At 41.8% G+C, this 144179-nt stretch overlaps 1 protein-coding gene across 5 annotated transcripts; it reads right to left on the bottom strand.

The window, feature by feature from the left end:
- Positions 1–27244: 27244 nt before the first annotated feature.
- Positions 27245–140872, bottom strand: trps1 (trichorhinophalangeal syndrome I). Of its 5 annotated transcripts, none has more exons than XM_035181941.2 (11): positions 140208–140872; positions 120420–120893; positions 89349–90059; positions 88434–88549; positions 82402–83014; positions 81805–82019; positions 81050–81203; positions 80618–80849; positions 76032–76818; positions 38475–38597; positions 27245–34611 (listed from the first exon to the last, which is right to left on the bottom strand). In XM_035181941.2, the coding sequence occupies exons 2-11, from the start codon at positions 120430–120432 to the stop codon at positions 32989–32991; spliced, it is 4587 nt and encodes a 1528-aa protein (XP_035037832.1). In that variant the 5' UTR covers positions 120433–120893; positions 140208–140872; the 3' UTR covers positions 27245–32988. The 5 variants fall into 5 exon arrangements, with proteins under 5 accessions (XP_035037832.1, XP_035037835.1, XP_035037834.1 ...); XM_035181944.2 differs by having other exon boundaries at positions 140433–140872; XM_035181943.2 differs by lacking the exon at positions 140208–140872 and adding an exon at positions 139788–140170.
- Positions 140873–144179: the final 3307 nt, after the last annotated feature.

The following is a 144179-nucleotide window of genomic DNA, read 5'->3' as shown; positions in this document are numbered from 1 at the left end:
CCTGCACACAATTAAAGCAAGTGCTGCCTTGATGCAGCAATTTGTCCTTCCTGAGCACTTGATAGACAAAACATTGATCTAATTACATTAGATGACACATGCAACCATGTGCTCATTGAACCGGGTTGAATAAACACAATAGAAACTGCAGTCAGTGTGGACTCTTGTTATTTCCATTCTGCCTGAAAGACCTTCAAGATGTTGTTTTTTGAAAAGAATATTTTCTTCAGTCAGTGCCAGTGGACCTGGGCACAAACACATCAGCCATGCTCTGCAATTGGTACCTCTTCTTTGTGAGATGACAATCACAAAACACTGGCTTGTGTTATCTGGCACTTACTTTAAACCTGAAACTCGAGAGAAATACAAGCCGTTTTTTTTCTCCCCTGTGAAAATGTGTCGGTGGTTATCTGGGTAATACGAGCAGTGTTTCTTCACCTGGGGCGAAGTCTCCTCCTAATCTGTGCCGTGGAGTTAAATTCTGCTCCTAGGCCCAGGATTTAATTGTCAGTGGCCAAATGGTCGTCTAAGCTTTATTTAAATACAATACTACCCTGCGCCCTCTGACACAACGGGTTAAGGATAATGGTGGGGCACCGTGTGTGTCATACAAGCTTATGAATCGAGACCAATTTGGAAATTTGTGCCAATGAACAATTGTCACTTACCATCCAATTTAATTAACAAAGCAGTCACTCCATTAACCGTGTCCTTGTATTTTGCTCAATCTCAGGAAAGTGTGAAATCAGAATACATGATTAAATAGACACATTTCACAGAACAAGACTTCCAAGGTCATGGTGAGTTGAGATGTTGATGAACTTTTCTCTCAATGGCAACTTTATTGGAATATTGAAGTCTAATATCATGATCCACTTCTAATCAATAAAAAGATTGATTTTGTTTTTTTATTTGTAAAACACAAAATCTGTGGTGTCAGTATCCCTTGAGGTTAAATGAAGGAGCATGTAACCATAGTCTTGCCCTTGTTAAATGACTAATATTGATTTGCCCTTGAGCAAGACAATTAACCCCAAACGCTTCGGTTGGCGTTAAGAGACTCAGAGTTTAAAAGGCAGCTCCCACAGGTCATGGTGACCAAGATAAAGGTCAATGAGGGCACTGGTGAAGAAAGCATGCATGCTTGGATAATAATCCACGGGATTAATAAGAGACTCAGCAGGATTAAACCTGAGCACTGATTAACTCTGTACAGAGAAAGATCTGGAAATCATCAACAATGGCATTTCCACGGAAACGCTCTGATTCAAACTGTGTTAAACATGGGTTTGTCTTTGATGCTGTTTGGAGAGAGAAGGCCAGAAAGGGTTGAATACAGAAAATGGAAACTGACGTCATGATTCCGAATTCTACTGGACTTTTTTCCTTATCGCTCACATGTGCAACGTTTATGCTTGCCCCTGTTAATGTGAGCGACAACACAAACATTGTGATTGTATCTACATTGCGGCAGTTGATTGTGTACTCTGACTTATCTCCCATCTGGGGACAAGAAGCTGTGGGAAAAGTTTTTTATTTGGGTTACAACACTTGGGTTTTTTAGGTTGCTTAGAACAGAGTTAAATAAAGTGGTACATAAAAGCTCGGGATCGTTTGAAGCATATTTACCCAAAATGCAAGAGCTGAACAAACCGTGTCCCTAAAATAGGAATTTAGAAAACTCACATTTTTCTCTGCACCTTCTTTTCCAAAACCTGGAAACTCTAATCTAATGATATTTGCACATCAATGTGTTTGCATTTGCTTTTATGAGCCCAACTTGACTGAGGTACAATGTGAGAAGGATCTTTTCGGCTCATGTCTGCTGCTCACATTTCTTTTATTCATGTTCACTTATGTGAACTTGATGTCTTAAAATTGCAAAAATGCTCACATTTATAGAGCCCAAGTTTGCTATGTTGTTATATTTCCTGTGATACATGTCTGCTGCTAACTTTTATTTTCCTATTCATACATTTTACTTAACAGGTTAAAATGGCAAAATGCTCACAGTTATAGATCCCCAGTTGGCGTTGCTCTATGCAATAATATATTAAAAGGATATCCTCCTTTTCAGTCAGTGCTGAGTGGAGTTCACTTTGACACCACTGAACAAATCCAGATTGACAAAGATCCACTCACTTTCATGCCAAAGGCCCAGCAGAGTGTCCCTTGACTTGCACGCTATGGAATGTAAGAATATTTCCACAAAAACACAGGAAGATCACGCACACTCAAAACAGGATGATGCAGAATTCAATATTATTGAATCCAGATTTATCACATAGTCACATTTAATGACTTCACTCTTTCCCTGTCGATTGTACACGTGTTCCCTGTAAATAGTCAGGGCTATCTGAACCACATCTGTTAACAACACAGAATGATGAATGTTACAATGATTTGTGAAAATCAGCGAGACAACAGGGACCAACACTGATGTTGCCTCTGAACTCAGAATTGTGTGATCCCCACACAATAAAGGACTATAAATACAAAACTAGCTAAACATTGTATTGCTTCTTTAATGAACGCAACATGTTGCTTGATTTGAATGGTTTAATCTCAGATCTGTGAGTCAGTCACTGTGGTTATTCCAAGACAAGAATCAGCTGGGTCAGCGCTCTAACCACAATCCGGTGAATCACGTCTTACCTTCAAAATCACACTTCTACATTGAAATTGTAATAGTGTTGAATTCAAATTTCTTTTCTAACTTCCATTTGTAATACTCTGCTCAGGGCAATGCCAAACTGAAGGAGTCTGTAAAGGCCTGGAAAGGGCTAAACGATTCCAGCTAGAATTACAATATAAGGTGAGTCAATACAAATTAAGAATATAAGACGAACGGATGGTAAACTTGCACAGTTAAACGATTTCTCAGTTTCACACATGGACACGCAGAGAACTGTCCAATTACTCTCAGCATTCCCAAGTACCGTGCCATCCCTGTGGGTGTAGCCTCGCTGATGTGATCACTGTGAGTTATGTTGCTGACAGTCTGACAGTCGGCCGATGCATTAGAGCTGATGATGGTCACATCTTAGTGGGAAATAAATATTAGCCCCGTGTGACCCAAGCGGTGTCAACTAAACAAGTGGGCATCTGACGGATCAACACCGTAATGCTTTGAGCACCACACTCTAGCGGGACAGAAAATTCGATATGTGGCTTTACTGCGACAAACAGATTACTTCCTCTGCATGCGTGCATGTGAAACATCAATTTCCAAACAGCCAAGGTAGATGTAGATCTATAACAGGGAACTCTGATCCCGTGCAATAAATTTCAGCCTCAGAGACACAAGTACAAATGCATATTTATGCACACAGACAAATTACAGTAGTGCTGGCTGCAGCCCTTAAAATTGAGGATATTTATGATACTAGCCAGAGTAATGGAAATGGGTTTGTAATTTGCAACACATTAGGAGTAAGGAAATGTTTAAATAAAACATATTTCAAATAAGACTTATTCTCAAGTAACCCACCCGTCAGTCCCATGGCAACTTGTGAGTAATAATTTAACAAAAAGCAATATCTTCTAATGGATGAGAGCCGCTATCACATGCTAGTAGAAGTAAGAGTAACCTGTTGTACTGAGACCCATTAATCGTAGAGGTTTTAGTTTGTCAGAGCATCACAGCTACAGAACTGAAATATTCTCCATATGATTCATGTAGTACGAAACTCCAAACTAGAAACTAGACCCAACATCCACACTGGCTGAAATCCACTTTATCCCCAGTTTGCATATACATGTGTGCTCACATTAACCCAGGGACAATATCCTTCCTCTGATAGTCGATAGGAATAATTGTCACCACACATTGATTAAAGATCACGACTAAAAAAAAAGGTCAAAAAACTTCCTCTCAGCAAGTTAAAGAAAATCAACCAATTAATCGAATCCACTTAAATACACAGTCGACACAAAGATTAATTCTTTAGATAGGGTATCGATCCACACTAGCTCTTTTCTAGTCTTGATGACGACTCAAAGGTCTTCACAGTTCACCCACACATTCATACAGTGCATCTATGGGCAGCACCTTTTCTATGAGGGGCCATTCGGGGTTCAGCATCTTGCCCGAGGACTCTTCGGCATGCAGATGGGGAAGGCTGGGATCGAACCACCGACATTCTGGTTGGAGGATGACGGATCTACCCCTCAGCCACAGATCGGTTCAATGGCTGTTGGTTGATTTGCTCTTCACTGCCATTTACAAAAGGTATCATAATTTAAGTGGCTGCATTTTGTGAACACAAAGGACATTTTTGGCTTTTTTAACAATATTGGCTTACTTCTTTTGCCCTCATAATTTGACTTAAATTATTTAATATGCTCAAAATAGTAGCTTAACTATAATTAATTTAGCGAAATAAGGCTACCAGTAGAGTAGGGTTAAAGACGGGAGGGATTTCAGCTTAGCAACATTTGCTTTGGTTGACTGCAGCCGGAGAAGCAATCCTGCATATATTCAGAGTTTATGGTCTTAAGGGTCTTCATGAGAAAATACATCAAAACCTTAATAAAGTCATAATTTATGCACACTGTGCATTGTGCGGCAGCATCTTTTCCTGAAAGGCATTTTGATTCTTTAAGTTGGCACGCAGTCGAATAAATCATGCTCCAGAAATAATCTTTTCTTTTAATACTTTGATCCATCATGGGTTTATAAGCTCTGTTGCCTTATTTTGACTTCAAACAGAGGAGGAGGGAAGTCAGGATAGTTGAGGAGGGAGGAAATCCTCGGTGAAGTTTGATTCATGCGTCTCAGCATTAAAAGCCAAACCACAACAGTTTGTGTGTTAAAGTATCACCTCCCCTCATATAGTATTCTTGTGTGTGCCATCGTTTCTGGGAAAGTTTTCTGCCTTCAGTGCAGTTTTTTTTTTTTTTTCTTTCATTTTAACATTTAATGCAGGGGACATCATTTTATAGGGAAATGTTGAGTGTTTATATCTCAGACCTCATCTCATCAACTGAGACACTGCTACACAACACACCCTTCACAAAATACTGCTGTCTGAGTTGGTGACACAATTCCTACACATAGTTTGGGAACCTTCACACCTTCTTTGTTTGGTTCTAACCTGCAGACGGCTCAGTTTCATTTGAATGAAAACATCCGGTGTGAAAGGTGCCTCGGACCATGGTCCACAGCAGTGGGGGGAAAAAAGTTATTTAGTGCGCTCCTCAAACTGCAATGTGGAACCAGAATTAACCAAATGAATACAATGTAACATGGTTCTGACTTTCAGGTGTGAGAACGTCCATCGTATTCAATTTGCCATCTGAAAACTGAGGCAACTTATAATAAAATACAACCTTATAAATCACAATGTCCACATTTACTAGGGTTGAAAAACCTCTGTGGCTTTACCACAATAAGACAAACCAGGAACCCCGGAATCCACAGTATTCATGTTGTAAAAGGTAAAGCTACAACTATCATAACACTTTATCATTATCCTCTGTATAAAACCACATCAACCTGCACATACAACAAACGCTGTATTGCTGCTGAACCGACACACACAATACAAATCACTCTGTCAGTGTGTGTTTTTTTGTCTGATACACGCAGGGCAATCATTTACTTGCTGGATTGTGAGTGATGCTACCAGTCCACCGGTTCCCAGCCCATTTACATTCCAAAGCAATCCGTTTTCTTTAATCAATTCCCTTTTGCCAGGCTGCTGACAGTTGAGGCAGCAACATGTGTAAAGAGCAGACATGGCAGCATCGTGACATTTTGACAGAAACATGAAAATATGTTTAGATGTGGTCCGGGCGGGACTGAGCAATGTTTTTCGGAGCCCGGCTTCTCGTCCCCATTTGGCCTCACTACAGATTTGTTTCCTTTTTCTTCACATTAGTGTTTGCATTGCGAAGGGAAACCTCTCCAGGAAGCTTCACATTACAAACCTAACGAGCTGCTGAGACGATGGCGAGCACCTACTGACAATTATCTAGAAACTCGGGTAAGATTTTATTGTGGCTGCACTTATGTAACAAAAGCAAGAGTGAAAATGAAAATAGCTGTGGGTTTGTTTTTCCACCAAAACAGCCGATGAGAAAGCAATAGAGTTTATACTCATGTGTGAAACAGGTTCAGATTACAGCTTGTTCTGTGGGACATGTGACTGACAGCCACACTATTGCTACAGAAACCACAGCCTGGACATAGAAATGGACAGAATATCAAGTATATTGATTGCCCCCTGGTGGCTGGTATAGGTCATCAACCTGTCTCTGCATGTTAGTGGATGGGACATGGACAAAATTTAAAAATACACAGTTATCACACTGATATTTGTATCTATATATTAAAAGTTTTAGTGATAATTATTACTACATATTATAGTTTTGGTTTCCATCAGTTGTTTGATTGTTTAAAAAACAGGATATGATTGACAGCTGAGACTAACTCATCGAGACGACACAAGGATATCCAGGAATTATCAAATAGAAGAAATTAAACTGAATTCGGTCCAGATCCCTCAAGGCAGCTAGTAAGATACTAAACTTTACATGTTTAACATTATGTTTGCAGATATACTGCATGTTATCAGAGCATCACATTATGTCAGGATGCTAATATTTGCATTCAACAAAGCAAAGCTAAGCCTGATAAGGCCAGAGGATGAAGAAGTTCATCTAAGCCTGACAAATTAATAATATAAATAATAACTTAGATTATATATAGTGTATTTTGAAGGGTACCAATGTCACTTTACAGAGTAAGGAAAACAAAAAGGGTAATAAATTCAATAAAAACCAAAAGGAGTGGATATTGACAGATGGAAGCTGCTGATGAAGCCACTTGTGTGACGCTTTTCTTTTTTTTGGGGGTCTACTTTGAATTTTGAAATTCTCCTGAACTTTTCTCTCTCTCCTGGAGTCAAAAGTTGGGGATTTCTGGAGGGTTTGTTTGTGTTTTCGTGTGAAGTGTGGATCCCTGGTAATGTGCATGTGGATGCTCATCTGCAAACTCAGCAGAAAGAAAACAAAAGAGGGGGAAAACAAAAGGTAGGGATTGGTTTTAGGCAATCTGACAGTGTATATGACCGGTGGTCTCCTGCTGCAGCCCCTGTGTGTGTGTGTGTGTGTGTGTGTGTGTGTGTGTTTTCAGCACCGTGCAGGGTCCAAACGTCCCCTCGAGAAAAAACAAAACTGGAAAGGAGGTAAAAAAACACACTCTTGTTTATAATTGCTTTCTTATCGTTCTCTTTTAAGTCCAACATACAAATGCATATCGGTTGGAAACAGGCTAATTGTTGCTTGCATGGATGGTTAAGTCCGCAGATTTGTCCGTCTTGTTTTGTTTCTGTGATAGAAAACGTTAACTGTTTTGCATTAAAACCATAAAAAGTATTTTTTTGTTGCGTATTATAAACCAAAAGCTGGTTCGAGGATTATTTTATGAGTTTTACGAAACAAGTTGCAAGAGCACATCATTTCAATGAAGTTATGATTCCATCTATCTACAGTGTCTATAGATAGATTTTACTGATGTCAGTGCAGTTGTGGTGATGTTTTTTCACGACCCTTTTATCTTTTCATCCATCTGTCCTCGGCTCTGAAGCTGCTTCAGCCCCCATGCTGTCATGTTGACTCGACAGTGCGCAGTATAGCAGAGAACAGCACAGAGCACCGCCCCCATCCTGACACCTGTCTGTCATACCTACTGAAAGAGACGCTCGCTTTGTGCACGTCAACGTTCGTCGGGGTAAAAAATATAAAAACCCTAGATTTATAATATGACCTGATATGAAACAATTATGTCGACCCCTTATCTTGAGAAAACCATTTGGCCGGATGTTGTGTTTTCAGACGCATCTCCCTGCTCGACTGCTGCTGCTGCTGCTTTACTCGGAAAAACAGCATTTGGCATCAAGTCAGCGAACAGAAGTCAGAGACGACATAAACTGAAGTGATGGTCTCTTTCAAAATAAATTAACACCACTGATGTGTTACATCTGGTGTGAATTGAGAGGGAGCTGAACTTGGCAGGAGACTGTGGTCTGTGAAAGACAGTGTGAACCGCAAAGATGATTCAGAAGTCATCACATGATATTATCATCATGCCCACAGCCCGGGTGCTTACTTTTTGGGTTTTGTTTTCAAGGTTCCTCCAGGGATCACGCGTAACATTTGACAGTTATTGGAATAGATTGAGCAACTCTCCTGGACGGGTAGTAGATGAGAGCATTTAAAAAAAAAAAGCAGTTTATTAAAACAATGTCATCACGGGTATTTTAGAAATGTCGTTCAAATTTCACTGCCTTTCAAAGCACTTGTCAAAATGTCTCAAACATCTCATAGGAGGTTTGTGCAGATTGCAGGTGAGGAGCTGAGTGACTGACAGATGAGTGATTATTCCAATCACACCCTGCCTGTGATCAATGATGGAAGGTCACACACACACACACACACACACACACACACACACACACACACACACACACACACACACACACACACACACACACACACACACACACACACACACACACACACACACACACACACACACACACACACACACACACTTCAAACCAGCACATGCAAGGAGTGAGTAGTGCTTCAGATCATTAGTCTCACACACAAACATACGGATACAAAACACTCGCACACAAGAGCAGACGTAGAGACTCAGATGAATTCTTGGATCGATACATGGGGTCATAACCCCAGAGATGAACCATATGGAACATCAATAGGCTCATCAATCACTGGAAATGGCAGGGTCCCTGAGGGAAGTGTGTGTGTGTGTCTTGTGTACAAGCTGCTAGTCAGCTCATATTCAAAGGTTATGAATATATTTCCCACATCAACCATGTCTATGGCTTTGTCCAACAGAAACTGTGTCTTTCCGGTGTCCGTGTGTGTCTGTGTACTCAAGATCTATAGTCATTGATTACAGGAAGCAGCAGAGTGTGTGTGTGTGTGTGTGTCCTTCATGAGATGCTCAAAGGTTATGAATAGGTGTCTGATATTGACTGTGTGTCTAAGTAAGCGCTACTGCATGCATCTGGGGCTGTGTGTGTGTGTGTGTGTGTGTGTGTGTGTGTGTGTGTGTGTACGTGTCAAATATAGACAACCTGCCCAATAAACATCTGAGGGCCCTAAACTTTTATTTTACACATAAATATTATAATTAACTCTTTGGCACTTCATTATCATTTTGACCCCTGGAGCCGGCAGTAAGTGACCTTTCTATTAAAGGGACATTGGCCCTGATTAAAGTAACACGGCTCTGCAATGGGGGAAGAAGATGGCGGGAGCATTTCTTTGTGAAAGGTAATTTTGCTCGAGAGCTCTGAGGTCGCTGGTGAAGAAAATATGGAACAGTTGAAGAGCAAAATGTCATAATTTACATCAGAAAACTACTTTACAAAAAGGTGCATTCAGCAAAAGAGTAATTTGTTTTGTCAGTGGCTGATAAGTGTTATTGAATTATATCTTTTTTTACAGAGTGCCCAGACTTCTCTCTTTCTATTTTCCCTTTATTCACAACCTGAAGGCCATCACTTCCTCATCATCAGCTGCTTCATGGTGGACAATGAATTTGAGTGTTCGTACATATGAGACAATACATACTTTCTCTTACCTTTGGTGGGATCAACCCAGCAGTGATGTCAGCGGTTGTCGGTCAGATGTGGTGCAATTTAAAATAGTCAGGACATTGTATCTGGAAGAAAGTTAATTTCTCTACAACCTGTTGAATTCTAATTTTTTTATGTCTTGAAAACCATGAACAAAATTGTATTCAACTCTAATATAATTAAATGAATAGAATGGCATGTAAATATACACATTGCTATTGCTAAGTATGACAATTTTTATTTAAACCTTTTCATGAATGTTTCTATTGAATCTACACTTTTCTTCAAAGTCTTGATTAAATAAGTTTCTTTAAAAACACAAAGTGTGTCACAGTTCTCCAAGAGCTCGTCAATGATGACACTTTTTGATTTGTCAGCCTCACCGGGGCCAACATGGAGCCCTTGTAAACTAGTCGCACTAATCTTTTTTTCCCCCCAATAAAATTATAGAGTTAGAATTCTTCCTTTTTCATTGCAAGAGTTACTCATTTAGAATTTTTCTATCTGGCTCTTTCCGGCCTCATCTGGGTCTATCGAGGTGGGAATCATACACACAACCGCATGAACGCACGCGCACAGAATCGCAGGCACAAACAAGGTCGATCGTCACACGAACACAGAGCACGGAGGCAATTCTCACCCCCACGATCTGTTGTCCCCTCACATGATATCACTTTATTTCTGTCTGCCCCGTCCGCTCCCTCCTCATTTCTCAGCTACACTTTCTTTTCCTCTCGCCTCATATCACAGAAACATCAGACACTGGCTCAGCCGCAGCCTCGACATGACTCATCGATATCAACAACAAACAAGCCCTCAATGATCATTAATTTCCTATCGAGGCCCTTAACCAAGCTACAGTATGTGTTGCCATGGTAACTAAATACAAATTAGGATGTCTGGCAACACCACTTCCTGGGGAAAATTCTGTTCAGGTTTGTGTATGTGTTTGTGTGTGTCTTGATTATGAGCTCTGCTGCATCCTAGGCATATATATATATATATATTTATTTTTTTTTTTTTTTGTTTTAAAAGGACACATGATGTTTCTTCAGTGATCCTAGTGTGTTAAATTGTTGTTTTTTATGAGTATGTAAAAGGTCTGTTAAGTTAAAAAGTCAGAAGTCTGCGGTTAACGGAGCTCCACTCTCCCACAGAAAACACTGCTCCTGAATGCCTCGCCATTCAAAACCAGGTAAAGCAGCGAAAACACTGACATTTCCTTCACATGCTGGAAGAAGATGACCAATCACAACAGAGTGGGACTTCAAGAGACAGGATCTAAAACAAAGTGTTTCAGACAGAGGCTGAAGAGAGGGGCTGCAGCATCAGGAAAGTGGTGCATTTTCTAAACATTAGAGCATATAAACCTTTTCTAGTAAAAACCCAAATTCAAACCTGAACCTGAATATGAGCAAAGTGTCTTCTTTAAGAAATGACAACACAGATTAATAGGCCAGACAATAACATAACTATATTGGGAATAAAAAAAACAGGTGCAACAGCACAGCGGCCCATTTCATAGATTTCAAGAAAGAATTATATTCTATTGTACGAGTAGTCTCCCCCCTCCTACAACCTCCTCACACAGATGATGGCTCCTCCAGCGAAACCCTCTGTCAAAGCAGTCAAACTTGCCGATGATACCACACTGGCACTGATGCGAGATGGGTCAGTCGGCTGTCATGGTCGAGTGCAAACAAACAAATTGAAGCCTAATGTGCAGAAAACGGGAGAGATTCAGGTCTCGCACTTACACAGACACTCGCCTACTCATCCCCTCCCGGGTATTAGGGGCGGCAGCATTGCTCAGTTATTAGAGAGACATTATTCAAACAGCCGGACTTGTATTTCAGCTCCATGCTCTGACCTGAGCAGAGGTGAGGGGCAGAGTTAGTGCACGCTGATCAATAAAGCTTCAGTTTATTGTAAAGTAATAGTCACAGCAGTGAGCAGGGGAGAGTTGTTCAAGCTCCCATGCATGATTATTTCAAAACTTCCCAAAATCTGTGCCCACGATCCACCAACTGAAAGGTACAATTGAGTTTAACTGTCACGCTTAGTAAGAATACATTTGTTATACTAGTCTACAGATGTGTTTGTTTAGCATCAGCACAACCTCAGTCCCTGTCTGGTTCCTTCCTGTCCTCCAGTATCCCTCAGAAATATGTGCAGTGTCGTCCGTCCTGCTGAGAGGGTCAGTAGCTGTTAGCTTCCCTCCATCAAAGACCTGCAAAGGGTCAGAAAAGTGTAGCAGAGATTCCCATGATCCTCCTCACCCAGCCAGAAACCTGCTTGATATAGCACACTTTGAGTGATGGTGCTTGCTCGTCACAGCTATGAGAAAAGCTTTTTCCTAAGAGGGGACTACCACCTTAAAAGCTACCTTAAGACCCCGTCTCAGCTTCTTCCCCATGTGTAGAAAAATGAATCCATTGGCTGAATCTGCCGTTCTGTGAATTGTTACAACTTAATATCCAAGCAAGCTGATTTTTTCTCCCTTTAAGGAGCCCTGGATAAAAATCTTTTGTTTCTGGTCCAATTCCCACTGTAAATCATGACATGGGCAGCTTCACTGACTATTGATTCTGTGTCTGCAGTGTCTACACAACACAGATAATTTTAATCTGCTCTGGGACCAAAGCAATTTGTTTTTTGTTAGACGATACATTTGAGCAGTTTGGGTTCACAGCTAAGTTATACAGTCCAAACCCTCTCCTGTGGGCTTCTCAGTCACAGGGGCCCTAACTGCCCAAATCCACACCTGCAAGCTAGTCTGTAAGTCAATGACTCCATTTCTTGTAATAGGGGTTTGATTACCAGACAATTACACACATTATACACTATTATAAAATCAAATCAAATGTTTATCCCATTAGATGGTTGATTTTTCTGTTCAAGCTGTGTGTTTTTGCAGAAGAATAGAAAATCAAAACCTAAATCATTGGCCAGGAGACATGTGAATAATGCCGGGCTGTTGTTTCAGAACCACGGACAGCGCTGTTTGTTGTGTGACAGTGAAATGGGGCAGAAAAGAAAAATGACAGAACAGACATAAAGCATCAAACTTGCTTGCCTTTGTTTGGTTGTGAATAAAACTGCATGGTTGTAAAACTTTCAGCACCAATTCCACCCCTCCACCACGATTGTAATGATCCATAGAGAGAAGAGAAACAACAGGAAAGTGAAGGGACGGTCGATAAGAGAAGATTCCGGGGTTTATACTATTCTAAAAAACATTGCTACTCCATTTCCTTTATCTGACAGCTGTCATTTCTTTGCTGCCCGACCACTAAAAGACACACAAACATATGATTGACCTATAAAACGTGACACTTCAGTGCAGGTGATCATATTTCTACACTTTGACATGAACTAACCGATTTTAGCAAAAAGTCTATTTAAACATCCAGCACAGAGATAAAATAGTTTATAAATGCTACCTTATGTTAAGCTAGCTGCTACCTTGGTGTGTCTGCTGTTTGCTGCAGGGCAGGTCATGTTCACTGGATTTTATCGGACTGTTATTTTCTCCAAAAACATCTGCATGCTGCTCCTGAAAACCACACTGATCCCTGAGAAGTGAAAGTGAAGCAAACGTGAAGTTGCAGGCTAGAAAGCCAAAACATTATAATTGCAATTTTAATCACTCCCGTTGCTCAGAGACCATTTTAGAGTATCCCACTATCAAACCTATGAACTTGTTTAATTTGATTTCAGTGCTGACACCCGTCAGTTTCGTGACACCAAAGCAAAGGAAGTATCACGTCACTGTCAGCTTGAAGACCACTGAGGACCTCGACTGTGGAAAAAGGAAATTCTCCTCAGCTATTGTCATTTTATGGCTCAGAAAAAGTCAAGTCATTAAAAATGAATAGCTGCTATATGTGTAAAAGAAACATGGGCGTCATTGTTGTATATCCAGAGTGTGGGTGTGTTTCAGTTTTGCAGCCCAATGCTGCTGTGTGAGCAATAATTTATACGGCTACGTTTTATGCTCAGGCTAAATTGTCTCAGTACGACATCACACTGAAGATGATATATTCAGTAATCATATTTATTTAAAGGCCATTTGGCTGGGAAGTGTCACAATCCACTTTACACATGGAGGACAAAGAAAAGCAGCAGTGGGGGATTGTGGGAGATTACAAGCAATTAAGCAATTGTAAACAACACCGGATGACGCCGCGCAGACAGGTGACACGACACGCAACCCCGCAGGAACATACCAACGCCAAAACAACACAGCAAGGCAGGTTTACACCACATGTGTGTAAGGCTGGCTGTGATAAACAGTGAGGGAAGCGCCCACACACTGCATCCTGGGCTATTTGTGTTGCGCTGTGGTTACAGGGAGAAAACTGCAGCGTGTTCTGCAAATAATAATGACGATGAAAGTTATTCAGTGGAACAGACCAGCAGGGACTGACTCAGTGTGTCGAGCTGAGGCAGGAAATGAGCATCACGCCAGCAGCAAAGAGCGGTGTCGCAAAGAAACGAGGGGCGGAGCACTACAGAGGTGCATTGAGGTTGGATATAGAGGAGCCCTGCTGGAAAGAAAGATTCTCACTTCCTGTTTACATATCCCTCTTTTCTAATCTACTGTTTTTTTTGTCTTCTAAGTCCAGTCTGTGTCTTTACGCCTTCCCACTCTCTCACTGGAAACTGCCTCAGTGATATTCAAATATGAACTGCCAAGAGCTGCCTTAGAATATATACACAAACAAAAACAGACATATTTTGACTGAATATACTGTAAAACACACACCTACCTAGAAAGCACATTCTCACAGCCTGAGAGATGCTCAGTACAAGTCTACACACCACCACGTTTAAGAAGACACAAGGGTTCATTTGCCCAATAACTCGATCAAGCAGAAACACACACACGCACACGCGCACACGCACACGCACACGAGATAGCTGCAGGTGAGACCAATTGTCTCAGCATGTTTTTTTCTCGCCCCTCTCTTGAGCTCCTGTCTTTTTCTCTCCTCCTCTTCACGTCTCACCTCTCCTGAACTCCACTCTCCATCTTTTTCCCTCCTTTTCTCACCCTCCCGTCTTCCCATTGTGGCTTCAGCTCTCCTCTTATCCTTTTCATCCTGACAGTTTGTCTACAACCTGGTCTGGCCTGGCTGCTTTTAACATTTTAACATTTTAACAGCACGCACACACACACACAGACAACCCTCAGACGACGATGGTACATTGTAGACAACAAACTCGATGTCGTTAATTTTTAATGAGCAATTATGGTTGAATTGGACACTGCTGAGGCGGACTGCAAAGCAGCAGGAGCTGAAATCGTGGCTGGTCTTTAAAGCTCCACATTTAAGCAGGGCTGTAGAACAGATCCTCCAACCTATGTTAACAGTAACAGTAGGAAAGTCATCATTTCCAGGTTTGTAAACTTTTTAAAATTCATGCTGTGGTGTGGAAGTTTCTCTGGCTTATCTGACGCTCATATTGCAAAACCTCCCCTTCCAGGAAAAGCTGCTCAAACTTTGTTATCCAACACTGACGGTATTATCCATCATCACTGTGGTTACAGTAATAAACACTGTTCTGGAAGGGTCATGGATGAAATAAACTAGAAACAGCAGTCTCATGTGTGAGTCAACACGCGTCCTCCTTCTCCAAACACGTATTTTGTTGCTCTTTATATCACATCCCCTCACTTGAACCTTTGCTACCATCATAATTACCATGTCATGCTAAATGGACTGAATTTAAATAGCGTTTTTCCATCCTTAGACCACTCAGAGCACTTTACAGTACAAGTCGCATTCATGCATTCATTCATACAGTGTTTCTATACACGCCACTGTTTTTAAATCACACACTATCACACAATAAGCTGCTTGCACAGACAACAGATATATTTATTAAAATTAAAGTTGTTTTGGAGTTCATTTCATTTATAATGGAAGAATCAGCTGGTTTCGTATTCAGTCTACACTCAACAACCCATATTGACGAACACTTCCTGGCAATAATTGAAAATCAAAAACTCTTATTTACAAACAATGTCCTGCATCAAATCAAACAAATGGCTCTGACTGGAAACCTGATGGGTAAATTGGTTGTTCATTGCCTTGTTGGAGTCTGGGCTGGGAAATATCAACAGCCTTTATGACAGACTACAATTTGGACCAAGTGAACCAATGCAGCAGAAAATCAGCCACTGGCTATGTCAGGTTTTTCTTCCCTGAACTTCACAGAGGAAGGGATGATTTGAATTTTTCCCTGCAATTATTAAGGGCATCAGAAGCAAGGTTAGAGTTTTTTAAGCAGAGGTTTAATCACGGCTCCTTTGAAGGTGGAGGGCACAATAAAAGAGGAGAGGGAGGTAATAATTTAGTGAGCAGAGGGGGTCCTAATATCAGACGGAGCGCCGTAATGAATTTGGCAAAGAGAGGGCTGAATAGCAAGTCGGGCAAGTTCTGGGTTCTTTATTTGTCTGAAGGTATCGGGGGTGACTGTCTCAAACTGAGAGAGTATGTTGCAGGACCGGAGGGCAGCAGAGGCGCAGCGGGCATCACAACAATAATCTCCTCTGTGATATGGTCACAATCGTGATTAAAGACCTCTGACACCTCACACGGCGGCAAACAGCGGTGAGTACCAATCAGCTGACTGAAGCAGCAACAGCTACTGAGGGCTGCTACAGGGGGGGTGCATTACCATCACACTGACAGGAAATTACATTAGAGACAGGGAATTCTTAAAACAAGTTCCTCTCTTCTTCGGCGTAAAAAAACAATAATCTGTTGGTGGTTTGGGCCATAACCTACATTTACACGAGAAAATTGCAAGATAAATACACAGAAGAGTATTTTTGCATTGATCAAACATGTCCTAGAAATACACACAACATCAAGGCCAATGATAGAGGGATGGGAAACATTAGAAATGAAGAAAATAAGACTTCCTAGTAATTATTTCTTTATGCAAGTTAAACAAAGAGCCTGTTTGCAAGGGGAGAAGAAAGCTCTCACTCTCTCTCTGCTGCACGTGCACACCGAAAACCAACAATATGAATTAGGACTGATTCATACCATCTCTTCAGCCACACGATTGTTAACACAGTTACCACACTGCGCAAGTCTAACCCCACAGCCTGTCGACACATTGCCTTTTTCAAGCGCAGGTGTTCTGCCTGCCTGCTGAGGATGGTAAAAAACTTTATGGATGTTTCAACCGTCCAATGACTCAGTGCTGCCAATAGTCAGTCTTACTGTAACAGAAGGGTTTTTGAGTGTGTGTGAGAGAGAGAGAGAGAGAGAGAGGAGGGCAAAGAGCGGTGCACACAGCTCTACCAACATATTCAAAAATAACGAAAAGATCCAGCAGGAGTACAGTCAAACTACCATCAGAGTTCTATTAAAATCTAAACAATGCACATCCAAAAAGATTTTTAAAAAAGGTCCTTGACCAAGAATATAGCTCAGATTGATGGAAATTGAACTGCCCATTTCAATTATCTGAGCTCCCAACCTCCAAACCACATGCTGCAGCAGAGAGGACAAACTTAATTACGCCTTGATTGAAGCATTTAGGTCTGTTTAGTTCAAAAAATTTGCAGTAAAAGGGTCATTGCTGAATTTATGTATTTAACTCACTGCGTTGCTCCGATGGTTAAAGTGGACTGATGTTGTTTAGTTCGAGTTGAAATCATCTTCAAAGCCAATTTTCTCAATCATTTGGTGAAAAAGAACATTCAAAGCCATTCAGGGCCATTTCCCTGCTGCACCACAAATCCCACAGCAGACGTGCGCCGTTAAAATGACTTTCCATTGAGTTCTGGAAAATGTTAAAACGCCTCTATTGATTTGTGAGGTAAAACTTTGAATTGCCATCTGCCTCATTGTAACCAAGAGTATCTGGGTGTCACCTGACCCCTCTGTGTGCACAACTGGAGAAGTACCACACATCGTGTTTACTTCACTCTCAAAATGTGATTAATGAAACAATATGGGTGACATCCATCATTTTTGGTTTATTAATGAGATAATTGCCGGAGTCTGACTCTGCTTACTCAGTAACCTCTCACTTCCCCACCTGCCTCTGTTTGAAAATCACAGCAGAGGCTGATTGCATTGTTGGCTCGTACAGTGATCGATGGTGGAGACGTCTGGCCAAACAGGTTTCGTTGGTAAAATAGGAAATGAAAGATGACACATTCAAAAATAAAAAAATAAAAACAAGGAAAAGATTGATTCAAATTACTGAGTAGAGAGCTCTTATTAACAAATTATAATTTCTATTAACCTGTTCCTGTTTCTCCTTTAATTGGTGTCACTTTAGATACAATTTGAATTCTGTTGTGTTTAGACTTTTGTTTGATTGATTGGTAGAGATGTTCCGATATTGTTTTTCCTTCCCAATACCAATTCCAATATCTTGACTTTGAGTATTAATTGATGGGGTTTCAGTTTCCAGAATCCTTCTCTATCCTGAACCATACAGAAGCTGTGATGCACGGGTATTACAGACATTTTTGAAAATAGTGGCATTATAAGTAGAGATGTTCCGATACCATATTTCTCTTACTGAAGGAAGTGATGATTGCCACCATTGCTATGTGACCTGTTGCTAGTGTTGTAATTGGAAACATTAGTGACACTTGAAACTGAAGTCTTGCATACAGTACACGTTGCTTCTGGGACTTTCCAGATTGAAATGTTACCTTATTGCTGAGCTTTAAGTCTTAACTTTGGCTGAAGTTACATTACTAAAAACAATGTAACCTTAGCATTACTGAAAATACTAAAAACAGCACCTGCCAGTGGCAGTACAGTGCAACTGCTGTTTCAGAGCGGTGAAGAAGTAGTGATTTTCAGGAAATAGAAAATTACTAGATTTCTGTTCCCGTCAATGCCCGACCCAACATTCTCTGTAGTATCACAGTCATTTCTAATGCTGGTATTGATATCTGAACATCTCTATTAATTGGATTGCAATTAATATTATAAGTAGTAGTAGTGGTATTGGTAGTATTATTAATACAAACAAAAACTTAAAGCTACTGTCATCAGAAATATAAAAGTTTGGTTTTACTCCAGGGGCCCAGAGCAAGAAACAGAGAGAACCTGCTCTTCTCACCTTTTGTGATACTTACTGCGTCTTTTAGTTGAGATTAAACAGCCATTAATCTTGTGTATTTCAATTTTCCAACATTAGCATTTGTGTTTGCATGTGTGGTAATTACGTGCACTTGTATTTGCTTCTGTCAAATTACCCTCTGAGGAATTAACTTTGTATAAAACGACATTAAATATTAGGTCTCACAGAACATTTCACAGTTGGTCAAATAAAAACAAATGAAATTAATTTTCTATAAACAAAGAGGAAAAGGGAAGCAGGACCGAAAACGAAGCGGAGAAGGGATAAAAAAGACTGAGGACGTTGTGCAGGAGGGAAAAAAGAAGGGCTTGAATGATGGGATGGCGGCGGGTGATGTAGTATTAGAAAACGAGAGACTCGGAGACACGGGAAGAGAAAGACCTCCACCTTTCTATCTCTGTTGTCATCTTGTCCTCACCATTCATTTCCCTCCGTTTCCTTTTTCTCCGACTCTCCCCTCATCCGTCACTCTCCCTATCTGCACCTTGCTCCTCTCCTAATGCTCCCCCCCCCCGCCCCTTAACTCCTCGTGGATCATTATCTTCCCCTGCTTTCTCTCGCTTCATTTATTCACTCTTTAAGAACTCCCTCCTCCTCCCATCCCCACCCGATGCATTTGTACCCCATTTCTCTCTTCCTTTCCCACGTTCACCCTTCCTCTCCATCTCACTCCCCCCCCACCCCCACCCCCGCTCTGGTCGGCGGCGCTCTGCTGTATCTTCCCTCACTTGTTTAAAATGCCTTCAGTTCTTCAGTGAGAGATTCTGCGGCCAATTCATATCACTTGGTGGCAGCTTTCATTTTCTTTACAATTCATGTGCCACCCTCAGTGTCGGCCGAGCTACTCCACTCGCTTCATAATTTATGTCCCTCCTTTGTCTTTCTTTGTCTCTCTCATCTCACCTCTTCATTTCCTGGACTTTCTCCACTTTTCAATTTTCAACGGTGAATCCTCTTCTCTTTTTCTTTTTTTCCCCCTTCACACTTACTCATGTACTCAACTTTAAATCGCTCATTCATTCCACAATTGCCGCCTCACCTCACAAAACCCCTTCAACGCTCCGACTGTGTTTTATCCCCCTTGCTTATTTAATTAATTTAGGAATCTAAATGTTTTATCATCCAAAGTCCATTCTCTTCATCACAATCTAATCATTGGAGCTTCTTCAAGTCCAGTTCGCTCTCAATGCTCCGCTTGGTCTCTGAAGAGTTCACAATATAAAGGCCTTCTCACACGAGTGGAGCTTTACACACACACACACATTACTGCAGTGGTTTCAATCACACTCTCTACACATTGGGACTGTGTTTAAAATAATGAGCAGAAAGTAACTACACCCAGGTATGTGCACACCATGTCACACCAAGGGAAGCTGGTGTGGCCAACAACTGAGTGACAGCAGGGGGTCGGGATGTGTGGTGTGGGGTGGGAATGGTGTTCGTTTTGGTTTGTGTGTTTAAATTGTGAAATTCAATAAAAAGAACATTGAAAGAAAGAAAGAAAGAAATTACACCTTCATCTCCTTCACATGGATTCCAATGATGCTTTCTTACATTACGTCATAGGTACATAAAAAAAAAAATGTTGTAAGGGTTTTTGCATTCAGAGATTCATAGATTAGACGACCTTGGGTTTTGCTGCCGAGGCCCAACAGGGAACTTAAGGTCAATGAAACTGCACAAACTCAGACATCAGTCGCCTAAATATGCTTTTTACTGTTATTGTTTTCAATCAAGTACCATGAGTAATTCCCTGGGAAATAAGATAAATGTGAAAAGAATGCTCCACCTCACAATATTAAAGAAAGTGAAAAGTAAAAATGTACATCTGCCAACAACGTGCATCCCCACACAAGTCAAGTCTGCACGATGCAGAACCAAAACGAAATGACTTCATCCTGCCACTGGTTCTTGGGCATTTCTCTGTGATGCAAATGAAACCAGTGGGGCCACATAAATAATAAAAAGCACCTCAAGGCACCGCACCACAACTCCACTTAGCTTCTGTTGCTATGGTAATATCTGATCACGCCCCGAGATGGCCCCAAACTGCTTCCACCAGGTGAACCCTTCACACCTGGAAACACCTGCATGGGATTAGCAAGGGGCACTGAGGGCTGTGGCTAATTGCTGGTGAAGTCCAGCGTCAGTACTCATGAGGACCCCCTCCCTCCTCCCTCTGCACCAGTTGTTCCAGAGCTCCCACTCACCTGTCAGTGACGTCCACGTGTCTGTGCTCAGTTTGCATCAGCTCACTTGGTTTGTTTCCACTCGTGTTCAACGTGTCGCAGCGTGAGAAAGTTCTCGTTCCTCTCAACGCACAAATAAGTTCCCTGTTGTTTCTCTTCTTTCCACACGTGGCGCTGCTGATGACGCACCTGTGCTCCATATATGGTTCGCTTCCTGTGTCCTGCTGTTACCTGTCAAAGTAAAAATAAAGTTTAATGAAGTGTAACTCTGAAGTAAATAAAGACGTGTATGTATTATAATAAAGGAGGGGACTTCAGAAGAATAGTTTGTTATTTTTTTTATAATAATAATAAACTTTATTTATATAGCACTTTTTAAAAACAGAGTTTGCAAAGTGCTTTGCTGTAAACTCAACCAACAGCAATGCCCTCTGAAGTATTTTATATTGAGTGGCAGCAGTGACTTCCTGGAAAAAAATGAATTTACAAATGAAATGCAGAATGGCTCATGAATACAAGCCGACATTTTCAATTTGTCACTGCCCTTATTTCCTCGTAGTAGAAAAGTAGAAAAACTGCCATGAAGTCCTCTATGTATATGAGAAGAGAAGAAGAAAATGAAGCGACGAAGAACTGTCACAAAACTTCTCCCGCTCAAAAAGCTGCGTGCATGTGCCTGTAATTAGAATCGTAAAGAAAGAAAACTGAAATACTTTTCTATAAATTTGACATTTCAAAGCTTGGTTTCTCATCCCTGAGGTAATTTCTGTGGAATATGAAAGGGTGACAGTCAGGGAGACAGAGAAAGGAAAGATACAGAGAGAGGAGTGCGGGGGATATGTCAAGAAGACACTGAGAGTTTGACCTGAAGGTATACTGAATAATGAATGGATGAAGTGGAGGAGAGGAGAGGAGAGGAGAGGAGAGGAGTCGCCAACTCCTCATTCTCACTTTCTGCTTTTCGTTGCTTGTGCTTGTTTTCTTTACTCCCTCTTTAAAAATTCTCCTCTTTCCTCTTTGTTGACACGACATGAATCAGTTGCTCACTGACATTGGAATCCTTGACATGCACATCTGCCTCCTAACTACACAAACATATTTTCCATAACGTGATTTTTTTTCACAGCGTGCTGATCTCCGTCATGGAAACAACATTCAAAAAATCGCTTTCTACTTAGCAAGTTATTTCCAAAGTAAATTTCAGTGATCGTTTAGTTATAATGCTTTATACCGACTGAGATTAGAGCTTTTATTTTGAAAAATAGCAGTGCTGCTGCTTGCTCTGATTGAAGGAGGCGGGGTCTAATGTTACCTGTCCACTCTGATTGGATCAGAAAATCGATTCCCCCTCTCGTTATTGATTACTTTTAAAAATATAAAAAGCAGTGTGAATATGTAATAAAATGATTTGTAAAAAAAATGTGGTGGAGTATAAGGTACAGATATTTGCTGATAAAGTAATTAAAACTTGAGTTAAGTAACAAAGTAATTTACATAGTTGGGATGCAACATTGTCTGAGGAATCTGAGAAGATTTGCAGTAACAAAAAAGAGCATCTCTTATTTTCTGCCTGTGAATCCCTTGATGATTTGACTTTTTCATTCCGGCCTCTCAACCTGTTGACAAACATATTCAAGCTGTAAGGTTGAATATGTAATGCAGGTTTCATTTTCACAGGTTAGAAGTCAAAACGCCCGTATCAAATAAGACCTTTTTGCAGTTTTAAGCTGCTGCTTGCTGACGTTTCCCTTCATGCACGCCGATAAAGCTCCGTGGCAGTTTTAAGATGCAACTGTTAAAAATCTTGATTGAGCATCGTGATGTGATCGGTGGAAGAGGGTCGACGCTTTCGGGGGAAAGATAGATTTGGAGTAAAACTGAAAACACCTACACAACCTCTGCTTCGGGACAACATCACTGGTGCATACAGAACGTGGCCTGGAGCTGGATGACCCCTTGAAACCCTCACTCATGCACCCACCATCGTTCTGACATCACAGCATGCAGGAGGGAATATATGAATGAAAACAGCTGCTTGGTAATCAATAAGCACATCTTTAAAATCCTCGAGGAACTTTGTTTTTCCACGCCTCATATTCCTGTTTTACTGAGCATGAATATATTTGAAGTTGTTGCTGTGAAATCTCTGTGGCCCAGAGCCAAGTTAAGATGTATACATACTATTAGAATCATCATTGGAGAAATTAGGGAATCGTGAAGTGAAGGAAAGTGAATTTGCCCGTGGCTGTGATCTTTAAACTGGGTGTTTTTTTCTGTCCGTGCAGTAGAAAGTCTGATAAGCATGAATAAGAGATTAAATTGCCCAATAAGTTGGTCATTACAATATTTTGCAGGCTCTCATAACGCTGTGAGCGTGCTCCAATCGAGGTTTGTTTGTCCTGTTAATGGCTCTGAGTGTAACTCCATTTAAAACATGGATAAATGTCATTAGTTAAATGACTAATTGTCATTAGTTAAATGGCTAAATTGAGGGCAAAAGCTAATTTGGCTAAATTGTCAGATTTTCCTCATAAAGAAGGAATAATAATAACTTTATTTATATTGCACATTAACAAGGTGCTTTACAAGTTAAAAATTAAAAGTTGAAGGCAAACAACAAGAAACAATTAAAACTAATAGATATATATAAAAAAACATGTTGCAGGTGGGAAAAGAGTAAAGACAAAATAATATAAAACATAATCAAATTATTAGATGCTAAGATCAGAACTAGAAGAAAGCACACCTATAAAAATGAGAGAATGAGAGGATCTCCTCAGGAAGACATTTCCAAAGAGCGGGGGGGTCCTGACAGAAAAGGCCTTTGGTCCTCAGGAGGCTCTCAGACTGTGGAGTGTGGACAAAGATGTCCTCGTTCATGAACATAAATTAAAAAAGATTTTATTTTACAGTAACTTAATAAACGACTTGAGGCAGTATAGAAGTGCTTACTCACTTTTCATCTAATTGCCAGAGAAAATTCCCTCTCACTTCTTTTCTCCATCACGCTGCACCGTAGTCCTGAAGTGCTACTTTCTTTATTAATGATATATAAAATGTTTTAGGGCACCTTGATGCTTCTTTAACTTATTCCACTGCCTCGGCTCTGATTAACTGCTGCCTCTGCGTACATTCAAAGTTGTACAATTATGTCGACACAACATTTTATTTGCTTAAAATGTAGGTTTTTCTATTTCCTCTATTTTTCATCCTCATATTTTCCAGAAATAAAAATCCACCATGTTGACTTCACCGAGTTCTACTTGAAAGTTTAACTCGTTTTATGTCCAACTCGCTACCCAAAGGGGACAGGAAATAGATGTGTCCCGTGTTGATCTGCATTTATAGCAGCGTTCTGACCAATTCTCTCCAATTTCCGAAGACGCCAGAATCCAGCGGGGAGATACATCAGTTTCCCTGAATTTGATCAGGTTCCAGTTGTTGGGGAGACGTCGTGAGATGAGATGCGGCTGATGACCGGGCGACGGAGACTGTGGGAGACAATAAAGCAGAAAGGAACACAAGCTCCGGTGCTGAGTGAGTGTGCAGCAGGGCTCTGAGTGCACCGAGCATTGTTGGTAATGTGTTGACTTTAACAGGGGAAGTCATCGTGTGCACCAGGTATCACAGCTTCACGGAGAACATTAATGAATAAACAATCAAATAAAGACATGAACTTCTGAAAATGTCAAAACATTTTCCTTCCACATACCAAGAACGGAGCAGGAGACTGTCAGGGTCAGATACAAGGTCAGTGCATGACGAATGACTTCCGCTACAAGCTCTCGAATCACACATCACATCACACACACACACACATCCCATGAAAACACACAACACAGGAAAATACATATCAAGAAATATAAGTTGGATATAAAAATGCAGAATCCTGATTAGAAACTGTGCAGCCTAAAAATAGCATCAGTCAGAGCAACAAGGATAAAGAAGACAAACAACAATAGTGAGATGAACAAGGAGAGAAAATATTTGACTGACAGCTGTTCGAAGCACACGCCCTCATGTCCTCTAGTGAGTTACAGCGAGAATTTAAATGTGTAAAGTTGAGTGTGTGCGGGTGAGGAAACCGAGCGAAAGCTTATCGGAGTTCTCCACAGAAAGAGAAACAGTCTTTTGAGGACACACACACACACTCTCACAGGTGCCTCCCATTATCAGTGTGACTGTGAGGAGATGCTATGAAGGGAATTATTATTAAAAGAACTGAAAGAGCCCTAATGTGAAGGACGGGGCGAGGATGAGCTGTGTGTTTTTGACACAATGTGTGTGGGTGTGACTGTGTGTGCATTTGAAAGTGTGAAAGATATAAATCCACTTCTGCAGTCTGTGTATTTGCAGACACTATATGTGCATTTCCTCTACTCTTCTCAAGTGTGTCTGCGATATAGAAGAAAACTGAGGGCACCTTTGTATCTTCTCAGCCTTGAGGACGGCGCCTGAAAAGAGGAGATGAATAAATGGAAAATCAAGAGACATCTTTTTTTTTTTCGAACCAAATACGTTAGCAGCTCCGTCAAATACAGAAAACCTAAAAAAAAAAAAGCCTGTTGCAGTCGATTTCTAAAAGGAAACGTTGGGAAATCTTCTGTTTTCCACAAAAAAGGTCAAAAGGTCAAAAGAGAGAGAGAGAGAGAGAGAGAGAGAGAAGATGGGGGTTAGAGGCAGAGATGCATATTACAGCAGTTTATTTTGGTTTCATCTCTCTAAACCTGCATCCATCCATCCATCCATCTATGACCTTTCTCTCTGTCAGGTTATGACATTTGGACGTCAATCAACTCAAATAAAAACCTCAAAACGCTGCTTCATGCACGAGCATCATAGACTGTACATAAAAATGTAAAACGATGGGTCACTACATCCTCCCACTCACCTCGTAATGAAGCCTTTTGGATACAAAAAGCTGCCATCTTGCGTATTTGGAGCTAGAGTCTGCGCGGTAGCGATCGGGGGGGCCGAGTCAGTCTCAGCTGTCAATCATGACGAAGAACTACACAAAATTACAGAAACAATTTAAATTGTACTCTGTTTATTTTTAGCTTGGTCCATGTCCCATCTATAAACACGGAGGATATGGGGTTTCTGACCTAGGCCGGTACTGCAGCCGGAGATCAAGACGCTTTAGCCTCACTTTTGGGCAACAGTCATGTCATCAATCTTTATATGGTCTATAAAAAGCACACACGCGCGCGCACACACACACACACACACTTAGAGTCCATCCCTCTGTCAGCGGTGTAGATAATTCACACATAAACATGACGCACAATGAACAGAAATGATGTTTGCGAGAGGATTTAAAAAGTCGGGTCCGGACGCTGCCAACATAAGAGGAAACGCGCACTGCAAAATAGAAGCCTTCAGTGTGTGCGGGCGCACATCTGCCGTCGGATGCGTTTGTCCCCTTTAGAGAATACACAGTATGCAAACGTGCCTGTGAATTGTTCCGTGTTGTTAAATTCCTTTATGGATTTCTCTCCTTTTCCTGGAACGGGTTCATAATTATGTGCTGCTGCATGTGTCTGCGTGTTGACCTCTCCAGTAGACACCAGGGTGTTTAGTATTCTGGTCCGACGCCGACTTCCTGTGCCCAATCATCACACACTTGTACACTCCCAACACACACACACACACACATTTGAACAGTGCCCTGCTGTCACATAATTTCATTGCGGGCTCTAAAGCAGAGTTAATCAACTCTAATCAATGTTCATATTATAAACAACGATAAATTGATAATGTCGAACATAAATAGAGCAAAGATTTGAGGCCTTTGTGTCCTGACAGAGTTCCCGACACAATGGAGGATGGTGGGAGGCGCTCAGGTGATTTTCTGTGGTGAGTTTTGGTGAGAAATGAGCCTTTGGTTACGTTATGTTGCTTCTGCTATCGCATGTCTTTGATATGTTCAGTAACTTAGCTGTTGTCACTTCAACAAGAATAAAAGATGCTGTTCATTATACCCCTGAACGTGTTGCTCGAACAATTCCATTTGATCCGCAGCAAATAAAAAAACGTTTTTTTTGTCAGGAGGGTGGAGTTGAAGGAAAGTGTGTTACTATTTTATTCAGAGCTGGTTTGATTTCGACAGTGTGTTGTGTGTGTGTAAACGCAGGCAGGCAGCAGATCACAAGAGACACACAGACATAAATGTGGTGGAGCTCCAGGACACATTCAGAGAACACGGCAGAATGAAGAGTTGAAGGTTTTTCTGTTGTAAATCTTTCCTAAAAACACAGGTGGAGGATTTAAGCTCTGCATTGATATAATGAAAGACCCATTGTCCATTTCCAGTATGTTTGTTATTACTTTTATTAATTATTATCATCGTCATCATTATTTCTTCAAGTTTAGCTGTGTAACAAACTTTTCTTGGCTGTCAAAATATGTTGTTGAAATATCATTTTTTGCATGAGATAAAACCTAAAAACAATAACATACAGAGAAGTAGCAGAATAAAATACAACACGGAGGAAAAGAAAAAAAAAAAATCCCATACTTTCTATAAAAGCCATTCGACTGAATAGAGAAATAAAAATTCTACTAAAATATATTGGTTAAATGTACATAGTCATTGTGTGTGTGTGTGTGTGTGTGTGTGTGTGTGTGTGTGTGTGTGTGCATGCGTATGTTTGTCTGACCAATTACAAACTGGCCATTCGCTCCCTTGTCTCCCATGATTAATACAGTACATCCCAAAATGTACACTGAATCCGTACCACTGTATGTATGTGTGTGTGTGTGTGTGTGTGTGTGTGTGTTATCCCTTCCTTGGCAATAAGAACATAATAAACTGAGTGCAAGCAACAGCATCAACTCTATAACACATTCGGACAGATTAAAATGAAAACACTTGTTAAGGCCCCCCCCAATGTAAACGCTGATGTGAAATGCCATCAAACCAAAACACATACAATTCAATAATGAAGTAAAAAGTCATGTCCCGTCATGTGTGACCTGCAGAACCTCCATTCTTAGCAAAATGTCCTCTTTTGGACTGAAAACGCTCCAATGTTCCTGCCGCCATTAAAGTCTATTTGTGTCTCAGCCGTACAGTATCCTCACACGACTCGGGAGGCGACGTTCGGCTGGCGAAGACGCAAAAGAAGATATTTGGATAAGGAATGAGTTCTGCAGGCCACTTACAATATGAAGATTGTGCACGAACAAAGGTTTTCATCATCAAGGCTGTGTTTGTTCTGCTCTCAACTCAGTACAGAGAGAGGATCTTCTTTCAAAAGTTAAACCATCCAAACATTTTGGCATCGGGATTCGTCTCCGGCCCACTGAGGGACGAGATGTAAAACCAGACTCAAGAAAAAAAAATGTAAAAGGCAGAACCAGACCATCCCGTTCTCCCACCCATGCAAATCCTCTTTCTGCCGTTTTCTCAGAAATCCAGTGAAAATCTTGAAAATTGTTACCAAAAGAACAAGAGACCAGAAATACACACATTTCTCCCACAAACAAAAAAAAACAATTGAAGGAGGAGAGAAACTTAACCAAGTTAACATGAACAGATTTTGTGGGTTAAAGTCAGAATCAATTATTTTGGGCACAAATCAGAATAACACAGTCAACGAACTCCATCTCAACCCTGTCGACCTGCTGAGAACACCTCAATTACTTTCATTGAAAGTAGGGAGGCAGAAAGGTGCAGGAGCACATGAGAGGTGAGCGGCAGAGGAGAGAACAGACGGGAGATAAACAGAAAGTAAAAGAGGTATGCGTCAAATTAAAGATAATAGATGAGGAAAAAGAGGAGCGATGTTAGAGTAGATAAAGTGAAAACAAACGGGCGAGAGGTGGGATGAATGGACGCATCAACTAAACCACTGAAAGTTTATTTTGATCCCATTCTCCGCCTTTCAATCCACATTATCTCTGTTTATTCTTCAAAGGCACCCAATCCATCCATCTCAGCAGGTGTCCCTCCATTCTTCCCTTTGTTGTCTTTTAGGAAAGCAGTGCTTCATTCCTTTTTTTTTGCTACATTTGCAAATGTAAACAGTTTGTGTTCAGCTAGCAGCCCCTTGAGAGAAACCCCAAAACAAGTCTATTCTAAAAAACGTAACATTTGCACAAATGATTTCCAGAACATTTGGGATCTGCCTCATCAGTCCTTACACGATGGGACCGATACCAAACAAAGGCCAAAGTTTAGGATAAAAGTTTATCCAACCAATGCAACATGATATGGAGAGTGGAGCCATACATGATTAAGATGTTGAGCAAAATGTTTTGAGGACAAGAATTCTTGCACTTTGTCAGATATGAGGACGTCAGACTTGCTTCAATGGACACAGTTCTAAAGCAGCAGTGAGACGTCTTCACCCAGCAGCAATGATACTCATGAGAAATACTTCCAACCCCCTAAATGTTTGAGCATTTTAAGTAAGATATAACTTTTTGATTGAAGGGTCAAAATGTAAGTTTTACAGTTTAAAACGATTTTTACGTTGTGTGTTGTACCTCAGGAGGTAATAGTGAGTCACTGTGGCATCTGTCCTTGGTCCAACAGAGGATAGAGAATTGGTTACTGCAGGTTCTGTGTAAACCTGTGTTGCAGCCCTCCTCTCTCAGTGGGATCCCTCCACTCTTTCCTCAAACTAAGGGATTTCTCAAATAATCTGAATCCATGTTCCTCCCACTTGCCTTAACGCCGCTGCCGCTCTCGTCTGCAGTTCCAATCAATCCCGCTCAAAACTCCACATTGTTGACTAATGCTTCTCCTGGTGATCCTTTATGTGCACCCTGAATGACAGCTACACAGAACAGGCCAGAGGAGACTGACAAGGCCGGTAAAAACGTTATGGATTTTTTTTTCTTGACAGTCAATCTGCCCATCAAGATTTCTCTTGCTTTGCCTTATGGCCACGCCGTCTATGGCTCAGGGGAAGAGGAGGGGGTGGACACACACTAAGATTATGTGAAATAAAATATATATGCTTAGTTGTTTGGGGTATGAACTGAACAGCTGGCCAATTCTAACATATGGCCCCTTTAAGGTATTTAGAAATGCTTTGTTTCTATACATCAAGATGAATTGTTTAAAAGACTGGAAAATCTAATGTAAAAGGGTTGCTGCAGGGTGCGAGTACTCGACAGGGCAGACGGGGGAATTTATCTGATTTTCTACTTTGTTACGTTTTAGAAATTTCTGCAAGAGAGAAACCTCATCTCACTGCTGCTTTGAAAAAAAGAATGAAATTGGATCTTTTGCTGACACAAAAAAAAAGTCCTGAGTTAACCCCTTAAAATCGGATAGAAATGAATTAATAACAAACTCCACCTCAGAATAATACGTTAGAATGAGCTCAACCTTTAGCGTGATGTGGACAAACTGGCGACATGATTTCAAGCTGTAATTCAGCTTCTATCTCCAAATAAACCAAATACACACTAGAGAACATCCCGGTATTCAGGTTTTCATACATAAGTAACTGAGGCATACATTTCTACTTTTCTCCCAAGTAGTGTACATACATGTGAAAATGAAAGCAACAGTTAGCATAGCAACCAAATGGATTTTGGGCTGAAAATGCACATACGGAAAGTATCTGATCGGTGGGAAGCAGAATGTCAGTTTGTTTGTCCAACTTCTGCCCGACGTGGCTCATGACATAGAAAAACTTTTTGACACAGACAGACGCAGCCATTAGAAAAACAAAACAAGTTACCAGGCACTAGGCGGAATATTTTTCATTCATGTCTTTTTGGAAAAAGCATAGAAAAATATCTCTCTCTTTCTTCAGCTTCCTCCTTCCCAACTTTCATTTTCAATCAGCCTATTATTGTTTCCTTCAAAGGAGTCCCTTGGTGATTTTTTTTTTGTGTTTGTTTTCTAGCAACTAAGGCAGCAAGGCTAGAGAAGTGTTTTTTTCTGTTTTTTACAAAAATAAACAAGATGGCCACCGTGTTGCTTCTTTTTAAAGGACGGGGGTCGTTTAACAACTCTCTCAATGACAAACGTAAACTATGAGAAATGCAAAATTTGGTTTAGAGAGACTTAGCTGTGAAGAAGAGCAGGTGCATTTTAAAAGATGGATTTGAAGTGGGTCACGAGAGGCCAATGACCGCGCGCGGGGGGGGGTTTGCTTGAGTTGAGAGCAACATGATCCATTTTACTTCACTGAATTATAAAAGACGTAACAATCCTGTGTTTTCTTTAGTATTGTTTAGGTCTAACGAGTAACAGTTCCCATTCCGAGTTAAGGCGACTTATTTTGCAGATTTAATAAGACGCTAACATGCTACATAGAGGTAAACTACCAAACTCTCAGCAATATATCGGCTGAATTAAACACTGTAGACGAGAGGCTCCGTAGACTCAGTACAGAGCAAAGATTTATACACTTAACCCCAAGAATTGATCCTTTTGATAAAATTTAGGGTTTTTCTCCCTAAGTTCCTAAGTCTCTCTATAAAACCATGAATCCTAACAACATGTAAAAGACATACAGAAAAAAAAATGTTACATACTGAGACCATGTTGATCTATTGGCACATAAAGAACATGATAAGAACATATATAAGAGAACATGCTAAAACCATTACACCATTCAACATGTAAAAAGGACGTGTCCCATGCTATGAAACAGGCGGGTTGGTGTGCAACACGTGTGACCCCTGAGGACTGAAAACAAAAAACCAAGCGCAAGCCTTCATTATGTTGAACATCATTGTTTGGGGACGGACACATCCTCTGATCCTCGCACACATAAACGACGCAATAACACAAATGCACACGGACACACAACCCCCCTCGTTTTCTCTGTACCATTTCTGTTAGACGGCTGTAACAAGTCTCCTTAAGAACGACAAATAGCTCCAAAAACGAGAAAACAAAAGGAAATTGCAAATAGACTAATTCTTATAGTACCAATTCCTGCAAAAAAGCATTATTTTCCTTTACAAAATAACGTATTATATAGGAAAGAGTAGCAAATTGCATGTTTTCAACTATAACATTATCATCATTATTATTATTACCTTTATTATTATTAATATAAATGTTAAGCAGGTTAATAGATGGTTGTTCTATTAGGCAGGCAGCCAGGCACGTAGCTAGTATCATGGCACGGAGGAAGGTAGAAAACATTGTCACTTGGTTCAATCCCAATGGATGAAGAGAACACTTCGGTCCGGCTTTACACCGGTTCAACCAGTTAAAACTGGTTTTAAGTAAGCAGTTCAAAAAGTCATGGTCAAATCAAATCCAACCAGTCCGCCATTTTTGCACCACTTTGCAGCTGTGGTGAAATTGCATTGATCTGAGCGAACACTGTCAGTTTCAGCAAAGTGTGAAAGAACCCGACTGATCCTTTTTGTACCAATCCAACGGCCGCCCAGAACAAACTGGATTTGTTCTGAACTTCAAGTCTTTAAAATAAGTTTTGGTTTTGAGTTCATTTGCACAGCGGGAAAAGAGTTAAAAACATGCTCCAGGCGAAGTGACCAGATCAGATCTGGATGTACCGGGATATAACAGTCTGAGTGATGCATGGGAGCAGTCGTGGCCAGCTCGGGGTTCAGTTTGGTGCATAAGAGATCAGCTCAGTTCAGCTCAGCTCAAGTGTTTTGCTTCTAGCATTATTTTTTTTTGTATTTTTTGCTCTGCTGTGTGGTGGCTGTGCAGGTGCTGAGCTCCATAAACTCATCCTAAATGAGACCAGTCTCGCTTTCAGTCGAGCTTCCAATCCTCTTATTTGGAAAGCACACAAGTGGCTGTTAATTAATGGTGATTTCAGCTGCATGCCCAGACTCCGTTGTTGAATAAGTTGCTACAGAGCCGTCGAGGGATCCTTTGCTCGACAGACTCTTCCTCCATATTGTCCCTGCAGCCGTGCGGCGGGATCCTACGATGATTTTTTTGACCATTTGACAGCCGAGTGCTTCCAGCATAAGGATGTGTTCCGTTTAGTGCCCGGGATAGGCCCGCTTTGACATGAGCTAGCCTCCAGGAACGTGATGGCATACAGCTTATTCATTTGATGAAACATGTTCGTAAAGGTTTGTGAGAGTCAGAGGTTTCAGGGTTAGTTACTCTCCACGTTCTCTTCCTCATCTTTAGACTCAGCGACAGTCGTGACCTCGATAGTTTTTGTGACGTCGGCGCTGCCGTCCGACGCAGTTTCGCCTCCTAATTCCTGGTTTGTTTCGTCGTGACTCTCCACTCCTACCTCCATTTCCGCTGCTGCTTCATTATCATTGACATCACTGCCTGTAATTTCTTCTGCTCGATCATCAGGACCCTCTGCTGTGACATCATCACTTCCGCACGTGACCTCATCTTGATCGCCTTCGTCCATCTTTTCCTCTGGAGTCACATCTGCAGACTCCTGCTGTGACGTCTCCACGATGCTCGGAGTTTCGCCCTCCTGCGATTGGCCCTTCTGTTGCGACGTCTTGTCCGTGTACCTGTGTAAGCCCCTCTGTATGTGTGTGGTGAAATCGTAGCGATCCGCACACGTGTGGAGGCAAAAGCTGCATTGGTATGGTCCCTGGTCGCCGTGGCAACTCATGTGCAGGGCATACATGACCTCATCTAAAAAGTAGATCCCACAGTGGATGCAGCGATTGGTCAGGTCATCCTGCGTGGCTACTTCCACCATCGTGCGATTCGACGAAACAACTTTTGTCAAACGATCCTGCTCTTCCTTTCCCGACTCCTCCTTCCTGTTCCCGCCTTCATCAGTACTCTCCTCCTCCTTTTTCTCTCCTTTCCAGTTGTCTCGCAACCTCTCAGCTCGTGGCGACTCCTGCTTTCTCCTCTCTGCCCCGTTTGTTGACACGTGGGCATTTGCAGCACTCGTATCCCTTTGTCTTATTGCGAGATCCAACGGAGCGTCGTTTTCTAATGATGACGATGATGAGGAGGACGAGGTTTGAGGATGAAGAGGAGGAGGGGGATAGTGAGGGGGAGCTGGAGGGGGTGGAAGAGGAGAGTATGGAGAGGCGCAGTAAGGCACCGTGTAGCTTTGCTGATGATGCTGTACTGGCGACACCATTGCACTAAGGTAATGTGCGTTATTGCCGAGGCTACCAGGGCTGCTTAGATTACTGAGGCTACCAGGAACCCCAGAGGTGGCCGCCATCTTGTACTTGGTCCAGAATCGGAGCCAATCGGACTCAGGGGTGAGATCAGGTGAGAGGGTTAACGGCAGGGGTAAAGAGAAAAGTGGATACTGATACTTTTCAATAGGTGACCCAGGAGGCGAATAACTAGACGGTTTGGACGGACGCATGTATTTTTCAATGGGACTGCCTCGTTCGGACCCCCCTCCCCCTTTAACTCCCTCTAACTTTGATGTTATTACACCCTCTGCCATGCCGCCATTGCCCTCGACTACCAGCGAGGAGGGGGGGTGTGAAGGGACGAGGAGGGGAGGCATGCGTCTGTGGATCTCCAGCGTTTGATTGGCTAAGAAGGCTTGAGTGGAGCGGGGCGAGCGCGAGCGAGGGGAGGGCTGCTGGTTTTTCATCGACGTGCAGCTCCGGTCAGACTCCTCCCCGTTCATGCGCTCCTCGCTGGTGATTCGCTGCTGCTTGGGGGTGGGGTTTTCAGACGACAGCGAGTCGGGGTTGAGGCGTTTGCGGGTTCGCCGTCGGATAATTTGTTCACCGTTGTTCTGCTTGATTATGTTTAGAGGTCTGGGTGTCTGGAAGAAACATGAAAAAGAGAAAGGTTAGCAAACATTTAATTGTAAATGTGGTGATCACTTTCTGTTTTTGAACTTTACACAAATCATTTAAAGTGACTTATGCGTAATGTACCTCAGCATTATGTGACGACGCTGAAATTAAAGTAATTGCATTTCAAAAGAAGACAGTTAATATTTGTCATATCGTCTTACACATGACAGTCAAAAATCTAAAACTTGTAATTGTAGAACAAAGTGTGTGCAGCACTCCTGTACACTGTGATTTTTGCCCAAACCACAAGGGGGAGCACTTACATCTGATGTAAATGGAGTTTGCCCTGAAGACTAAACTTTGACTTTGTTATCAGAAGCTCATAAACACGAACATATGTCTTCATTTCTGTCTCAGACATCATCACATAATCTCTCTCACTCAGTAAGTACACGGAAACTTCCTGTTGTATATTTTCGTTGAAGCGCAAACTTATAAAATCTATAAAAAACCTGAAAAATAAACAGGTTTTAAGAGTCTAGCAAACAACCATAAAAACTGCTCCGTAGCATCTGCAAAACTATTTCTGAAGCACTCCTCACTTAATCTATTCCCCACTGCAGGATTAATGAAGTTCTTGTAAAGATTTGTGCAAGATGAAACTTTTTTTCTATCGTGAAGTCCTAAATTTGTGCCAAAAAAAACAACTCAACTGTTTTAAGACAAATTAGAGACAGATTTTACTTCCTGGAAGTCAAATAAACACAGCAGTTTAAAGTGTCTTTTAAAGCGTCGGTACGCTTCGACTCAAAAGTAATGACTTGCTATCCTTTTCATTATTTAACAGTCCTCCCGTCTACATACACATTTGAAACAGTGACCTCCAGGCAGCGTTAATTGAAAACAAGGTCAAATTCAAGCGATATAAAGAGAACAACTTTTCAAAAGCTTAAAAAAAACACTTTCAGCTTATTTAAATGTACATTGTCATGCAGGCATAAATTATTAATGTATGTCTAGAAATTATCCGCTGCGCCTGTATGTGTGTGAGTGATGTAGATCCAAACCAATCACGAAAAGATAGATGTAGAGGGGTGAAGCAAGAGGAAATAGTGAAGGATCAACATGGAGGAATTGAAGTTGATGAAAAGCTAAAAGAAACATGGTGAATAAAAAATAAAAGAAATGCAGTAAAGCTGGCATATTTTTTTAAATATATGCTATGACTGCGACTATGCACAGGAAAGATTCATACGATTTTATACATTTATGGTAAAGGGTGTATCTGTGTAGAAAGGAATGTCTGTGACGGAGATATGTGTGTGTTAAAGTATGAAAACATGCGAGTGTGTGTAGTTTATCTGCCTTTGTAGAGCAGCAGTTTCAGGAGAGAAAATACCAGGGATGTTCTGCAGAACATGTGAAATTGTGATCGCCACTTCAGTTCTGACAACGAATCAACAACCATGACTCTGACATGTTCATGTGCCCACAAAAATCTGTTTTGATGATATATTAATGCACATATATTCAGGACCAGCGGCTTCATGCAGCCGCCTGGATCCTTCACTGTAAACAAGTCAATCCCTGAGACGAGGCCGACAGCCAACATGAGGAAAAACACGTATGTCAGTCAAATCACAGAAGTGTGACTTGTCCTTTATGGTCCTTGTGTTTCTACCTATAGAGGAAGGAGGAGAATAAAAATAAAACCAAAGAGAGTCAGGGGGAGATAAGAGAGACAGATGTGACGTGAATGAGAGAAGAGGGAGAGTCATGTATGTTGAGAAGAGGAAAGTGGAAAGAAGAGACATGAGATGCAGAGGAAGAGCGACAGGAAGGAGGGAATGACATTTCAGTCGAGGGAGAAAAGAACAGCAGCCGAGTCTGATTCCTTACAACAAATAGATTCTAAGGCAACATCCATACTGACAGATTCGAAAACAGCGATTTAAAGCCAAAACAATCCCTGTACAGAATCTTAGCTCCACGTCCAGACTTCTCTGCTTCAGGCGCTTGAAAGTCATTTAACCAAGAAATAAAAGCCGATTGTATCCATTCACTTTCCAAACAAGTCTTGGAAGTGGATCAACAATCTTTATCCAACCTTTTTTTAAATTTTATTTTAAACATAAATCGGTTTAATTTATTTGTTCATTTAATTTACACAATATGTTTTGCAATGGCAGCAGTTGGCCTTATTAACTGTACATGTACAGACTGTAAATAGCAAGATGTGTGTGTGTGCAACCCTTTAAGACACACACACAGACTCACACTCACATGGTACCTGTAATGTCGTACATCTTTATGGTTGTAGGGTTTGATAAAATACCTGGGCTGCATTACTGGCTGTTCACACAACTCTCTCTCGCTCTCTCTCTCCCTCTCTCCTTGGTTGACCCCTCTCATCATCTCCTAATATCTCAATCCATCTCTTACTCCTCACACACACCCTCCACCTTCATCATCTCTGTCCGCACCCTTTGCCTGAATTTGTTCCCCTTTTCTTTGTCCTCCTCCTCTTCCTCCCTCTCTATTTGCCGTCCTCCCCCCTCCCTTTTGGGTCCACCTTTTTCTCTCTCCTTATTCATAACTCTCCCTTCTCCCTCACTCGCTCCCAAGTGTTTTACTAGCTGCTATCCTCTCTAATAATGTGTGTAGAGCATATAAAACTTTTATTATGGGATATAAAATATGGTTGTCGTGATGATTGCCAAGAGTGGAGGGAGCCGGGACGTGATTTGAGCAGCAGATGAGACGGACGGGTTGAACCGAGGACGTCTGCAGGGGCAGGAAGGAGTGAACTGCGATAGCTTGTCATCCTCTAAAAGGTCTTTAAAGCTCCATTCGATAATTGCGGCGCAGCGGCCGGGGCTGTGATACATTCTGCCAACTCCTGCACTTCTACATTTATTAACACTGATTTATTAGACAGAAACATTTTTGTTCACTTTGAAATTTTACAAGCCGATCCTAAAAAGCCAATATATGAACATGAATCTATATATATATATTTATATAATTATATACGTTGAGACTCTGAAGGCTCCTTTCACACTTAACTTGAGTTAAATAGGTACATTTGAAGTGTAAATTAGCTCAAACCCCTTAAAACCTATCCGAGGTAAGGAAGTTCAATATTCTGATGTAAACTGAATTCCTGGCTGACTCTTTATCTCATCTGTAATTCATGCAGTCTAATTAAATTTGGGATTTCCATAGACTTTCCCCAGGCTTAGATGGTAAAGTAGATTCATTCCATCATATTTCTCACTCTATGGAAATGCATCACTGTGACTGCTGAAATGGTCTGTAACTCCCCGGAACCCACCAATCCACACACACACACACACACACACACACACACACACACACACACACACACACACACACACACACACACACACACACACACACACACACACACACACACACACACACACACACACACACACACACACACACACACACACAGAATATATTCATAAAAAAATGTAACTGCAATATACGTCATATATTTTGCATCGTATGCTAATCAGCTAGACATGAGGATTTATAATTAGTGGTCAAAACCCACCCTGCAGACCCATCGCAGGGTCTATAAAATACTCTGAGCTGCAGTATTCCTAATCCAATAAACTTCATGAGAGAGTACTCTGTATGTAGACTGAATTAACTGATACACAGACGAGGAAGCTTACTTGTAGGTAACTGACAAGTTGAAATCAAACCTCACTCCTCTCATTTGTGTGAAAGAAACGTGGAATAACAGCCCAGGTATTTATCCATTTTCCCCACAGGACTACAGTTTGTTTAGTGCAATCAGTGGTGTACCAGACAGCGGGTGCAGACACAGCATCTGTTGACATGCCTGTTTGTGACTTACCGAATGCAGTTTTTGGTATAAACCACATGCGTTGCAGACGTAGCCTCCGTTAGCGTTCTTCCTCCACAACGATGTCTTGGTGGTCAGGCAGTTGGCACAGAAGACCCCGCTGCCTCTGCGCCGCTGTGGACGAAGGAAAACACCGGCAGCGTTAGAGGGTGAAGGTTAAAAAATAAAGTTGGACGGAGAAACTGTGTAAGGGTTAGAACGACAGCAGAGAAGAAAGGGAACAGAGAAAGAAAATGTGGATTTGGGTTTTTTTCATATCACTCAAGAACAGTGGATTGATTGGTGGTCAGGTCAGGAGAGAGAGGAAACTGCACCACCGTGCCACGTGAACAACCAGTGTGTCTTTTAAATGTGTGAGTGCGTCAGAGAGATACTTCTGAGATAAATGCGAGCTCCTGCAGTAATTTTGTCAAGCACTACTCGAGAGACGAGGAAAGGGATGAGTTACTCTTTCACCTTGTGGCATGAAGTGCATTAGTGTTTGTCTGAACTGGAGCAGGTACTTTGCAGTCAAGCCTTTGACTTTTTACACACACACACACACACACACACACACACACACACACCCTCTGCAATTCACGGAGCAACGGTGCATAGAAAAGTTGTGTGTGCAAGGAATGGCAGGGAGGTGAAAAGGCCAATTGTCGTGGCACCGCGCTCCATCACAGTAATGAGCCAATCACAACGTTTCTCCATCCCATTAAGTCTCTGGCCCCATTCACCACCTTTATGACCCTGAAAGGACAGCACACCGCATCTTTCTCCTCCACGAGTCTGTCTACTCTCTATCTGCCTGTCTATCCAAACATTTCTGTTTCTCTCTCCGCCTCCGCTTTAGGTTTGTTGCTCTCCTGTCGTCATTTTCTCCTCCCTTTCATTGACTTTTACTGGTGTAAGTTCGGTATAAATATACCAGCATTGTCCAAAGATACCAGAATGTATTTGTTTTGCCTACATTTTTGTCTCCTCTTTATTTTTGGGTTGTAGTCTTCACATAAGCAGCAGTTGATGATCTGAATACTGTAGGTGCCTTTGGGTTCGGCTCTAAAACCCACAACACACCTTCTGTGTCTGCCATCTTTACCTCTGTCATTTTTTGTTTGTCTCTTGTTATCACAATATGTTTCTCCCCTTCCCATCATGGACTTGTCCTCCGCTGGGACCTCCTCCTTTCAGCGCTGCCTTCTTGTTGTTTTACGCTCGTGACAGTGCCGAGAGTTTAGCATATTTCTGCGGGCTCAGAGTACCCGGTTTTAACTTTTTCACAAAAGAGCTCCGCACTTCAGTTGTGCTTTTTTTTTGTTCTTCCTGTAGTCTCAGAGCTGCAGATGGAGCCACTACTGGCACATCCACTCTCAGAGCATCTGTTCCGTGATGCCGGCTAAAAGCAGAGGAGCCCGGTGGGAGTGGCACTGTTCAGTTTGCTTTTGCAATCTAATGCACCGCGAGGATCACAGCGCAATTAACCACTTTACATTTCTGTGGGAGCGCACACCACAAACATGCATGCACACATATAAGGGCAGCAATGCAGCACAGTTGTATTTGAAGAACATTGTTGCTCAGAATGGTCCAGTATGATAAAGAAGGATTTTTTGTGTTTTTAAGCATATTTTGCATGTGTAAATAAACCCCTCTGAGTTGGTGTTGGTGGTGAATGTGGAGAGATTGCTATTCTGCTAGTGTGTAATTGATTTGTGATAGACATGCACATGGATGCACTGTACAAGTGTGTGTGTGAACAGGTGAATGGCAAAAAACTGTATCGTCACCAAGACTAAACAAGCTACTGTATATGAATGCAGGACATGTACCATATTGTGATGGAAAAGATACTGTTCACTAGCTAAAAATCTAATATAGTAAATTACTGTGCACAATTAAGGCAATAATCCTGAATTCATTTGAGGTTGTTGGTCTCTGGCCTTTTAAATATCCATAGATCAGGAACTGATTGAGGATCCATTCTCGAACGTGGAGACAGATTAGATATGACGGACGACTAATCAGACACCACATTCTGTTTTCAATGAAAAGTGGCGTAATTGCCTCTTTGTTTCCTCCCCGTTCGGCTCATAAACAGACATTTCGATGACATTCTTCATCGTGTCTGGATCAGGACGGAAAATCAAAGTTTGAGATTGATGCGCTTTTCTAGATGGAAAACAGCTTCTCTCCGTCTCAATGTGTGATTGATAAAACATCCTCCTCCTAAAAAGGTTTGATGCAATAAACACCTGAGCTAACATCACAGTATTTATGGTACATGTGTTCTCGTCCATCTGACATCAGGCAGCCGAGCACTTGCACTCACAGTCTCTCTGTGTGTGTGTGTGTGTGTGTGTGTGTGTGTGTGTGTGTGTGTGTGTGTGTGTGTGTGTGTGTGTGTGTGTGTGCAACACACACAGTCGCCACATGTAGAGCGACAGAGCCAGGTGATTGATTGATGTGTGCTTCCTGTGTCTGTATGCGTGTGAGTGTATGCGCATGTGTGTGCGCGCGTGTATATGAGTGTGTGTGTGTGTCTAGAATTGCAAGCCAAACAGTGCGTCTGTCATCAGAATTCAGTTTCCCTCCGAGCACCCAAATCATTCACATATGGCCCCACAGCTGCCCCTCATCGCAACACACACAGACACACAGACACACACACACACACACACACATACACAGAGACACACACACCTGAAAAGATTTGCTTCCACTGGCTAATGAGTGCGAGCTACATTTGGATGAGAAGTGTGTGTGGGGGGTGTCTTGGCTACTCTAAAGCTACAAGGATTGCACAGTGTGTGTGAGAGAGAGAGAGAGAGAGAGAGAGAGAGAGAGAGAGAGAGAGAGAGAGAGGTTCAAGTGTCAATTACACAGGAAAGTACAGAAATAGCCCCCACCATCTTCCAAAACACACACATGCAGACACACAATTTGACTCATGATCTCAGACTTCCTTTTCAATCATCAGCTGCTTGGCTCCGCACACGCTGACACACAAACTTTATTGGGGATTCTGCCCCTTGTGCTCTTGTGCATCAGTGTGTATATGCAGAATGTGTGTGTATGTGTGTGTGCATGTTGTTTTTCTGATTGATTACTGATACCTGGCCTCTCCCACTCACCTCAGCCTGCAGAGGAGGGCTGCTGGTAATTAGAGCTCAAGGCCCTAATGACATCTATTTATCTGCGGCCTGTGGTACCGTTCAATTAGCACGGCCGACAACGCCCTCTGACACGCACACATGCAGCACGTACACACACACAGATGCACACAAACGTTCATTACCCTGAGAATTAAACTCTTTATCAACTTCCTCCTAATCAAGGCAGATCCAAGCCAACAAATGAACGTAAAAGTTGAGTTTTAGACACAAAGTTTAAGTTAAGAAAGAAGTAGATTTTCTGCTCAATAAAACACAGTCATGTGGAGTTCTCTCATTTTTAAGTGCTCAAATATGTTGATAAAAGGAAGATAATTTACTCGTCTGAGGAAAAGACGAAGAAGTGTATAAAAAACGGAGTGAATTATAACACTGATAAGTTAATATTAGCAGTTTTTATCAGTCTCATAATGCCCATGAAAAGGCCAGCAGAAATTAAGAGTACATTTACTGGTTTAATAACCTTCAAAATCGGTTTGGTCCGTCTCTCTGCTCTCATGCAGCTCTAACAGACCTTCATACCCTCATGACAGTAAATTCAATACATAACAGTTTGTTTGGGGAAAAATGTTTAAAAATAGACTCCATATAATGTTTCATGGCTTGTTTGTGATCAAGTCTAATTCCCCAATTTCACATTTTGCTTTTGCTCTTTATTGGGTTCATGCTGCCATACCAGCTTCCCGTTAAATGGGTTAAAATGATTGCCATCCTTTAAATTCAAACAGAAGTTATGGGCTGTTCTCTGTGACTTTTTTCGTGACTCGGCTCATAAAACCAACTAATAAATTATAGCTTCATCCATGAGAATCAGATTTTTACTCAAACATCAAAACATCTGGAGGAACCGCACAGTGGCCCGAGCCCTCAGCTGTGGCTTTGAGTCCGTTCAGACATTCTCTCGTAGCCATAAATTTACAGATGTTGTACAAACTGTTTACACTGCACGGCCGTTTAGATCTTTATGGAAGAGCTGGCCCGAATAGATAAGTGTCCACTGATTTGGTTCTGTTATGCAGAGTCCCTCAAATTTACCTCCCCCCCCCGATGTTGCAGCTGCCATCTGCAACCAATGTGCGGTGGCATCTCTGAACTGCTGGTGGAGCTGGAGATGAAACGCAGGAGCTGCCGGACGTCTAAATGCTCTGCTTCCATTATAAAAACTAAATTAAAGTTAATGCTCATCTCCCAGCTTATAAAAATATAGAGTTGTGCACAGACTGTCAGCTTTGAGTCTTGGGAGAAGATGGCAACTTTCTACGAGCAGGGTCAAAGAAATACAAATTTAAAGGTTCGGAAAACCTTGGATTTTTTTTTTCATCAAAATAGATGAAGAGGGAAGTGTAGAAAGAAAGAGTGAGAAAAGAAGAAAGAGATAGACTGAGGCGCCCTGCGGTCTTAAATAAATTAAAAAAGAGGGCTCTCTAAACAAAGTCTTTCAAAATGAAATTACATTTAATTCACTTAAAGAGTAAGTCAGCCTTGCTTTTAACACACAGATGCCGACACACAAACACAGATGCATACACACACAAACACACGGATTCATACTCCCACACACTAATACATGCACTGACTTGCATTAAATCAGCGATTATTTAATCAAGCTGGAAGACTAGCTGAAGGAATTAACTAAATTCCATACTGCCAAGTCTAATATCCTATACACTGTATCAGTCTCTTGCTCTCTCACACACACACACACACACACACACACACACACACACACACACACACACACACACACACACACACACACACACACACACACACACACACACACACACACACACACACACACACACACACACACACACACACACACGAGTAGGAAATGGAAGTGTGCACAAGGGGTAGTTTCAGATAAAGATTCACCAAATGCACCCTTTCAACATGCACACACACACAAACACAAGCATGTGTATACACACAGACTCACACACAGGGTTAGGGTTAGCATCTGGGACCAATCTAATAGAGTGGAGGTGCTACCAACCATCAACTATTTCTGTGTGTGTTACGCACATGGCTCCATGTGTGTGGTTTCTCAGACTACTGTGTGCATTTAAATTGCGTCTCCTAATAGAATAATTGGGTTTGAGTTGAACGGATTTAAGGCGAACCGACTCTAAATTTATTCGGCAAGTTTATTCTTATTCAACAGGGAGAAACGAAAAACCAACAACAACACTGACAATAAGTAAAAGCGAGGTACGGCACAAATGGCTCTAAGCCGGTTACATGGTGCCCTGCGTCTTGTAACTCTGTGACGGGTGCAACCAAACACCTCCCTGAAGCAATCAACAGATATTTGACAAACAAAAAGGATGATAAAATAAGCTGTGTCTCAATTCAAGGGCAGCATTCTTCAGAAACTGCATTTAAACACGACCAACTAATGCATGCTTCCATTCCAAGAGCCAGCAGGTGGGGACTGTTCCGTTGTAGTTCTTGCCCCACATAGAAACCACATGCTGTGTTTCAGAGCATCAACAGAATCATCAACAATCACAGTGAATGTCTCATCAGCAGGCAGGAGTAGTCGCAGCATATCGACACTTTTATCAAAATGTCTTAAGGATTTCTTTGGTGATAAAACTGCAAAACTGGCAGAATGAAACTGTTGCTCGACGGAAAATGGCCGGTGTGGGTCCTGACACTGCGCCCACTGCCCAGCCAGCCCAGGCGTGACCTTCAGCTCAACGTGCGGCCGCTCGGAGCTCTCCCTCCCTCCAGCTCCAACAGTCTGCTCCGGCCGCCCTCACACTCCCTGCACAATACTATCAGTGCAGCACATTCAGCTGCGTCTACCCTCTGAAGAGGCTGACACAACCTGCAGAAAATCAAATTTCAGGACACACAAAAAAAACAAACCTTGGTGATGACATGAGACTATTTAAAAACCAAGGCTGGAGGTGAGGAGGATTCGCAGAATAAAAATCCGTCTTCAGACATTAGCTATGCAGTGAGCAGCAGAGGAGCTGGAAGGCTCCTGTGCTGCGTTAAGATGCTGGATTTGTAGTCGTCTACTACAACAACACTCACAAGAGCATCCTCTGCTCTTATAACATACTGTATATATATACAATAATGATGTAAGAGGGTTTGAGGAAAAAGCCCAGAACTGTGCGTGTATTGTTACTGAAAAGTTTTCTTTAAAACAACTATAGCTCCCTGGATGTTATCCTGGAGAGAGCTGAAACTTATTTAATACAGTTATATGATAATATAAACTTTATTCATATAGTACCTTTCTTATCGTCTGTTTCAAACCATTTAAACGTCACTGCCCACTTACTTCCATGTGTCCTCTATGTTGGAATGATTGTTAAGCAACACATCCACAAGAGGGCAACGGTGGAGGAAGTTGTGATGATCGCGGCCACATTGTTGGTGATGTCTGTGCGGCAATTATATAATTAGCGACATGTGAATTCTTCGTTGAAATTTCTTCCTCGTCTTCTACGTTCGTCTCGTTATTACTAAAGGCTACGCTATTGTGAACCACCTGGTCAGAATGAGTTATCCACCTACAAACAAGGCTGTTCCATTTCTGACAAAGGAAATTAGCTCTGACTGTATTTGAAGCAGGAGGAAGGGGATGATTGCTCGTCATTGATTGGTGCTGATGTCCAAGAAGACAGTGATTATGGTGACGATGGTATTTGTCTTTCACCGTTTTATGCAAATTACTTTCGCAAAACTCGTTGTCTACTGGAATAAAATAAAGTTGAAACTGGAACTGTAATGTGCAGGTGCATGATAACAGGACGTGCAATGAGAATATTGTAAATAAACCGACGCAACTGCTCCATAAATATAAAAAAAGACAATGATAGTCTCTGCACAGCGGAGGGGCTGGATAAGGTAGCAGAAGACACAACAACCCAGTTCCTTTGTGTGTGCGCACACACACACACACACACACACACACACACACACACACACACACACACACACACACACACACACACACACACACACACACACACACACACACACACACACACACACACACACACACACACCTTTGTGGGAGAGGTGTCATCTTTCACAACAGGCCTGTCATTATGTGTGCTTGGCTATTCACATGTATGAGTGTTTGCATATGCGTGTGCACGTGCATGTGTGTAAACAGTGAATGAGGAGGGGGACTGAGAGTGACGGATGAGCGTCTTAAGAAAAGCAGCAGAAAACACCGGAACAAGATGACATCGTCATGATACACACACATTTCCACCTGACACAAAAGGGGTGAGGTCATAGTCTTTCTTTCTCACACACAGATGTGGGTCACACTGTGTGTGGCCCACTTCCCTCCATTCAACCTCCTTTCTTTCTTTCACCCTGTGCTATCACCCTTTTCCGGCCCTTTTTCCTCTCACTTCCGTGGCCTTTTCATCCTTCTGGGGTTCAGTTTGTACAGTAGCTGCTCCTTTTTTTGTTACGCAACAATGGGAGAGTGTCAGCTTACGAGCAGGAAGTGTGCACAACTTCGTACACAAACAAAAAGTGGGCCGCACTTAAGCAAAATCCTATTTTCATTGATCTAATTTTGATAAAGGATCGTGGTCGCATCGACTTCTCAGTTCTGTGTTCTGGGTAAAAGGCTGATAACCAGTGAACTGTGGGGGAGAGAGGGAAAGAGAGAGAGGGGGGATAGAGAGTGCAAGAGAAGCACATAAGCAAATGGAGAAAAAGAGGAAATCGTTCCACGTTGATTTAATTTTGATAAACAGCCTCAATACTCTGGAGTCCATGGACCTGGACACCACCGTTTAGTGTGTACGAGTGCGTGTTCTTGTGTTATCCTGTTTGTGCTCATGTGTATTATGTGTCTGTGTGTGTCTATGTCTGAACTACTGATATCCAGTTATATGGGTTTGTGTTTATCAAGCAACTGATTCTAGGTAACTTATCATTTTGATGAAATACTGTAATAGAAATGATTCAATCTTTGACTTTCTCTGCGCACTGTAATACACAAAAATACTCTTTTCGTCAAGTTCATACAATTAAACCAATTAGCTTTATTCTGTACAAAGACTTTTTGATTTACACCTTGATGACCTTGTGTGTGCCAATCGGTTGCAAAGCACTTTGAAAAGCAATTGATTTTTTTGAAAGGTTCTACATAAATAAAGTTTGATAGATTGAATGAATAAGGACAGGATGAAAACCAGCTGAGACTTTTACATGATCTAGTACATGTGGTATTCAATATAGTTTTAAAAGGAATTAAAATAACTTCTCATTATAAATTAAAAAATATATTTTCTCCTAAAACTAATCATTTTTACTTGTATCAGGTTCTGTGTAAACCATATTCTGAACTTTAAAGCTAAATGTGCATTTCCTTGGTTAGAAGTTATACTCCTTATCTAAAATTATACTTTCTTCCTTATAAAACTTTTTCATATTTGTATCTGGGGAGCAGGGCCCCACTTTACACTGACCAGTAAAGTAGCATGTCTCTGTGTGTGTGTGTGTGTGTGTGTGTGTGTGTGTGTGTGTGTGTGTGTGTGTGTGTGTGTGTGTGTGTGTGTGTGTGTGTGTGCGCGCGTATAGAGTGTCTTCATGGGAAGGCCCTGAAGGTTGACATTAACACACATTACTGCAACACACACACACTCTCCCACACACACACAGAGCACATAATCGGGTGTGGAAACCAGGACACTGAAACCTTAACTCACCCCACTGCCCAGAGCAAAAAGAGAGAGAGTGATAGAGAGAGTTATTATAAAGTGCATCCTTTATACCTGTGCTCTTATCCATTGGTATTAAGTGTCTTTATTAACTGTCCTGGACTCTATTTTCTTGTTTATCTGAGAATGGTCCAGTGGGGTGATTCCCACACAACAAAGACCCTCATGACCCTTTTGAGGTAGGAGTTATTTGCTGGTCCTGCTAAACGGGTAAAAACTGCCTGTTAAACAGGTTAGAAATCAACACTTTCAGAAAACTAAGTCGAACTGAAACCTAAAACACAAAAGCGTGTTGTCTAATAAAGAGAACTAACAGATGCCATTTCATCAACAGGAGTTCATGAATGGATGAGGTCTGCAGGTCATAATATAGCCTAGTAGTAAGTACACCACGAGAAACATGGTCTTTTTCCCGCTTTGGGCTCCATGGACCCAAAGACCTAACCAGCTTAAAGATAAAGGTAGGGGAGGGCTTTCTTGGTCCCAGAAGGATTTCATTTTATAAATGTCTGCTTTAATAGTTTGGTGTTGAGAAATATAAGTTGTAAGCTTAATATAGGACTTTATTATAAAAGCTTTCAGTGTGTAAACGGTATCTTCATTCAACTTAACTCTCAGCACAGCTCATTGGCTTTTATCAATTATCAGTACACGTATAATGAGCGAGCTCAACTGAATGTTCAGCCGTGTTTCAGTTCAGTGAATAGAACTATGCAGTCAAAGCTCTGGTCAAACACTGAACCAGTCAGAGAATTCATCTTTTTGAATGGAATGATTCTAATAATTCAGAGGAGTGAAAAGGACAATTTCACCGCACCACAGACACCACACAAACAAACTTATTTCTCCCATTTCACACCATTTCTTACATTTACAACTGATGCTAACAGCTGTAGAGACAATAGTTTGATATTGGTTTAAATTAAACAAGGTAAGGACGTGCACTAAAACACACACAATGGCAATACATCTTCGCCAGACAACCTTGGAAAGTTAAAGTTTGCTTAATTGAGGTGAGAAACAGAAGAAGATAAGGGAAAAATGAATGAGGAGTGAGAAAAGAAGATAAGAGAGAACCGAAAAGTAAAAAGAGGAGGAAGATGTAAAAATTATTGAGAGGGAAGAAGAGAGAGGAAGAGGAGTGAGGTCCCAACCAAACTGCATAATGGATGGCACTTTAGAGTATTACACCTCTAAACGACCTCACATTCACACCCACACCAAGCTTTGCCAAATGACTTTATCTCCCCAATTAGCACTAGTGATGAAGAGTACGGAGGGGAGACGAGGAGGAGGAGGAGAAAAGGGGTGATGAGGAGAGAAGAGGGTAAGATTACAAGGAATCGACAAGAACAGAGGGAACTTTTATCGATATTACTGCCGTTTTTTAAGGCTTTAAATTCCACAGCAGTGCTGAAAGAAGCTCCTCTCGCCAGGTTTTTAATTTATGTCCCAACATGGCAGGATGAATTATTAGAATGAACTTTTACATTCATCACTCACTCAGCCTGTCGCCCCAATTTAGCTGTTTTTCCACCTTCTCGCCCACCTGGCAACCCGCCTGTCTGTTTCTCCGGGTGCTGTCAATACACGTATTGACAAGCGAGGCAAACACCGAATTTATGGCCGTAGCAAAGAAAGAGAGAGAGAGAGGGACGAGCTAGAGGAGGTTGGACGGTTCACAACATTTTCAGAGTCAATTTAAATTAATTCAATTGAATAAGCTTTATTGGCATGAATGTCAGGAGGACAATATTGCCAAATTGTCATGGATGACTCTGTTCAATAACGAGTTGAGAAACAGAACAATACGATAAAATGGCCCAAAAAAAAACCCTAGTCTCTCTCAGCCTCGGTTGGATGGTCAATTGTGTATGTGTGTGAGCGTGTGTATGTGTCGGAGGTCACAGTGGTGGGAAATGGGTAGATGCACAGGTCAAGGTGAACACGGAGTACAGGAAGACAATGGGAAAAGCGTCTCTCACACACACACACACACACACACACACACACACACACACACACACACACACACACACACACACACACACACACACACACACACACACACACACACACACACACACACACACACAGACACACAGACACACAGAGAGAGAGAGATATGAGGTAAGCAATATAGTTTAAATTCACTGTTTACTAGTATTTAGCTGCCTTAAATACAATTAAATCTGGAATATCAATATGTATCCCCATAAAACATCCAGTTTTCAACCACAGCCAGAAAACAAATATGAACAAGCTACAAAAATGATCTCAAAATAAAAAGATACCAACCCTATATTCTCTAAAGCCAAATGAGCAGCTCGGCAACCTCAAAGTGCTCCATCAAATTGAAGCCAAAAGGACAAATGATAAGGCTCGGCAGCTCATTAAGGCCCACTCATCAAAATGCACGGGACATATTGGACTCCTAGCAAAACAAATGAATACTCCCACAGCATTAATGAGAGCAGATACAAGCTTTTACTTCAACAGCAGTGTGTAAAAAAACCAGCTCAGCCACAAAAGGAGAGTATGAATTCAAATTTCCACAGAGGGGTTATACCAGGGTATTGAATTTAAATCTGACACAATAACATTTTTTCAACCTCTTCACTCCGTCAATCCAAATCTCTGTCTTGTGACGGCTCAATCTAACCAGCCGAGTTTCAACTCGTATTCACTCAGCAGCGGAGGCAATTCACACCCAAGAGCACTACTGCCAGTGATAAAGAGGACCTGAAATTAATGAAATACGGTGACCTTTAACCATCATTACTGTGGAAGTGACAGCGCTGTAGCATTTCGTTATGCAGGCCTCAGTGTGACCGCACGGAACCGCCGGCGACCCTTCAGAATATTGCAGAGTGCTGTTGACTGTATGCTGAGCAGTGTCAACGATGCGGGGGCAGTTTGTCGAGTAGGTGCTGCTTTGCATGATTCGCCAGGTTTAAGAATGTGTGTGAGTAAGGCCTGTATTATTATTATTCATAGGGAGGGAGTGAAAGTTAGAAACACTACTACAGAGAGAGAGAGGGATGTGGAAGGGCTGCTCACTATACACAGACACACTGAAAAGCATAAAGCATGTCTAAGTAGTTTACAATGCTCCCAAATAAAAAGACGGTCATTTAAATTTGGCTTGATATAAAAGTTGGCCTCGGGCTTGTTGCTGTGAATTCCTATAGAGCACGGTGAAAATAAGTGTGCTCAATAAGGTTTAAGGATTAAAAAAAGACAAAGAGTGTGGTCATATTCTGGAAAAAATAAATAACATTGTGAGTAGAGTCGTTTTCATTATCAATACATCTGTTGGTTATTTTCTTGAATAAAAAAGGGGAGGTGGCTCATCAGAGCACATCCAGCTTTACCAGGGAGGGTGAGTAGCAAAGCTTAGTCGAGTTGACTAATCACGTTCCCAGCAAATATTTACCTTCGCAAAGGAGTTAATGTTTTCGTTGCCACACAGTGCCAGCAGGATTATTTACAAACTACAGAGCCAATCCCCAGTAAGTTCCTAGAGGAGGGGTGGGGCATGACCTAAAGAAGAACCCGTTCAATTTTGGAGCATCTCTGGATAAATGGGCAGATCCAGGATTTTTCTTTAACGCTGTGAAATGAGACGTTAGCTTTGGCTAAGACAAGGGATTGAGTCGACAGGCGTGGTAGCGACTCTGTGAAGCTTAGACACAGCCGGGCTTTGAGCTACATACATAGTGCACAGCATCAACATGGCACAGTGACAGTGCTGATTTTAGCTCATGTTCAACAACTTGGTTACATTTTTTTAACATTTGCTGATTGATGTTTGAGCAAAGTAGAGTTGAGTCAGATTAGTTTTTACGGGGACCTTGTAGTAAACCTAGTCCAATTTGACCCCCATGATAATGCTTACAAGTACAGAGGTGCTCACAATTCTTCCTGAGGGGAAAATGAACATCTGTATGAATCGGTAAATTCACTGTAGTTGATATTCATACATTCATTCATTATTTTCCAGGGCCATAAATAATGTGTTTAGTTCAAAACTGATGTAAAATTAATGAAAATGTAGCTGTAAAATGGTAAAAGCAGCAAGTATCACATTTTAGAAGCTGGTAATTGATAAGGTTTGGACTTGATGACAAAATTATTAATGAATAATTTTTTTCTAGTAAATTTTATAGTGCTACTCAATAAACTAGTGTGTCATGTATGTATTTTGTCATTTTTTTCTACTGCATAAGGCATTAGCTTTTTACTGCACATAGTTTTTTTTGGTGCCAGTCTTCCTCATCCATGTCATAAGTTTAAGCATCTGGAGGCCTTTAACGAAAACGTATGATCCTGGGCTGTGCAGATATAAACGACTTAAGTATGCAAATTGTGTGGGGGTGAAATATTAGAAAATGTGAGCTGTAGTAGATCTGTGTGTATTTTAATAATGTCCCTGCCCCTCTAAATATCTATGTAGTTTAATTCTCAAACTCATTTTGAATTCAGTTTGTATTTTTTTCTGAGCCACCACTGAGGCTACAGTGATGTTTGGCAGTGCGACCACATCAATATCTGAATTACTCTAACCCCCCCTTCATCCCCCTCTCTTTCTCAAAGTCCTCTCGCTGCAGTGAGGCCACACACAAACACACACTGTTAAAAAAAAAAAAAAGATGGACACACATTCTCAGGGTGTTGATGGCCATGCTCTTGCTGTCAAGAGAAACCAAACGGATCAGCTATTCTCCAAGGAGCGAGTGCGAGTGCGTGTGCGTGTGTGTGAGAGCGCGCATGTAATCGATGTCCCATCTCTGTTCCATTTGCTCCAGGTAGCACCATGTATGATAACCTCTCGTTATCAGAGACGGAGGGAGAGAGTTGGCTGCTCTGGGAGTATCACCTGACATCCTGTTTGTGGAGAGATTTTCATATTGTGCCTCACACAGCTCTCGATCCACTGAGGAGGAGAAAAAAGAAAAAAAGAGAGGTGTCCTATCTGGCTTCTAAAAAACGAGCTGTCACTTTATCTGAGGCCTTAATTAGACTCGCTCGTGGCACACAGCCGCCGCCAAACACTCGGATCCATCAACAGGTTGGAAACCTGGCGGAGAAACAAACTGTGCCCCGACACCTCCACAGGCAGCTAATGCAAAAAGCTACAGTAAAAGCCACATCCCCAGACGAAAAGTAAATTAAGGCTTAGTGTTCTATTTATACTTATTGTGTTTCTGCAATATGCAGCTTTTAGGGATGATATAGTTCTCAATGAAAGCCACAGTTCCAGCCACTGTGCACTTCTTAATCTCGGTTTTACATGCAAATAAATAGGTTGCCAGGTTCCATTAGGGCACTTTCATGGACCTAACTTAGATAAGACCATAAGAGGTGGTCTTGAAAACCCTTTTTTGGGGATGGTTCGGTCTTCTGGACCAATGGCAGGAAGTTAAGACAGTTGAGGAAGACAAAGAAACGAAAGCTGCTCGCGGGATTGCTGGTAGTCTTTCCCTTTGATAATATAGTATTTGAACGTAAAGGACGTTCATTTTGCTGGTTGGAATACCATCATTATACAGTGGCAACAAAATTAATGCAATGAACAGGTTCTTTAATTTTCTCCATTCTAACCGAGGGACAGCAGACATTTTTTCTCTGCACCTTATTCAAAAAGTTAGCAAATACAATTGACGAATTGACGACACCCCAATGTCAGACACACGCACGTCTACAAACCAATCAATGTGGAGTATATGTAGAGGCACGTAGGTGATGACAGCCGGACGTACGTATGTCATACAAAACTCTTAAGTCTGCTCCCTGAATTACAAAGTGAAACCAAAACCAACCAAATCAAATGTAAACAATGTAACAAAGACATGGACTCTTAAGTATGAAAATCACATCTGAAGTGTTTTAAGTCAGTGTCTCCATGTCTCTGCGATAAACGGAAGACTTCTCTTGGATGTACTCCGCCTCTCACCCAATGTCACCTGGGAACGATTTTATCCTCCTTGCAACCCTCACAGGATAAGCACTATAGCTATCGGATGGGTGGAAGAGTGTTTTAACTCAATTTCGCTAATCCTAAAATGTCACACTGCCTTAAATATTGATGTAAACTGATTGTAAATTGCAGTGCGTTTACTGGGTGTGGTAATGCACTGGTACATGAGCTGCAGAAACGACCTGTTGTGATTACTATAAAGGCTAAAACACCTACGTGACGCTAAATTCACATATTTAGTAAAAAAGCCCGATGTCAAATAGCATTCTTAGAGATAAACCATTTTAATGGTATAAGATCCCTGCTTCCCTGTCAGTAATAACTTCAGTCTGCACTTCAATATCCTGGATCGGCTGTTTGGATCATTCAGGGGAGGTAAAAAGAAAAGAAAAAGGCACACTGAGCAAAATTTATTAAATTCAAAAAACCAATAAGAAAAAAACCTTGTAATGGAGACAGTGGTTGAAGAAAACTACAAAGCAGACTCTTTTTTTTCTTTCATTTTCAGCAAGAAATGGAACTGGGTCACTCAAGGACAAGGAATCTCAATTTCTCTCTCTGTCTATCTGTTCTTCTTCTTCTCTACCACCCCTGCAGAAAGCAATCTGTTTGAAAAAGAAACAGAGAGGGAGAGGCAGGGACAGCGAGAGGAGGAGAGGAAGAACAAGAGGAAAACTGAGGGAAAGAAACAGGGGAAGAGAGTGAACAAATTACCACTAGTGAAAAAGATTTTGTACGAACAGCTTGATATCCAGCATACCCACACAGACACATTCATCCAGATACAGCCTGAGGGATGACTTATTCCCCTCACACTGTTACACACACTTCTCATAATGAGACACACACACACACACACACACACACACACACACACACACACACACACACACACACACACACACACACACACACACACACACACACACACACACACACACACACACACACACACGTACACACACTAAAGACACCTCCAGGTAGCAAATATCATGACCTTTAAAGTGATACTTAGCACCTAGTCATTACTGAGAAAAAGAAAGAAGAAGAGACAGAGGGATGGGAGGACACAAGGGGGTGATCGAGGCAGACAGGAGGGTGGAGAGCAGGAGAAAACAATCACAGAAAAAGAGAAAGAAATCTAGCTCTGATTCTCTCTTTTCCTTTTTTTCCCAGTTTTCTTTCATTATTTCATCTGCGGCTACATTTGTCTCTCGCCTCCTCACAGCGAGAAAACAAATAAAAACAATGGAGGCGCTACGCGGACGTAGTGGAGTCGACAGAAGGGAGCGGAGGAGAGATACCGGTCGTTTCCAACAGTAGCTGTGGCACCGAGCTACAGGGCAGACGGGCCGCCGCTGAAATCCAGAGCAGTTGGTCAAACTCTCTCCTGAGTATATCATGCAGAGCAGAATGTAGGGACCGGGGGTTAGGGATGGAAAAATAAAAGATAAAAAGTCAAGTGTCACACAAACTGATGACACCTCCAGCTCCTCTCTCTTGTTCTCTCTCTCTCTCCATTAAACACAGCCTTTATTATTTTGTAGACAATTGGGACATTGGTTTTATATTTTTGTGCAGGAAGCCACAGCTCGATGCACCCTCTAGTGGCCCAGAGTTTCATTTAGTGATGTACAGCCCCGCCCCCCCCCCCCCAACCCTCCCTTGAAGAGACTTTAGATAGAAGGTGACAGGTTGGATGAGACATGGATATCATCAAAGTGAAACTCCATGTTTTTCAGTGCACGTGAATGTCCTCAACTGTGCAGTGTGAGACATTCTTTTAAACTGAAAGCCTTCCAGGTGACAAATGTGCTTTCGTCCACAATAACATATCTTTAAGAGATTATTTCAATTCAATTGTATCTGTATAGCACCAAATCATGATATACATTATCCGAAGGCACTTTACATAGGTCAAGATATTAAAAATTATAAAGCATTTGGCGACTCCCTCATTAACTGGAAGAAACCTCGAGCAGAACCAGACTCAACGTGGGCGACCATCCGCCTCGACCGGTTGGGGTGAGCAGAGACAAATGGGGGAGGAGAGGAGAGGTGGGTGGAGAAGAGGAGAGAGAAAAGAGAGAGATAGGGGGGAAGGAGACAGAGACCTGGCAAAGACTTATTTTCTTTTACCACTGCATCATGTGATTGACAGTAATTGACTTAAGATGGTGTTGTGGGGAAAAAGAAAAACTAGGCAGAAACTGAAACACATTAAGGCTCCATGTGACACATCATTAGTCATCTTAAACTGTTTTTCTCCATAGCCTCAAGAAAGAACAATAGCCATCATATCTCAGCAGGTGTGAGGTAAAGAAGTTGTAGAAACAAAGATTTAGGAATAATCATTGAAGTTACTTTGTGTTGAGCATTTGTTGTGTTTAGACTTTTTTTTGCAGTCTGTTATTGTACATAGTGCTTTGTTCATTTAACAGTGAGGCTGAATGATTTGAGAAATATATCGAAGCACTGATATAATATCACAATATTTCAGTTTGAATGCATGTTACTCCCAGGGTCAGTGAAAGAAAAGTCAGCTCCACACTGTTAGCTAGTTAACACTGGTATGTGTGTTAAGTTATAGTTAAAATCTTGCAATTCCAAATTTCACTCTTTCAAAGTGCGATTTTGACAAAACCAAATAGTTTAACCCTATATATCATATAATGTATATCCACGCTCTGACTGGGCCTTGCTACAGCGATTGATTCCTAATCACTGCCAGCGATCCCAACTGGACCAACACAGATGAGCAAACAGAGCAGGAGCTCAACATCCTGGACACAGATGGAGTAAAGAGTGTGTAAATATATATTGGAACCAATTACACTGCAGAAAACTGACTCTTGTGTTTGCTCATACAGTGTGTGTGTGTGTGTGTGTGTGTGTGTGTGTGTGTGTGTGTGTGTGTGTGTGGACAGAGAGAGTGTCCGTGTGCTGGCTCTCCATCAGCTCTGTAATAAAGTGCTAGGACGACGACAGGAAGCAACACACATACGCGCGCACACACACACGAACACATGCGCACACACACATGCACACAGTGAGCAACAATGTTATGACAATAACTCTGAGTTTTACAGCCCACCGTTGCTGCACATCTGGATAACATCAGGACACACAGATAAAGAATCACACACGCGCGCACGCACACACACGTACCAAGCAAACACAGATGCAAGTATAGAGATGATGTAGAAGAAGAGATGACCAAAAGAGCACGCACGCTACATACACACTAACACACACACAAACACATGTTGCCAAGAATAAGGCAAAAACCTTGTTTTCCTCTATCTCTCCTTCTGTCTTTTCTCCTCCCTCCATTATATCCCTTCCTCCATCTACTTCCTGCTCATTCTCCCTCTCCTCCTTCAGTTCTGTCTGTCGCTTCACTAATCTTATACGACAGAGAGACAGAACACAAATCTCTCTGTTGGCAGAGGAAGAACAGTGTGTTTCTACGGAGAGAAGGGGAGAGAGAGAGAGGGAGAGAGAGAGAGAGAGCGATTAACTGTTGAACACCAGTTGAAGTGATTTATGAGGTTGGAATCTGTGCTGGAACATATGTAGACACCCCTTGTCTTCCGTTGGTTTTTTCCCCTCTGGAACACACACACATGCACACAAGTGTGTCCAGCAAGCCGCAGGTTGTTAGTCGGTGTTCAGTATAGACACATACGTTGTGAAGTCACACACTACATTCTCTGTAAGTTACAGCTATTACTCATGAAGTCCTGTTACTCCTGAGCCACACACACACACACACACACACACACACACACACACACACACACACACACACACACACACACACACACACACACACACACACACACACACACACACACACACACACACACACACACACACACACACACACACACACACACACACAGCGTGTGCTGGCAGGCTCAGGCTGCTCAGCAGCTCCAGGGATCCACATTTCTAAATCATCTCAGCTATGATCCAACAAACTTTCCTAGAAAAGCATCCAACCTAAAATTATCTTAATGAGAAAAATCAAGCGAGACAAAAGAAAACCACAAAAATCACACAGAGCAATGTGACTGACCTCAAACTCTGGGGGGGTTTATTGTTTCTTGACTTTGATCTTCGTCATTGTGTTTTTGTCTGTACATTAAAAAGGACCGCACTGAGATGAGCCGCAAAAGCACTGATGACAGTTTGTGAGATTATTCATGCGACAACTGTCATCTGTTAGATTTGCACTGTCGCTAAAGATACAAATTATATAAGAGGGATATAATTTATCAACTGAAAGAAGCTGTCATCTACCTTGAAACATAGACCCCAACAAAAATGATATACCTTGTGTATATTAATAAAATGAATGACTTTATTACCAAATAAATGTGAATGCTTCAACACTTAATTAACCTAAGTGTGTTTTACTGCGATTGAATGTTGGCACTTGTTAAATAAACCCTCTGTTTATTGTGCTGCTCACAAAACATCAGTGTTGACTTTGGAATCTGCATAGTTTTCTATACGAGCCACTTCAGCTGCAGTCTGACTCTGACTAATGAGGAAGGTGCATAAAAATCCTTCTCAGTTCCCAACCTGGAATTAATGTACACCAAATATTTATGAAGTGATGGGAGGGTGACCTTTGGACGCTGCACCGTTAACCACAAGAACGTCCCTGAATATTAAATCAGTTGGGCCGAACAAATGTCTTTCAGGCAGACTCATGCACTTGACACTGATTTTAAATAAATCTGACCAAAGGTGAAGCAGCACTGCAGAAACGACTCACCGTACATGCATTATATTCACTCACAACAGCTAAAACAATAAGTGAATCAGTAAACAGCAGAAAATGAGCCTTCAGCAATTTAGACTGTAGATGAATTGCTAAATATAAGTAAGTTATGAATCTAATATTACAAAGAGTCTTTGGTCCCAGCTTCTCAACAAATGTTTGTTAAATCATCTTTTAACCAACTGTTGATCGGGGCAAAATGAATCTGTTAAACAGTTTTGATTAGTTATTTAAATGTTAAATGCCTGTATTTTAAATTAAACTATTCACTTTAAACTACTCAAGAAAATAATCAACAGTTAAACCAATGATTAAAAGTAACTGCACCCTTAGTTGGCTGGTTAAACTGAGGGCGTCACCTGAGGCTGTGAGAACATTTAATGTTTTTTTGAGACAAAATAGCTTGTTAGCTGCAAGACTGATATATTATTAGACTGTTATATCTAATAATGCCATTTTCACGTATCTGATATATTTAAAAATAAATAACAGCTCATACAGCATGAAGAGAAAAGTAAAAAATGGTATCTGAAGAGAGAGAGAGAGAAAGAGAGATGAACAAACAGAAGCAATATTTTCAGTGTTGACGTGAAAGTATTTGTTGATTCTTTAATCTGACTTTGTCTCTTTTGCTCCCCTTTCTCTCCCCCTCTATCAGTTGCTCTCCCTCATTCCCATAGTAATCATTCAAACCTGATTGCTCTGATCCCTCTATTCTATTTGTTATTAAATACAAGACACACACACACACACAGAGAAACAAATGCCATTTAATCAAATGGTATAAATAAATAAAAGGTTTTTATTTCCCATAAGTCCATCTGGTCGCCTGCTTTTCATCACACACACACAGCCTTCATCTGCCGGTCAATAAAGCGCTCACACACACACACACACACACACACACACACACACACACACACACACACACACACACACACACACACACACACACACACACACACACACACACACACACACACACACACACACACACACACACACACTAAATCAAAAGGCACGGATGACCACACACATTGGCCGCTGAATTTAAATGTAGATGAGTTCTCTCTGCTAGAACGACTGGCGGCAAGAAGAAACCTTTATCAAGCAAATCTATTTGTTTTCTGCTATTTCGCTCACCGCGCTCGACCATGGGTTCAACAAAATGTTATCGACATGTATGCTTTGTAGCTTTAATTTCACAGCACTCTGCGATTTAGTTAAAATGTGAACAGTTCTGATCCAGTGCTTCAGTAACACTCTATTGTCAAGCTGGGGGGGGAGTGAAAACCGAACTAAACCGAGGGCACCACGTAAACTCAGGAAAAGAAAAAAACTTCATATACTAATTTGCTGATTTGTCTTTGATGGATTACACCTTTCAGGCGACTGTCTGTTATTTATTTCTTTCTTCCTTTATGTTGAAGCTGTTGGGCCCAGAAAAAAAGGCAAAAGCAGACATAACTTTACCGCTGGTCTTTTTCACGTCAGTTCCACTGTTTCAGTTTAGACGACATGACTCAACTCCCAGCACTTTCTGACTGAACAGTTCCAGGTACGAAGGCACAGCAGGAATTAACTTCTTTGCTTTTTCACTGCATCTAAAGTGCTGTGACAATCTGGTAAATTGGCCTGATAATGGATTATAAAAGGTTTTCGGAGGCTCTGTGTGGGAGAACACAAATGTCAGAATCACCTGTTCTGGACATTTTACAGTACTTTTCCTCCCATATCTCAAGTTAAGTGTGTGGAAAATGTCCGATGAGCCCATTTGAGGGCAGATTGATGACGTTTCTAACATGCGACGGATGCTAAACTGAAAAAACCCTCACAAAAAGAAATTAAATAAAAAGAGGTGCCATACACGTAGAAGACGCCGTCGTAGATGTCAACATGGAAAGACACTGAGATTCTAGAGTTTTTGGCCAGAAGGGCATCTTCCAGCATGATGACTTAAATAGACAAAAACACAATTTTATAAATTTGATTTAAGATTAATATAGTAAATTATCAGAAATGTCCATTCTTCACCTCGATATTGATACTGGGTTTGCTTCCCTATCTTTTGAATGAAGCTGCACTCAACATGTTGCTGTTTTCGACCTTCAGGCCTGAAAAATCCACCTCATTCCCTCCTGAACCCAAGCAAAGTATCAACCACAAGACCATGAACCTTTTTGGCACCAAAACCATCACAACGGAAAGAAATGTAGACAGAAGTTCCTAAGTTGATAAACTGTTTATTGGTCTCCTATCAGTGCAAATGGCAAAAACACCTCATTTTATCTCGTTTTAAGGGCAGATTTTGATTGACTCGATCAATGGAGAAAAACAAACGGTACTTAGTGGAGATTTATTCTGCATCTGTGGAATCACTTTTTGGCTCAAAAGTAATGGAACCACTGAGACGTGTTCTCACAGTCTGTAACGCTGTCAAACATTTTACTGCACATAGGAGGCCGAAGTCATCTGTCTTTAAAGTGAAAACACAAAAAAGGTATCAGGCTTGTACAACACTGGATTTCTGGGATTACCCGTAGTCTCAATAACAGCGGGCCGACTTTCCAAAGGTTTGATTAATACAGAAGGGAAAAAAACTGTCACTCACTGTCTCCCTAACACACACATCTACACACACACACACACACACACACACACACACGGAGCAACTCACACACTCTTCTCCTCTACCCTCCACCCCTCCCTCCTTTCTCTCGCTCGCTGAATGAATCGTTCCTTGTCTCTGAACTGATGGACCGATAAAGTTGGTTTAAACAGCCGTAGACACACCAGCACACACTGCTGAGGCAGGAACATGTGTTTTACATCAGGAGCTCCCAGCTATACAAGAGCTAATGTTACCGTCTATATGCATGTGTGTGTGTGTGTGTCAGAACAGGAGTGCAACATGTCTTTGCGATCTCCTATCAGCTTTTAATCTCCCATCAGTGGAGAAAGGGGTGGAGGGAGATAGCGATAGAGAGAGAGGGGAGAGCAAGGTACACTCAGTGAAGAAAGTGATAACTGTTCAGTGAGGGAAAGCGGCACAAAGTTATCCTCTATCTCTCCATCCTCCAGTTATTCACTTTGTTTTGTAGAGCTTCTTTGCTTTTTTCCTGCCTCCAGGGGCAAAGGGAGCAAGAGAGCAGGGTTGTCTCGTTGTGTGTGTCTGTCTGTGTGTCTGTGTATGTGTATGTATTTGAGATTTAATTTACATTGTGCGCATACATACAGGAGATGACAATTTGCGTTTTGGCGTCTTAGGTTACTCCGGAGGGCTGAGTTGCAGGCAGCAATGTCAAGTCTCATTCCTCACCTCACTGGCGAGGTACTCAACAGCTTTTATTTAGCATAGAACCGTCGACTCGCTAAGTTTGTTTAGACCTTTCACAGTAATGTTGCTGTACCGATACGCAAAGCTGCCTCTGCGGCGTTCATGTTTGTGTTATAGTTTACATGAGGAGTTGTCATTCAAAGACACGTACGCTAGAAGTACCATGTCCACACTTCTTGTGGCTCAAGGGTAGAAAACACACACACACAGCGATCTGCACTAAAACCATTACCACTCCATCATTTGGCCAGTATCTGTATGTTTAACTGTTTCACTTTAAAACATTTTAGATACCCAACTAAAAAGACACATAAACACAGACGAGATAAATCCTAAACTGTGCACGTTACAATGTTAGTCTTTAAATCAGATTACCGTCAAATAACAGAGGAGTCGAAGAGTTTCTCTCCTACTTTCTCGCATTTGGCCTCAAAACTAGATCACCACTTATTGCTCAGACCAGATAACGTGATTTGTACCTGATGCAGTCCACGATGGGTCTCGACTTTAACGTAACAGGTGTAAAGTGCTGCAGGGGCTTAATAATATTTAAATGGATTGTGAGCACTAAATAGAGGCTTTGGAGAGCTGAGGAGCAGAGAAGCACAATCTTCAATCCAGTTGTGGGGCCGTTTAGAAATAAATAAAGCAGACGCTCTAATTGTACGGGCTGCAGCTTCACATTACAACTCAGAAAATGCTTATAACAAAAGATGAGTTTAAATGGTTTTAACGCCATGGCACCTTCACGGAAAGACATCTGGGAAAGGTTTACAGCGTAATAACAATTCATATGATGTCCAGCACGCTGATAAAACTGCATGACGCTGTCTGCTAAATACTTTTCTGTGACTCACAGTGAACACACACGCTGAACCAACGTGTCGCTATCAGCACAGGTAAAAACAGCCTTGAAGATATGATATCTGCTGTAGAGTAGGAAATACGAGGAATGGATTAAATAGAAATTTTGCCGTCACAAACAGAAACATTTGGTGCTTTATTTACTTTGATTCCTAAGATGTTTCAAATGAGTAACTAAGCTACAATTACGTACATACACATACATTGGAGGACAAGTAATCTGTTTTGTTTTTGTTCCCTGCAGACTGAAAACCCTTTGTCACGCCTCTATCAGGTTCACAGTTTTAAAGAACAACATAGATGGAAGACATGTAGACATCAAACCATACACAGGGTGGCCACAGTTCCAGGTAAGTCTCAATTGTTTTGGCACATCACCGCCAAAGGTCAAAGTGCAAGTTTCTCGACTTCGCCAAAAATGAATGCGAATTATTAGCTCCGGTGAGCGCTGTATCGTTAGTCTCTTTCTGGGTATGTTTGTAGCCAGCCTGCTAGCTAGTGGGGAAATGCACGTTTTAACACTAAGGGGCTTGAGAATGACAAGAGCTCGTGGTGCCCATGTTGCAAACTGCCGTGTGTGTCAAAAACTTTTACAACTTAAGACAACAGGGATCAAGCTGGTGGAGTGTAACTTGTGTTTAACAAGTATATTTTATCTTTTTGGGTGTAGTTTGGTCTTAAATTTAGTTTCTAGTGGTTTTAAAAAGTTCCTTAAAAAGTTTAAAACCTAACTGGCTTATAGCTGCAGACCCCCTGATGCACACTGCAGGCAGAAAGGGGCATATTGAAGCAGACAGAACCGACTGTGATAAATAGTTGATCGTCTCGCACAGTAATCGTTTTGTTTTTCTTAACAACCACACACATTTTGCTCAAATCCAAAAAGGTGTGTTAATGCTAATTGAATTTGATATTGTAGAACAGCAACATGAAGCTGAAGTAGCTGTCAGACCAACACTGGGAAACACCTCAAACAAGACTTCAACATTATGCATCACAACAGTGTTCAGCTTTAGAGGCTCTGGGGCCAGATGTGAGTTACTGCTTACAGTTGCTTACTGCAGAAATACAGAGTCTGAACACCGGCCAAGTGTGTGTGTTTGTGTGTGTGTATTTTCAGACCTTATTAGGTTGTACTTGTGGTGATGCTTAACCCCACTCAGAGCTTGGCAGCTGCTACCATCTCTCTCTCTCGCTCTCTGTCTGCCATTATTTCTATCTACTCTGTCTCCCTCCGTCTTCTCTCTCATCTTCCTGTCTTTGTCGTCCCTCCCTAACTCTTTCCGTCTCTCCGACTCGTTTTCTTGTCTCCTTTGGCACTCCCTTTTCTCTCCCTCTCTTTCTCTATGTCTGCGGCTCGCTCGCTCGGTGGTCTTGAGGTAATGCAACACTTGTTTCTTGGTTGATCTACAAATAAGGGGCTTTAGATAATGATGATCCTTCACATGTGTTTGCAAGGCCTGTACATGTTTGCTTGTTTGTTTGCATGTTTTATACATATTCACTCGTATGCATCTTTAGGGACTTTTATTTTGTATCCAGTCATTTGTTAACAATTACACTTATTCATAGCATTGGCATATTTGTGGTTAATTTGTGATTAAAGTTTCCCTGTGGAGTTTCTGACCACTAGGAGCACTATTGAGCAGTGTTTTCCTGAGTAGGTCCCTGTTCTGTTTATGTTTGTCGTTGTGATTTTTACACCACTGTTTTCTTTCCATTTCACTGACTGTTGGTGGTGGCATCATGCTAACAAACATAGTGAAGCACTAACAAGGGCATTGAAGAAGAAGAAGACAGCTAGTGAGAAAATATGGGTGTAAATAATGCAGGGGTTTAAATATTTAAAAACATGTTTTATGCCGAACGAAAAGAAAGAACCCCAGCACATTTGTTGAACCTCCAGGATACAGGCCATTTATTTCTGTGAAAAACACTGACTATGGTCGACTTCCACAGGGCACCTTTAAATTGCTTAAAATGACAAAGATTCCAATTACCGTTGATGACATCGTTGGATCTTATATTTGCAGGTTTATATCTCTTCTTCTGAACTTCAGGAATTAAGGTGGAACCCAAAGACTGTACAAGAGGACGGACGACATGACAACTCCTCAAAGTTTAAGCCAAACCACCTGGTGGCTGGCTGAGGTATAGGTCATAAATTCTGCTTTCTCCATGTTAATGGAACATGAATCAAGTGTGTTTTGTCATTTTCGCTTATTCTTATCCTAGTGATGTTTTTTAAAGTGCTATTTTTTTGAGCAAGCTTCGTTTTAATTAGTTATATGATGCTACAAAACAGGCTGAATTGTCATGATTGACAGCTGAGAGACTCATGATTGGTCGAGAGTGTGTATCGGCGAAACCATCCCCTGATTGCTAGCTGGCAGACTTCAGAGGCGCAAGATGAGGGCATTCTTACCCTAGATATTTTAGCTTCATTATTGAATAGTGGGAGGATGCGAAGATGCATCATCCATCATTATGTCCAGTCCATGTTTGAACACAAAGATCTTACTGTAAACTGTTTTGGATGATTCCAACAGACAGTTTGAGTCATTATTGTACCTTTAACTCAAATTATACCATCTACACCTTTTCTTTGAAATACATAACTAACCTGGGGCTTTCATTAAATTTTGCATGAACTTTTATCTGCTCATATTCCTTGACATGGCTGACTTATTGCCAGCAAAGTTCTCAGTAATTACCTTGGCGAGCGACTCTAGACTCATTATTGTTTAACATATCAAAGTAAAATCAAAGTAGCAATACCCAAGAATTATTATTTCTTCAACTGCAAGTATTACATGACATGAAAGACTAAATTTTACTTTCCCACTAAAAAATGTTCCAGTCTTCTGTTTATTGTCAGTAGAGATTTTCAGTCTCTGATTACCAGCAAACATCTAATCTGCGCCTCTCAGGTCTGTGGCTTTGAGAGAGACAGTTGCTCTTAATTAGTAAACTGTGTTGGATCAAAAAAAAAACATGGGTCCACTTTCAGAGGAATGTTTTTCCCCTCTAAAATGTGTTTGGTTATCTTAGTGACCTGAGCTCCAAAAGAGAGGAGTTAATGTCGGACTGGATGCGGATGCTATCGGATTTGGCTTGAATTAAAAAATATATATCTGGTTACAGTTAGAAAGACGGATCGGGGTTCCGACATTTCAGAGAGGAGAGGAGATTACAGTGTTGTAATTGTGTTGATCTAGTGCGAATGGACATGAGGTCAGTTGCTATGTTTTGCTCTAATGGGAAACATAAACATAGACTAAAGATACAGCCAGACTCAATAAACACAGTGTGTGTAAACGTGTGTGCTCCGCGAGTCCCACTTTCATAAGATTTTTTAGCTTTTAGATGTTCATGCTGCAAAATCACAACGACAACTTGGAAAACAAAAAAATTGCTCAGGGACATGTGAGCAACACAGACACACACACACACACGCACACGCACGCCCATTGTTTGGCTGCACCTGGTCTATTAAGAAACAGGATAGTTGGGACTAGGGGACATGAGTGTGTGAATGTTTGTGTCAGAGTGAGTGTGTGTTTCTGTGTGAGTCTGAACAACCTCAGAAGCCAAACACCTGCAGCAATGACGCATCTTCAAGTAACAGCTCTACTTTATAGTACACACACACACAAACACACACACACAAATTACACCATCATTACACCGATGTTTACAAACATATTTAGAGTAGTCTGTCACCTTTTGTCTCTTTCTAAATCTATCTGGTTTCTCTCTCAAAATAAAAAAAAAAGCCTGTATCTGAGTCACGTCACATCCAAAAAGAAATGTCCAACTAAAAGACTATTAACTATGAGTGTGAGCCCCAATAAAAACACAGGATTTAAACAAACTGTTATAATAGTCTGCCTTAATGGAAAAAGAGGAACACTTGTTTCATTAATTACATGCTGTAATTATTGGGGTATTTAAAATTCCATTGCTTTGACTTTGAGCTCAAACTTCAGATGGAAAATGACCTTTTTAGAACGGTGCCAAACAACGAGCCTTGGCCAAGATAAATATTTTAATAAACAGGTTTTTAGAATAAAAGTGATTAACAAAAACCTTTTGAAATGTCACTATGATGTCACATATACTCCGTGATTCTCAGTGATAAGTACTCGACAGGAGAAATCCCACTGGTTTGACAAGTAGATGTTGCTTTTTCTGCTTGGAGTAAAGAGTAGACAGATCTAATCTTTGAAATAGAGCAGACTCACCTCACATGAAAAGTGACGAGTCTTTTTAGTTTTTGTGGTTTGGTGGAAGATGACTCTTCATGCACCACTGTGTCACTGCTCCAAAATGAGACACTGGAAAAACTATTTTAGCCACAAGAGAATGGTGGCAAAGCAAGCTACAGACAATACAAGCATCCTGTACCGACTCCAAGAGTCTGAGAATCTTATATACGAAGACTTTTAACCTTTCAAATATCATCACCTCCGTTCAGATCAACAAGGAATCTCAATGATCTCTTTCATGTCCCAACCTTCCACTAAGTTTCATGGAAATTTGTTAAATAGTTTTTGCATAATCCTACTAACAAACAAACCAACCAACCAACCAAGCAGAAAACCAACAAACAAATGGACAGGGGTAAAAACAATGCCTTCAAGATAATTACAAAAGTAGTATGGATTTATGTGAACAGTGTGTTGTCAATCTTTCAATCCTCCTTTTGTGCATATTCAAAATCTACAAAAGAAGTCCCACATTTCTGCAGACAGAGAGCCTCATTTGTTTCGTCTGTTGGACACATTCTTTGTTATGAGAACGTCGCCCATAGATGTACTGAAGTAGCAGTGGCACGAAGCCCAAAATGTAACTTGCGCAAAATGTCTCTTTATGGCGCCCATCAAAACTTCTTAGCTGTGAAGATGGAACAAAAAACAAGGCTCTCGCAACACAACCAGCCAATAATATCTTCAGCACTGAGCTACACAGGACCACAGGAACACAATACCAGTTGATACACTGTGGGAGCAAACAAGTCTTGAACAGTTGAAGCTGTGCCGAGTTGTGTCAGGTCCTGTTGTGTTGCACAGCACAGAAAAAGAGAGAGAGGGAGAGAGGAGAAAGTGAGAGAACAGAAAAGAAAAGAAATGGTCTGAAGGGAAATCGAGTATACAAGATGCATCATGCCGGTGGAGCAGAATTCATAAACACACACACACACACACACACACACACACACACACACACACACACACACACACACACACACACACACACACACACACACACACACACACACACACACACACACCACACACACTAGTGGAGAATTCATAATGAGTGAACACCTCATTGGGGACACACAGGGAAAGACAGGCAGAGAGAGAGAGGAAGGAGTAAAGGGGGAGACAGTGGGAGAGAGAGAGAGAGGGAGAAGGAGAGAAAACTGATGCACCCTTAGTCTAGCTTTACCCCGATATCAAGTATGCATGGCACCGTGAGTGTGTGTGTGTGAGTGTAACAGCGGATGAGTGTTGAAGAAGAGTGAAAATCTCCACTTTACACTTTACATTCAACTCACATGTGCACACACACACACACACACACACACTTGGATGGCAAAATCTGTTGCACACTCACGTGCCCAGGGCAAACCTGCTGCCTTGCCAAGAGGGCCTGGGATCGCCAAGGTTGCCATGGCATTGCTGACTCACAAACACACAGATATATACACACTTTCTCTCTCGCTCTGTCTCACACACACACGCACACGCACACGCACGCACGCACGCACGCACGCACGCACGCACGCACGCACCAAAGCAGGGTGTGACTATGTGTCCTACAGCAACATGGGTTAAAGTGTCAAAATGACTGGTCGAGCCTGTATGTGTGCATTTCTGTATTACATATTTCTTTTAATTTTTGTTTTATAATTTCCTTTGGCGAGGACAGAGAGAGTAAGCTGTGAAGGGGGGGGCAGACAGAGAGAGGGGGAGACATGCAGCACAGGATTCGTCAAAACAGAGGAGGGATGACTGGAAACTCACAGGGATGCAAATGTAGGTGGAAACGCAGATTGAGCTAGAATGGAACTCAGGAGAGTGCATACTTCCAACAACAGTCCCCTTAAATTCAATTAAAATTGCACACACTCATAAATAATCAGTCCCCTGAATGTACCTGATTTTCCCTGGGAAATTGGTAAAATAAAAACGAAAAAATTAATTATATATAAAATGACCCATCAAAAATCCTTCCACCACATTTTGTGGAAATTTCAAATTTGTTGAATAATCCTGCTGACAAACCAACCAACCAACAAATCAACTGGGACTAAATCATAGCTTCCCTGGTGGAGGTAATTAACTAGTGTTCTTATTTGTTTTGCAGTTGTGGGTTTACAGGGGATCTACACTGCACCTGAATACAAGGAGTGTGGAGGCGTTTCTCCTAAAGACATAAAAGAGAGTGAGCTCACGAAACAAATACAAACAGAGGAGTTCAAAATAAAGGGTTAAAGACAAGAAAATCTTTCAGCTAACATTGTGTGTCAAACAGAGGCACATTGTTCTTCATTATGTGTTTCTGCTAAGCAAGGCACTTTTACAATACGTGGCCTCGGAAACACTAATGGATAAACGGGGAAAAAGTCATTTGTACTCATTTTCTACTTTCAGTCATTTACTGGAAGCAGTTTTTACACATACTATTCACCATCATTTTCTCCAGCCCCTTTTTCCCTTGTTTGTCAAATTACATCAGTCACCATTAAAAAAAAAAAGGCTAAAAGGCCTGATTGTGTGAAAGAACCTCCGATTAAAATAGAGATGAGGAAAGGAGACACGAGCCAGGAGACGGAGGAAAGGAGGAGGCTGGCATGGTTTTCAAATTAACTATTGGTCAGGGGTCAGATGGAATTTTAATCTAACCAATCAGCTTCCTAATTACACAAATGCTGCCAGAATGGTGTACCCTATGCATTTCTTTGTGTGTGTGTGTGTGTGTGTGTGTGTGTGTGTGTGTGTGTGTGTGTGTGTGTGTGTGTGTGTGTGTGTGTGTGTGTGTGTGTGTGTAGCTGGCTAGCGTTGCGTGTAGAGTTCTTGTTGTAGCAAAAGGAACATCTGGCCTCAATATTAGTTCCATGTGTGAACACACACGCAAATGCACGTCTGCGTGTGCGTCCACATGCACATGCGCACACAAACATAGAGCCTGTGGTGAATGGCTCCCGCCTTACACAAAATGTAGAGAGAGGACGGGGGAGGAGAGAGAGAGAGAGAGAGAGAGAGAGAGAGAGAGAGAGAGACATAGAATGACTGTAATGTAAAAGCCATGGCTGCTAAACAGCGAGAAATAGAAAAAGCACACGCATGTGGACACACGCATACGCACGCACACTTCCAGTAGTGTGTGTGTGTGTGTGTGTAAGTTGATTGTAACAGTAATTGATGTAAACGTCTAAATTACAGCTAGGAGCTAAAATAACCACTGTGTTTTACCGTTGCCATGTCGACATGATGAAAAACACCTGGTTGGTTCACTGGCGGGGAAGGTGGAACATCTGTGTCATGGGCGCCCCGACGAACCAATGAAGAGGCCGTGTGTGTTAGCGACATGTGTCCTAACCAATGAAACACTCAGTGAATTGAGAAGGGATCTGAATAGACGGCATGTTAGGCTCCAGTCAAAGTCATTATATCACATTACATGATATTATGAGATATAAACTACCGCATGTTGGTTGGCTCTGTTTGTTCTATAAAAGGCATTTAAGATCAGGATTCTTGTGTAATCATACTTAATCGAGAGGGCAGAGCAAAAACTATATGAATACTTTTAATGGTTTTTCCTACTTTGGCGCCAGATTACTGCAGTTCGTCATAAATAGGACAGCTCTCCGAGTGCCAGCCAGCAAAGTTGAGATAATCACAGGAAAGTCTGTTTTATACTCCACTGATTCCAGAAGGAGTAACTCCTTATCTTGCTGACTCCTCTACACAGGAAGGTCCGGCTGCAGGGTCAACTGCCCAGCAGCAGCCCTGGAGGAAATAGGGATTCAATGTCTTGCTCAAGGACGCTTTAGCAGCAGAGACTCTTCAGGCACAAGGGGACTGAACCTGTGTGTTTGTAAATGAGGGACATGTGAGTAATCACTATGCCACACTGCTGCCAGAAATTAACCCCCCCAAAAAAAGCCACTCTGCCAAATTCTGGGATTTTAAAGTCAATTTGTTGCACTTTCCTATGACTGATGATTGACTTTACACGTTAAGAAGTTGTCTGATGCAGAAGCAAATCATGTTTTCCAAGCAGGTTGAAAGGGAACATTTGATTTCTTTTTTCTCTATTTATTTTTCAAACACAAGTCAGAATCACTCAATCAGACCTTGAAAAGAGGATTAACATTCGAAACGTGAGCCAGAATGTTGTCAACCAAATAAGCTAATTTTTGTGGTGAGTGGCGCCAAAGATGCCAAGCTGTCACCTTTCCCCGCTACACATGTTGTCAGCTGTAATATGTGTGTGCGAGCGTGGCATGTGTGGAACAGCCAGAATAGGTTTAAATGTGGTTAAAATGGTGTAATTTGTTTTTCAAGCCAAATGTAATATTCCGAGCAGACAATACGACTGCTGTGGACTGTCACACAGCGTAAAGCCACACACGGGCTGTAACTCTCACACACACACACACAGAGAGAGAGAGAGAGAGAGAGAGAGAGAGAGAGAGAGAGAGAGAGAGAGAGAGAGAGAGAGAGAGAGAGAGAGAGAGAGAGAGAGAGAGAGAGAGAGAGAGAGAGAGAGAGAGAGAGAGAGAGAGAGAGAGAGAGAAGAGAAGAGAGAGAGAGAGAGAGAGAGAGAGAGAGAGATACAGTCTTTCCACAGACAAACAGACGTACACAGGTCGAAATTACAGCAAACAGGTTGTCTGATTATGTTTCTGGTACACTAAACACAGCCTGGATTTAACACACAAGACTTGGTACCACACAGACACACTACCACACACACACGCTTTTTTTCCAGGATGACTGTGTTTATTTGAGTCTATGTCCTGATGGGAAATGTGACTGCTACACAAACAAACGGAACAGGCCAGAACAGACAACCGTGTGTGTGTGTGTGTGTGTGTGTGTATGTGTGTAAGAGAGAGAGAGTGAGGGAGGAGAGTTTGGCGAATATCAGTGTCTATCTTTTTCCAGCGCACACACACCCACACTCATAAACATATGCAAACAGAAAAACTGCACTTCAGTGACTAGAGAAAATAAAGCCAGCTCTTCTTCATCTTTTCCATAAGGGGCTGTGTGTAGTATGCCAACCCTCCTTAGCAGAGCATCTTTGTATATGAGCTCTGGGCTCAGGCTGCTCTTAACTGTGCTAGAATATTGATGTTTAATGGCTGTCGGAGCAGTTGGTCGTTATGGTGGTGGGTATTGAAGCATATACAGTATAATAACAGAGCAACGGCTCGGTGCGTTTTCACCTAGACTCAGTTCATGTCAAAATGTATCCAGATAAACAAATAAAGGAATAAAGCAACAAAGGTCAAAATGACCTGACGAGACAGTGATCATTGTGCACTTCTGTCGGGATTGTGCAAATGTCAGAGAAAGAGAACAAGGAACATCTAATTGTGAAATCAATATTCTAGTGTTATGTGCTCTTATTATGAAGGAATGAACACATAACATCGGCAGATATTTTTGATTAGGATCCTTTTTCCTTTGGTTATTATCTCTGCCAAGGAGGCTGGGTTTTCACACTGTGTTAATTTGTTTTTTGGTTGGTTGGTTGGTTGGATTTTCAATAGGATTGCGCAAAAAACTACTAAATGGATTTCCACAAAACTTGGTGGAAGGATGGGTTATGATCCAAGAAGGAACCCATTAGAAATTGGCATGGATGCAGATAAAGGGGCAGCTCCAGGAATTCTTCATCACTTTCTTTAACATGACGAGATAAAACAACATTGGCACTGACTTGCACAGCAGGAGACACCTTTCTCCTGGATTGGTAAGTAATCATCCATTAATGCTAACATTAGCTATGCAGCCAAGGCCAAACATAGTTACATGCAGGCAATTAAAAAAAACATTAAACACACACGCACAATGTGACAAACTCACAGGCTGGGTGGAGCATGAGATTCATAATTTCCTGTAGCGGATATAAAGTGGTTTTTAAATTATCAGCATGGTAAATAAGTTCAATTCATGGTTTAATTTCCTTACAAACCACATACACTCACTCACACTCGGGTAGAATGCCAATGCAGACGCATCACACATAATTAGGTACACGAGCAGCAGAAAGCACACACATACGGTCACACAGATGTACACTGACACACAATTTATGCGAGGGAAGGAGGCAAATGAGACACAAAATAATAAGAAATACAGTGTGTGAGTGTGCGCGCGTGTGTGAGTGCATATGTGTGTCTTTTAAACATAATTAGCTTGGTCGGGCAGAAATGTAAACGAGAGAAACTTTAATGAAACTCTTCTCTGATCTGCTGAAAGCACACATCCCCGTTCATCACTCTCAGCTCGTCTCCTCTACTTTCTCTGTCCGTCTCTCCACTCAAATGGAATTGAATGTCACGCATGGGACTTTTAAAACCCCGAAGGTTCACATTTCAGCAGTGCATTATGACCACATAAGATGAAGACAATTATATTATGTTTGTAAGGTCAGATCCACAACTCCTTCCTCTCCCCAGCTTGCGTCCATTTATCTGCTCTTCTCCGCTGTCCTTGAGGTGGAGTTCCCTTTGAAAACAATCTGGGACGTATTAGATGAGCCAAATTTTGGGGGCTGATTCGCATGTTTGGGTACATTCACATATGTTTGGCTCAGAGGTGGACCCTTCTCAGCCCCGCTTAACTCGAAAAACCACCATTACTCAAAGTCTGTCTCATTCCATTTATAAACTAAAACGTCAACCGAGCTTTTACTTTAATTTCATCTCTAAACCTCATGCGCTTTCTGTCTCATGGAGTCAGTCAAACAGCCAGAAAATAAAATTTCAGACTGAGAAAATGTCTTCATTGTAATAACTCACTATGAAAACAAAGCCTATAGCAGAGCAGTGTCTCAACAAGGCAGCAATTATACTTAGATCAGGCCTTTCAAAAGAAAATATTCTCCCGTCAGTACGCAGCAAGCAGCCTCCCATAGCAGAATAATAAGAACTGTGTGTGTGTGTGTGTGTGTGTGTGTGTGTGTGTGTGTGTGTGTGTGTGTGTGTGTGTGTGTGTGTGTATCGAAGGGAAGGGGGAGAGATAGATCGATGCAGAGGAGAAGAGAAAGAACAAAGTGAGGATGAGGAAAACGCACAAGAAGCAGAACTGCATACACACATGCTGAAGGAAAAAAAAAAAACACACACGTTAAGATGAAATATGACTCTGACCATTTGTTTCTACTTTTGTCACTTTTTAATCCGTCTCCTCCTTCCAAATGACCCACTCCCTGCATCCTTCCATCATCCTCAATCCTCCCTCCATCACGTCCTGCAAGCTCCCCCCCTCTCTGCTTCTTTCTTGCCATTTACAACGAGTCAATTTGTATTTTGGGCGGATTCAACCTTTTATAATTCTGAATCTGCCCTGTTGCGTCAAAGGCCACATTCAAATTGGACTAAACGCCTGCGCGAGTGTGTGTGTGTGTGTGTGTGCATGTGTGTACTTAGCTATTTCTGATGATCCTTTGCATCAGTGCCCCTCCCTGACCCTGCCCAGTGATGAGTCAGTGATGAGTCAGTGATATGTGTGTGTGTGTGTGTCCGTGTGCGTGTTTGTGTGGGACCTGTAAGTGTATGCCATAGAAACTGAGAATAAATATTGTTCTGAGGAGGAAGAGAAAGACAGCAGCAGAGGCCATATCTTATGAAACTATTAAAGTAATGAGTCATGTTCCTCCTCTCTAATAAATTGTTTAATTGTTCGTCTCTTCCCTCGCTCTCTCCCGCTTTCCCCTTCTCACCTTTACACCCTCTCACTTACTGAGCAGTTAAACACCTCAAGGCCCTGAAGGGCCCCAAAAATGGAAAAATGGACACAGGCGGCAGATGTGGTTTTACACATCACTGGGACATAATTTTCATGACACAAGGTGTCTACATATGCAGATGTCTTTGAATGTAAAAGCCTGCACTAACCCTCATGGACATTTAAAGTAAAAGCTGAGCTTCAACTCTTACTGACCAACTTTATTTTTTTTTTTAAATGACTGAAACTCATTTTTTAATACGTCCATTTAATGGAATGACAGCTATAAAAATGACCCTTATATTTGAATGTTTCACTCAGTGTAAACACTAGATAATGTCAATACTGAGCTGGAGAATATATATATAATATATATAGTTATATACATATGTTTATATACATAGAAGCTATTTCACAGCAAAACAGAGGAATGATGGTCTCTCAACTTTACTGCTTAAAAGGAATAATTGAACATTTTGTGGGTTAAGTGAGAAGTCAGAACATGCTTAGCCTAGCTTAGCATAAAGACTCGAAGCAGGAGGGTAACAAAAAGCCTGTTGGAGCAACCGATAGTTCACCTGGTTGACCAGATGGCCAATGTACGGTGCCGCGAGTCCCCCTGCAGCGGCCACAGGTTCAGTTCCAACCCGGGTCTCTTCCCCTGCTATCTACCCCTTTCACAGCGAAATTCTGTCCTACCTGTCCTACAATGTCTTAATCTCACTACACAACACAATGTAGGTGAGTTGTATTATCGGTGTACCAACAGAAATGTAAAAATGACAATCTTCTTTAGCCGGGACCAGAGGTAAAGTTTTTTCGCTACAAACTTTAATCTCTTGGGACTCTCCCTATCGTCCTTTCTTCTTCTTAGTTTCCCTCCTTCTCTCTCTCACGCATGAAGTCTCTCTGTCTGTCTCACTCTCTCAGACACAAACTGCCCCACCCACGATAATGAGTAAAACTCTTGCTGCCCCACCCTGCCCAGTCTGCCAAGAGACTGCCAACACCTCACACACTCAATAACATGCACGCACAGACACACACATGCAAAGGGCCAACCCACAGCTTGTTCAAAGAAGCCACACACTCAACTTACACACTGAACTGTGCATGCACACACACCACGAACACAACTCTCTCACACTTAATACTGCCACTTACACAGAGCCATGTCAGTGCCCTGACACACGCACGCACGCACACACACACACAGTCCAGTCTATTCTGATCTAATGTGATCATAGCCAATAAGCTCTGTGGCGCTGGCGAACCACAGTCTGTTCCCTGCCAGTCCATGAGATCACTGTGAAGTGAAAAGCATTGTGGGCCACAAAGTAGGGTTCGGGAACTGACTGACAGTGGGTAACCATGGGAACTGTCCGTTTGCCTCTCTGTCCCCAAAGCAACGGGCAAGTTTCTTAGTGTTGTGAGTGGGAAAGAAAAATATATGAATGCAACTTATGGGAAAGAAAAATACGTAATGGAATCATGCACACGGACAAACTTGATACTTTCAATATGAAGGAAGGAAATATAGATTTCATTGTAGCTGCTCACTGCATGTGGTCTAATCCTCATGGGTCATATAAAGGAATCGAAGATGAAGGAGTATACAAACTCTAATCAGGGAGTTAATGAGACAAAGAAGGAAGAATCAGCTAAATAAGAGAATGAAGTGAAAGTGGAACAGAGGGAGGTTGGAGGTTGTGCATGTGCATGTGTCCACCTTACCCGTAGCAGGGACTGGGACTCCTCTTTTGCAGCTCCTCCTTTGCCCTCCTGTCCTCCACCTCCTCCTCCTGTATACTGCTGAGAGGGCATCGGGCTCTGCTTCTCCCCTCCACCTGCAGCGCCACCTCCTCCTCCTGGCCGTCCCCCTCCGTACAGCTTGGCGTCTCCCAAAAACGACTTGGTATCTCCCAAAAATGACTTTGTGTCTCCCAGGTAAACCATGCTCGGTGAAGCCACGCCCCGTTTCTGCTGCGAGGCCTCGTGATTGGCTGAAACAAAAGACAATGGGAGGGGGGAGGGGAAAAGAGAGGGGCTCCCGCCTCCTGTTCCTCTTTCTACTCCTCTGTCGGGTCCCATTCGCTCCTTGGGCACCCACAGCAAACCATGGGCCTGCTCACCTCCTCTTTCCCCTATTCCTCTCGTCTCCCCAAGGACCCAGCCTTTCTCCCGCTCTCTTTCTTTCTCCTCCCCTCCCTCGCTTTTCACCACCCCTCCTCCCTCTTCTCTGCCACCTTCTGCCAACCGACCCTCAGGTGGCGCAAGGGAGTAGAGGAGGCGAAGATCCCCCTTGCTCTCTTCTTTAATGGCTAAGGTGGAGGGAGCTGAGCAGCCATTGGCAGAGAGTGTTAATGAAGGTGTCAGCGATGTGGGTAAGGAGGTCGTAACAAATGAGCTTAATGAGGGAGAGGAGTCGTGGCAGTGGACAGAGTTAAAATGGTCGAGGAGGGCTGATGAATCTGGAGCCGTGAAGTCGCAGCGTCGACAACGGCAACACGCATGGACACGCCTGCGGAGAGAGAAAAAACATTGAGTGAATTATCTACATTAGTGATAAATGAATGACTCTGACGTCAGAACAGTAACAAAAATGGAAGTGAACATAGGAATAAAGATTCATGTGACAGGTTTTGTTTCTTTTTGAGGCTCGAGAGTCAATTCATCAGTTTCAAATGTAAAAGGCCTTCATTCCTAATAGCTTTTAATGGGCGGCATATGACATGTATTTTTTTTCCCCCAAGTATTTTTATTGATCACATTATGAAGAAAACCCACTCCCTGAATAGACAATTTTAAGTGCATTAGTCGCGGCCCGCTCGCTTTCCTCCAACCACTCCGGTACTATTTCACCGAGCCAGTGGCCAAAAAGTGACTCAGTGTTCCACTAAATCACGATGAATTTAAGAGAAAACCGTGAGGAACGTAAATGAATCTGAATGAAAAGAAACGAATCAAGCATCAACAAACCACCTTCATTTCCTGTTGGCGAGGACTTGAATGAGCAGCAATACACACAATGTAAACAGACCAGAGCACCGGGGTATTTCCAGGCTGAGGAAACAGTATCGGCGCCGCTTGTGTAGGTTAATGAGCAAAATCAATTGGAAATCAATACCAAGAACATGGACCCTTGTTCACTATTGAAAACAGTTCGCTCACTTTTCTCTTCTCATATCTCTTGTGTCCGTGGATTCTGCTTTGGTTTCAAAAAGTTAAATTTCATACTTTGTAAAACTTAAATGAATGCGTATATCATAGACATGAAGGAATATTAGAATACCAGAACTACTCATACTTTCCCATGATTCCAAATAAGGGGAAGTAGCCTAATGGAGAAAAACCCTCCAAATGCTGCATTGTCACTCATACTACAGACAGAGACAGTAGGTATACATACTTTACATACATACTTTGATGTCTGATCAATTGATTCACACATAGCTCCTCTGGGTAACATTTAGAAAAGCTCCCGGTTGCAGTGCACGTGCGAACGCAGCTTTAGCCCGTGCACAGTCTCTGTCTGCTTCTCTGGCACTCAATGAACCGAGCAGATGTGGGTGTGCTAGTCACTCGCTGAGCAGCGCTGGCGACTGCAGGAAAGGTGTGTTGAGAAAGTGTCTTGATCTGTCACTGTGCTATTTCTTGTCACCACAGACGTTTGATAAAAGGAACGGTTTGCCGCCTTTAATTAAGAAAGAGCAAAGGCCAAACCCCAAACTCACACAAATTAAAGAATACGCTTTGCATTATACTTTTAATTTGTCCGTGGGAGTCAAAACAAAATAGATAACTTTGAAACACATAATCTGTGCAGATTTGTGTGTCTTCTTTGTCTCCTTCACATTGTGTCTGTTATTGTTGGCCTCCTCTCCCTCCTCTTCCTCCCTCTATACCCTTTAGTAAATGCTGAGGAAAAGATGTGTCCTGGGCAATGACAGATTCAGGCTGGGGCTCTGAACAGCGGCTCCAGCAGATCAAAAAAAAGGTCTGTTTGTAGAAATTAGTGAAAATGTCCGTGTGCAAAAGTACAACTCGTACATCGTGGACTTAAACGTCTACAGATGCTGCACAAAGACACATCAGGCGCTTTTATGTCATTGCCATACACACCGCACATGTACACACACATGGATACACACATGGACCTCTTCAAGTTTCTATCATTCACTCTGCACATGTACAGCTTCTACCTACAGAATTAGATTTTTTCCAATTGTAAATAAGAAAAAGGGCATTAAATTTAGTGTTAAAACATTGAAATTGGTTTATTCCTAGTATTAATATATTTAATAATTTATTTGCACAAACACACACACACACACACACACACACTGACACCTATTTTAAAACCTAGCATTAACACTAAGAGCTACAAATACTGGTGTAATGCACAACGATGCCATGTGGTAGTAACTTCTCGTTGGTGTTTTGTGTCTTTGTCTAACAGGAAGTGTAACAGAAACCTGTGAAAGTGATGAGTTTCTTTCTGGTATTTTTGTCCCCTTTGTTCTGTGCTTCATATAATTGCTGATTCTGTTTTCTAAAACTTGGCCTTCGAATCATTAAAGGTTCGGAAACTACATAGGTGGTGTGAAACTTTTTGGCTTTATTCCATTTAAGTTTTATTTCAGTTCCAAGATTCAAAGTTTAGATTCTATTAATGATGTTTATGGATTTGTTATATCCCCTCTACTCGTTCTACCTCAATCACCTTGTTGCCTTCTCTGCAATTTCTTTCTTTTTCCTCTGATTTTCTTCTTTGATCTACTTCCCTTTCCATTACACTTTTATTTATTTCCTTTTCTCTCAATCCCTCCTTTACTTTTCACCCTTGAATTAATCTCATTTTTAAAACCTTGATTTGCAGCAGAAATCTTGCTAAGGTGGCTCTGTCAGACTGAAGTTGTTCTATGTGTGTGTGACAGAAGAAAGAGCAAGTTGTGTGTGTTATTAATTATGTTGTTACACATGTGCATAAGCAACTCCAACACAAGTCGGTCCAGTTGTTTAGTTGCAGATGTAAAACTCCTGAAGATAAATATCTACAGTTCTCTGAATCTCTGTCTCCGTCAAATCAAACTTTCCCACAGCATCACTCTCACTCTTCCCACCCTAACTCTAACTCACTCTAGGTCTCTATCATTTGCTGGCTCTGTCACTGAAACCCCAGTGAGTGTGAGCATGTGTGTGTGCGTGCGTCTGCGTGCATGTGAGTGGGTGTATGTGCGTGAGTGTTGCTATGTCTCTCTGTGTAGGCAACAAACCTGCTGTGGAGTCTGTTCTGACCTTTCCAGGCTTTTAGATCAGTAGAACTGTGCTCATGACTTATTCAAAAAGCAATCATGCATATACTGTCACACACTGAAACAACATTTTACCTTTGTGAAGAAAATCTCTGCGTACTGTAAATTGTGGTTGTACATTTACAGGCTAATTAGCCTTTGTTAAAGACAAAGAATCAGTATAAAATACTAGAAGTCGTTATAATTATTGGGGAACTCCACCAAAGTCTGTGTCCAGGTCTCTGGAATACTTCTACATATCTGACAAAAAAGTTGTATAAGAGGGAGCTGTGCAAAAACCAAACTGCATCAGTAGAGACTGAAAACAGTAAAGAAATCTGTGTGTGTGAGGAGTTAGAAAGAATGGAGTTTTCCAGACTTCTGTTATCTGCTCCTAATCTGTGCTCAGGCCAAGAGGCTCAAAGCTACATTAACTGCTGGTAGTAAAACACACCCAAATCACGAATTGAGTTGGTTGGTTTGCATTGTGGGAAATCTAGGCACTAGGTTTTGACAAGGAAGGAAGGAATAAATCATTTTTTTTAATGTCTAAATGAAGCCAATGAGTGTGTGTGTGTTTTTAATGGGCTGTAGCTAAATATGAGTGTGCTCAGTCATCGTTTCCCGGATACTGAGTGCAAAAAAGAATAGAATTACAGGGGTTTGAATCCCAACACAAGCAATACTTCTATACACAGTCATTCACTTAGTGGAACATTCACTCGCTCTAACTGGAAACTTGACTCTCTGGATATCACTAATTCACATCTGGGCAGTCACATGACGCCACATTCAGTCGCTCACTGAAAGCCTGGCACAAAATCACTGGTTATTGGAAAGATGATAAAACTGAATGTCTTCTGAAAACACAAACACATTCCATCTATAAACCTTTACATTTTCAGCACTTTACTACATTGAATAAAACAAAAATGTCCTTGTTTCTTTTCAATATCCTCTGATTTCTGCAAATCAACCTTCCGGGAGAAAAGGACACAATATCAAATCAGATGGTCTCTCTCTCACCTGTAGTGTCTAAAAATATCTTCCTCCACTTCTGTGATGAAATGACACTTTGTGCAAGAGTACTCCCTCTCTCCTCCGCCAACATCCTTGTCGACTCCGACCTCTTCCTCGGCCTTGACGTGCGGGGAAGCCCCCTTTAAGTTGATCAGGGTATGGCAGGTTTCGTAGTGCTGCAGCAGGACGTCGATGTCGGTGGTGGCGAACGCACACTGGTCACACAAGTGGGTGACGCCTGGGATCAGAAAAACCAGGGACAAGAAAATTAAGAAAGGCTAATGATGTTTGACAAATTAACAACAATATAGGGAAGCTATAAAATCCCCAAGACAGGAAATATTTAAGTAGGAATGACATAATCTTCCTTTAAATACTTTGGGTGACAACAGGATGAGCAGGGTTAGAGGGGGGGAAAAGTGGAAGCAGAAATCACACCTGGTTCAGCTCTAGGATTAGGAGGGGTCATGCTGGGTGAGGTGGAGGTGGCGGCAGGTTTCGGACCAGCTGCGTCCTGCTGTTTGGTGGACGGAGAGAGCTTGGAACAGCATTTAGGGCAGACGGGTTTCCGACAGGCAAAGGGGTGGGACACCTATTTAGAAAAATCAGACGACGTTAAGAATATACAGTAAATTAAACACACGTTATATTACACTGAAAAACGAAAATTGTTGGAAGAACTAAAAAATAATTACTTTTTTCTGCATTGTTTATTCTATAAAATAAAGGTTTTCAGCAAACACTGATAGCTGTATGCCCACTTATATCAGCCAACATACAGTATATATCTGACTGGCTTAGTTATTACTGACAGTGCCGCCCTTATGTGGGAAGCTTTTCAGATATAGTGTCCTCCTGCTGTATCTCTCACCTTTGTGCTGTGATTGCCTTCCAACTCTTTGATATCAAAGAGATGGAAGCCAGATGTAGCCGTATGAACGTACATCATTAACTATGATGCCACGTTCCAGTTTTAAGCGGCACTGTTTGGCAGCACGCACAATTATGGGTGTGTGGACTTGGGGAAGCAAGGGAAGTTAACAAGGCTGGAAATTGGACCAATTACCTTGACACTTGGTCATATTTTACTTTCTTTTGCCTGCAAAATAAACCAGCTAATTTTCTTCTTCCGAGTGCCGAGCAAACACTGAAACGCTAACCAAATAAACATTTCAATAGTTTATTAATCTCACCTCCCCCAAGTGTTTGTGTGGCTGACAGAGCCCCTGGGGACAGTACATGCAGTGCTGGATGCAGCATCGGTGGATGGAGTGGTTGTGCTGATAGTGCAACAGCAACGGCGCCACGACGATGACGTCAGCGCTGTGGGCCATCGAGTACCGGAAATCGCACAACTGACAGTTATAGCTGGTCACAACTGCTTCTGGGTCGCTGCTGTTCGGGTCTCCTAGGAGTGGAAAACAGATCAGGTCTGTTAAATAAAACAGTCTGGGTCTTTTAGTAAAGATAGTAAAGAAATTTCAAGAGGGGTCAACTGTATTCGTGACGCTCAAGGCAAGTAAACAAGGAGGGTCAAGTAGCGTCATGGCGCTCAAAACAATATAAAAGACGGGTTCGCAGAGAATGACAGAACTAGTAAAAGTGAAAAAGTGGAGGCTAGCAGTGTCTAAAGTCTCAAAGAAGTCGAGCAGCATCATAACAGGAGAAGTAAAAACCGTTAAGACTTGTATTTAATTTTGCTCATTAATCTTGTGCTCCATAAAAACAGCTACCATCTCCTGGAAATCACTTAAAGCAATCCACCACTGCACTTTCCCCCATTTTATTACCTTGGCTGGTGCTGGATGGGTTTGATGATGGATCTTTGCGGCTTTTGGATGCCGTGTGGTCTCTCTCGCCTCCTTCTCTCCTCCCTCCTCTCTCCCGCTCTCTGTCCAGCGCCCCAGGAGTAGAGTTGCTGGGGCTCACAGCACCTCCCACGCTCATTCTATGTCTCTGTTCATAGTGCTCCAAGAGCTTCGCCGAGCCCCCTGACCACTCACAACTCCAGCTGCAGAATTTACACCAGTAATACGCCTGCACGCCGCCTCGACCCGGCTCCCCTGTCCAGCTTGACGAATCCGAAGACGCCCTGACCTGGATGGAGTACCCGACCACGGTATCGTCTTCCGCTCTCACTGCCACTCGCTCCGCCCCGTCGATGATCGGACTCCTGCCCATCGGCTGGTTGTCGTGCTTGGCCACGTTGTTTGTGGCCAGCAGGGGTGTGGTCGGTGGAGTTTTCACTTTGTTCGGATGCGAGGACAGGAAGTGCTGTTCAAGTTCTAAGGAGTTGCTGCCCATGTAGGTGAAGTTGCAGAATTTGCAGCGAAAGTACTTAGTGTTTCCCTGACAATCGGAGGTCTTCCGGCCAATCCCAATTAACGTGCCTCCCAAGGTCACCTGTTGACAAAAAAAGTTATTAGTTATTATTTTTTGGGGTTGCAGCTTTAAGTCGAGCTCGTTTTATAGACTGTCTAAACTCTTTAGCGTAAATGGACTTTTGCCTTCTTTTATAACAAGGTTGATTAGAGATGTTTGGGCTTAAGTTGATGCCAGCAAATACTGGGGGTTATTCCCAAATTGTTCTGATAAGGGATTTGAAAAGATGCAGTACAATGAAGTAGAAAAATACTCCAGAGATAGACCTACACACTGGAATTAGATATAAGACATTAGTTATCTGACAACAGCTTGTGTTAAATCTGTACAAATATGTGATGGACCTGATTGAAAAGTAAAGAAAATAAAGAAATTTGATGTAAGTCTGTTATTTTTTTTTAAATTTCCTATGCATCAGGTATTTTGAGAATATATCACAAAAGCCTTCAGTAGATGCTCTGCTGAAAATTCCCTTCAGCTGCTTTCAGTACTTAAACTAACAGCAAACTTAATCCATCATTTCTTCTGTGTGTAACTGTAGACAATTAAAAGGCTGCTCTAAATATAACCAACCGACATATCAACAGGCTTCGCTGCAGAATGCACCGTACGAAGCCAAGACTTCGCATTACAGAGCGAGCAACCTGACACCCGTCTGCTTTTTTATTAGATTAGCTCCCAGACTGAAAGTGATTACAGTGCGCTGCTGGCTGTGTAGGTGAGCAGGCGACCTGGCAAGCCTTACATGCTGAACACTATGGATTTCTCTCATTACACATCTGTGGTTTGATTTTGACTGCAGGCTGTCTGGTAATATACTTTTTGCAAAAGTAAAATGCAACTGGCAAACTGCAAATATGAAGTTTTTTTTTTTTTTTCATTAAGGAGCATTTAGCTCCATTTTTACAGTTTAAATATAGATGTATAGATTTTGATTTAAGTCCCAATTCCCTACCTTAATTTTGTTTATAAACATGAACGTATTTTATTGCAATAGATGGGGCTGATTGCATTTTCCCAGATTAGATTTTTCGGAGAATATCACTGAGGTACTTTTTCCCCCTTTTTTTTTCTTGAAGTTAAAGCTGAGTAATTAAACCTCTCAGTCCTTCTTTTAGCGTAAAGGACAATGAAAAGGGAAATTTGTATTCATTAACAGCTATCGCCCGAGTGCAGAAACTCAACTTTGACATGTAAGACAAAACATTTAAAGATACTTAAAAAAGAGTGAGGGAAGCAATACGAATAAAAAAAGATAAGGATGGTATATTTTAGCTTCACGAGAAAGAATAAATTCATGAAAGCCACTACCACGTGTGATCATGACACAAATTATCCAATCAACGCGACCCCCACAGACCCCGCCCAGGCAATTAGAAAAGGAGCTCTCTAAGGACATTTTTAGAGAGCAGAATGGACAGACAGACACAGAGGGGAATATGAGAGGGGAGAAAGAAAGAAAGAAAGAAAGAAAGAGAAGAGGTAGAGGGCAAGCAGGACGAAAGAGGTGGGAGCGGGATGTAGATGAAATGCAAATTGAGAAGTTGGAGTAAAGGGGAGATTAGGGAAGGAAAGAATGAGCGGGCCGGAGAGGAGAAGGTGAAGGAGAGACAGAGACGGATGATGAGGGAGGCGGCTGGAGAACAGAGGGGGGAAAAAAAAGAAAGTTAAATATGTCTGACAGCTGTTTCATTACGCCGCATAACAGCTGATTAGAACTACTGCTTTCAAAGCCTCTCTCTGTCCGTCCGTCCCTCTCACTCCCTTCTCTCCTTTCCTCCTCCTCCATCTCTCTTTTCTTCTTCACGGTATCCCTCTCCTCCCAGAGTCTTTTCCCCTGCCATCTCATTGGTTGACGGGCCACCTCGTCTCAGCAAATGACAACATGGAATTTTCCAAACGTGGGCGGGAGAGAGAAAAAGCGAGAGAGGGACGGAGAGAATAGAGACCTCTTTCATTCGACTTTTCTTTTTTTTTAATACTTTCACTTTTTCTTCATAATGACGACTTAAGCCCACTGGATTTTCTATTTCTGACTGTGTGTGTGTGTTTCTCCGTCCATTACGTGACTTACAGCCATTACAGACTGGCAGGTTTAAATGAAATGAAACTCCTCCGCTATTCCACACACACACACACACACACACACACACACACACACACACACACACACACACACACACACACACACACACACACACACACACACACACACACACACACACACACACACACACACACACACACACACACACACACGTTTATTAGATCATCTTGTTTAAAGCTTTCAGACAAAACCCTACTGTTCCTGCACACTTTAAGTACTAATCCTTGACCCAATTGTTACCAAAGCTGGAGTCGTACCAAAGTACTCAAAGACAATTAACTATGGAGGAATTACCACTTAAGAGCTTATTATTTCAACAATATGTCTTTAAGAAATCACACTCATTTTAAGAAGAGAAGTGCAAATACGCCTTCAGTATGAAATATTAGAATCTAAATGATACAGGATAGGTATCCGGCTGAGTCTGTCATTAGACCTAATTTAGATTCTTGAAAACAATGTCCACACTTGTCCTTGGGATAAAGTAAAGCTGTTGATTGGCTTTTTAGTGGTGGAAAACTTTTGAGGAATACAATTTAAATGTATATGGAAACAAACAGCTTGATAACTACAGGCTGGAGACCTGGGGAGAACACACAGAACTCATAAAACTTGATTTAAGTATTTGTGACAATTGATTGAGGATTCTCATTCTAACTACACAGACCCACGGTGTTAAAAATATAATTATATAAATTAAAATGATTGTGCAGCATTTATAACATCAAAGTCAGCTTATATGAAGCCTAATTAGCTGCAAGGATTTGTTTTATTGTGAAAGTCTATGACACCACCTTTGACACTCTCCACAGCAAACTAGTTGGTACATCAAAAGGATCACATAAAGACAAAACTAGGCAGTGGTTAATACGTTCTCAGTGGCTTTGCTAATTGTAAAAAGTGACAAAGTATTAGCCATGGAAGCACATCGACAGCTGCAGGAGCACAGACGCTGCTACTTTTCCAAGAACACAACCCACCCAAACAGGACGACATCGCATTTGATGGGAAAGACTCTGTATGTAGCATGTGTGTTTAATCACCAATGACGGGACATGTGTTAACAAGTCAGGGCGGGTCTAGATTAGATCGGGAGATAATTGCGGGTAACGAGACGGAGCTCTGCCAGTGCAGATTGATGCGGGTTTGCAAAAATGCAGACACTTCCAATTTGCAATATTTTAGCAGCTATCATAAGCTATATATCTGCAAATAAAAACCGCACACATTTACATGATGAAGACGGATATTCACACACGCACATTTCAAATGTAAAAACCTCATGCTGCTGAATGTGATTTTTGAAAGATTAAAGCAAAGTTTTCCAAGTATTGTTAAAGTTAGAAAGCTTCTGCATACAGTAAGGTTACACAAGGGAATAAATATTATATGTGCAAACTGGAAAGAAAAAGTTTCAAAGCAAACACAGCAGCCAAGTGAGAAGTTGTGTGTGAGGCTTAAATGTCAGAGAATTAGCATGTTTTTGTTCTAACCACAATCTACAGCTTTTGATTTAACTCATCATCTCCTGATTAAAAGTGCGGCAAAAAGTTAATTGCAACTTTATTTCCTCAGCCCGGCTGAATGTCCTGATCGCAGGTGCAAATTGCATCAGACGTCTTCATGTGCTCTGATGTCGTATAAGGTGAAATTGATTAATTTTTAACTCTATGTGCAACATTTCTCTCGGAGATTGAATTTTAAATCACACCAGTCTCACTGTATTTCTGTCTTCACCCTGCAATATCTTTAAAAATAACAGCTCCCACCAGGCACTAGTTCCTGCTACAGGTTCCATATTTCACATTGTTTTATTTGAAGTTTTGATATCAATATGAAGTACTGAGAATCAATTTTACAGCCTCTAGTCTCAATAGACTCTCATTACAGTATTAAATCTCCTCTCCCACGCTTCTCTCGGGGGCTCGAGCAAGAAAAGGGCGTTTTAGGTCCCGTCTGTGAGCTTCTTCTTCTCTGATTGGCCGAATGTTTTGTGAGTGACGCACAGCGAGGCCAACTGCAGGAAATGGATTGTCTGGTCAGTGAGCTCGAAAATGAGCTGAGCAGATGGTCGGATTCAGACTAAAATGTCCTGGTATTTGAGAATAAATAAACAGGACTCTAATATTAGGATATATTGGATTCTTGACACCAGCTGTAGTGCAGCTTTACTGTCTTGTAGCTAGCTCAGTTGTTGGGTGTTGTGTTGGGTGGCCTGTACGAGGACAGTGACTGTAAAGTTGTGACATCACAAAGTTACAAAAATCCTGACAGCTTGTTTGAACAGTTTCTGAAATGAAACTGTGCGCATTTATCCCTGGAATGAGCTTGATAAATACAATATTTACTGACCTACACGTGGTTTATAAATTGAAATCTCACTTTATATAATATGGGACATTTTAAACTTTACAAATTGACCATTGGATATGAGGGATTAGTGCAACATGAATTTATTTGCCATTGAAACACAACGCATGGGTCAGACAGCGCACCTAGTATGCCTGTGCATCTCTGTGCACCTTTACTTAAGCACACGCACACAGATACGTGCCTGTCTGCCAGGAGCTCTACTCCTCTTCCTCTCTGTTTCCATCCATCACGTCTGTAAAGTTTTATAACTCGCGAGACAAAGCCTCACTGTTCAAATCACACACACGCCCTCTTTTACAAATCAGCTGCAGATTGTTCAGCTCAATAAATAATTCAGTTCAGTTTTCAAATTTACGACCGCATGTACTGATTGTAGCGGATTGTTAACTAAAGCAACGTGTCACTTGGTTTGGATCAAGCCATAAGGATTAATTACTCTAAACTTTTATGACACACTTTCGTATTCAGCATTCGTGCAGTAATACTGGATCCTAGGTCTTCTAATTTATGCTATTAAAAATGAATTAGACCAGAAAGTAATTTGCAGTCACAAATGTCGGTAACATAAGTTCTGAAAGATATGAATCAATGTACTTAAAAAAAAAAAAATACAAAGTACAAAGACCTTGTGCACAATTTATGAGCTCTTCGACTTTCAGACAGACCTTTGCACCAGAGGTAACAAAACGAGAGCTTTCCTGAACTAGTGAGTCTCTGTTCCCCCTCGAAAACATTCCTTCAAATAAACTCCACATGGTCTCACCACAAGATATTTGTGTAGCTTTATTCATTGCAGTTTTGTTTAACTAATTGTGGAAGTGGCTCTAGTTCTACATTGTGGTTGATTTCTGTCAAAATGTTGTGTATTGAGTCAGTTTTTATGAGTTCAGACTGAAAATGAACAAATTCCCGTATTATACTTCATGAAAAACATTAATTGATCGACGTGTATTTGCTTACCTGTACGTCATATGTGCCATTCATCATAACTGCCCTATGCTGTTGAGTGTGTATATCTGGCCTCCCCTTCCCCGACTCTTTGGCTTGGTTCCTCTGCCCTTGTCCTGTCTGTATGTCTGGGAGCAGAAATACAAGGAGGGGTCACAACTTGTGGAAGTAGATAAACAAAAAAAGGTGGGGGGTTGCTAGAGGCAAAGAAAAATCATAGAACAGCTCTGACATTTGAGAAGGGGAAAAACCTTAAGATCAACAAGCAGCGGTGGCATGATTGTAAAACAAACTTTACACAGTCCAAACAGAACATCTTTGCAAAAACATAACACAGGAATTGATTAGTTACAACAGCTATAACTTTCTTATCGATGATGCAGTCAGATTGAACCGCTGCCTGAGTATGTATATTAATAAATAATGAGGTAATAAGTGGCTCATTTTATTTTAGATCATTTTGCTCTGCTGTGATTTGGTGTAGAAGAATTTTATGCATAAGTTTGTGTGTTGATTAAATGATGATACTAAAGTACTCATCTTATATTAGGAAACACTGGAGTATGTGTTTTAATCCCTGTATATTTGTAAAATGTGATGATTTTTATTTCTGTATCATTGTGTATATCACAGGCTATAATTTTGTGTGTGCTCGTCAGTTAGTTCGCAGGATTGCAAATATTAACTGCACAGATTTCCATGTAACTTGGTGGAAGGAGGTGTTATGAATCAGGTAAAGAACCAATCCAGGAATTTAATATTGTGAGACATCATTTTAAAACATTTTGGTGTACTTTGGAGAATAATTCATGGATCTTGATGGGGGAAAAAGCCTCAATCAGTGGTGATTCTTTCATTAACTTTATTTTCTACCAAAAAGCAGCGATGTTTAATATATGAACTTAAACACATGAGAGCTGCAGTTACCTAGAGGTGTGTGTTGAGGGGCCATGTTGTGGAGGGCCAGGATGTGTGTGTCGAGAGCAGCATCCTGCCGTGTGCGGTTGTGCAGACCCAGGTGATACTTCCTAAAGTGCTTCACCAGGTCAGCGGGGTCGTTGCCATAGTAACCGTAACCGCACACGTTGCACTTGAAGTCCTGGAGCTTGGGAGAGGGGCTGGAGGAGAGCGGAGGGGTGTCGGTTGTCGACTCCTCCCCTCCTTCCTGTCTGGGGAGGAGGTGGGGAGCGGAGAGCAGAGGAGGTGAGACGCGGTCGCTCCTCTCCCTCTCCTCCACCCCCTTCTCCCCGTCCTCGGGCTCCGACTGGCTCTCGGGTCTGTCAGTCAACGCCGCGTTGCCTTGTTTGGACCTGCCCCCTCCTCCTCCTCCTCCTCCTCCTCCTCCTCTCCTGCCCCCTCTCTCCTCATTAGCGTAGCGATCACCCACTGATGAGGGAGAGACAGATGAGGAAACACACTCACTTTCTCCCTCCTCCTCCTCCTGCTCCTCATCGCCTCTGACCCGCTCGGAGGACTCTGGCTCAGAGGGTCGGTTTATCCGTTCGGCCTCTGCTCCCACTCTCCCCTCTTCCTCTCCCTCCTCCTCCTCTTCTCCTGCTGCTGGCCTCCTCCCCTCTTCTTCCTCCTCCTCCTCACCTCCCACACTCCGGATTGGGGGGTTCTTCTTCCTCACCATCTCTGAAAAGCAGAGACAGAAAAGTTGTATTAATGGATTGATGTTGACATGATCTAAAACATGTAAACTCTGCACTGTGTTACAAGAGAGAGGAACATATTATGCAGATTTTCATAACCATTAAAATCACGACATTAACAGATACAAGGAGTCTGCACGACAGGAATAATATACTGGGGATTATGTGCATACAAATACAATTTTGTTACAATGGTGTATGTGTACAGAAAAGCTTTGATTCAATTTACAAACTTCTTTGAACGCTGAAATCTGTGACGATCTTCAACCGCAAACCTCGTCAAAAGAAAAACAGCCCCATAAAATCAGAAACATCTTAGCTGTGAGATATTTGTGTGTGTGTGTGCTGCGATCTTCGTTGCATCCTTAAGTGCAATTCTTTTTTCTTTCCATACCAGGGAGTGAATCTTTTTATCGTTATGGAAACCATCCGTGAGAATCTTCAACACATGACCACATCAAAACCCAAACCATATCAGAGAGACTGAGAGGGGTGGTAGACAGAGGGGTGAGGGAGAGAGGGAGAGAGAGAGAGAGAGAGGAATGGGGGGAGACGAAGGGAGGAGGAGGAGGAGGAGACAGGGAGAATGGCCAACACTCAACCACATCAAACCGCACACCCCATATCAGAAAGATGGATGAGGGAGGTGGAAGACTGCAATCCAGCCCCTCCAGCAATTTCCCTCTATCTCTCCCTCTTTTGCATCTCTTTCCATGAGCTTTTCTTTCACTCTCTTCGTCCAAAATATTCCTTTTCACATCTCTCGCCGTCTCTTGTGCCTCATCTGCGTCACCTCCTGTCCTTGGTTTCCTCCCTCTTCTTTATTCTCTGCCTTTCTTTCACATTTCATCTCCCATTTTTCTTTGACCCCCCCCGCACATGTCTCTCTTTTCTCTCCCTCAACCTGTCCTCTCTTCTTTTGTCTTTCCCGCCACCACACTCAATTATTATCAGTGTAAAAATCCCTCTAACAAAACAAAAAGGCAGCTTATCAGGGCCTTTGCCTTGTATTTCAGGCATTTTTCCGTCTCCACCGCCCACTTTCACATGTAAGAATAATTGCTGCAATAATTTAAGTAATTCGATCATTAAAATATTTTTCTTTCTGTCCCTGCCCTCTCCCTCCCTTTGTCGTCCCACCATCCCTCCCGTGCCTCCCTTATAATCACTATACAGAGCCATCAAATAACCAAGCATATGTTTTATGTTAAGCCATAATCTTTCTTTTGTTTGAAAAGAGAACAATTGTGGTCGCTCTGTTCACAACAGTCGTGACAGAGAGATATTGCGTGAGTTTGTGTGTGTGTGTGTGTGTGATGGTGTGCATGTGTGTGCGCGTGCCAGTGTGTGCTTATTTGTGGTTGTTCAGTTCATATTCAGCCATAAACAAAGTCAACCCATTGACCCATACTCTGCGTTTGTGTGTGTGTCTTCAGTCATAAACAGTCACACACAAAGGACGCCTGATAGACGCCAAATTCTGATCACTTTTAGATCAATGCAATATGACGGGAAAGACACTGTGTGTGTGTGTGTATGTGTGTGTAGTGCACGTCTGATGATGCATGTGGATGAGAGATAGCATGTGTGTAGCCCAGTGTGTTAGTGTAAGAAATAAATTTGAACTTAACAGTTAAATCATGACGGATAACACACACACACACACACACACACACACACACACACACACACACACACACACACACACACACACACACACACACACACACACACACACACACACACACACACACTTCTAAATAAAGTAGAAGGGAATTTAGCTGAAAACAAAATAATCTAATGACCGTAAACACAGAGATCCACATAAACAGACCAGGACCACATTTTAACAAACCCTGTGATATAATCTAGAGGATCAGGAAGAAAAGAAAAAAGAAAACACAGAGAAAAGGAGAGGGAAATGACCAGAGAGAGGGAGAGAGAGAGAGAGACCAGCTCTCTTTCTTTCTTCAATCCAATTTTTTCTAGTGTTTTACCCTTTTTTTCTCTCTCCCTCTTTTTCTCTACCATACAACTATTAAAATAAAGCAATTTATGTCTGCAAGGGCCCACGCCCAGAACCTGGCACTCACTGTGTGTGTGTGTGTGTGTGTGTGTGTGTGTGTGTGTGTGTGTGTGTGTGTGTGTGTGTGTGTGTGTGTGTGTGTGTGTACGTGTGTACGTGTGTACTTGTACATATATCTTTGTGGGGACAATTTTGAGCCTCCAACCTACAGAATGACGACATTTTGGCCAGTCTTTACTTTCTGACCCACTTTTAATGGGCTGTTAGAAGGTTTGGACTTGGTTTTAGGGTTAAAACTAAGTTTAGGCATTTAGTTTTGATGGTTAGGGTTAGGGTGGGGGGCTAGGGAATGCATTATGCCAATGAGTGTCTTCACTAAGATAGAAGTACAAGCGTGTGTGTGTGTGTGTGTGAGAGAGGGAGAGAGAGGGTGAGAGAGAGAGAGAGGGTGCACAGTGAGCAGACGAAAATCTCATCTGATGTACACCACACCCAGTCAGAATTCATCATTCACTTACACACATATATGTATACGCATGCACACAGACACACACACACACACACACACACACACACACACACACAGACACACAGACTCACACACACAGTGGAAAACTACAGATCGTTGTGGTAAAGCGATGAAGCTGAGAAGCACTGCCTGACCCGACTGAGTTTCCATCTGCCCTGTATGATTTTTCAGTGGCAGCTTAAAAAGTTGATCAAAATGATGGGAACAAAACTGTGAATGACTTGGATTGAAGTCCTATAAAATCAATAGAAGAGTTATCATCAAGAGCTTTTTTCTTGTTCTTTTACATACGTCAGACACACTTGCATGCTCCAGGATGTGGGCAAGAAAAATATAGGTATGTGTTTCGAGGCTGTACTGTGCGCGTGTGTGTCTGAGCGTGTGTGTCTGAGCGTGTGTGTCTCTGTGTCGCAGCCCAGCCTTTGTCTGCTTCAGGCTGTATACACAGACTGGAACCATTACTATCAGCTACAATTAGGTGCAACCCACCACAACATACCGCATAACAACTACTGCTACTAGCTACAATTAGCCCCTATACACCACAAAGGCCTCAAAACCACAGCGAGGATAAACGCGACAGTTAATCACTTCCATCAACTGCAATTAGCCCCAACGCCAGTGAAGCTTTTATCTGAAATTGTCAATTATCGCCCAAAGACAACTGCTGAAGGATGGACCGGGAGGAGCATGGTAAGTTTCTGCAGTATGTGGCAGATAACAAGTCATAGACTTTTATCACAGAGGCATTGTGAAACCATGACTCATTGTCATGTAGAGTTTTGCTTATTAATAAAAATCTGACCACAGTGCAAATATTTTGGGGATTAGACAATCAAGTCATCATTCAGTCTAAAAATATGAAGATAAATAAACTTTAGATTGACATCTTTAAATTGCCTGTTGGCTGTGGCTCTCGCTGGATGATTGGGTCGTCCACTAATCAGAAGGTCAGTGGTTTGACTCCAGGCTCCTGCAGTCTGCACGTCAAATTGAAAGAAAAAAAACTAGTAGTAACTTTTTCTGATTCAGATATCAGTTTCTCACTTACAGAGAAACATAGATATCCCACTCAACTATTTTACCCACTGTATTATTATAAAGTCACTGTGATGGATGTGTTTGATGCCGATACCGAAACACATCCACATATTTCTGCCGGCTTCAGATATCTGCGCTCCCCACCCCGTGGGACAGCTGCAGTTGGCATCTCCAGCTTTCATAAACAAAGGATTAATGCGCAACATATGAAGAAATAATGCTAAAGGCAAGGTCTTGTTACACAGAGATCTCTCTGTAGCTTGTTTTTTTTTCTGTCTTTCGATCTGCGTCATTATGTCTCTTCATATTATCCTCGTAGTCTTTGTACCAACATTTCCTGCTCTTCATCATCTGTCCTTACTTTTTCGTTAGTTGCCATCCTTCTGTCTCTGATTCCCTGCATCAAGTTTTTGAAAACAGTTTGGGAAGATTTATCATGAGGGGCAGGGTCCAAATATTAACTTGTTGGTGTATCTGCCAATGGCTGGTGAACTGAAAGAAATCACAGGCCAAAATACTTTTCATGAGTCAGAGTTTGGATCCCGAGGTTTGCTGTGGGGGCAATGTGACCACGGGAGAGATTAAGAGGAGTACTAAATCATAGATTAATTCAATTAAAATATCTTCATTAATATACTTTACGCAATAATTTCGTATATGACACTAAACATTTAAAGCAAAGGACAACTGAGGCTTGAATCTTGGAAAATAAGGTCAGTCTGGGACCCATTCAGATTTGAAGTTTTTGGGTAATCTCATCTTCCTCTTCCCTTTCCTCTCCAACTCTCCTCACATCCTCTCCTTCTTCCCATCTGTCCATCCCTGATCTGATCTTCCAGCTGTAATCCATGTTCCCTTGTTATGGAGATGCACATAGATGGACAAATGTACGAGGCCCATATTCAGAGTCACATGTTAAGTGTGTAGATAAGCTGACCTGAGCCCTTCCGAATCAGATTGAACCAGACACACTGCGCTCGGACAAAACTTTTGACATGATACCCGGAATCGGTCACATTGACTGGCCTACCCACTTTATTGTTTACATTACACATGTCTGTAATCATGAAAAACAAGCAATAACCATGCGCATCAGGGACAGGTTATCATGGTGCCGCTTGCATTAACTGCATCGGTTTTGGGTTGGGTTAGAACACAAAATAAGGAATGCCTGTTGGTTTTCCCTCTGTCGCACAGTAAATGAAAGCAAAGGGAGCCCGGATCAGAGTTGAGTAAAACCAACTTGGACCTAAAAGAGACAAGATTTGTCTATACGCCCTCCACCCAACTAAAATGCCGGCCTGGGCGAATCACCAAGACATCAGATTAGATAATTGATTGGTTAGATTGATTTTTCCCCAGTGGCAGGTTGCCACTGAGCGATGTTACCAGCGGAAACCCTGATAAAAATACTGGCAATGTGCCGCCACATACTCTCTGACGCTCTTAGTGGTTAGCACTTAGTGCTAGGTTTAGTTAGTGGTGCCAAAAATTACATCATCATGTCTCTTGTGTCAAGCTGTAAGCGACGGTGGACAGCGAGAGTCAATCAGCTTAACTGGTTTGTGGTGTAGTGATGAAAGTTTGTCCTGACGTAGGCCTATTTCCCCAACCCGCCAATCACGACGTCATCTTTTTTATTCGCCAACCTATACATTTAGGTGTTAATTCTGGAGTGAGAAAGAACTTAAGTACCCTTGATTAATATAAACAACCTAGCAATGACTATAAGACAGTGGGATATGAAGGAAGGAGGACAGGAGCTTTGGATGGGAGGAGAGGTTTTAGACGGGAGAGACAATATATTTTCTTTATTTAAAAAGAAAAGGGAGATTGTCTGGGGAAATGGATAGACAGAGGAAAAGAACAAAGAGAGGGAGTGCAGCAGGAAAGGAAAAAATGCAAAAGGGAAGGCGCAGATAAGCTCCACATACTAATACGCATTCCCAAAAAGAGGATGACTTGTATGTGATTTACTTTGAAACTTTCCCAAATGTCTAAAGAGAGTTTAAGTTTGAAAATGGAAAACAGCAGAAAACTTTGTGTATATAAACATGATTATTTGCAACAACTAACTCATTACCCTTCAAAGTTGCTGTAGGAAAACAAGAACAACTTCCTGTTCTTTAAATCTATTCAATGGATTACTTAAGATTTTTAATCTAAGCTGTCAAAACACTCAAGATGGTGATGTACATCAGGTCAGATGATAAGTACTATCTAAAATCACGGAAACTATATTTGAGAAGATATTTGACGTATACCTTGACTTTTTTAGTTTGGTCCATGTCCCATCCACTAACATTGAGGAGGCAGGGTCTATGACCTATGACCAGCCAGCTACCAGGAGGCTCTCTATGGTGTGGACGTGTGGCGGGAGCAGCCAAAGAGTACTGTGTCGAGTCCGAGTGAGACGGAAAGATTGTCCAGTCAAACTCAAACATAACCTTATTTTCTGCCATCTGCTTAAAAGTGGTGAATGTACAGCTTCACAGTCTGTTGGCGTAGTTAGAATGTGTTAGCTCATCAGGACAACTTGTTTAGATATAAGCAGAATTTTGTCGCCATAAACTTCTGCCAAACCCTGTTCAAAAATCTGGCAGTTCAATAAAGCAGTGCTGGATAATTTAAATGAAAGAAAAAGTACACAACACATTGAATATTCACCTTGAACAGCCAAATCCAATTTGTCTATTCAACCATACAGTGATAACCTTTCTCAAATCATTGTTTCTTTAAGCAGCTGCTAGAAATCAGGAACACGTCACTTTCTCTCTGTGAAAAAAAAAAGGACCTGGCAGACACCGGCTCTTGTTTGTGGCAAATGTTAAAGCTTTCATGATCATGGCTGTGCCGTATCACTCAGCAGTCGTTTATTTATGTGCAAATGTCACAGATCGTTACTTCTTAGAAGGCCACCGATGCACAAAATGGCAGACGCGATGAAACGGCTCGTGGCTTTAGGGTTACGTGTCAGTGAGTGGAAGCAGCTGAAGAAAATATTAACGAAAGTGTGCACGTGAGGCTTTTTTTAGTGCCCGCACAGACAAAACAGATCAGTCCGTGAAACCGAGCCTATTTGGGGCGGCAGGATAATAATCAAAATCAGCCGCAGGTGCACGGCTGGAGCGCCGCATGGGAGCGCGGGTGCGTCTGGCCACTTCCAGAAACAAGGGGGAGGATTTTTTTTGGGAAGGTTCGGGGGTCAGCAACAGCTTGGAATTGATTTTGCAGGGGCAGGAGTCTAATTGAAGTTAGAGTCGAGAGAGAAGCAGAAGGAGGGAGGGAGAGGGAGGTGGTCAACATAAAACCACTGTGAGACTGAGTCCACCTGCCATTTTAAGACTAAAAGCTTTCAGTTGCCAGAAAGGCCCCTAATCAATACCAGAACTCTTACACACACACACTAGCCCAGAGTGTAGAACTCATTTGTAATGGGGTAACAGCATGCAAAATATGTCATCTTAAATGTCAAACTTAATCAGGGGTTCACGTTTCAATACCTCACTCTCATTATGAGCCTCTCTCCCCATTTCTGCTCCTACACTGTCTCTGCTTACTTCTCTCTGGTATGGATCTTGCTCACACACACACACACCAAACCGATGTAATGCACACACACTTTGCTCCTCCTCTTCCTCCCCTTGCTATCTGTCCATCTTTCATCTGGCTCTCTCTCAATTAATCTCTCGCTCTTCCCCTCCCTCCACCTCTGTGGCTGTCGTCTTCTCAATCTCTATTTCTCTGCCTGCTGCGCGCCGAGCCTATCCCTGCATGAACCTTGATGTGTCAGTCGCTGGGTGTACGTGTAAAGGTGTCGAAAGCGCAGCTTCAATCACTGCATGTGACAGACGGATAGACACCTGGTAATGAATCATAGCGAAGAAACCGAAGCTCACTGTGTCAGTCAGTTGATGTATAAACAGTAGTAAATCACACCATTTCTTCAATTTCCTAATGCAAAGTGTACATACAGCTTCCAAAAACACGTTCCAGAGCCTGATAAAAGAAAACAGACGTCTTGTGGTGATAAAGTATTCTGAAAAAAGAGTGAACATGGCGACAGGAGGCACTTCTGCAGATTCGCATACGGGCCAAAAAAAGTTTTAAAGTAGCTTTTTGTAGTTTGCTTTGATCCAAGATTTAAAGTTTAATGTTGCTGTCTCCTTGCACATTAAGTGATTAAGTTTTATTAATGTACATGTTCAATAGGCATTTTACTGCTTTTAGATATGCGCTGAACTGTGGACATTATCCTCAAATTTTCTGGGGGGGCTGTGCGTGAGAACACAAGTTTTTTTCGGTCCCTCAGTGAAATGCCCGGAGTGAGCCAATGTGAGAATACAGCAGGAAAATGACTGATTCACAGTGAGCGAGTTGATGACATTCCAAACGTGACGGATGTGAAACTGGAAGAATACACATATCTCAGGATGAAAAAGAGGTGCAATGCACACGTCAGACACAGAAGAAGATGTCAAATTGAAGAGACAACGAGAGCTTTTGACGGTAAGAGCCGACATCGTTGGCAATGTGCCACAAACAATAACACGTTATTTCCTCAGTGGAATGTATAAGTCATGTCCTGCCTTCTGCATGTTCTACAAAGACGCCACCCCTCGCCTGAATGTTCCGGACATTTTCCTGTTTTTGGGAACGCGTCAGACCCAGAATCTCCATCTGCGTTTTTCATATGCTAAAGACAAACAACAGCAGCGCTGGGAGCCCGTCAGGTGAACTTCAGTCTGAGAGTCACTGTACCTTTACTACTTCACTGTCATTGCATTTCCTGAGATATTGCATGACTGTTTTTATTTGAAAAACAAAGAAGCTATATATTGTACGCAAACTATGTAACACAAAGTGCACACAACTGCAATGGACCCCCACCACCACACACAGCCACATACTCCCAACCTCCCCCTCACAAACTTCATTAAAAGTCTATTAGGGGAATCTGACCTTGAATAGCTACATCGGATTACTGCACCACACAGGGTCTGGGAAGCACTGTAGTCTGCGTGTGGCTTTGTGCATATGTGTGCGTACGTGTATATGTGTGTTTCTTTGCGGGAGGGCTATGTACCCCTTACGGGAGTCAAAGCAGAACACTGGTTAACCCGACATGCAGACAAACGTATAAAGTGGGAGCTGCCCGATTACAACCCCAGTCGTCTGGCTATTGAACAGAAACTACTGAGATTAGGAAAAGAGCGTTTCTCAAGTCACAGAGGGAGTCTGTCAGAAACTAGTCTGCAAATTGAAACGGCGGAATTTCTGCTCTCGAGCTCAATTTGACTCTTTAACTTTACAACTGGCACAAAACGACGGCTGCACAGAAAATGTTAAAAGCGACGAGAATCCACTTGTCCCGACGGTGACTTTCATGGCACAACACAAACTAGCTGTTTCAATCTGCAAGGAAATGCAAATTTGAAAGCACTATGGTCTATAAAACTTTATTTTGAAGAGTGTGTGTGTGTGTGTGTGTGTGTGTGTGTGTGTGTGTGTGTGTGTGTGTGTGTGTGTGTGTGTGTGTGTGTGTGTGTGTGTGTGTGTGTGTGTGTGGAAGCCCACAGGTGGGTCAGAGGAGTATAAAAACAGGTCACTCCCATCCTCAGAAGAAATGGGTTTAAACCTATTAGCCTGTGCGAGCATCTCAAGTGAAATCACAGGAGGTTAGCAGGTTAAAACAAGGTACGTTTTGTTAGATTAGCCCACACAATAGACTGCCTGTGTGTATTTTAGACTATTACAATGAAAGAGCCGCCAAGAGTTCGGTTCCCAAAGGCACTGTAAATGATGCTGAAATAAATCAGTGTTACAACACACACACAAATTCAAGCTGTTAGTTTAAATACCGGCATAGACAACTGCTTCCAAATCGTTCTCTCACACACACCTACGTTATTTTATTAACTACATATAAATGCACGTGTGTGTGTGTGTGTGTCTGGATTTCAGCTGATGTTTTTAGTGACAGAGTGGGAGCAGAAGACACACACAGGCACAGACTATATATCTCTTCTGCTATTTCAATAATCTGTGACCTGAGAGTTTATAAGACTCAATAGTCTCGCCTCTGGAATGGCTGTCTGGATTTTAACTTTAGACACACACACGCGCACACGCACACACACTCACACGCACACAAAGACACAGACTAACAGACACAGCTCCCCTGCTATGGTCCTTAGAGCATACCCTGTCTGTGCGTGAATGTGTGTGTGTGTGTGTGTGTGTGTGTGGAGCATACCATGTGTGTGTGGTCACGTCTGAGAAAGCTCCTTTAAAAATGGATCTCTCTCTCTCTCTCTCTCTCTCTCTCTCTCCATAACTGATGATTTCAACTTAACCGCTGTTTTTGCGGTGAGCAAGCAAAGTTGTGGAGTTGTGGTCAACAGCTGTGTGTGCGTGTAAAATGTCATTAAGAACTTTAGGGATAAATCACACAACTGTCATGAGGGAGCAGTTTCACACATGTGGAAGTATGGAAAAGACACACACACACAGTCACACAGAGCCAGGAGTGTGTGTAATTACCTATTGTTAAATTGGCTGCAAAGAGATTGGCAACGAGAAGAGATCCTTATGGATCGCACACCGGCACAGAAAGTGAAAACACATGTCAACACACAGACCTGCGCCTATATATACTAAATTATAATATTTAGAATGGATATAAACAGTAAGGTGCCTCCCAGAGATGTTGTAAAGCAGGAATAAACACATTATTTCACAATAACAACATCAGGAGGTGACATATCCCGCTGGCAACTTAAGAGAGCAGATCTGTTGGTGCGAATACGGTTACCTGAAGTAGTAATATTTCCCTCAGCAATAAAGAACGACTGAAAAAACCCACATTTCAGATAAGTAATCATATAAATACAGCGAGGAACGCTCGAAATAATCTTCTTACCCTACAACCTGAGAGCTGCCCACGGGACTTTATGGTCCAGTTTGCCTTTATTTGGTGTTTATTTAGTGTGCAGGTGTGTAGGTAGTGAGTAATCCTGTAGTTCAGTGCCAGTGATAACAACTTAATCCCCTCATATCCATATCCTGTAAACAGAAAGTTGTGTGGTATCTTTCTGTTGTTTACCGCTGAAAAGTTCTGAGTGGAGAGCCTCCTAAAAAATGTTGTCAAATTAGACTTGTTGCCATGGAGATACAGAAAATAAACCAAGAAATCAAAAAGATGAAAAGGCGTCAATTGACTTCCTGATTAATATACTTGTGAAGTTTCAAGAAAAGAAAATTGCAAATGTTATTCAGGCTCTGCTCCACAAACAAAATGATTACAGATAGACGGACGGCGTCACTACCTCACAGACGCAGAGACGATTGGTAGTTTGGTCGGTCGATAAGTTTGAATCTGATCTCATTCTTCCTCACAGTTCAGTCGATCATTTTTCAAAGAAGTCTGGTGTGGCTGCATTTTGTTCAAACAGGTGCTGAAAAGCTCCACTTTGAGTTCAAAGTTGGTATATTTCAATATGATTGGTCTAATAGTTCTTTATGCTTATTTATTATTAATTTAGGTGAATAACGCTACCGGATTTTTCCACCATGATCTTCTGGTTGGAGAACAGGTTCGATTTTAGATTTTCTTTGGTTGACTTCAGCCCTAAACGATTGTAATGAGACCACATTAAAAGATTAGTTCCATCACTTGCTTCCAATCATTTACATTGTTTAAAAATAAGTTAATTAAATCCTCATTTAGTTTCTTTCCCTGCATCAGCTAAGCACCACACACACAGACACACAGAGCTTTGAAATCTATTCTTGCTGTATTACAACTAACTGAAGAAACAATAAACTGAGGGTTTTTTCTGGTGAAATGGAATTCTTCAAACTAAAAGCAGAGAATTTGATAAAAGTATTAAATCACAGCCTTAATACCAAAGTAAACGCACTGACAGTGCACAGATACAAAGCACATCATATACACAAAAATGAAAAACACATCAAAAGCAATTTGCCTTTTTATGCGCAGATACACATGTACTTGTGTCTGGTGATTACAAACATCCGAAGGACAAACAGCACATCTAAACCCCCAGAAACAGCCATTTTCGAGAAGAACATGATATTCTTTAAGCTTCAAAACAGAGGCCGAGACTTTCTGTGCTCTGGTTTAAAAGACAGGATGATGGAGTATGTCTCGGGATATTAATTTAGAGTGGAGGTATCAGAACACTAAGGGCGCACAACACTCACTATATATTGTTATGGCACAATTTTTTTGAAAGCATAGGAAGCCACGCACATCTAAACTTGAAAAGAAAGAAGCGACGAAAGCCAGGAGACAGCAAATGTCTGCACACTGACCAGTTGAGGCTCCCACTAAAATACTTTATTACCTCCCAGATAACGTTACGGGCAAAGGCCCTTTTCATCATTCAGACGGCACTTCGCATTCTTCTAAACCACACGAATGAAGGCATGAATGAAGGCACAGATGCAGGCAGGAAATGTCCATGAAGACAAAACAAACAAACAAGGCGGAGAGTGATCGCAGAACAGAACGAGGTAAATCCTAGGAACTCTGATCAGTCGAGACAAATTGAGGAGCTCCTGACTACAAGAGGGACTTCTTTTGTCACATGGACAAAGTTTATGGAAAAGTCTGTCATGGACCAACCTGATTTTTATTATAAATGTGTCCTGTTATCCTGCCACACTGCTGTCAAAGTAAGGATCCCTGTATCCTGGTCTCTGTCATGCTTACATGTTACCACACAGGTTTTTCTGGTTTCTGTTCAGCAAGTTTCTTTTACTGCATCCTGAGATGGGGAGTTTGCTGATGCCTCACAGAGAAGGACTGAGTGAGAAAGAAAAGATAAGCATGTGAGAGAAGGTGGTGAAGAAGCAGACAGACTTCACACTCGACAGAGAAAGAGAATCGTTGAAAAAAAAGAAAGAAAAGATCATCACACCTGAACAGAGTCCCTCCCATTCTGTCTCACTCCACTAAGATTTCTCCGACTAGTGTGAAAGCGTGGGAGGAGGTAGAAGTGCGTGTCTGTGTGTGTGTGTCTGTGTCTGTGTCGCGGAGACCCGAAGACTTCCTCTCAACTTCCTGTGATCACAGCTCGGGGGTTGCTGGGGGACAACCAGGAAATTGCACACAAACACACACTATGCAGCTTGGGTCGTGTTAGATACAACTTAAATTAAAGAAGACTGAACAATGACAAATGTGTTTTCAAGTCAGTGAATCAAACGTTATATAACAGTAAGAGCCACAAGCACCAGTGTGAGGTAATGCATCATACACTGATCCATAATGTGAGCAACTGTTGGTTGTGGGGAGGAGAGTTTGAAAAATTACACACAATACGTATACCACACAAAAGAACACACATACACGTGCACACACAGGACTAAAAAGGGGAAGATGGCTGCAGCACTGCCTAGTATTTCGCAACAAAAGCTGAGATTCAATCCCTTCATGTGTGAATACAGTACAAGTATCTGTGTGTGTACTTTTTTTGTAACGTATCAGTGTGTGTACTTGAGTGTAACAGGGGAAAAGAAAGACCACGTGAGTGTATTGTCTTCTCGTCGTCGACACTAACTCGTGTTTTCTCACACACTTATTTATGGGAGCAGATGTGCTCAACCCCCCCAAATACACACAGACACACACACACACACACACACACACACACACACACACACACACACACACACACGCACGTGAAGGACACAGACAGTTTAGAGAGCCTTGGGGCTCAGTCTGAGCTTTCATTTCCTCTATCCTGCATAACAACTGACAGATACACATGCACACAGATACACTCGCACAGCGGATGGTTATGAGACCTCAGTCTGCCCCAGAGGGACGACGGAGGTAGACAAGTTGCTTCGAGAGAATTACTACAGGATCCTGCACTAAAACTATCAGGAACATTTTCAACAACACAGACTGAACAATCATCATTTCTGTCTGGGATTAAAATGAACCAGAAACATTAGAGTTACAAAAAAAAGAACTGTTTTACAACTGTGACAACTATGGCTGAATGTTAATCATTAATTAAAGAACAAAAAAAGTGCAGATAGTGAAGAGGTTTCCTGCATATTACTGGATTTGTTTTATAGCTTCTGGGCTAAAAAGGCGATACCTGGATCTTTCGATTTCTAGAAGTTATAAAAGACACAGGAGGGGGTGTAATTGTCAGGCTGGAGTTTTAAGGCACCTAAAATTCTTTATCAAGTGTCAAATTCTTAACTTCAGGCAATCGCTTTTTCTAAAAGAGCAGGGGAAACATTTTTCACGAGATGGAAACTTACAGGGATATCATCTTCTCATCCTATTAGAAGTGATAAAAGTTACTCTCCTAATTAAAACAGCTACTTTGTCGTCGAGCTGCACTGAGACGGAGAAGGTTTGCCTGAAGAAATAAAATCTCCATGGGCGAGCTCACATCCATTTCTCTCTTGCTCGGTGTCATCCCTACTTTCCTCACTCACACACACTCACACTCACACTCACTCACACACACACACGGTGAGCTTTCCTGTGCCGTGGGGAAGTTGCAGGTCGTTGCGACATCAGAGGTCTGAGATAAAAGCTCCGTGACTCACACAGAGAGGAGCACACACATCACAGCCTATAGATTCAATATAGGTTGTTTTGTTCATGTTCACCGTGATGAGGTCTTGAAGCCTAAATTAAATGTCATAAAGAACAAAAGAATGGCACTCGCAAAACTCCAACAGTCCCCTTAAATTCAAACAAGCCGCACCAAATGGCAGAAACTCATAGATGTCGGTCTTCTAAATATTTAATAATATTAAATAAAGATTTTTTTTTTTTAATCAAGATCCACACATTATACCTTGGGAAATTAATGAAAATGTCCCCATAAAAAGATTTTTTAAAAATCCCTGGATCAGCCCCTTTGTCTGCATCACCATTTTATGGGTTCTTTATAATAAAACAACCTAAAACATGATCTCCTTGGCAGAGTTAAAAAATCTAAAACAAATCAGTAGCTTTTTTGTAGTCTGTGAATAACTGGCTTTCACTCTGCAAATCAAAGACATTAATTTGACCTAAAGGGGCTTGGTTAACGCAGCCCGTAGCATCAAAATGCTCATGCACAACTAGGTGAGTGTGATGCACATTGAGCTGGATTCATCCAACTCCACGTTCCCAATGTGATAAACTGAAATCAATCACTTGTGATTATCTGTATCGGCATGCCCTGGGTGATTTTATGGACGATAGAGGCTTAGGGAGGTGGGGAGTTTTCAGGCAGCGTTGCCATGACAGGGAGTCCTCTGACTGAAATATCGACAAAATAGTATCGGCCGTTAATTGTGCATTATGGAGGAGTCATTATGCCCTCCCCCCCCTCTCTGCAATGCACTTTGGTTTGGACAATAACTGAAGAAAAAAAAGCAAGCGGAGCCGTGTAAACAGAGCCCTCCAGTGAAATACCCTCTGTGGAAATGTACTTTTTACCGTGTTCTGACCTGCGGGCAGACACAGCATTACACCCGCTTCGTCTAATTCACGCAACATGCACAGTTCATTATGTAGGATTACTGCCGCTGTGTACAGATACAGATCTCCCACAACTCTACTGTGCTGCTCCTGCATGAAAGGTCAAACCAGCTCTTTGTGTCTCCTCTCAATATTCCTTTACATTTGCTTTACCTATGAAATGGAGTAATTGGGTTTCCGAATGTAAAAGATAAGCAAGTTCCAATGTCTGTCAGTTGCTAACACCCAATAATAAATCTAGACAGATCCTGTTACTCAGAGGATTTGGCAACGAACACTCAATTTCCAAAGACATCTGCAGATTTCTTGATCTCACCTTGGAAAGCATTTCTCTCTCAGGGCGTGATGTGCAGGATGTGTTATCTAACAGCTCGTCAGGCCACAGAATAATGACATTGTCACATTTGTTAAAAAGATGAAGCTGGATTCAACCGTTCTCGCCCGTATTGTGGGAACTTATCAGCCTCTTTATCACGTGTGCTGAGGATAAATCATGGGACCTCTGCTCGATCAGGGCACCTTAAGTAGGTCAAAGATTTGCAAGAGCTTCAGGTGTGGATCAGTAATAAGAGCACAGGTATGTAATCTTTAGTTCTCACACCCATCTAAATGCCGGTACACCCTTAAAATCCACACACAGACACAAATACAAGCATGGACGCGCACAAAGATAGAGTTTAGTGCGTAAACCTATCTATCTCTTGCTACACCCTAAATCTTTTCATCTCTTGTTTTTTTACCCAGCTCCTCCCTCTGTCTTCTTTTCATTGTTCTCTCCAATCTCTCTCAGATCTATGCCGCTGATGAATGGCATTTGAAAAAAATAAAACAGCACGCCCTTGGTATGCAGGGGAGATTTTCGTCCATGTTACATTTTTTGCTGCGATTGACAGCTCTTGAATTTTTGAAAAATATTTTGCAGCCCTGAGGCTGAACCGTAGCATTATGTAAAATGTCAAATATAGAGGGGCATTAATGGATGAATTAGCCGGAGGTAAATCTGACTGTTCCTTTCTGTCTGCCTTTCGGCTATGCACTTTGTCATCAATCATTACATTTGCATCTAATACATGTATGTGCACGATTAAACTGCAGTTATGGATCAATCAAAAAGCAGCAAATCACAATTGTGGCAACGATTCAAAAGACTTGAAGACGAACAAAACTGAAAACTCTAACGCTTGACAGTGTTTATCCTCTGGGACTGATTTACACCGAAAATATCAAAGCAGTTTGGCAGCCGACCTGAAAGGCTCTCGACGTCAGACAAATTCTCACCTCTCATTCTCACCGCTAAAGTCTAATCAACTCGTGTTTTGTGAGAAGTTCCCAAAACTACACCCAGATCTGTCCAAAAAGTGAAATGCAGTATATTGTCAGCATACAGAGAGACAGCAGTGCTTTCAAAAAGTCCATAAAGACCATAATTCCTCAGAAACTGACCAGGGCCTTTTATTACCAAAACCTGCAGACGTTAACAGGCCTTTATTTGAGACAAACTTTTATCTTATCAAACTTTATCAATTTTTAAGAAAATTGGTCATATTTTATCATGAAATCTAACTTTCAACCTTTTTCGCTTCGCCCTGAGTCTCCGTCCTCTCCTCCTTGGGCGAAGCTGCTTATGCACACACTGTCTCTCCTTCACTGCTCTATCAAATAAAGGCTTCAAAATACCAAACAATTGACATTTTCAGCTGTTATTAGTCTCTTGTTTTACACAACCACAGCGCTCTGCTTATGCTAATGGTAAATTGTTGTGTAGAAGCTGAAATGGACAAAGTAAAATACAAACGCTTCACCAGCGAACTTGTTATCTTGGGTGTTTCGACCTGTCAAACCTGAAACTCTGCATGTTTATACAGGCATCATCTCGACAAACAAAATATAACTTTGTGAGAGAAAGTAGATCAACAGCTAGATAGAAAAGTGGAGTTTGAAAACAAAGATGCAGAGATACAAATATTTAGTCCAGAGCATGGCTTTTTATTTCATTCAGTTTCAAGTCTTTTTGGCAATGAACACTGATAATAACTGATAACTGTTCCTTGACTAGAGAAAGACAACAGACAGATCGACAGACAGAGAGAGAGAGAGAGAGAGAGACAGAGACAGAGAGAGAGAGAGAGAGAGAGAGATTAACACGCAACAGGAGACTTAGAGAGATTTAGAAAGGGAAGAGATGAGGAGACAGAAAGAGGACGAGATGCGAATTCATTGCCTTAAAAGCAGCTCCGAGTCAAAACGGTGTGATAAGAATCAGACGGCACATACACACGTGCATGCACACACACACACACACACACCTCCTCGCACGTGAACACACGGACACACAGATGATCCATGAATCTTTACTTTGAACCTCTTAAGAAGTGTTCAATTACTGTTCAATTATATGGATGGGGGGTGTGTGTGTGTGTGTGTGTGTGTGTGTGTGTGTGTGTGTGTGTGTGTGTGTGTGTGTGTTGTGAAAGTGTCACAGACAGAAGAAGAAAGTCAGTGTGAGACAGGAGCAGGGATGAGATTCTTTCCACCTATGTGTCATTTCCTCTCTCTCTCTCTCTCTCCCCTCTTTCTACTCTCTCGCCATAACTTCACTGTAACAAGACTTTCTATCTCTCTCTCCCTCTGGACGAGCCTGCATTGCTCTATCGTCCTGCCATTCACATCACATCTCCCTGAAGCAATAAATTCAACCATCCTTAAAAAAGAAAGGAATAAAGAAAACAGATTAGAGCTGTCAAATAGAGTTAGCAACAAATACATTGTCGATTTGGAGCCATCTGATAATGTGACAGTGGCTGATGGCATGAAAAGGACTCCTGTGATGTGATACTCCACTTATCCCTGTAGTGGAATTGTCTCATGTCTCACTGGTCTAAGAGGAAGATCAAATGTCAGGGTCAGCTCTGAGCAGCACTTCTGGAGCCCGCGGGGACGCAGTGACATACTCCCAGTCCTGTTAGAGGCCGAATCTTTAACCTGGTGCAGTCCAGCTCCTTTCAAACGATGGCAGGTCATACGGCAGGTCATACGATGATTCACAGGAGAGGGCAAAAACTGGGTTCTCATTATACAAATCTATATGTTCGGGTTCGGAATTTGATTTTAGATCGATTTATAAAGGTTAAAGCAAACAATAATCGATTGGGGCCTGCACGTTTAGAGGGTTTAAATGTACGAAACCTCAATATGATATCTTCAAATGACTTGTTTGGTCTGAAACACAGTCCAAAACCTAAGTATATAATAAAGTTTGTACTGTAGTACCTTTTTCTGTTCTGCCTTACAGAGTGAAGAAGAGGACAGAGCCCCTGGTCCCAGGGGTGTTTTTGTCAGGAGTTTATCAAGACACAAGCCAAGGGTGGCAGGGCAGGGTGGCAGTATGACTAAAGACTAAAAGCATCCTTCAGAGAGAAGGCCAAGTTATTTCCCCCTGCGACTGTAAGGATCCACCCCGTCCGAGCGTCCTTGAGCAAATCACCGAGCCCCTCCTGGTCCCCGGGGTGCTATTCTGTAGCGGAGGCTGCAATCGAACGGGGGGGGGAAACGAAAAGAGAGATTTCACTACAGGGGATCAGTGGAGAAGAAAAAAAAAATGTCACCAAAGTTCCACGCCTCACCACACCACAAAACACTCTGGTGGCAAATTATCTGCCTCCCCCTCCTTCTGTCTATGTGGCACTCTTTTCTCTTTCTGCCTCCCTCTTTCCCTCTCCTCCTGTCCTATTATGGACATAGCGACAGTGTTACCGACAGGACGAAAAAAAGGTTTGATTCACCGTCTGTCCCTGTCTGAATGTGCACTCGTGTGTGTGTGTGTTAGATAGCAGATAAGAGCCATATATAAACAGCACTTGAAAGCAGAAATGTAAATGTTTAGAAGTCCCTGCAGAACACAGACCATATCAAGATACCAGAGAGAGCAAGAGAGAGACGGAGGAGGGAGAGATTAAAGCGCGAGTTCACACCAGGAGAACTCGCATCCTGCTGCAGTCGGGACTCCAGTCAGAATCCAGTCGTCAATAAGGCTTAGAGGAATTCAGCATCTCAGAGCTATACATCCAAAATCCTTAATGTGCTGCTGAGTTCAAGTGAAGCACCAAGTTAAGAGGAGATACTTTAATGTATTAGACACCTGAGCACCTTCATGCAATATAACTTTTTAGTGACAACTCTTGTGAGTATGGAGTAAAACTCTTCACTGTATTCAAGCACTGACGACATTCTCCTGTCAAACACTTGTAGCGTCATGTCGACTACTTTTTGAATAAAGGGAAGGTCATTCTGTCTTTCTTGGTATTGGTTGTTATTGCATCATGCACATACAGAAATTGTACGACTTCCAATCTACTATCCAGGCCTGCTCTTATTTATTTATTGAGAAAAATATTTAAAATATTAAAACTCAGAGCGTATAACCTCCACCAAGGCTAACACGCTGTCTCGCGCAAATATTAATTCCTGGATCTGCCTGTTCCATCTAGATAATCTCTAAAATGTGATAGTGTCTTTTTGCGGTCATGACCCACCCCTTCACAAAAGTACATGAAAATCTGTGGGGGTTTTTGCGTAATCCTGCAAACTGACAAACACAAACAGATGGAAACATAACGTCCTTGGCAGAGGTAATGATGGCATGATGGGTGATGCTATTGGTTGCAGCAATGTGATCAATAAAGCAGCAGGAGCTACTGGTGCCCGCCCTCAATCTCATTCAACCATCATTTGATGATTTTCTTTAAATGACGTCCAAAATGGTCTTCAGCATAGAAACAGAAAAGTCTCCTGGATAATTCTCCAGGTTTATGTTAGGGCCTGAACCACAGCAGAGGTTTCAGGTTTCTCCTGCTAACACCAGTACTTGGTTCTTCAGGTGGTCTCAAAACTGTGTGTAAAGGTGCGTGCATGCGTGTGGCTTTGTGCATCCTTGTATGAATACATTTGTTAGTATATGCTTACATTTGTTTACATCTGTATATACTGTACATGCTTACGCAAGTGCATGTGAGTGTTTGAATAGTTGCACAAGTATATGTTTGTGTGTGTGTGTGCGCGCGAGCATGTGCGAGTGAGTGATTGTTAGCAGAAGCTCGTTAACCCCAGAAGTCATTACCACAGCCCTGAGGTTTACACCAATTAGACAAAATAAACGACGAGCGAATAACAAAACAGACAAATGAAAAACAAGACGAGGGAAGAAAATGATTACTGATGGAAAAATTTAAAGAGAACATTTTCACTAATTTGACAACAATACCAAACACAAAAAAGCTGACTTAAGTGACAATGAGTATCGATAAGCGTCTGCTGAAAAGAAAGATCTTATATTGTTGGGGAAGTAAAATTAGAAAGTGATCGTTGAAGCAAAAGACCACATTAGATTCAAGGTGAGAAGAGACAAAGAAAAAAACACTATTATCAAAACCAAGGGAGAGAAACGAAAATAATACAAGAGGAAATAAAATAAAAAAAAGAATATAGCAGAACAGTGGCCATGCATATTTTCATGGGTGTATGTGTGTGCGTGTGCGTGTGTCAGACAGAGAATGGGGTAGTATTTGACATCACTGCTCCTATGCGGCTTTTTTTCCTTCGAGACGTTTTTGTTTTTACAGCTTCACTCTGGGCAGACCAGACCGCTGTACACACAGTCATACACACAAATACACATTTTCCCCCTCTCTCTCTCTCTCGCTCCCTCTCACACACACAGAACATATATCCATACACACAGGCCCCTAAAGGGGCCTTTTTCCACATTGGACCATATGGTGCAGACAGGCGCACGGAAACAATTCTCTAAAAACAACACACACTCTGCACTTAGAAACCTGCCACACGGCCACACACACACACACAAAACACACAACATACACACAACAGTTAAATCTGCTGAATGAATTGCTGCCTTGTTCAGTTGTGCACTAATGGCAAGGAACCTGCCATGAAGATTACCACACGTTCAAACACACACACACACACACACAAGCACGCACACAGAATTAAGCATTCTATGGCACTTATCCATTAGAGAGGTTGGTTATTTTCTCCAGTCTAAAAGTAGGTATTAAAGTTAATATTCCAGCAGTAAAGTTGCGCTGTTAAGCAGCTGGGGCAGATGTCTGAGAAAAGCAGGAACTCTTCAGGGCCAAAGAATGGAACTTGACCAGTTATACTGGCTAATTTAGTATTGGACATGTTTTGGCATTAGACAGCAGGGCTATCAAATGTTAAACAGAACGTCTATCAACACCTGACTGCTGAGCTCACAAGGCTCTGGACTGCTAAATGGAATATATATGCCATATCATGATATCTGACACAACCTTGACTCAGAGATATGCAATGATTGCTGGAGAGTCTGCTGGACAAATTGGTAAAGTTGATATGAAGCCTACGGGCCTTTCTGAAAATTGTATCTCAGTTAAGAACTGCCACATATTTTGCAATCAATACATTACAAAGAATCGACAAACACAACTCTGATTCCTATCTCTATAGTGCACATTTTTGTATTTATAGCATCATCTCTACTTTTGTATATAATATTTCTTTAATTTTTTAAAAAATATGTTGCTGCTACTTTCTTTTGCTGCTGGGTCATTTGTGAATTTCCTCTGTGGAGGATAAATAAAAGGTACATCTTATCTTAGGTACGAAAGGTCACTGCCCAGGTTCTTCCATGGTAGTTAAGCAATACATCCACAGCGGGGCAGCGCAGAGTCCGAGAGTTTCTGACAGCAACAACCATGGCCACAGTGCAGGTTATGATAAGCAGCTGCGTCGTAAATAGCGATGGTCCAACTAAGTTTCGGAAGTTGCCATTGTTGAAATTCCTTTCTCGTGTCCTATGGTCGTCTTATTTTAATTATTGGCAACACTGCCTCCCATGATTTCTGGTGGTACTGCTCGGTTTCTGTTTTTCGTCTGTATCCATAAACTTTCAGAGGACGTGCACTAATACGGACGAAATGAGCGCAGAGTACGAACAGAAGGCTCTGTCCATGTACGTATCCAACGTTGAGCATAAATTAGCCTTAATGCTTGTCTATGTTGTATATATTGCTATCATCCCTATTTAGACTTGAAATTTTAAACACGAGAAGTGACCCAACAGCAAAGTTAACAGTCAAAATTCAAAGCATGACACCTTCAGCAGCTGAGTAAGAACCACATGCCAAACCTCAGCAGGTCTTAGCTAAACAAAGCACAGACACCTCCTTATTAAGTCTGCATTGAGATCATCACAACATTAGTCTGATGGTAATACACTCTGTCTTGCATCTCCCTCCCTGTCTCTAAGTCCAATTCAGTGCTGTCCTTCTTAGCATTTCCATCAGTACGACACACTTCCAGTGCTTTGGAAGTAATTAGCAGTAATAATAAAAAAACATTCTCAACCAACCAATCTTTCAGTCACTAGTGTTATTTTCTCCGACAGTAGTCGAATCCATTTCTTTCTGCCAATATCTCACATGTCCCCTTTTAGCCCGGTGCAGTCAAAGACACAGCAGGTTCTCCAATACCCTCAACAATATGGAACTTTTCATGTTCCATTACCGACAATTGGCCCTGAAAAGATTCAGGAGTCAAACTCAACAGAGTTTGTTATTGCAGTCAAACATATCCGAGGGACACGAAGCAGCTGGAGTCAAAAACTCTGATTTTCCAGTTCGACCTACTCAGCAGTGATTCATTAAGACCAAATAAGTGACTTTTGTAAGACACGATGCAGAGAAAGAGGACAACGATGCCTCAGCTCACCGAGAGGAAAGCTTCCTTGAGAAGAAAGTCCATATGATACACTGTATAAAGTAAATCACTGTATAAAAGCTTTTTCTGTATATCAAACTTCTGTATAACAATTATTTTCATGTAAAATTTCTCTACATTATTTGTTAATTAATGTACTGTTGGATGTACCAGAGGATTTAATATGCAAGTCAAACTCCAGGAAACATTCATAAATCCGTGCACAATAGACGCACATGCACATTGTTACACTGGCACACTGAATGTTGGCTAAGCATCTACACTTCCTGTTTACAGATAGAAAACATGCAGTCATTAATGTCTATAGAAAATCATTACATACTTATTTAAAACAGGGCAACCATGAAGAAGATGCAAAGAGTATTCATCACCAAATTGCAAAAGTGCAGTCAAGTGGTTAAAACATACTCCTGACTGTGACGTGAAAGGTTTTTGCCTGGGACCCACCATATGGCAAAGAATCTCTATGACAAAAGGAGATGACAGCTGCAGTTAAAACTTCACATCTGCAGAGCATGGCCCTGATTTTCACTATCGAGAAAGTAGGCAGAAGTAACAAGTAAACTTATGTACCTCTATCTGGGATACGAGAGTGTGGAAATGTCACACAGCCTACAGCTCGATATACACACAGAAACATCCAATCAACATCTCTCTGGCTCCTGTAGGCGATGTGTTTTCTCTTCCTGTTCCATCTCTGATGGCAAATTTGTGCCCACATTGTTCCACACACCCGCACCCTCCCTCTGCACTGGCACTGACAACACAGCCAAAGACACGCCGCAGTCTACCGTGAAACCCACTGCTGCATGGTGACTGAGTCGCTTGCGTGTTGGGCACCTGGACCTAAAAAACTACCAGTTGGAACTATCTGTCAGCTCCCAGCTACTCTGTTGTTATTGTTCTGGTGAGCTGTTCTGCTGCTGCCAGGAACCCTGGCTGCTTTAGCTGGGCGAGCTGGATGCTAGCTGCTGCACAACACCGCTAGCCACTGGCCTGTCAGCTCCCAGCAGCTCTGTCTTTATCATCTCGGTGGCGCTGCCTCTGCTGACGATCTGGCAGAGGCACTATCAGCAGCCGCCTGAGAGCTTCTGTGTTTCTTTGCTGACAATCCAATCTGACAACATGTTATAAAATGTGAGGTAACCCATAAAATTCACTGTTTATGTCTAAGTGTAAGTTGGCTGGTCTCGGCCAAACTTTCACTATGATGTCAGGGTTTATAAGTGAGGGCTGAAAGTTACCAGAGTGTGCTACAGTGGTGCAGAGGGAATGCATGTGTACTACCAGTAAATGCATGTCTCATCTATGACTAATACTTGGTGGGAAAAAAATATTGATACATCAGCAAATCGCTCCTTTAAGCAGAGAAAAATTGCAATTTTTTGTCAAAATAAGCAGCCACATTTGAGCTGACATGGCAATAATTCCTGCACCTCAGACAAGGCTCCGACTGCCGAGTGATTTTTCCTTCCAGACATACCAGGAGCAGCACACAGCTGTACAGTTCACCAGCATATGGATTAAATAAATACAGTCTGCACAGAGCTTGTTAACACTTGTTCACTTGGCTACAGCCCACAGTTGTAGCCAAACTGAACAAAAGACATACGCACACCCACATCTGCACCCGGACAAAGGCGCACATGCAAGATGCATGCACATGCACACAAACAGGTATAGCCTCACACACAAGCAATCATCCTTAAACAGTAAATTATCAGTGAAAGGGTGCCGCACAGGTTATTGTGGGAGCAAGTAGTGACACATACGGGTCTAATGGGTTGGAAAGCATTAGACAAACTGCACGAATATAGACAGAGAGGGAGAAAGCTTTTGATAAGGTCTAAGTAGCGTGTGTTTTTGTAAGCAAAAACTCCACAGTGTGTGTGTATGTGGTATAATGTCTGACTAGTTTGTCCACCAACGGAGTGTCTTTTGCTTCCAGATATGCACTGAACTCTGCAGTTCCTCCGTATTTTCTCCTGACTCAAATGGAGTGAGACGCTCTGCCGTCTCTGCAGAATTATTCTGCCTGACCTCCTAGTATATTGTCAAAAAATGTACGTAAGAAACAGCAGGAGATCCCTGCTGGATTCACTGTGAGAAAGTGGGAGGGTTGATGATGCTTCTAGCAAGCGACAGACACCAAGAGAGTTTGTGGTGATAGGAGCCGACACCGGTGTCTCTATGGTGTCAAAAGAATCACGTGATCTACAAAGTGGAGTTTATACGTCACTTCCTGCCCCTGCCTGCTGCACCCGGCTGCTCCACCTCTCGCCTGAATAATGCAGAGGATTTGTTGCTGTTGTCTGTGCAGAGAACCCCCCCCGCTGTGTTGTGCATGTGTGAAAGGCAATCTCTGGGTAAACTCCATAGCCAATTTTCCGGATTTTACCCACAGGTCATGTCTGAAAACGGATATATAGTGTCTGTGCAGTGTGCGCACACACATATACACAGGCTTGGAGTGTAATTATGTGGTACAATAACACAGAAATAATGAACCACTATTTGGGGTCTGGTCTCCCTCTAGCAATGTGGTCACTCGCTAACCAAATCTGATTAATGGATTTCAACCCCGTTTCTGCTACAAACACAGAAAACAGACCGAGACAAAGATAAATTGGTCGAAGCTTCGAAAACTAGGTTGAGCCCATTGCCCTTGTTTTGCCTAGTTACTGTTCTTAATCTGATTAATGGATTTTTCTCCTTTTCCCCAGAGCGGTTGGACAACAACAAAAAAGACCATTGAATCCAGCAGTGGAAAATTAACACACCAAGCTGCCAATGAGTTGTGGCTCTGTAAAGCTGTCGCTATAGACAATCTGCTAAGACAGGTGGATGGGAGAAGAGAGTGAATTACAGAGGTGATAACTCCAAGTACAATTTTTAGTTCCTGCTGCCATGACAGGGTCAAAGGGGCTCAGACTCAATCACTGATTCAGAATGTCTTACCCTTCTCCCGACAAATAAGGAGAAAGTTAGTATTTTCTTTTTATTCAAATGTATGCACTTCTACATGATCTATTTTTTTGTTTTACAACTATCTTTCTGGAACTGTGTGCCATATATGGATGTGCAATTGGGCCCACATCAGTGTTGACGTCATATAGCCAACAAAGGACCTCAACTTTACCAGGCTATGCCACAAGTCATTTGATAAGCCAAAGGCTAATATTGGCTAACTAGCTACTGCAACATTATACCGACTGTTTATTAATCACATTGCAAATTAGAAGCCCAGCAGAGCCAACTGGGCTGAGTGTCAGTGTACTCAGCTGCGTTCTATCCACAAACGGTATGAGCCGTGTCTGGCTCATATGTGGCTGCCAGATTTGACAAGGTATCAGGGCAGAGAGTGAGCTCCAGTTAGCGGTGCTCGAGGGGTGGCTTCAAGTCCAAGGCAACAAATGGAAGTAGCCCAAGATTCAGAATAGGCCCAAGCTGGCTTGGATCAAAATATCTGATCACTTGATATGATAGTCATGATGAAGGACTATTCAAATTTAGCAAACACCAAATTATGGCTGCTGTAGGGTCCGGTCAACCACGTGGGTAAACTTCTCAGCACTGAATGAAAAGTACAACTATTAATTATATTCAGTATTGATTATTCTGCTATTTTATTGACTTAATGGTTTTGTCTAAAAAAACAAATTAAAAAAGTAAAATCAGTTTTCCAGAGCTCAAGATGGATTCTTCAAAATGTTTTGAACCAACACCCAAAGTAATTGAGCTTATTTTAATAAATAGATACTGAAACTGTGGAATTTGCCTTAAAAGTCAATTCAAATATAAATGGATAATAACTATATTTGCAGATTAATATTGCTGGGTAATTAACTGTCTAGTTCATACTTTTCACAGACAAAAAAGACGTGATGAGAACTTTTGGTGATAAGATCTAATGTGCTGCAAATAAAAATGTGTTTTCCACAGCAGATATATTTATACATTATGCCCTACCTCCTGCATTGCTCTACCCAGAAGCCACTTCAGAAATCGTCTGGAGATCATTTTCTGAACATTTTCAAGAGTCCATGTGTTAAAAGTGTTATTTTTGTAAACCAGTGGCAGGTTTAGAAGCAAGTTGCTGATATACATCAGTGTTCAGTCCAAATTTCATTAATACAAGAGACAGCGCAATCAATTAACAGCAAAACACAACAGCCACCTCCTAATTAGTGATGTCACACTGATTTAAAGCCCTGAGGTAACAGCGAAGACCTCAGACACCTCAGAAACACACACGGAGAATGAGACACACACATCTATCTCTTTGATTTGTGATTGAATTTATGTCCTTTAAGCAAGTCACTTATTAACAGACTAACAAATGAAGTCATTAACTGCCCTGACAGCAAGTGGCACCTCTTTTCTTTAATATTTGTCTGTATGACGAATAAGCCTTAATTGTGATTAATTGTTTGGAGGGGGGGGCAAAGTAATACTTGCTCTTTGCATGTGTGTGTGAGAGAGAACTAATAATGATACATCTTGTCGATGCAAGTTGTAAAGTTATGAGAAGATGACATCACATACACAAAGAACTATCGGGTGACCCATTTTTTGCAAATAGGTCAACGGGTAGCTTATGTACACAAGTTGGTTCACACCTCATTCACACTTTTTCAACTGAGCCGGGTTCTACTGTGACTTTTGTGTGTAGAGGAGCCAGAGACACACACAGAGACATCAAGAGGAAGACAAGGAGAGACACATATGAGGAAGAAACACGTGGGGATTCACTACCTCTGCGGAGCCAAACTCATCACCGAAATAAACTTCTGCATCTTTTGATAACGTGTGTGTCTGTGTGTGTAAATGTGTTTGCGTGTAGCATGAGATTTAAACTTCCTTGTGGGCCAGGATGAATTGTCTCTACTCAACATTCCCCCCAAAAAAATCGGCCAAATCTGACTTGCACGACCACATCAAAGACAACGTAATGCCACAGCACACACACACATACACACGCATGCACATGAGTACATACACAGCGGAGGGCATGCGAACATGCACATGTGAAGACACAGCTGGACACGCAAACACACACAGACGAACACAGACCACAGCTAAAAGCATCAAGCAGCTCAAAGCAATCCGCCCTGCCGAATAACATCACCAAGCAAAGCCACCATACCACATAATGAAAAACATACACACGCGCACACACACACACACATGCCTGCACTCAAGTGTGCAACAGGCCTCATACGTATGCATCCAGTGCCATATACTGAGGCTTGCTCGAATAATTTCTCTATACAAAGACAACTAAAATAAAACAAACTAAACACAGTTTAAATATGGCAATGGAGAATTTTGAAGAAACACAAACTGATAACAATGTACATATACAAGAATGAATAAACAAAAGTAAGTCAAAGAACCTCCCTGCATTTACGCTTAAAAGGTCAGTTGGCCCAGTTACACACAAAAAACTTTTTTACTACTTTTTTCCACTGTCCTGTTGCTGTTTAGCCTTTTAGGTAGTTTGAGTTACTTAGTTAGTTTTTACTGGAGGAGATTTTGGCAAATTCTCCATTTAGACTTCTGCTACATCCAAATATAATATATCTCTCCAGAAGTAATGTCCCAGTTAGTCAGGTAACTCAGAAACCGTAGACAGTGTTCACGGTTTTCCATTTTTTAAACTTTAGTTTAACTGTTGAGACAGCAAGAAAAGTAAGTGTGTGTGTGTGTGTGGAAACAGACTGAGGGCTCTTCGGCATGTACGGTGACACAAGTGTGCAGTTGTTTGAACATGCATGTGTGTGTGTGTGGGTGGGTGTGCGCACAACTGACAACAGGGGGAAAACTACACAGGCCTTAAATTCTGATATTCCAACGTACGTGTGTGTGTGTGTGTGTGTGTGTGTGTGTGTGTGTGTGTGTGTGTGTGTGTGCGTGTGTGTGTGTGTGTGTGTGTGTACCTTAAATATACAGTTTTACAACAATCATTATGCGACAAAACACAGTGTGGTTAACGTGCATTATACTGCACATCACTATAAAATAACATACACAACTGCTGACTGTACTGAAATCCACAAACTCACTCTCTTCGTCTCTCTGACACATACATAAACACACAAAAGTACAGTGCATAAGTGCAGAGTGAAGGATTTTGCATATACAGCATAGAGTCAATAAAACGACTCCACAAACAAAACATATAAAACACCGCCGTAATTATAAAGCAGCCGACACCACAAACCACTGCAGCTTTGTACGCACAAACCTCAACTGTTTTCCTGTAGTACAATCACCTGTGTACGTGTGACCGTGTCCTTGAATGGGTGAATGGACGCAGCCTGTGTTCACTGTAACCCTCCACTCATACATCATCATACTGTAATTGTAGGCTAACTATCTCTTTATACGAGTTTACTCCACTGGTACACATCACCATTGCTCCCAGTTCAGTGCAGTCATGTCGGAGGGCCTCAGAAACGGCTGCTAACAATTACATACATATTTTTTTGCTCCAAGCACGTCTAATCTCACTCAGCCGATTAAACAACTGACCAAGCTGCTACCACAGAACTTTACTGTGTGTATAAGGAACTAATTGAGCTCTGCTAATGAGGTTTAGTGAAGCGGAGTGCAACAAAGTGGGCGTGAGGCTGGTGCAGGTGACATTTGGCCCGGACTCAAGAGGCTCCAAAGTGTTACGCAAACACACACACACACACACACACACAAACACAATGCAGATCAAAATCTTATAAAACCACAGAGAATGGGTTGGATGTCGTGGCATCGCAGTCACTTCCTCCGCCAGCGGTGACTCAGAGCAGTTTTTGGTAACGCTTCACAGTTGCTCGGCATAAACGCCTTTCCAACAGCAGTCATTTCGTAAAATGTACAGTAAACTGTTCACGTTCTAGCTGAAGGAAACTACACTGATCTATCAAGACTCACAAACTAATGGAGCTCGAGAGAGGGATGCAGATCACGACCTTTTTCATTTAAATTAAGAAATGACTGCATGTATTCTTTTATTTATTTGATGTTTTAAAGTTTAAACTTTATCATGACTCACTGAACTTAACATGTAAAAAAGTTTGTAATGTAGGCTAAAAAAAGTGGAATGTAATTTTAATCTAATCTTTCAAATTAAAGCTACAGACTGAATATAAATATTTAATGTGGCAACGGCTAGAACCAAAGAAAACAGGGATCAATCATGGCTTAAACTTTGATTGATCAAGTGATAATAATTAACATTGTCTTTATAATGTATATTAATGATCAATTAAAGGCAATAATCCCTCCTCTAATTAGTTACTAAATGATACCTAAACAAATGTAATTTAATTTCATCATTTTGATAAGAAGGACATTATGTTATTGTTCTAATGTTTTTAATGATCACATTGAGAGATAAATAAGAAGTAAAATGACATGACGTGTTTTCAAACCTATATACGTGTCCTACCTCTGCTGATCATCAGGTTATAAACACATCATGGTTGACTGCGGGTCTTGGCCTCAGTTCTGTGGAAGTGGCTCGATTCAGTCCCGCGGCGCCACGGTCCGTCCAACAGCACGGTTCGGCTGCTGGCGCGCCGTACTCCACACTGCAACAGGAACCAGGTGCCAGGTCCAAACTAATATCCTTCCATTTCTTTCATCAGGTCCACGTAACTCCACTTTTTTCAGCGTCTTGGACTTTTCTTCAAGAAGGTCTTACACTCCACGAAGCATCGGTTGACCTTTGGTCCAGGGCTGGTGCTGCTCTTATGCGTAACAGCTGGGCATTACAGTTTTGAGTTTGATCAAGTGCGTTGCAGGTCCGTGTGAGAAGTCGTACGCAGCCTGCCCTTCTTTCTGTCCTGACAGGGGGGTTTTTTTCCAGCTCTGGTTGAGGCTCTCAGTCACGGTTGTCAGAGTCCACCATCACCTTAACAACCTGGAAAGTGACAGAAAGACAAATAAAGTTAGAAACCAGCCTATTCTGCCACATTTACTGGAACCCATTTGACGTCAAGCATTTTGTCCATATTTAACATTTACAGGAAACAATTTTATCCAGACTTTAGACGTCCGCCCAAATTGACCGGCTGATCAAAAGGAGCACAAGGAGTAGAAGAGGAAAAAAAGAAAGTGTGCCCGCCTGAGAACTCGGCCGGTCAAACTCGACTAATCGCACCAATTTTGTTTTATCACCAGATTTGACAGCTGACAACGCCTTCCATATGTGAAGATTGTTTTAGGGCCCCCGGATAAAGACCAGCCACTGATAATGTTAATCTTAAAGTAAAACATGCGTGTCACTGACAAGGAAAATTACCAACCTGCATAAGTGCAAGAGCAATTTACTTTCACATCGTATATAAAAATGTTTTAATTAGGAATGGTCTAAACTGTGTCCCATCCTCCTCCTTAAAAACTGCTCAAGGGAGCACAATTAAAAGCAAATAGTTCTTTATAACGAGTGTGTGTGTGTGTGTGTGTGTGTGTGTGTGTGTGTGTGTGTGTGTGTGTGTGTGTGTGTGTGTGTGTGTGTGTGTGTGTGTGTGTGTGTGTGTAAGGAAACTTGGCACAGTCTAATGACAGCTATCTTTGGCGCAAACTGGTAACGTACAGTCAGCTTAATACACTTTAAATAAAGCATTCAGCAAAGTTTGCTGCCAATACACTGGTGACAGAGAAGCCACTAATAAAACCGTGAGGAATTAATTCAGATTAAGAAACCAGTCTGTGGTGACAATCAGCGGCACCAGCGCTAAATCTCTCGTTCTCTCTCCACACTTATTATTCGCTCCATTTCAATATCGACCGCTTTATAAACGAGAACAAAACAGTCGCCGCTGAGCGATTTCCAGGTATTAATAAACAAAATAAATGACTGAATATCCTATTTCCCAGTGTGTCCTGTATCCACTGACGATTATATTGTCTTTATTTGGTAATTCTAGTGTTAAATGTCAGACTCTCCAGTTCTCTGTTCCCCCTTTTGTTGCCCCAACCACAAAAATCACTCCACCCTCTCTCTCTCTGTGTGCCACCCTTTCTTCTTCTTCTTTCCATCCATCTTGACTCCCTCTCTCCCTCTTACCGCAAATCTAAATCTGAGTCTGTATTTATACAAAGCCGGTTTCCTTGGGTCAGTTTGACTTGTGTGTGTGTGTGTGTGTGTGTGTGTGTGTGTGTGTGTGTGTGTGTGTGTGTGTGTGTGTGTGTGTGTGTGAGGCAAATCCTTAGTCTTCACACGTACGCTCATAAAGCCCCTGTTTTATCAGCTTAAATGATAAAACAAAGAAGATGGCAGAGGCTGTGCATATTAGCCTGTCTTTCTCCTGCTGATTTGATACTTACACTTAAAGTTTTTAAAAGCTTGAATACGTGTAAAAAGTTTTTTTTAAAGCTAATGGATGTATGGGACGGGCTTTCCACCTGTTCCGTGGTTTACCTGGTCGGCCTCGGACCCGACCACATCCTCGAGCAGCTCTAACTTTGTTTGGACTACAGGCTAGAAAACGAACACAGCAGCCATTTGAGAACTTGAGTGCGTCATTATCTGAAAAGGGATATCTGCTGGTTTGAAAAGAAGAAGAAAACAGAGAAAGAGAGAGAGGGAGAATGCTGGCATCAGTATTAAAGCACATTATGAGTCATTACTGAAATTATGAGTCATTTTTTAAAGACCCTCCCATCTTAAAGAGTATTGTTTCTGATGTTATAAACATGGTAGATGATGAGTTCCAGGTAGGACATATGGGAAGGAAGTGTCACATGGCCCCAGGTAACCTTATCCTGAAATAAAAGCTGATATCAAAGTGTCCTGAATTAGAACATCTTGATATTTCACTGCTTTAAATGAACATATAGAGTTTAATGATCCCTGGCTTAAAACGCTATGACATACACCCACCTACAAAAACAAAGATTACATTGATACATTCTGATGTTTTCTCCAGGCTTTAAAATCCGCACTGTGAAATTACACCCAGCACACACACGCGCACGCACGCACACACACGCACACGCGCGCTTCCGGTTATTACATGATTGACCACATAATAGCATTAGCCATTAGAGCTGAAAGAAAGTGGAAGAAAAATGTTCTCTCCGCAAGTAGAAAGAAAAGGAAAAACTGTAGGGCGACTTACTCATTAGACGTTTTCACAACAGGGAAAGAAAAAGGGAGAAAACCGTTTTCTTTCTGTTAGAGACTGAGTGTGGGTCTAAATATTTTCCCTGTGGAACTCTGACTCAGTCGAGCTGCTGCTTATTCATTTACTCAATCACTGTCTTTCCCCGCCAATCTGGATTTCTCCTTATCCTCCTCCTCTTTCTCTATTCCCCCACCATGCCACCATGACTTATCTCTTTCTTTTTTCTTCGTTTTCTCAGTATTACAGCTCTGTCCCTCTCCCTCCTGCTTTCCCTCCCTCCCTATCTCCACCTCTCCCATCAATCCATCACTGAGCTCTCTGTCATATTCATGTGCTTCTTCTGTCTGTTTTTCCAAACTGTCATTGTGGCCGAGCAACCCCCCCCCACACCACCACAGCCGCTGCCTCCTGAGCTCCGACCCCCCTCCACGAATGCGTGTGGTCCGGTCCGACTATAGACCGTTACATTGTCCCAGACAGGTTGGACTGCGCCACTAGCCAGCAGACGTGGGGGTGGAGGAGGTGGGGTTGGGAGGGCGGGAGGGGGGTGTTCCGAGGGAATGTTTGTTTTTCTGTTTCCAATTTGGTCCAGCCCGAGGAACTCCACACTCCGCTCCGTCTCAAACACACCATTCATGACGGCCTGACGTACATGATTACACACAAATACCCACTCACCAACTCTCCCCTTGACACGCACACGCACACACACACACACACACACACACACACAGTCTGACATGTATGCATGTAGCCATACATATGTTAAACACCTAACCACACAGACACGCATCCTGAACGCACACAGGTTGGTTCTGTCGTTTTTTAACCATGAAAAACAAGCCCTTTAATTTATCTCCCTTTCATCTCTAAATTTTTCCTGATTTGTTATTGCTAATGCCGTTTCAAATGACATGGTGGTCAAACTAATTACGCTCGTTTCTTCCTCGTCCTTTGAGTGATTTTTCTCTTCCCTCGTCCGTCCCCGAGAAAAAGATTGTCTTTGAAAGGCCTTTTTGATGTGTCTCGCTGCATTTTTAGACATTATGTAGACACAGTTAAGCTCCATGTTCCACCAATTAGAGCACAGAGAGCACATTGTCTCACTCTCAACCCAACTGTTCCATCTGAAGTGGATTATTTCAGTGACTTTTATTTGAGGGATTTGAAATAAAAAACGCTGATGTTTGCATGTACTTATAAAGCTATAGAGAATCAACACAAACAAACAGAGTGGCCGACAGATCAACAGATGTGAGAGCGTCTCCTGATGCCGATTGGTTTGTTTTTAAATGTCATGTAGACGGAGTTTGGTTCCACATTCCATCAATTACACGTTGGACGGACAGGAAACCGTGCTGTTTTTTCTCTTTATTTAAAAGCTGCGTCTGAAAATTACCGGATGGTTCTGTTGTTTTGACTGTTTGCATTTGAACTTCGCAAAGCAAGATGTTCAAATGTGTCTAAGACGGACGGAAAATAAGCAGAGAGACGGGATTGACCAGCAGAGTATATTTTGGTATAAAATCTTCGGTCATACCTTGCCTGCTGCTCTCAGGCTCCAAGCGCATTAAATAAATAAATAAAAAGGGCATTTGCATATATTTATTTCATTTTTTAAAGTTTCTCAATTGGTTGTAATTGATTTTGTGTTTTGAATGCTATAAATAGCGCAAAGGAAATTTAAGTTACAGCACAACATCTGCCCTGGATACGCAGGCAGAAATGCTGAAGTAGGTGGGTTTTTTTTCCAGTTGTTGACTCATCACTACTGCAACATGGATTTAACATCAAAAGCATGAATAAGAGGCAAAAGAGCAGGAAAACACACACAACAGGAAAAAGGAGATGTCTTCCTCACTCCAAAGGGATAGAAATAGCTTTAAAATGTTCCCAAGGTGAGCCTGAAACTGACGGAAAGAGGGAAAAAAGTGTTTAATATTAACCTTTTCTTCTGTGAAGAGCCAACTCTGTTGTTATTTTACTGTCCCCTATAGGCACGATTATCATAATGATTAAAATGACTGACTGAGCAGAAACAAGACTTAGGCACTCCAGTTCTTATCCCTTGACTAGAAAAAACTAACATGATAGCTCCCGGTGGAGGACGTGTCAGAAAACGGACCTCGCTACGAGCAGCTCGGAGCAGCTGACACTAACTGCTGATGTCCGTGTCAAAACAGAGTAGTGATGACTGTCTACGGTTACACGTGGCATATTTAGCTGTTCCTAATGGATTATTTTTATACAGTGTCATCACTCGGCTTACAGTCACAGTTGATCAGCAGAAATGTAACAACTTTTACAATTTATTAATGCTTTAAAGTCATTTGAAGTCATTTTAAGCAAGAATTCCAACAATGTTCTAGTTGTGGCTTTGCCAGAGTGAGAATTTTCTGCTTTGCTTTGATTTCGTTGAAAGGAAACAGAATATTTCTTTCTAGTTTCTGAACATTTCTTTCTAATGAGCAGTATTAAGACATCAACTTGAAATCCGGAAAACTGTATGAACTAAATGATGAATATAAGAAATAATTAATAGATTAACTAATTATGAAAACAATTAGATGTGATTAGATGTGGCCCTTATTAAAGCTTAAGTAGTTACTTGATCTTAGTTATCAAATCAAGTATGTCAAGTAAAGGACCTTATTATAACGTTTTATAGAAAATGAACCATCGTCTTTTATATCGTCCTCATTAGCAACCAAATTTGAAATTAAATCAGTTTATACATATTTTTCTCACTCAGACTTGGCTGGTGTCTGGTTAAGTGGCTCCACCTCTTAATTTTAACAGCTATCCGTGTATGAGAAGAGACAATTTACAACAAAGCACAAACTCCTTCAGCCAGTTTGTCTTGATACAAGAACCCGTTGTCCTGACGGGATCGTGACAGCGATTTTCGCCCTCGGGTGAAGATCAGTCAGTGACCCAGATCAACCAGATCTTTAAGCTTGTGGAGGATAAAAACCGAGGGAGCGGCCTGTGTCTTCATTACTGTGGGACACACCCAGAGCTGTCGAGTTGTGCTGTGACACAGAGGCACGTGCAAGTTACTGACACATGCCACTTCCCGATAACAGACCTGTTCCTCTCTGTGCCCAAGTACACAAGCAAAGCGATGATATACCTTCACTTAATGTCATTCTTTCCAGAGAATACCAACTAGCTAGGAGCTAAAGTAGCTACGCCAAAATGGATCTTTGCTCGAGCTGCAAATTAAACTGAATCGAGAAAACCAAACATTGTATTCTATTTATAACAATATTTTTCATTTAGTGTGACGGTTTGATTTCTGGGGGGGTTGCAACCCCTCTATACCCCCTCATATATTACATCTTAGAAACAGGGAATACAAATATTCTTGTTGTAACAATCTGCACTTCTAAAACAGCGTCATTTTACAGTTTTTTCAAATTGCACACAGAGTTTTTTTAACAGACAAAAACTACCAACCACAGTCAAGACAATATCCGCATTAGCCTGTGTATGGTGTTAATGTCCTTCCTTGATGTACGGTAGAAGCAGGAAAGCGAGAGCAGCATAAATCAACGCAGGACTGTTGATTTTGACCTTGCTCTCCACCGCTAAGACTCTCATACATCAAAAATAATGGAGAACAAACTCTGCTTCAGTGCTAGTTGTAGGCGTAATGGAAGGAACTAGTAGCTGCATAAATCAACATGCTGATTGTTGACTCTTGCCGGGCTGTCTTTTCCCCCCCAAAATACGGAAAACAAACTACGGCTCTGCCAGTAAGACACACACACGCACGCACACATTTATATCTCTCACCCGTCTGCAAGTCATGTCTGATGAATTTCAACACAGGCACAAGCGTACGCGTGCACACACCCCTGTATGTATGGGTGTCATGGTTTGGTTCATCTCTGTCTGGGTAAACTCAAACATTACGTCAGACACACACGCACATCAACAGAGAGAATACACACACACAGCTACACACTCACAACTAAACACAACTCTCTGCCACACACACACACACACACACACACACACACACACACACACACACACACACACACACACACACACACACACACACACACACACACACACACACACACACACACACACACTTTCCACTCCTGGAGAATCGGACGTTTCCTGCGAGCGCCGGGCCCGACGGGAAAAATGTCTGGACAAACTTAAAGACGCACAAGCGCGCGCACACGTACACATGCAAGACACATAAACGGAACATTTTTAACCCACAATGTTGACTTTATATTCCTTTCCAGAGCCCTCTCTGTCGGAGCGCCGGCCAAGTGAAGCAGCCTTCCCCGCTGAACACTATCGGGAAGGCAAGACTGGGAGGGTTCAGGGGGGCCTCAGTGATGTCAATGCGGGGCTGGACTCCGTTCAAAAAAACGGACTTTAATCAAAATCCAAAGCCAAATACGATCACTGTAATTTCTTTAATGCAGAATTTTCACAGCAATAAAAACACGCTTTAATATTTCTCAGTGTCACAAATCAAACAGTGCCTCGGAGCCATCAACTCTGCCTTTGATTTGATTCTTCCATAAAGCTCTTCTACAAAACCCTGTGACTGATGCCAAAGCATCCGGCACTTTTCCTCGACTGGAGCGAGGAATGCTTTCTATAATGATTTTTGCTACAAGAAACTGAATGAATGCCCTGAGCCATATAATTCCTTACATAATCTGGGTTTATAATTTAGATTCCACGAACCGCACTTTAAAGCACACCTGCAGGAGGATTAACAGCCACGTTTAACTGCGTAATTTCGCCTTTTTCGGCTGCTTTTTTGCAAACGATTTATCATAATCAGTTCTTATTCACTTCACGACAGGTGCATGAGGAGTGTGCATACACATTAACAGGATTGGAAATTACAATTATAACATAGGTTTGAACTCCAGGTAATATAATTAAACATATATTGCTGCATATCCACTGTGATAAAAACACCATTGGTATTTGCTATTTTGGTGTTGATACCCGACCGGGTCCAGCTAGGTTCCGAGAAAATATTAGATAGGATATTCGGCTTCAGGTCGGTCTCTGTAAAAATGTATCTGGGGCTGAGAGAGACAGAGGATTGCGACCCCTGCTGCACTCTTTATTTGTCAGTGCTTTGGCCCGGTCTGAATTGTTAGCAAGAGGCTGCTCTGATGCTGTGTGGAGCAGGGAGGGAGCACTGCACTCCCTGAAAAACTCAGTGCACAAAAGGCCTCTCAGAAAGATTTTGGTTAAAGAAATACGTGTGCCATTAAACCGATTGACGGTGTAAGTGGTCTTCAACAACACTGTGGTTCCTCAAAACATTTATGTTCCACTTTTCAATCACTGCTGCTAACTCATCTGGTATCATGCATCACTTTTCTCGCTTTCCTTTCCATATGTCCTCCTCTCCCATCTCCTTCTGTAAAACTGAACGTCATCAAAGCTTCCTCACTTTTAAGTATTATTCAGGGGAGACTCTTTACACCCTCAGAACTATTTGAAACACTTTGCTTCATAACCCCACATGTATACTCTAGGTAACGTTGGTGGCCCACGGCGCGATATTACTGAAATACAACCAGGATGTGTTCCAAAAACAAAGAGAAAGGCACTTGTTTTATCTTATCCTTCACGACATGAGTCAAATGTTAAAGCTGCTTTAAGTGCCTGGTAAGATATCACAGCATGCCAAACTAATCCAGAACATTTTTATTATTTGAAAAACAAAAACATGTTTTATCTCATCCCACAACAGGCACGTCCCTCGAGGGTTGCAGTTAAATGTGGTGAAGTGCACATCAGATATGTGAGAGCACACGGCCCTTCTTGTGTTTTACACAGGTATAAAAGTTGTGCGCGTCCAAGCGACTGAGAGAACAGAAGCCCGACCGACAAAGTCCCAACGCTAAACTGTCACCGCCACTCCCTGACTCGTCTCAAACAGCGAGAGAGAGAGAGAGAGAGATTCTCACGACGAGGTGAAATCATCCTCTAAAGAAAAGGGAGAAGACAACTTGTGTGTGAAGCAGTAAAAAGCCCAAAAGCCATGTTGCAGAACAAACGCCATGCCCCCCACTGTGCTATTCCACCCATCGCGCCACACACACACACACACACACACACACACACACACACACACACACACACACACACACACACACACACACACACACACACACACACACACACACACACACACACACACACACACACACACACACAGCCCTAAGTAAATTTAACTGTCAGCCGTAAAGTTTTTGACTATAGAAAGTGATTTTGCCCCTTTTCTCTCGCTCCACTTTTCCTCCTCCCCCTCCCGTGTCTATGTAAATTAGTTCCTCGTCCATCCTTCTGTCCATCCATCCTTCTACACTTCGTTTTCTATCCTCCCCCATGTTCTCTCATTCTGACAATGTTTGTGTCACTCATTCCATCTCTGCTCATCCCTCTCATTTCATTAACTCTCCTTTATTTGTCTCCCTCCGCCATACCTTCATCCCGCAATGCATCCATCCATACCTCTGTCTTTCTCTTTCTGTCTCCCCACACCACAGGCAAACTCTGACCGCAGACACCCCCATTTGCTCCCCCTTTCCTTATCTCCTCCCTCCCACCTCTCCCAAAATGAGAAACTACGCTTCCCTCCCTCTTTTTCATCTGTGCCTCCTTAACCCCCACCCCCCACACACACACGCTTCTAACTGTGGGCCTCTGACACCCATCTTCTCATCTCCCCCCACAAAAGTCTCAAAGACCCCCAGATGTGTGCCCCCTTAATTTCCATTTCAAAAAAGAGTCACCTCCCTCCCTCCATCATCCACATAGCCGTGCACACACACACACACACACACACACACACACACACACACACACACACACACACACACACACACACACACACACACACACACACACACACACACACACACACACACACACACACACACACACACTTCAAAAAACAGTTACACATGCATATAAAAACATCAGCAAAAACACACACACCACCCCCCAAAGAAAATGCTGACCATGACAAATATCACTAATCTAATCCTTGAAAAGAGAGAGCAGGACTGATAATAAAACATTTTATTATCAATACTACCAGAAGTGATATTTATCAAAAAATGCTGACCATAAAAAATACTATTTATCCCTAATTTAAGTTGCATTAATATGTTTGATAAATGTATTACTTAAGAGTAAATTTACTTTGATTTTCATGACAAACGGTCACATCTCATTGAGTTGTCCTGGTCTGTCCAATGATCTAAAAATCAAAGATTTTACCATCATAGATGTTGGATAGAAATACATAAAAGATTCTCAATTGAGAAGCTTAAGGAGGCTATTTTATCATCAGGGCCTAGATATATTTCACTTCATTAATTGGCTGATCAATACTGCTCTTCCCTAGTTGCAATACTACAAGAAAATATCTATAGTTAGGAGCTGGACCAGCTCAACGCAGGACTAAATGTCTCAAAATGCAATCAGATCTCTATTCAAATCCATTCAGCAGTGTTACACAGACACAACCCCATCACTGGCATCAAGCACTGCAGACTGGGTGACACTGGAAAGAAGAAAAAAAAAAAAAAATCCACCCATGGTTGTGGTTTCCTGCTCAATGTCAAACGTTTCGCTTTACGTCAAAGGATTTTCCTCATCACATAAGACACGCACATTTAAGTTATCGTACCCGGTCAATATCCTACGCCTTCAAAAAAATGCTGCGTAAGAGAAAATGAACTGCAGTAGACAGAGATGAATCCCCACTTCTTTCTGACTTGATGTGAAGCTCTGAGGGCATCAGCTCACACTGTGTGCAGGGGCTGTGGCCTGTAAAGCCCAAAGCTGCTGCTGCTGTGGGATTATCAGTATCAGTAAACCAAGGCCGGCCCAACCTCGCAGAAAACAGGTGAGATGGTTTAGCTGCATCCAACCGAATGTCACTGGTTCTTTCAGATTTGGGCAGAAATGTCCAGCAGGACCAGATGGAAGTTTGGGGGGGGGGGTTGGGGGTCATATCTCACTTTGCTTTCTTTGCGCCGTCTCGTGGTTATAAAGCGGGCCAGCCAGGGTTACATGAATAAAATAACACAACAGGCCAGACGGGCCATTCGTCAATTACAGTTACTAGATCCATGCTTAATTTTTCCTAATGTTTTTTCAACAGTCCACAAAGCCAGAGGCACACACACACACACGCACAAAATCAGCAGAGGCTATTTGCTTATAGAAAAAAAAAAAAAGAATGTACATGTTAGTCGTTTAAATCATAGTTTTAATTTGACGGGACGCCGTAAAAGGTCTGCCCCTTATTACACACACACACACACACACACACACACACACACGAAGGCCCACACTCACAGACACACGCATGTATGCACACAGAGTGAGGACAAAGACTACTTTGAAAAGTTACTCAGCCACCAGATGTTTTAGCCAGATCCCAGACTACAATACTAATGGGGCTGTACGTGTGTGTGTGTGCGCGCAAGAGGGGGAGTAAGCGCAGTGCTTTTTAAAAAGGCAGAAATGAGTCCCCTTCCACAACACGTACAGTGTATAGTCATAACTATACACTTTCAGGAATGAAATGAAAAGTATTAATTTAACTTATCGTGCATGCAGACACACACACACACTTAAAACAGATCCCTTTACCGTAAAAACTGGTAATTTTATAAAATGAAACGCATCATAGCTGACAGGGTTGCGTGCACATAAACAAACGCACGGGATGTAGAGCATTTCTCTCTCTCTCTCTCACACACACACACACACACACACACACACACACACACACACACACACACACACACACACACACACACACACACACACACACACACACACACACACACACACACACACACACACACACACACACACACACACACACACACACACACACACACACACAACTTCGTGATAATGCAGGACGACTGCGAAACACACACTGGGAGAAAACACACATTTGCTGCAGAAAAATTTTAACAAGTCAAACCTCGGGAGAAATATTATTGTGACCGAGAAGGAAACAATAGCAAACAAATGTCAGCGTGTATTTACACTCGAAATCAGAAATAATTGCAATCTCAGAGCGAGTAAATTGAGTATTTTGACAGAGGCTGTAGTCTGATCAAACACACATGACACTAACAGCCTTTCTCAGTTTGCATTACGGTAAGAATAAGAGAGATTGAGAGATAAAGACACGGCAGGAGGGAAAGGAGAAAAGGAGAGAAATGAATGTATTTATGTGAGTGAGCAGGTTCTTGGTTTGACTACACACACACACGCAGAGCAGACGGTTGACCTTCAGGACAGAGATATCGAATCAGTGAGTCAGATCTGACTTCATCGAAGAGAGATAAGCGCTGATAGACTTTTACAGTAACTGATAACTATCTATCAACAATGCTCAACTGTCTGGAAATGACTGTTCTCCAGCACTGAAAAGCCTGTGGCCACGAGAAGTGGTGTGCGTTTCTGATTTATTTGAAAGACATACAGGAGCAGATGCCATATTAATGAAATATATTGAGCTGCAGAGGCTTCAAATCACCTGTGAACACACAACAACCACATCACAAATACCTGCGATTCAACAGACAAAGTCATAACTCAGACTTATAGCAGCTCAACAAGAAGCTGATGTAATATGAAATACAGTTATTTCAGCCCGCATCTGTTGCAGCAATTCTAACTTGTTGATAGAATACAACAAGTCAAACCTGGGGAAGTGAAAAAAGCATTTTCTTTTCTGCCACGAAACAACAGGTGGATTTGTTGATTCACATAAAATCAAATGACTCTTTGCCTTGGAAAATGTTGATTGTGTGCTGACTTTGGAGTGAGACAACTTTTACTTTTATCCGAGCAGCTCTTTCGATTAAAAAAAAAGAAAATAGCTGCCACTGCTACTCGAGAAAAGTCTCACTGAATTAAGCAGTAAGGACTTAAAGAAACCGCTCCAGCACTCCCTCCATCTGTGTGTTCGCAGCCTTTTCAGCCTCGACACAAAGACGCCTGGAACATAAATCACGTCCAAATTCATGCCACTTGTGCAAGTGTCACATTTTACATGGCTAATTTTCACCATTTATCTGCTGGATATTGTGTGAAAACTGGAAGGAATTACAGATGGAGTCGTGCTCATGGGAACACTGGAGAACAGCATACGAATGTTCTCCAGTTTAAATCCTTTTTAAAGTATTCTAAAGAACATGTTGTAATAACCTATGTAATCTCTACCTCGCTGTATTACCTGGTACAACACTAAATATATTAAGTATACCAAATCTGTGAGTCTACACTGGCTTTTGAATGTGTCTAATATATGCATTGAGAAAATTATTATTAATTCACATTTAGGATTACTTATAAAAACTGTCCCTTTTTTTCCCTTCTATGCATTAAGTTATTTCTGCAAATTGTGAAAAACATGCTATATTTTAACAAACTTATTTTAAGATACAAGTTTCTAAAGACACCTATTTTATATCACGACATCCTGACACAGACGTGCTCTGACAAGTAAACACCAAACTGGTACAATTAAGTAAAATTTTAAAATAGTAACCTGCAAAATCTAAATTATGCTTTAAGATAGATTATTTTGCATTGTTTTAACATGTATAAAATAATATGTATATTGAGCAGGAGTGCTGTATAAGAGATAAACAGTTTAAGCATATAACCCAAGTAAAACATTTTAGCTTCTCTGCATGTGAACAATGGTGTGAAAAATACACCACGTGAAAAGATGAAATGATAAATGAATCTATTAGGCCCTGGTGTGACAGCTGGAAGTATTTTGGGTGCACTCTACTAACCACGATCTTATAAAATACCACTGCTGTGGGGAAAAGCAATATTGGAGCTCATTCAAATTCATTATGCAAGGATTAAAACTTTAAAAAGGGCAATTGAAAAAATTGATTCTCCTCTAATGATTTTTGCTGCGGGTTTTGGCTCAATATCTATTGTGACAAGTTATTGTAATTGGACGTTACCTTTTAATGTGGAGCCACATTTTCAAAGGTGAAAAGTGGAACGTTTTATTGACCATTATCAGGATGAGAGCCACAACGCCGACACAAGATACATCAAACTTACTTTTAATGCACCCCCAGTGTAAACAGGCTGACAGACCGTATTTATAGACTCAATAAAAACCCATTCACAATTATCCTACAAAGCAGAGTTAATACAAATAAACTGGAGCTTCCAAACTTTTCTCATTCATATTAAGATCTCTTTGAAACCAACATTTACAACATCTCCGTCTGTTTCATTTCAAGATAACTGACAACTGTTTAAAGCCACGTTTCTTTCCCTAATGACAAACAGTCATCAACATTCAAACGCTTTTTCTTTTCTTTATTCCCCTTTGCAAAACCTTGCAACACCTGCAGTACAACTTGGGGAAAGACGAGCAGCGGTTCAAAGCCACACAACCTATAGGACACGTGGAAAATCTATATGATGAAAGCATAAAGTCATAATTTGTCTAACATAAGGAACGTCAAGGAAAACCTGCTGCTGTGTAGTTAATGTGACAGAAATCTTTCCCCGAGACAGGGCTCTTAGGTTGGAAACAGCCATTCATTTCTTCATGATTGAGCAAATGAGCGCTGATTCGTTTTCAATTAGGACAGGATTTATTTGAACATTAATTGAAAGCAGCACTGGAGCAAATCACTCGCTGTGTTTTGGTTGTTTTTTTTACACAAGGTCAAAACTCACATAAGCACTGATTGATAACTTAATGTCTGTGGTGCACCGGAAGCATCAGCGTCATGAGTACACTGCTGAGTCAAAACAGACGAGAACTCGCAACTCAAAACGCAGCACATGACGAGCCAGCAGGTTTCCCCCGACCCGGAGAGTGTTCATCGATCACTCAGGAGCCACAGTTGTGTTCAATGAAGATTAAAATACAGCATATGCACATTCAGAAACAATGATCTACTGCATATTTTAGCAGTAACTTTCAAGGGGCAAGCTGGTGTTGAGTATGATGACCTTTTGAGTCTATAACCACAACTGCTGCCGGTGTCACAACCTTCTACAAGAATATACACCTTTATCTGCTCAGCCACCACTTTATCAGTCTGCTCTGTATCGTGACAGATTTATTTACTGCCTCGGATCAAAAGGAGGAAAAAAATTGTCCCATGCTTGGGATTTGTATGTCCCCAGAAAAAAAAGTGGGAGGGAAAAAAGCATCATTTCACCATAAACCAGGACCATGTGCTCGTTATCTGGAGCAGGCCGTCTAAAAGGACTTAAAAGTCTAAAATAGACCAAAGACATTAGAGACAAACTCAAGCCTAAACAACGCTGTACTAACCACAGACGGAGAGTGGGGATGACATTTTGGGCATTTAGCAGACACTCTTTTCCAGACCGACTTCCAGTAACTGCAACAGGAGAATACGCTCAAATCCCTGTATCACTGACGTTACAGGCAGCTAATATAAAGCGATCAAAGAGCCAAAAACAATGTGCCCAGACGATAAAAATAAGTTAAAAACAATTGTGTCCTTGGGATATGAGCAAAACAAGAGAGCTGGTCATAAAGAAGTGCTAGCTGCGGAGCTTTGAGCCAAGAGCGCCAGAAGCCTTGCAGAAAAGCTTTTTTTTTTTTTTTTCTTTAAAGAAACTATCCGTGACAAATGGATGTTTTCCTTTATCTGAACTGCAGGCAGGGTTGAGATGAATAACAGCTGATTGCTTTAATAGATGTTATCTTTTACTGCTTATTTGAAACTGTGAGAGTTAAGACGGTTCACGTTCATAAATAAATAGGAACAGAAATGAAAAATAAATCGGAGCTCTGGATCCACAAAACAGAAAAGGTCCTTGAAAACTTGAAATCCCATGTGATCTTTTTAGGTTTAAACAATATGACATGTGTTACATTACGAAGATGGACTGAGTGCAGACTTTATTTGAGACAGGATCTTAATTTAGGGGTATGGAGATGGTAATTTAATGTCACCTGTAAACATGTCTGCTATAATATCTGAGCAAGGCTTCCCCACGTCTAATTATCTGACGCATCAAAATACACAAAGGAAGACAGCAAAAATACACAAAAGTAGAACAGGAGAGTTAAACACAGGAGTAAAATCTAAGTTTTGATTTGAGAAAGCAGTGGCTCTTAGTTCCACTTTAGTCACAGTTCACTATATTATTTTCCGTTCAACAGATTATTAGAGCCGTTATCTCCTCAAATCAGGGAAGCGACTGTTCTTCACTTCCTCAGACACATCTGCGCCGAGCAACAGGTTCGTGAATGAGATTACCCAATTTGCTAGACAGCGATAACAAGCCAAGATAAACTCAAATCAGGCCTTATATGTTCACTGTGTCGTATAATTTAACACAATGAAACGGGACAAAGCGTGGAGAGAGGACGCACGTCAGTGGAGGGACGGCAGCAAATTAGCAGAAGTTACAGCTGGAATTTTTCTGAATTATTCCCTTTGCTATTGATAGATTACAGCTGGTAATGTAAAGCAGATTCAGTCGTGTATCACGTAGTGAAACAACAGAAGAAGTTTTGCAAAAGTTTTACAAATTTCCCTCAATACTATAAAGGCTTTCCAGTTGATGATAGGTTCGTATCTAGCGTATGTGAGAATATTCACTGCACAATGTAAAATTCACAGTCCCATCAGGTTTCTACAACTTTTTCTGGTCTGAAACAACTACTTGTAAAAATGTCTTGTCATATTGTTCACAGTTATTCCTGTCTTCTTGTATTTCCCCCCCAATTTAAATGCTGATAGTAATACATTTTACAAGAAATAAAAAGTTGATTTCAACTCTGATTACTCCAATTAAGGTTGTTTTTTTTTTAAATGATGGTGTACAACAAATATTTCCATGCCTCCTTCATTTCAAAAAGGCAGCAAAACCAATTGCGCGTCTACTGATGAAAACGCCACAATTCTACCCCAAAAAAGTGGCTTGAACTGGGCTGAAGTCTCCTTTTACACTCCATCTCACACTGGCCCTTTTTTTCCCTCCTCTGGTAACGCAGCACTACTATGAAACGACCAAAGACAAATGCATGGCAGCCCACAAAATCACTACAGTTGTTCCTCATGTCTTACAGAACATCAAACCATCAATAAAACTCAGGAGATACATTCCAGCTAGTTGAACAGGACGTTTCTGACTTCCCTCTCTCCATGTGTTCTCTCTCTCCCTCTCGCTCTCTCCCCCCAAAACTTTCTCTCTTCCCAGTTCCACCGCAGAGGCTTCACATATTGCAGCCATATGAGTAAGCCATGGCTGCCTCCGCCGCTCGTACAGACGCAGACGCACACACACGCACACACACACACACACACACACAGACAGGGAAAAGTGCTGTGCTCTCTCCCACTCTGTCTCACACACGTACAGGAAAGACTTTTACAAGCAGAGGTTCTCTTTAGGAAGTCGTCAACTGTTTTGACGTTTAATAGGAGCAGCGAACAAGGCCGTAAGATACAATAATATCCAGTGTCTGGAAAGAGGAACATTTTAAGAAAGGTTATAGAGCTGCACTGTTACATTGATAGAATTTTTTCTTACCAAATTTTATAGAAACTTGTTAGAAGTTTATAGAAGTTGAACAAAGTGCATGATACCTTTTCAGAAATAAGAACATGTTATCTGGACATACAACTAAGAGCAACAATATGCAGGCTGGAGTGTGTTGTATCTAACAAAACATGAACACACAACTCAGTCACAACAGGGCAGCAACTTTGCATCTAAAACTATTCCCAACTCCATCAAAAGTAGACATCTGTCAAAAAGCACTTGATCCTGCTTAACTTACAAAGTGCCCTGAGGTGCTGTGCTGATTATCAAACTACCGCCTCTGCATCACCATATCAGATTACCAAATAATTCAAAAGTAATATCAATAGGAATTTGTGGCACCATCAAGAAACAGATCACTATTACGGATGTAAAGCGGTGGAAAACAAGGCAGTTAAGAAGTTACACATGGAGCTGAACATGCCACATAAATATACTGGGTACTGAACTTTAACTGAGACAAATATTCAAAGCCTCTATAGCAAACTGTCCCAAACTTCATTTAACTTTGACAGCGTTTTAGGAACTTTGAAACATAGTTTCTTTTCAAAGAAGTAATAAAAACAACAATGTCGTCATCGTAAATCTCACAGAAGACAAGCGGCTTAGAATCATGTCCGTCCTTAAGTAAAATTCACGGATGTGAATGGCTTTGAAAAGTACTCTGAATTTACAGCTTCAGAGTAAGATTAGTGCCACAGAACGCTGACTTTAAAAAACGTGAAACTAAACTTAAAAAGTCTTGTGAATCACTTTCACTGCAATTGTGTCTTTACTCAAATGATCCCTGCAGTTACACACACGCATACATGTTCTCTGCTGCTGCGGAAAAACATGGAAAAGTTGGAAAAACAACCATTTGTCAGAGGGAAAACTTTTTAACGAAACACTGGAAGGCAAAGATACTAAACTTGGTTTGAATTTTTTTTCTAAAGTCTGTGAACTGTTGCTCGCGAAGTGATTTCTGCTCCTCACTGAGACGCTGTGAAGCCCAAAGCAGTAGATATACTTTATATTTAAAAAGGACTGGTAGGAATAGGCAGCAACTATTTTACAACTACACAAACTTTTTTCCTTATGACTAAATTAAATAGTAAACCACTTAGTAAAATTCAGAAGTGTCAGCATTTTTAAAACAGCTGTGAACAAGTGTTTGGGGGGGGTCACAGTTAGGACCTGTTTTCTTTTTTAAATCTGAGGTTATCTGCTGAATAAAAGTCGCTCCACACACACACTCAGTTTTTTCTTTTTTGTGGGGGGGGACCAGAGTTGGAGAACTGTGAAGGACTATGTAAAAAGCTTCCTCGCAGTGTGTGCCTCATTGTACTGGCTTCACATACTCTGCTCTCCCCTCAGAGTTGTCATGCCTACCCGGCTCCCTTATCTCAAAGGAACATCACAGTTTCTTACGACAGGAGGAAAGAAGAGGGGAGCTGGGTGAGGAGGGGAGGAGGGGGGGAGAGAAACTTTTTCAAAGTGGAGTGGAAATGGCAACTCAGGCTTCCCAGCATCACTCATGAAAAAAAAGTTCAACGATAACAACAAACAAATAAATAAATGTTGTAGCTAGTGCGTGTTTGTTGTCCTTTGAAGCTGATAGGAGAGGATGTTTTTTGGGGAGGAGGAAGGGGGGGTCCTTTTACGACAATCCACATCCACCATGCGCTCCAAACAATGAGAGAGGTGCAAGAAACAGCGCCATATCTGCTCTTAAGCACCTAATAAACACAATTGCCTTTGATCGCCACTTCCCAGCTTGCACCCCAAACAAACTACGAGCATCCAAAAGTAAAAAGGAGTTCAGCTTTAAAGCGCAAACCTCAATATCTGCGACGTGCGGCAGCAGCAAATCTGAACTTGAGTGTGCGGCGTCCGATTTTTTTTTTTTTTTAAAAGAAGTTATCAATGAAAACGGCACAGTAAAAGTGAGTTGGAGTAGTTTGTGGGCAGAAGCTACCGGGCGACAGACGCCACACCGCCGGCTTCCTCGGGCTCGGGATGCCGCTGAAGGAGGAGAAAAATAGTACAGAAGAGACAACTTATAGGGAGAAAAGGAGTAAAAACACAAAACCTACTTTGAGGCGACTAAGTCACTCCGCGTCCCCTCGCTGCCGCCTCCAAACTCAGCCTTTAAATCAAAGCCGTCCCCCCGGTAGCCCCCTTTCAATTTGTATTTGTGTAGCGTCTGTGTGTGTGTGTGTGTGTGTGCGAACCTAAATGTAAATGTGCCATGTGAATTCAAAGCAAAGCGGTGCTGCTCTTTTTTTTCTCCTCTTCCTCCTCCTTCTCTCTCTCTCTCTCAATCTCTCTCTCTCTCTCTCATTCAACCCAGATCCCTCTTTTTTCTCTCTCTCTCTCTCTCTCTCTCTTCCTGACCGACGCTGCTCAGGCCGTTAGTTACATAAGACGCAAAGCGGCTGCTGCCCGTCGTAAAAACTAGTAACGGCTAACGCTGTTGATATTGTCGACCCCCCCCAACCCTCCCCTCCCCTCACCTCTGTTAGCAAACACATCTCCGTGCTAGCGTCAACTCTCCCGAGGACGGGACCCTCCTCTTCCCCGCACAGCACCGCGCTGTTTACCCCCCTCGCCATCTACGCACCGAGCATCGCCACCCGCCGCCGCCGCCGCTTTGTTTTCTTCCCTTCCGCTCACTCCGACTGCAGCAGCTAGCAGCGAGCAGCTAACGTTGCTAGCGGTGCTGTCGTGGAGCCGCTTACCTGTTGATCACAAAAACAAGCATTAGCCTCTTTTTCTCCCTCTCTCTCTCTCTGTGTGTCTGCAGCCTGTTAAAGATGGACGCTGCTCTGCTTGGCCGCTTCGTCTCTTTCGGGGGGCTTTTTCTCTTTTTTTGTTTGTTTGTTTGTTTGTTGCTGGTGATGATGTCGGACGTTGTGACTGTGGCTGGCTCTTGTGTTTTTTTTTCTCTCTTTGGTCTGAGGGAGAGTTGGAGGCTAATTTTGGTTGTGAGTGCTGTCGCAAAAAATCCCCCCCCACCCCACACGTTCATGTAGTTTTCATAGTTGTTGTTGCTTTTTTTTGTTGTTGTTGTTGTTGTTGGGTCACAGCGAACCGAGGCCGATGGGAGCCGCCGGTTCGGTTCTGGTGGGTTTTCGGGTTTGTGTTGTAGTTCAGAGGAGAGTGACAGCACCTCTCTGCCTGTGGCCATGACGTCACAGGAGGAAGACACAGCAGCTCTATTAATATCAAGAAGCCCGAGTCTTAAAGTGACACACACACACACCGTCATCACTTCTTTACACAGATGACAGTAAATCAGAGACACTGCATTCAGGAACTGTGACTCTTAAAGTGGCACACACTCTAATCGTGTTTATGTGTAAACTGACACACTCTTATTTACATAGATAATATTTCCCCCCCAAAAAAATCAAAGACACTGAAATCAAACTGTAACTCTTAAAGTGACACACACTGTCATCTTGTTTATACCAAAACTAAATAGACAACACTGAGTCTGTCTCTTAAAGGGATAGTTCACCCAAAAATGAAAATGCACTCATTATCTACTCACCACGATGCCGATGGAGCGGTGGGGGAAGTGTTTGAGTCCACAACACACTTTTCGAGCGTCATGGGTGAACAGCGTTGCAGCCAAATCCATTACGATTGAAGTAACTGGTGACCGATTCTTCAAACAGAAAAAAACTGAAAATGCTTCTTCCGAATCCGATGTGAGAACACAGCAGGGGATCTCCCACTGGAAACACTCACTCTTAAAGTGACTCACTTATTTACATCATAAATTGTAAACCAAAAACAACCACACTGAAATGAGAAAGGACGACTCTTAAGGTGACGCATACCCTGTCATCACAGTAGCCGTTTTCGGACATGAACTCCGGAGAATGTCCGGACCCATTTCTACAGACATTCTCCGGCGTGCACCTCTGAAAACGGCATTTGAAATGTAAATCAATCTTTCTCTGCCTCAAAATACATTGGAAACTCCAGCTGAAGTCTAATGTCTGGCTGAATTCAGTCGTCCCTTTAAAATCAGAGGCCAATACATATTAATAACTCTTATCACTACCCAGTTAACCACAGGGTAAATCAATGGTTTTATAATGAATTGATTTATAAGATGATATTTTACCTTGTCAAGAGAAGCTAACATATCTATTTGGGTGATTTAACTAAGTCAACATCACTTCCTCCTGTCAACTCCTAATTTGATATTATCAACTGTTGCTACAAACTGCAGAACATCTGGTCACATATTATCTCATTTAATGGAAGATTTCACTTAAGCCACTTTACTGGGTTTATGAGTGTATGCAGATGTTTAGCGTGGGTGGTGAAATGGAAACCATGCAAGATAAAGACAAGATTAAATTCTACGTGTGCATATTCAGTCAGGCCTTCAAATGTTTTATTGTTGCCATAATGCAAAAAGAATAGTTTACAGAATGTTGTGGGGATCCGGGTGACATGAATAATAAATGCACCCCTCTTAGCTTGGTATGAAATCCAGGCTCCGGCGAAGTCTTTCACCTTCTCCTTCCCAGTCCTTTCCCCCCGCTGCCCCATGGGGCGGGAGGGACTGTGAACTTTTTAGTCCCCTTTTTCAAACACTGCCCTTCAAAAGCCAAAGGTAAGAATGTTTTCCCTAACAAAGGCAATCTTGCAGCCTCCAGGCATACACACTGCAGGATCCACCCCATCCTGAGTGGTGCAGGCTTTGGACGGACTACAGAGAAAGAGTCACATTGAGGAAATAATGCACCTGCCACCTGCTGCATGTCTCGGATATAAACCTCCCATTGATTTCTTTTTCCCCATCCCGTCGCCTTCACCCTATTATTATTTAAAATCTTCAATTCTTTCCTCAAGAAAAAGATTGTGCGCCCGTCCCATAGTTTCACTCTGTTATTTATGACTAATATTGTCCTGTTGGTGAGGAAAACATGCAGTTTATAAGGTTATTTTCCACACAGCGAAACAATCGTCCTTGAGATGACACATCTATACTGACTGTCAAAACACTGTCTGTCTCGCTTGTGTTGATTCAACAAAGTTTTCTTTTTGTTTTTAGGTGTTAGTTTCTAATGTTTTTTTCAGTAAAGTTGTAAAATCCCTATTCTTTTCAGATGTATATATATAATTTTTTTTTCTTTTCAATGTGTTTCAATACATACACATTTAAAAGGTATATTTTTCAAATGCTTCACTCCATCATATGCAGTACATGCGGGAACTTGTGGGTTTCTCTCAAAATGTTAAGGTCTCGACCTTAATATGTTGTGATTTGGAGCTTAAAATAAACTGAATCGGATATCTTTTATTTTCATTCATTCATGTATTGCTATGGATTTTGTGAAGCACGTTGTAACCTTGTTTAGACAAGTGCTTTACAAATAAAGTTATTCTTTTATGGCAACACCCTCCACAGCTCTCTCCTGGAATGGTTAAAGTGGAAAAAAGAATTGCATAGATTGTAAAATCACCCCATCGCTCATAAATAAGATTTTATAGTCAATCTATATTCTATAATCCAGGTAATTTAAAAAATAATAGAACATATGCAAAACTCAATTTCAGACCAGTCAATACATGAAGGCAGAAGCATTTTATTATTGTAGTGAGCAATGTTTCCCACAAATGTTTGTCCTGCAAAAACACAATATTACAAATTAAATTTATGACAGCTGCATGGCAGACAGAGAAGCAAACAGCAGGCTGGTGGGTTTTCGAGTGTGGGAGTAATAACTCCTCTCTAATACAGGGGTGGTGGTTGAGGACTGGCTCGCAGAGGGTCGACACTTGACCACAGAAACAATAAAGACGTTGTGGAAATGTGCTAAAGTTCCTAATAGTCGCGCATGATTTGTGGTAAACGAACTAAAACATGCAAAAGCACACGGACGGCTCCTTCAAGCTCAGCTGAAATGTAAAGCAGCATTCACAGCAGCGATGAGAAAAAAGAACTGCGTATATTTTATTTTCTAATAACAAGGTCAACTGAAAAGAAAACCTTTTGACTCCAATGTCTGAAGAACAAATAGAAGGAGGCCTCTGCAGCCTCACATCTCGGCTGCGGGTGGTTTTTCATCCTTTCTGCCAAGTTTGGATGTAACTGACCTTAATCAAAGTATACAAAGACGGCAATAAACAAGTTTGTACACACCTAACAACAAACCATATCCCGGTATTCAGCAATATGCATAATCCCTGTGAGAACAAGGGCGTTTGAGTCAGCATATAGAGAGAACTGCATTTCTTACAAAATATTAGCATTAAGTCTTTTTTTGTTTCTTGAGTTTGTACACAAACCTTCACACATCTAAAGTGAGTAAAGAGGAGAAAAGGTTTTTTACAAAAAACATACAAAATAGATGTAACAACTGCGAGCGGTAGATCAAAGTGTCTGCAGAAACTTAGATAACTTTAAATAATACATTAAAATATAAATCAAATGCCGCACACAATAGGTGTATTATATTTAG

Source organism: Hippoglossus stenolepis, chromosome 17 (assembly GCF_022539355.2).
Source record: "Hippoglossus stenolepis isolate QCI-W04-F060 chromosome 17, HSTE1.2, whole genome shotgun sequence".
NCBI lineage: Eukaryota > Metazoa > Chordata > Actinopteri > Pleuronectiformes > Pleuronectidae > Hippoglossus > Hippoglossus stenolepis.
Note: the sequence above shows the minus strand (reverse complement) of the source record. Positions and strands in the feature narration are given on the sequence as shown.

Excerpts from the sequence above, each read along its gene's own strand:
- trps1 (XM_035181941.2), bottom strand. Across the intron at positions 82,020-82,401 it reads CCCATCCAGCACCAGCCAAG|GAGACCCGAACAGCAGCGAC; the intron begins GTAATAAAATGG and ends TTCCACTCCTAG. Across the intron at positions 38,598-76,031 it reads AGTCCCAGTCCCTGCTACGG|CGGCGCAGAGGCAGCGGGGT; the intron begins GTAAGGTGGACA and ends CTTCGTCCACAG.